The sequence below is a fragment of the Panthera tigris genome, chromosome E2 (assembly GCF_018350195.1).
Source record: "Panthera tigris isolate Pti1 chromosome E2, P.tigris_Pti1_mat1.1, whole genome shotgun sequence".
NCBI classification, from domain to species: Eukaryota; Metazoa; Chordata; class Mammalia; order Carnivora; family Felidae; genus Panthera; species Panthera tigris.
The window spans coordinates 680,094-809,459 of NC_056674.1; the positions used below are offsets into that span (position 1 = coordinate 680,094).

The 129,366-nt window shown below is 44.6% G+C and overlaps 4 protein-coding genes and 1 long non-coding RNA gene across 7 annotated transcripts; 4 read left to right on the top strand and 1 right to left on the bottom strand.

The window, feature by feature from the left end:
- The first annotated feature begins 8,070 nt into the window (after positions 1–8,070).
- On the top strand, positions 8,071–18,692 carry LOC102962684 (zinc finger protein 345-like). The gene is made up of 3 exons (XM_042969821.1): positions 8,071–8,341; positions 10,775–10,901; positions 14,873–18,692. Exons 1-3 carry the CDS (start codon positions 8,309–8,311, stop codon positions 17,287–17,289), a joined length of 2,577 nt encoding a protein of 858 aa, XP_042825755.1. The 5' UTR covers positions 8,071–8,308; the 3' UTR covers positions 17,290–18,692.
- Positions 18,693–22,001: 3,309 nt separating this feature from the next.
- Positions 22,002–40,086, bottom strand: LOC122234218. Its single transcript, XR_006212005.1, has 2 exons — positions 39,998–40,086; positions 22,002–22,212 (listed from the first exon to the last, which is right to left on the bottom strand). It is a non-coding gene; the product is annotated as an uncharacterized LOC122234218 (long non-coding RNA).
- Positions 40,087–40,203: 117 nt separating this feature from the next.
- On the top strand, positions 40,204–69,653 carry LOC102966146 (zinc finger protein 814-like). 2 transcript variants are annotated; one of them, XM_042969820.1, is made up of 3 exons: positions 40,204–40,807; positions 43,241–43,367; positions 69,622–69,653. In XM_042969820.1, the coding sequence occupies exons 1-3, from the start codon at positions 40,685–40,687 to the stop codon at positions 69,636–69,638; spliced, it is 267 nt and encodes an 88-aa protein (XP_042825754.1). In that variant the 5' UTR covers positions 40,204–40,684; the 3' UTR covers positions 69,639–69,653. The 2 variants fall into 2 exon arrangements, with proteins under 2 accessions (XP_042825754.1, XP_042825753.1); XM_042969819.1 differs by lacking the exon at positions 69,622–69,653 and adding an exon at positions 47,353–51,246.
- Positions 69,654–73,355: 3,702 nt separating this feature from the next.
- LOC102966206 (zinc finger protein 345) lies at positions 73,356–82,582 on the top strand. Its single transcript, XM_042969833.1, has 3 exons — positions 73,356–73,591; positions 76,026–76,152; positions 79,171–82,582. Exons 1-3 carry the CDS (start codon positions 73,559–73,561, stop codon positions 81,405–81,407), a joined length of 2,397 nt encoding a protein of 798 aa, XP_042825767.1. The 5' UTR covers positions 73,356–73,558; the 3' UTR covers positions 81,408–82,582.
- An 18,046-nt stretch (positions 82,583–100,628) lies between these two features.
- Positions 100,629–112,718, top strand: LOC102965065 (zinc finger protein 850). 2 transcript variants are annotated; one of them, XM_042969817.1, is made up of 3 exons: positions 100,629–100,868; positions 103,302–103,428; positions 106,981–112,718. In XM_042969817.1, exons 1-3 carry the CDS (start codon positions 100,836–100,838, stop codon positions 110,139–110,141), a joined length of 3,321 nt encoding a protein of 1,106 aa, XP_042825751.1. In that variant the 5' UTR covers positions 100,629–100,835; the 3' UTR covers positions 110,142–112,718. The 2 variants fall into 2 exon arrangements, 1 of the variants encoding a protein (XP_042825751.1); XR_006211988.1 differs by lacking the exons at positions 100,629–100,868; positions 106,981–112,718 and adding an exon at positions 103,002–103,195 and having other exon boundaries at positions 103,302–103,634.
- Positions 112,719–129,366: the final 16,648 nt, after the last annotated feature.

A 129,366-nucleotide genomic window follows, 5' to 3' on the forward strand; every position in this document is an offset into this window, starting at 1 on the left:
TTTAACTCTTATTTCTGCAGTAGGGACCTCCCTTAAGTCTTCCATTTTTTTCTTAAGCCCAGTGAGTGTCATCAGGCATATGAATTATGTCTGTTTCAATTAGATCTCTATCTGTGACCTTATCTTGTTCTTTCTTTTGGGAAGAATTGCTCCATGTTGGCATTTTGTTTACATCTCTGTCTTCTTCTGTGTGTTAGAAAAGCCTATTATGTGTCTTGATCCTGAGAGTAATGACTTTATGAAAAGAGGTCATATAGTGTCCAGGGTCTGGCACTTCAGGGAGTGTCTCTGGTGTGTGCTGCATGCATTCTGCTGCTGTGTTTTGGCTGCTCTATCCTCCAGGCCAGTTGTCTGCAGAGGCTCTACATGCCTGCAGTGGTCAGTGTTTGGACCTTGGCCAAAGTGTGGTGAGTTTCAAGTAGGTGTGCTCTGGTCTGCCTGTTAAGTGGGACCTGATGCTACTTCCACTAGATTTGAAGCCTTATAAAGCTCTCTGGTCAGGAGACATGGTGTGGATGGAGCTTTGTGCTGGTCTTCCACCGAAGAGGCCCACTGCACTGACACTTAAGCGCATTTGCCCCAAAAGGGCACTACTGGCACAGGGCTGGTGGATGGGACATTGTGTATGCAAGTTAGGCGGCCAGTGTCCACTGCTGTGATGTTTACTGAAACATTTTATGCTGATGGGAAGGGAAGAGAAATGGTGCTGTCAGCTCCTTTGTTGCCAGAGAGGGTGTCCTTGCTTGCTGCTCTCAGGGAAGCACTCCCAGAAGAGTGAATTATCCCTCGTGCATCACAGGCATTTTTCAAATCATTGTGTATGCTCTGTCTGTCTCCAGGTTGTTTGTCTGCCAGGAGCAGTACAGTGCAATTTGGGCTCTATCCCAGCCAAGCCTGCTGACTTTTAAAACTCAAAAATTTAAGTTTAAATTAAATAAAATAAAATTAAAATTTAAGTGCTGTGGGAGGGGTCTGAGCTGGTCTTCTCGGGGAGGGTCTCATTGTGCTGGGACTGATACAGGTTTGACTTAGAAAGGCAGTTGCACCAGAACAGGGGCTCGAGACTTGGAGCAAGCAGGCTTGCAGCCAGTGTCAGAATAAGCCACCCTTGGCACAAGGTTCAGCATCTGTGCTACGAGCAGGGGAGGAAAATGGCACCCGCTGGCATTTTTGTTCTCAGAAAGCCGTTTCTGCCACTTCTCACAAAGGGACTCCAAGAAGAGTGAATATTGTCTCCCTTGTGAGCCTTAGACATTCTTCAGATTATGCCTTCTACCCCCAGGTGGCTTGCCTGCCTTCTTTCCAGGAATAGGGCAGTACTCTCAGGCCTCTATCTGAGTCAACTTTAAAACTGCCAAACTTTGGGGTGCCTGGGTGGCTCAGTCGGTTAAGTGGCCGACTTCGGCTCAGGTCATGATCTCATGGTCCGTGGGTTCGAGCCCCGCGTCGGGCTCTGTGCTGACAGCTCAGAGCTTGGAGCCTGTTTCGGATTCTGTGTCTCCTTCTCTCTGTGACCCTCCCCCGTTCATGCTCTGTCTCTCTCTGTCTCAAAAATAAGTAAACGTTAAAATAAAAAAAAAAAATTTAAAATAAATAAATAAATAAATAAAACTGCCAAACTTTAAAAACGCCAAACTTTAAAACTACATTCTTTGAGCCCTGCTGGTTGCAAAAGCTCAGGAAATCAATCTACTTGTTTTCCCAGCCAATGGCTTTGGGGAAATTTCCTCCTCTTGTGATCTCCTGTACTCTCTCTCTTTCTCAGTGACCTGGGCTCTTTTCCCTCAGCAGCACCCAACATATGTTTCTCCCCAAACCACATCTCTACACTTCTTACATTCCTCAGTGTGGCCTCTTTTCTCTCTCTAGTTGTGAGATTTATTCTGTCAGACCTCATGTTGATTTTATGCGTACTCAGAATGATATGATAGTTATCCTGTTGTGTCTGAGGGAGGAGATGACCTAGGATCCTTCTACTATGCCACCATGTTAGCACTGCCCCCCATCCCCACCCCAGAGTGAAGGTTTTAATGGACACCTCCTGAGCATCTCTGCAGTGAATCAAGCAGCCCATAGGCTTAGAGGGCTAGAGTCCCAGGGGCTCCTTACTGCCAAGGAATCCACACACTAAAGTCATCTAGCCACCTGCTTCTTTTGCTTGGAACTGTAAATCACGAAGGCCATTATAGGCGCACCTGGGTGGCTCAGTCAGTTTAGTGCCCGACTTCAGCTCAGGTCATGATCTTGCAGTTTGTGAGTTCGAGCCCTGTGTCGGGCTCTGTGCTGACAGCTCAGAGCCTGAAGCCTGTTTCAGATTCTGTGTCTCCCTCTCTCTGACCCTCCCCTGTTCATGCTCTGTCTCTCTCTGTCTCAAAAATAAATAAACGTTAAAAATAAATAAATAAATAAATAAAGGTTAAAAATTAATTAATTAATTAATTAATTAATTAAAAAAAGGTGGCCATTATACTCAGGAGGCTCCAATGCTCTAGCTGCCTACATAAGCAAACAGAAACCTATTTTCAAGCAAACTTTTGTGAATGCCTCAAGGGTAAGAAAACAATCCTAAGAACACCCAATCTCAAGCAGCCAACTAACTAGGCTTTCCTAAGTAAGGCAATTCCTTAAGCTATAGCCAATCTTATAACTTATTTGCTTCGTTTTCCCTTTTTGTCTACAAAAGCCTTTCCCCTAGTTTGTTTTGGTGCTGCCTGATTGGATTTGCTGTATGCTGAAATATACTGTGAAATTTCAATATACCTCAGTTTATCTTTTAACAGAACTAATTTTAAAAAGCCCATAAGGCTCATCCTTGCTCAGTTCTGCTTTTATTTATTAATTTTAAAGATTTTATTTAAAAATTTTTAAGTTTATTTATTTATTTTGAGGGTGGGGGAAGGGGCAGAGAGGGAGAATTCCAAGCAGGCTCCACACTGTCAGCGCAGAGCCTGATGCAGGGTTTGAACTCATGAACCATGAGATCATGACCTGAGTCAAAATCAAGAGTTAGATGCTCAACCAACAGAGCCACCCAGGCACCTCTTAAAGATTTTATTTTTAGGGGCACCTGAGTGGCTCAGTTAAGTGACCGACTTTGGCTCATGTCATGATCTCATGGTTCATGGGTTCAAGCCCTGCGTCAGACTCTGTACTGACAGCTCAGACCCTGAAGGCTGCTTAGGATTCTGTGTCTCCCTCTCTCTCTGCCCCTCCCCCAGTCGTGCTCTGTCTCTGTCTCTCAGAAATGAATAAATGTTAAAAAAAAAAAAGATTTTATTTTTAAGTAATCTCTACAGCTAACATGGGACATGAACTTACCACCTCAAGATCAAGTTGCATGCTCTACCAACTGAGACAGCCAGGCACCCCTCAGTGGTGCTCTAATTAAGGAGGGCTTCCTTATTGCCCAGTGTAATATTACATCCAATCTGCTGTTCTCACAAAATTACCTATCTTTGTTTCCATAGCAGTTGCCACCTTCTAACATACAATATAACTTACTATTTCTGCTTCCCTGTTTCCTGTGTCTTCCTTGAACATAATAAAAGTAACATGAAGATGGGACTGCTTGTCTTGTGCCTGCATTTCTCTCATGCATCTCCCAAAAGTTCCTGAAAACCCAGTGTGTGCTCAGTGCACATTTCTTAGAACAGTGAATAAAATGACATTTCAATTTCCCTCTCATTTTAACTATTCTTGGTGTCCTAAATGTCCCCTTCATGTCTTTCTCCAAAGTAGTGTGAAAATTAGTAAAGGATGCCTCATTTAAAATGGACTCAGGAGGGGGACCTAGGTAGCTCAGTCGAATAAGCATCCAATTCTTGTTTTCAACTCATTTCAGGATCTTACAGATGGTGAGATTGAGCCCCATGTTGGGCTCTGCACTGACAGCATGGAGACTGCTTGGGATTCTCTCTCTTTCCCTCTATCTCTGCACCTTGCTGTGCTCTCTCTCTGTCTCTCAAGTAAATGAACATTAAAAAAAAATAGAATGGAGTCAGGAGGCCCTGAAGGCTGACCTCTCACATAGGTTGGACATGAAAAATCAGCAGGAAAAAGGAAAGGGAGGATGACAGGGAGGATGCTGCCCAGGTAGGACTTTAATCTTTAGCTTTAAATAAAAGAAGGATGATCTCTCCTTGTCCCAGCAAGGACACACTAACCATGGCATGCAGCCAATGAAAAACTACTGTAAACTCAAACTCTTGTTCTTTAATGTCATTTATTGAAATATTCCTCCCCAATTTCCTTCTAAAACCTAGTAAAAGACAACTTTTATTGTGTTTCCTCAGATTTGCTAGTGGTATGCAATAGTGTGCTTATATGCAGTTGAAATTCCTCTGCTTTTCCTGAATAAACTCAGTTTGCTAATAAAATAACTGGCTGTTTATTTTTAAGCTTGAAAGTAGTATTACTCAGTGTTTTCAAAAATGAAAAAGTCAGGGTGCCAGAGTGTCTCAGTCAGTTAAGCATCTGACTTCTGCCAGGTCATGATCTCATGGTTCTTGAGTTCGAGTCCCACATTGGGTGAGCTTGAGCCCCCCCACCCCTTAGGGTGAACACAAGCACCACTTTAGATGAGCCACACTTCTTTCTCTCTCCCTCTCTCTCTTTCTGCCCCTCATGGGATTCTTTCTCTCTCTGCCCCTTACTTGCTTATGCCCTCTCTCTCAAAAAAAAAAAAAAAAAATCACAATTTGGAGATAAAACCTTCACAATGACCAAGCACATTGGTGTAGCACAGTCACATGCTCCATTTGATTCTATCTTCTCAGACTACTTAGAGTCGGCTTCCAAAAGTCCTGTGAGTTTGTAACTGTTTTTTAGTCTTTACTGATGTGTAGATAGAATGGTTTACCCATAGGTACTTCGGCCACTGCCTTTACACCACTAGATAAATGTTGTGAGCTGCTTTCTGAAATGGCTTTTCACATCTGATTTTGTAGCATACTTTCAATTCCTACTGCCAGTGCCTGAAGAACTAAGAATCACTTCCCAGCAAGGAGATGAGATCATCGGGTTCAAATGACCCTTTAACTCAGGGTTCAGATTCTCCCTTTGCACACTCGCTCCAACTGAAAATGGCAACATGTGTTTGGGACCCAAAACAGCATCAGTTAAGTTGCTCTCTGTTTGAGATTAATGTCAGACTCCTAAAAAAAATGGAGTATGATGAAGTTTGGGGGTGAGGGAGGGGTGGTCCAGAGCCAACGACCAAGAAAGAATTCTTTAAGACATCTTTGGTGCAAAAAAGTGATTTTATTAAAGTATGAGGGCAGGACCTGTGGGCAGGAAGAGCTGCCCCAGACCCTGTGGAGAGACTGGATATATATTTAGGAGTTGGGGGAGGTAGAGTCAAGGGGAAGTTTCCAGTGAGATTTTCATATGCTAAACAAGAGTCACAGGATAATGGAGACCCAACTATTGTCAAGCTAAGGTTGTTTTTTCCCTCTAGCAAATCATTAGCATTAAGAAAGTAGGGAGTTCCTGGAGAAACATTTTACTCTGCCTGCCTCAAGTATCTGCCAATGGGCTGCAGGTTATAAGGAAATTTTACCTGCCATTTCCTTCTTTCTGCCTTTGTTCCCTCATATCCCTATTGATGGGTGATGTTGGAGCTCGAAGAAACTGAGCCTATAGTTTTCTGGAGATTAGGCTATTGATTAAGATTGCATTTTTCTTGTAATTTACTAAGATATTTGCAAACTGATGGAGACTCCTGTCCTGTATAACTGTGATCTCTACCAGCCATTTGTCTTCTGTCCTTTCCTTTGTCCTTGGGCAGCCAGGAGTGCCTGAGAAATGTCACACAAATTGCAAATGGGGTGGGGAGCATTTGTGGCCTGTCAGCTTGACTTATGCTCTTTCATCAAGTATATATGAAAATATGAAGTAAAAATATATGGATAAAAGTGTTTCTCAACAGATGGGACACAATCATGATACAGGCAAGTGTAGAAGTGATGAAGTTTTGGGGTGATGGGGGGGTTCATGGGGTCAAGAGCCGACGGCCAAGAAAGAATTCTTGAAGATATCTTTCCTGCAAAACGGTGATTTTATTAAAGCATGGGACAGGACTTGTGGGCAGGAAGAGCTGCACTGGGGTTGTGACAGGTAACTCATTATATACCCTCAGGTTGGTAGGGGGTCAGGGATAGAGTACCTCTCTAAGTAATTTTGGAAGCAAGGTTTCCAGGACCTTGAGAGGCTAGCTGTTGCTAGGGAAACATCATTTATCACCGTTTAATAAAGTCTCAGTGATGAGACCCTTTAGATTCATATCAGGGAACCATAAGCTTGGAGTATGATTGCCAGCATGTATCTTGGGACAGTTGAGAAGTTGACTTACAGGATCCTCGAGGTTGGGATAATGTGAAGCCAAGGTTCTCTTTTGCTCCCTGTAAAGTGTCATCCTTGAGGCAGCCGAAATCCTAAAAAGGTGGTCCTGAAATCCTAAAAGGGTGGTCACTCTGCCAGTCTCAAGGACTTGTCAATGGGCTATAGGCAGTAAGGAAATTTAATTTTTCATTTGCCTTAGTTTCCCACATTACCATGGCAAGCACTTAACCTCTTTCCTTTGTTGTTCAGTAGCCAGGAGTATCTAAGGAATATCACACATATTCCACTTGGTTGGGGAGGGGGGTGCAGCCTGTATTTTGCCTCTCAGCCTGCCTCATACTCCCTCATCAGAACCAGTGGCTAACCTCGTCATTGTTCACCTAACTCAGGGTGGCCTACCACCCCTCTTCCTTCTTCCCTGTCACTGACCTGTATAGGGTGTGACAAAGAAAACCACAGGCCTCAGATGGAGTCACTTCTGCTAGGCCATGTCACCAAACCTGGGCATAATACCTAAACTCATTGTACTCTCAACCAACCCCAGAAATTTAGTTTCCACTGGTCAGTCAGGAATATTGGGGTCAATACCAAAAAGGTTATTAGCCATATGGATGGACCCTTTCCATCACCAAAGATGAGGTATTCCCCTGATAAGACCTTTTTGTCCCATAACAAAGTGACCCCACCTGACATGATCCTTTTTTTTCCTGTTTATGAAGTTTTTACCTTAAGCTTTCTGTAGCCCTTTGTTGCTTCCCTCTACTTGGTAGATGTGATGCCGCCCAATTCACAAATGAATGACTAATCCTAAAGACCTTTAAAATGCACTGGGCTGAATTTTTATGGTAACAGGGACTTTTCTATTGTTCTAAACAATTACAAACTGACTCTAACACTTCAGGCTGCAAGCATTTGAAGAGCAACAACATCTTTCCAGCTGTGCACAGACACATTTTGATGTCAGAACAAAGGCAGGAGGAAATGGCAGATAGAATTAAATTTCCTTATAACCCACAGCCCATTGACAACTACTTGAGGCTGCAGAGTAAAATGTTTCTCCAGGAAATCCTACTGTCTTAATGCTAATGCTTTGCTAGAGGGAAAAACAACCTTAGCTTGACAATAGCTAGGCCTCCAATATCCTGTGACTCTTCCTTAGCATAAGAAAATCTCATTGGAAACTTCACAGTGACTTACCTCCCCCAATTCCCAAATATATAACTAGTCTCTCCATATGGGTCCTGTCCCCGTGCTTTAAGAAAATCACCTTTTTGCACCAAAGATGTCTTCAAGAATTCTTTATTGGCCGTCAGCTACAGACCACCCCACCATCACCCCAAATCTTCATTAATTTGACTTCTGAAGTACTGTACACAACGGAATGAGGTGTAATTTCCGTTACGAAGAGGTCGTGGGAGCATCTAAAATAAGTTCTCCTTTGGAAGCTGATTGAACTTCATGGGGTGTGAAATTAGGGCTCTTCTCGGTTTTTAACAAGGTCCAAAGCAGTTCCCCGTGGGTAGGACCAGCACTTTCCAGTAACCTGCCAGGTGAGGCGTGTCCAGGCTCCGGGTGCAGAAGCTACTTCTGCTCCAAAGCTCCAGGGCACAGAACCCACTCTCAGCTACTGCGCTGGGAGCTAAGGTACCCGGAAGACACTGGGCAAAGAGGACAGAGCGAGGAGCCAACAAGGGAACAGGAAAGGGATTTCTAGGCGTGCGCAGCCGCTGGGGGCGGGACTTCCGGCCTCACCCCTCGGACGACTTCTGGCCTTTCCTCAGGTCGGCTCAACCTCTAAGGTTCCGGAGCGGACTTTCGGGGACCAGGTGACAAACTAACAAAGCGCGAGGGGAGGCAACGTCCCCGCCGCATAGACTGGGGGTCACGACTCGCTGACGCCACTCGGGCTGCTCCCCGCCGGGGCCGGAACTGGGACCGCGGGCTCGAGTGTCAGTTCTCCCACAGTCCGATGGCGGCGGCCGCGCCTAGGGACCCGGCTGAGGTAAACGCGCGGCCCCCGGGCCCACCCGCCCCGCCCCTGACCCTCCAGGCCCGAGCGCGGGGCGCCTGCTCGCGTCCCTGCGGCCCAGGGCCCGGTGTCCGGGCCGGGGAGGCGCTCGCGGGCGGGGTCCCCGCGTCTGAGCGCCGGCGTGACGGGGTGCGGGAGCGGGCTGCAGGAGAGGGGCCGGCTGGTGCAGGGCTGCAGGGGGCCTGCGCCACCAGCGGGGCACGGCAGGTCTCGGTTCTTTCAGCGAACGCTAGGTGCAGCGGCGCCCGTGAGGCCTGTCACCTGGCTGCCTGACCAGTCCATCCGTGCTGGCGGTGTGCCAGGCGGTGTAACCCGGGTGTAAATAGATAGGTCCAGTCTGGCTGCGGAGAGGACAGATTGCAGGGGTGGGGGGCAGAGGGGGCAGGGAGCGCAGGAGGGGGTGCCTGCGCGAGTGTATGTCATCGTTGACGGGCCAGAAGGGTCACCGTGGATGTCAGAGAAGCGGTTGAATTTTGGCCCCGGGTTTGAGAAGGGCCAAGGCAAATTTGGGGTGTTGCAGGTGACAGGAGAAAGGGAGGGGTCCCGGAATGCCTGGGGGCTTTGGTCCTTTGAAGTACAATCTGCCAGTTATTTGACGGGCAAAACTAGTTTCTTTGAGAACGAAAGAGCACCGCAGTCTGGAACAAGCAAGCTGAGGCTCAACAGTAGGCCAGTCCGGAGGACACGAGAGAGGTAGGCTTTTTGAAAGGGGAAGGGGCTAAGTTGGGAAGGCTGTTAACATCTACGAGTCCCTGAGAGTAAACTGGGAATTGAGAGTATAGTGGCTTCGCATTGGCTGAGCTGTGGGTGGGTGGTCCCGAAAGCCTGTCTTTTCCCGTCTGGGCTAGTAGAGGAGGCAGTTTCCCAGTCCAAGTTCGAGTGTGTCGTCCTGTCGGGTCTGCACTGATCATGGCGGTAGTGCGTGAGAGCTCCCCCAGCTGCGGCCTCCCGACTCCCTTTGAGTGAGGTTTCCCGTTATTACTTTTCAGCGGTCCTAGCAGCAGAAGGGCTGGACGCTCCCATCAGCTGGACGGAAGGTGGCAGTAGGTCGATTGTCCTTGGAGATCTCCCAAGTTGCTTGGACGTCGTTAAGTCTTAGATGTTCAGAGAGGCGTGAGTGACGTCATCCAGTGGGCGGCGGGACAGGAAAACCCGGGAAACCGGGGCAGGTTTCAGGATGGAAACTTTGAAAAGTGAGGGCAGTTGTGTGGCCCCGGCGGAGGTTTGGATCACATTGAGGAGGGGGTGCAGAGTAGGGGGGCAGTGCTATTAGTAGGTCAGAGGGCCTTAGTGAGGTGTGCTGAAGAGTGGTTCCCTGGCTCAGCGCCTGGTTGGGGCTGCTGGGCAGCGCGGGCACAGGCGAAGGAGAGAGAAAGATGTGGCAGATGGATGGGTGGGTAAGGCTCCCCTGGCATGATGGGACAAGAGATGGCTGAGGACACCTGGGAGTAATTGCGGCAAGGTGACAGGGAGTCTGGGGCTGCCCTTTATTCAGTGGTGTAGGGCTTCACCAGAGCTTTGTGGTGCGCTTTTCTGGTGTCCGGGCCGTTTCACAGTCTTGCTGATGGATAAGGTGTGGGGCCAGTGTGGTCACTTGTGAGTCTCTGTGCCTGGCAGGGAGCCCTTTAGGGCTGGGCTTTTCACAAAGGTTCAGTGCAGAGTGGAGGGTTGTGACTGTTGGAGGGACAGCATGGGCAGCACAGAAGTATTAGAGGGACTGGGAGTGTCTGAAACGGCTACGTGGCTGTGGGTGTGCGTCCCTGAAGCCAGGATCCCCGGCAGGCGAGGGGGACTTCTCAGCCGCATTTGAGGCTTTCCCTCTGGTGGGATCCACGAGAGTGCTGGGGTCGTAGTGGACCCTGTTTGAATTTGTCACACATCGTTTGGGTGTCATGTGACAGGCACCAGTGTGAGTCAAGGGGGCATCCTTTGGTGTGGGGCAGGAAGCTGTGGGGGCGCAACTGTGGGGTGTGAAGGTGTGAGGGAGATGCAGACTACAGGGTCATGTTCACTTGGAGAGGGAGTGTGAGTGTGAGCTTAGGGTCTCAGGGCCCTGGGATTGGAGACTGACTGGTCGAGGCGGGTCCATAATTGTCTGTGTTTGAGGGCACATTCGGGGAGACTCCACGGGAATTTCCAGGCAGAAAGGATGGCGCTTGGGGGGCTAAACCCAGATTGGCCCCCGCAGATTGCATCTATGCACCCCCTGCCTGTTATTGCTGAGGACCGAACACAGTGATTGGTGGGATGGTGAGGAGACGGTGGCATTAATGACACCAGGACCTGGTCTTTATTCTGAGGTAGGAGCTGGGGTGGCTGGGGAGAATGGGGTGTATGTGTCAGGGTTTAGATTGTGGGTTCTCCGAGAGAGAATGTTCATGGTGCCATCTGTCCGTTTCATGACAGGGTGGTGTGACCTTTGAGGACATTGCCATCTACTTCTCCTGGAAGGAATGGAGACTTCTTGATGAGGCTCAGAGACGGCTGTACTATGACGTGATGCTGGAGAACTTTACACTTATATCCTCCCTGGGTAAGGCCCTCACCCTCCCCAGTGACCTGGACTGGGCTCTGTATTCCCGCTTTAGCCCCCACCTGCCCATTCCCTAGGGGATGCTTTGTCCCTCTTGGGTGTGGACTGTGGGCCCTGCTTGCTCCCCCAGCTTCCGTGGTGGTTGCATTTGTTGCTAAGGCTGGGATGTTGGTGTGCCCTTTTCTCTCCCCTGCCGTTCCAGTGCTCTCTGTGCCGAACCCTCATAGGGTAAAAGAGTAGTCAGTCAGTGACGCTAATGGATTGTGCCTTGCTTACCCTCTGACCCACCGGGTCACTGTGTTGAGATCCATGCCTTTTCTATGGCCCCTGTTTTGATACCTTCTTTTGGCTGACATTTCCTTGCCTGCCTCTGCCAGAAATTGCAAGGATTGACTGGGTCGTACTTATGAGGACTATGGGCTACTTCTCAAGACTGTCTTGTATGGTTCTTTTGGTGGTGTTTACATCTCTTCTTCTACCTGCCCCCATCCCTTCCGTTTTGTTGAGGTATGAGCTGACCAGGAAGATTCCATTTTGAAAGTGTATTACATGAGGGTTTGATCTGCTTATACATTAGGAAACTAGTTCCAAATAGAAGGTAGTCAACACACCCGATTAGTTGACATATTTGTGGTTAGTGAGAAGCTTAATATCTACTCCCTTAGCAAATTCCAAGCGTACAGTACAGTATTCACAAGTGTAGTCAACATGCTGTTAGGTCCTTAGAACTCAATTAGCTTTAAAAAATTTTTTTACTGTTTTTTATTTATTTTGAGAGACAGAGAACATGTGAGCAGGGGAGGGCCAGACTGAGGGAGGAAGACAAAATCTCAACTAGGCTTCATGCTTAGCATTGAGCCAAGGTGAGATCATGATCTGAGCCGAAATCAAGAGGTGGATGTTTACCAGACTGGACCACCCAGGCGCCCATAACTTACTCATCTTATAGAGGGAAATGTGTTCCCCTGACCAGGATCTCTCCATTTCCCCCATTCCTTAGCTTTTAGCTTTCTACCTTCTGGGGGGTGTGATTTTTTTTTTTATTATTATTTATTTATTTATTTTGAGAGAGAGAGAGAACCAGCAGGGAATGGGCGAAGAAAGAGGGAGACAGGATCCCAAGTGGGCTCTGCTGACAGCAGGGAGCCTGATGTGGGGCTGTGCTCACGAACCCTGATATCTAGACTTGAGTCAAAGTCAGATGCTTAACCAACTGAGTCACCTAGGCGCCCCTGATTTTTCTTTTTTTAAAGAATATCTATAAGTGATATCATACAGGATTTGTTTTTTGCTGTATGGCTTATTTGATTAGCATAATGTATTCCAGGTTCATCCATGTTGTGGCAAGTGGCAGCATTGCCTTCTTTTTTTTATGACCTATTATTTACGTATGTGTGTGTACTAAATGTTCTTTGTCACTGTATTCGTTTATTTTTAAAATACAATTTATTTATGTATTTTAGTTTTTTAAAAGTATGCTCCGTGCCCAAAGTGGAGCTTGAACTCTGAACCCTGAGATTAAGAGTCCGGTACGCCACCACTGAGCCTGCCAGGTGCCCCTTCTTTGTCACTTTAAACACTCACCACACTTAAGGGCGCCTGGGTAAGCCTCCAACTTCAGCTCACATCATGATCTCGCGGTCAGTGAGTTCAAGCCCCGCATCAGGTTCTGTGTTGACATCTTAGAGCCTGGAGCCTGCTTCAGATTCTGTGTCTCCCTCCGTCTCTCTGCCCCTCCCCAACTCACACTCTCTCTGTCTCATGAATAAATAAACCTTAAAGAAAACAGCACTCACCACACTTCATGGTGTTTCCATATATTGGCTATTGTGAATAATACTGCGGGGGATGTGCAAGTGTAGGTCATCTGTGGAGTTTCTGATTTTGTTTCCCTGCGATACATACCTAGGAATGGCAACGGTGGCCCATATGGTAGTTCTATTTTTAATTTTCTTGTGGGTCTTCCCTAATATTTTCCATAACTTGCCTATTTATATTCCCAGCAACAATGTTCAAGGGGTTTTTTTTCCTCCACATCCTCACCAACATGCCACCTCTTGACTTTTTTTTTCTTTTACTGTTTATTTATTTCTGAGAGACACAGAGACAGAATGCAAGTGGGTTGGGGCAGAGAGAGAGGGAGGCACAGAATTAGAAGCAGGCTTGAGGCTCTGAGCTGTCAGCACAGAGCCTGGCGTGGGGCTCGAACTCACGAGCTGTGAGATCATGACCTGAGCCGAAGTCAGACGCCCAACCTACTGAGCCACCCAGGTGACCCTCTTGTGTATTTCTTTGGCTCTGCTGCAACTTTTGAATTTTGTACAGTGGTACTTGTTTTTGCTTTTTGTCTATGCTTTTGATGTCACATTCAAAAACTCACTGACAGGAATTAAGTTAGGATTTTCCATACGTTTTTCCTAGGAGTTTTAGGTTTTGATGTCCCGTGTTTAAGTCTTTATTCAATTTAGAGTTCATTTCCACAAGTGCTGGAAGATGGGGGTCCGGTTTCATTGTTTTGTCATTTGGATATTCAGATTCCCGAGAGGAGAGTATTCTTTCCCCAGTGTATTCTTGGCATAATTGTCAAGGATTAATGGATTGTAGATGTGTGGGTTTCCTTCCGGGCTCTTTATTCCGTTGCACTGGTCTGTTTTTATGCTTTAGTGCTGTTTTATGTTTTAGTAGCGTATTGTTTTGATTACTACAGCTTCGTAATAGAGTTTGAAATCACAAATGTCTGCCTTCAGCTTGGAACTTCTTTCTCAAGAGTGCTTTGGCCTTGAGGATTTGGATAACTCGGTGTGAGTGTCCCCTGGAGCAGGCAGCTGGCGTCTCCTGCGCAGGGACTGCAGTAGCATCTGCCCTGTGGCTGATAGAGATGCCCCAGCTCGTTTCCTACCCATCTCCTCGTGTCGTTGATAATAGTCTCCAGCCGTCCTTTCTTCGTGCTTCTGCTCTCTTTTATGCTGCACAGTATAGTAGTCCGTCTTAATTGGGCCCTTGAGCCCTGTGAGTCTAAAGTCATTCATAGACAGCTGTTGAATTGATTTTTGTTGGTGTGAAAGACGGCATCTCCTGTTCTACAGTCCTGCCAACATCAGTCACGTAGGATACTTTTCTGAGTCTGTTGTGTGCAGGGCAGCTCTGGAATACCCCTGGCCATCTACTTTTTTTCCTACATTATTTCTACCCTCCCTGTGCCCTGTAGTTGCTCACTTAGCGCTTACAGGAAAAGAGTGTTCTGTGTAGCATAGGACGGACATGATGCAGACATGACCATGTGGCTTCACAGGGGGACCATTTCCGGTGAATGGCAGCCGGGGAAGGTGTGCTATCAGGACTGTGTTCAGCTCACACTAGGCAGCTTTGTTTGTTCAACCAGACTTTGGTGCCATTGTCAAAGGCCACACCTCGTTCCTGTCTTTCCTTCTTCACTATTGAGAGTTTGTGTACTTGTGTGTTCTACTCCTTTGGTAGTCCTGTGACTTCCAGCGCAGGGGTAATTGCTGTTTCTCGGGCCTCCGCATCCCACCCATTTCTCTCGCTGGACTTTCTGTTTACCGTAATATTCACCCCTGAACATTTTGCCATGAGATGTTCAGTGTCCTTAAACTGACCGTGAATAGCAGCAAATGTCTTGTGAATGGATTTTCTCACACTCTTCTGTTCAGCGAAACATCAGCAGCCAGAAAGGTCCTACACAAAGCTGTGGGAAGAGATGTAAGGTTTAGATTCCGGCTCTGTTCCTTGTGTCACATCCTAAATTTGTATCCTTCTAGTGAGCGGTCCACAATGCTTTGACTTTAGGGGCCCAGTAACGCAGAGCAGGCACTCCTTCACCTGAATTCCAACTCCACTGTCTGGAACAGCATCTACTCAACTCGTGCCTACACGAGACAGGTGCATATGTGTGACGGGCTTACCCCTCACTGTAGTCACCACGTATTTCATGAGAGTTTCTTTGCGTTCAGGTTGCTGCTGTGGAGCAGAAGATGCGGAGGCACCCCTTGAACAGAGTGTTTCTGTAGGTGTGTCACAGGCCAGCACGCCCAAGGCAGCTCTGTCTTCCCGGAAGACCCACCCTTGTGACATGTGCGGTCCGGTCTTGAGAGACGTTTTCCGCTTGGCTGAGCACCAGGGAAAATCAAGCAGCCAGAAACTGTTGAGGTGTGGGGCATGTGGAAAACGATTTTACTTCAGCGTAAACTTTCAGCAGCAGCCGGACCAGCATACGGGAGAGAAACCCTTCAGAAATAGTGTGGACACCCTCTCTTTTAGGAAGGGATATGGATTCCATGATTCAGGAAAGCCCTTTACCTGTACAGAGGTTCAGAAGGACTTCCTGCCTGGCGTGGTTCGTCTGCAGCAGTACGCCATTCATACTGGAGAGAAGCCAAAGAGAATCAGCCAGTGCAGGGAAACTTTGCAGAGTAGTAAAGGTCATTACACTTGGGGAAAATGCAAGGAAGCCTTTGGTCCCGAGCATACACCCGTTCAGGATCAGAGTGTGCAGCCTGGAAGACCGTGTTTTGTGTGCAGTGAATGTGGGAAAACATTCAGGTACAAATCTTTATTGACTATCCACCAGAGATTCCATACTGCAGAAGGACATCGTGAGTTTGGCAAAGGTGAAAAATCCAATAGGAAAAGGTCTGTCCTTAGTCAAAATGGAAAGGCTCACACTGGGTCCAGGCAGTACACGTGCAGCAAATGTGGTAAATCCGTAAGCCACAAATCTGTGCTCATTCATCCCCAGAGAGGGCACAGTGGAGAAAATGTTTATGTTTGCAGTGGATGTTCAAAATCTTTTAGCCATAGTTCAGTTTTAATTACTCAGAAGGTTCAATCTAGAGAAAGGCGTTATAAGTGTGGTGACTGTACAAAATGTTTTACCTCTATCTCTGCTCTCAGATATCATCAGAGATCTCACACAGGGGAAAGACCTTATCAGTGTAGGGAATGTGGGAAGACTTACATCTCCAGTACTGGCCTCCGTTATCATCGCAGGGTTCACACTGGAGAAAGGCCTTATGAGTGCAGTGAATGTGGGAAAACTTTTACTGCTAGTTCTGTCCTCCATTATCATAAGAGAATTCACACTGTAGAAAGGCCTTATAAGTGCCATGAATGTGGCAAATCTTTTTTCTCTGCGTCTGACCTCCATTATCATCACAGAGTTCACAGTGCAGAAAAGCCGTATCAGTGCAATGAATGTGGCAAGTCCTTTCTCCGAAGAAACAGCCTCAATGTACATGTAAAGGTTCACTCAAGTGAAAGGCCTTATAAGTGTAATGAATGTGGCAAATCTTTGAAGTGGAAGGCAACATTCATTAAACACCAGAGAATTCACACAGGAGAAAGACCTTACAGGTGCAGTGAATGTGGCAAGTCTTTTACCGCTAGTTCTGCTCTCCAGTATCATCGGAGAGTTCACACGGGAGAAAGGCCTTATGAGTGCAGTGAATGTGGGAAATCTTTTATCACTAGTTCTGTCCTCCATGAACACCGGAGAGTTCACACTGGTGAAAGGCCTTATGAGTGCAGGAAATGTGGGACATCTTTCTCCTCAACTTCTTCCCTCCGTCATCACCAGAGAGTTCACATTACAGAGAGGCCTTATGAGTGTGGTGAATGTGGCAAATCTTTCCTCTCTGGGTCTGACCTCCAGTATCACCAGAGAGTTCACACTGGAGAAAAGCCTTATAAATGCAGTGAATGTGACAAGTCCTTTCTCCGAAGAAATAGCTTCACTGAACACATAAAAGTCCATTCAGGTGAAAGGCCTTATAAATGTAATGAATGTGGGAAATCTTTGAACTATAAGTCGACATTCATTCAACACCAGAGAATTCACACAGGAGAAAAGCCTTATCTATGCAATGAATGTGGAATGTCTTTTAGTCATAGTCGTGCCCTACGGTTTCATCGTCATTGTCACCTTGGAAGAAGTCCTTATGAGTGTAGTCAGTGTGGGAAATCTTTTACTTCTAATTCTTCCTTCATGTCACACCAGAGAATTCACACTGGAGAAAAGCCTTATGAGTGCAGTGAATGTGGGAAGGCTTTCACTGCTCGTTCTCTCCTCTATTCTCACCGGATTGTTCACACAGAAGAAAGGCCTTATGAATGCAGTGAATGTGGCAAGTCCTTTCCCCGAAGAACTACCCTCAATGTACACATAAAGGTTCACTCAGCTGAACGGCCTTATAAGTGTAATGAATGTGGGAAATCGTTGAAGTATAGATCGACATTCATAAAACACCAGAGAATTCACACAGGAGAAAGGCCTTATGAGTGCAGTGAATGTGGGAAGGCTTTTATCAGTCATCCAGCTCTTAGTTATCATCGCAAGAGTGCACACAAGAGAAAGGCCTTAGGGGTGCTGTGAATCTAGGAAGTCTTTCAGCTAACTCTAAAAACGTACTCAACATGAGAAACTATACAGTAGAAAATGTCTTTATTCTTAACATGATGACCTGAATGCCCATGTTCACTAAAATTTCTATGTTGAATACCCATTCTGAAGGAATAGTATTTTTTTTGTTAACTTGTATTTTTTATTTTTTTAAATTTACATCCAAATTAGCATATTGTGCAACAATGATGTCAGGAGTAGGCTGATGGAATAGTATTAACAGGTGATATCTTTGGGAGGTATTTCAGTTGAGAATGGTCAGGAGTGTGGAACACTCATGAGTGGGGTTAATATCATAATATCTCTAAAGCAAGTTTCCTTCCCCTATCAGTCATGTGCGGTCGCTTGAGAAGATGATCTATAAATCAGGAAGCTGGTGCACCAGTCACAGAACCAGGCCATATGCGGAATGCTAGGTCAGATATACAGCCTCCACAACTGGGAAACTTCTTGTTTGTTTACAAGCCCCCTCCTTTGTGATATTTTGTTAGAGCAGCCTGAGCTGAGACAAATGTGAAGAATATGGGTAATCTTTTGACCAAAGATACAGTTTTGAAATCCGAATTCACCTTGGAGCAGGGCCTCATGGGTGAGGTCATGACCATTCCTTTAGTTCAGTGATCTGTCTTCATTCCACGCTCAGAGGTCACACTGCAGAAAGAATTTAAAGTAGCAGAGAAGGTGATGTTTCCTTGCTTCGTGTAATCACAGTGGAGGAGAACCGTTTGCGAGGCAGACACCTACCTGAGTTGAACTTTGTTCACCTGAATGTCCAGAGGGGAGTGACTTCCCATAATTTGAAGCTATTTCAGAAAAATACAGAAGCTGCGTTGTGCTTTTGCTGTGTTTGGAGTCATTGCTCAATTGAAATCACTGCCAGTTTCTGTAGCAAAAGTCACTTCACCCCTGCCACTTGCCAGGTTCCCATCATGTGTATCAGCCACCACGCACCGTGCTCAAGCATGCAGACCTCTGCGCTTTGTCATTGGCGACGGACATTGTGGGTAATTGGAACTCCTTGTTCCCTTCTAAGTCAGGACGTGGATGTGACCCGGTGTTGACCCTCCTACCTGAACTGAGTTTGGGGTGGTGTCTTGCAGAGGCTGAGTCTCTTAGGACATTGTTGGTCTCCTGATGTTTGTGATCAATGTGTGCAGCACCCAAGTCACCAGCAGAGGAACGTGGTGCCACGTTTTGCTCTGGTTTATGCATTAATAAATGCCTTTTTTGTTTAGTTACCTTTAACCTTATGTGTTGTATTCACTCAAAGGGGTTGTTTGAGAGCAGAATTGGCGTCTGCCAGCATGAAGAAGTGAACAGATTTCATTGCATCCCAAACTTACTGTGTCTTGGGTAATTGTAAATAAAAAAATAACTACGACTCATACTGTGCAGCTTGGATGTGAATTCGCATTGTGACCCAACACCTTTGTTGTGGGCTCAATCATGTACCCCAAATTCCTATGTTTAAGTTGTGACCCCCAGTATGTCAGAATGTGACTGTAGTTAGACATAGCATGTTTCATGAGAATGAAGTTGAAGTTTAATGAGAGGTTATTAGGATGGAGTCTTAGTACTCTTAGTATGACTGGTGTCCTTAGAAAAAAAGGAGCTGAGAATAGTGGTACGGAAGGATGACCATTTGAAGAATGAGAAATCCCCATCTCCAAGCCAAGGAGAGAGGCCTCAGAAGAAACTGACCCTGCTGATACCTTATGTCCAATTTCTAGACTCCAGATTTGTGTGGAAGTAAATTTCTGTTGTCTAATCACCTCGTGTGTCGGACACCGTTATGGCAGTTCTGGATAATACAGCCCCCTGTGTTGTATATCTGGCTTCTGTGGTGGATGCCGGCAATTTTCCTGTGCTCAGAGGTCACCCTGAAGAGGAAGCATCTCCAGTGGCTATGAAACCATCTCCAGTGGTTGTGGAGACAACATGAATATTTTGCTTGTCCACAGCTGATACCACATACTGCCAGGCACTGTTGAGTGGAATATCTACCCCAAATGCTTCAAAGGAGCCCTGTGGCCTGATGCACACTATTCGTGTGTTACACCACAGGGGCAAGGGAACTGTAATTGGTAATCTAGAAGATAGGGTAATGAGGGAATAGAGGAGACATTAGCCACTTAGTGGAGTATATCTCTTACAAATATGTATCCACGGGTGTTCTAGTGACCGGGCAGGATCGGTGTGCACAGAAATTCTTCACTATCAGACCCATGTGTCCTGTGTCCAAGAGGTCACTGTCATAAAATAATCCAAAGGTGTCTGAACTCTCATATTCTCTCTGGTGTTTACGTCTCAAGGCCATCGTGCGAGAGAGGAAGACAAGGGTGGTATCAGGTCCAGGGAGGTAGCCTTTTTGACACCCCTAGCCGGCATTGTTGTTGGTACCAGCTGTGCCTGTGGCAGATGCTTGTTCTGAAACATTCACCTCCCAAGTAGTCTTCCAGGTACTCCCCAGCCTCCTTGGCTATAAAACCCTGTCTTCCTGAATTGGTGGTGCAGGGACCGACTCCTCTTATGGGTGCCAAAGTCACGCTTCTGTCCCTGAGTCCGTAAATAAACCATTTCTCCTCAAGCTGGACTTCTCAACCTATTCCCTTGCTTAAGGTTTGGAGGTCACTTTGCGTATACGTCCCTTCCAGGCAATGCTACTATTTTCTTCTCTGGAAGTATACCACTATTTACCCATTCATCTGTTTGGACCATTTGGGTTACTTAGAGTTTGGGCGTTTGTAAACAAAGTGCTCTCTAAAAATTTTCATTACCGTTCTCTATGTGGATAGAGGTTTCCTTTCTCTTGTGGTGTGACTCAAAGCGCAATGCCCGTCACAGGTAGGTTAGTGCTAATATTTTTAAGAAACTGCCAAAATGTGATCTAAACTTCAGTTCTGCATTCCCACCAGCATGTATGAGAGTTCCAGTGCCTCCAGTCCCTGCCACTACTCGATAGTGCCAGTCTGTAATGTCAGCCCATTTCATAAGTGTGTAGTGCTGTTGCCATTGCATTTCCTAGGGGTGTTGATTTTGAGTATTTTTTCGTGTGTTTATTTACCACCTGTCTATCTCCTTTGGTACAATTTCTGTTCATATCATTTGCCCGTTATCTTTCCGATGAGTTATGGCTATTTCCATTTTCATTTATGAATAAGAAATGCATACAACAATGGTATGTATTCGAATTTTCCTCATTCTTAAATGGTGTGACATTTTGCTGTATGGAGTCATAGTAACAGTGTTAGGCTATTTCTTCACTATTTTCACTCAGCTGCTTTTGTGTCCTGCACACGTGACGGCCCCAAACACCATACACGTGTAAGTTTAGTGTGCATTCTTACCATTATGTCTTCACTTTCTTACATCCAGGCATTCAGAAATACAGAACTGCAGCCCTGCTTTGTAGTGCTTGCCAATTTCCAAAGTGTAAATTCTCCCATCATGAGAGCGGGATATGCTGGGAGAAGGCGCTGAAAAATTCCACTTGGGTGTTTGGTGGAAGACTAAACTTTGGCGTGTGCAGGAGACTTTACGTCCCAGGCGGACAAGAGCTGGGGTTGGGGGTGGGGGTGCTGTGAGCCAGCTGCAGGTCTGCACAAGCCTCAGGAGAAGATGTTAATCCTGATTGGCCAGAGGGGAGGGACCTCCCTAAACACCCTGATGGGTGAGTGAAAATATGGCTGGCCTCACCTTAGTGGTGACCAGGTTGTGGGGCAAACCCGCTGGGTTCAGATTGCTTCCTCGGATCCCACCCAGTACCTTGGAAGGATTTCTCATCCTCTAGTGATCACCTCCATGTGATGTAACTCTTTCTTTCTGCAATAGTTGAGTGCATTCCCCAAAGATGAATGCCTTTGGTGCATCTCACCCTGAATCTAGGTTGCCTTACCAGCCCTCCCACTCAGGGGAAGACTGCCGGCGGGGGCACTGCGGCCATTTCTGGCTTATCCCTCTCCAGGAAGGGCTGGGAGCCAGTAGGGCATGTAGAGGGTGACTCCCAGGAGAGGTCAGCGGCCTTAGTGTAGGAACCCGCTGAGACCTTTTTTCCTTGGACCCACGCGTGATGGTGGTGTCATCTCAGAGCATCAGCCAGGAAGGGGCCTGCAGGGAGAAAAAGGTGCTGGGTCGCAGGTCAGGAGTGGCACAGGGACAGAGGAGACAAGGGACAGGGGAGGAAAATGGCACCCCCCGGAGGTGACTTTGGAAGGACCTGCTGGGTTGAGTCCCCGTATGTCCTGTGGAGCTCAAGGTCCCACTGTGGATCCTTAATGCAATGCATTGCCCCGAGCGCTGGCCATTCTTGACCCGGGAGGCACCTGAGGGACACAGCCCAGTCCACAGGTGAGTTCTTGATTCCTTTCCACGTGCACAATTGTGACCACTCTGGCAGCTCCTCAGGGTGACGGGGTGTGACATCTGGGCTAAACTCATTGGATTAGGTTGTCCAAGATTATGTAAAGGAAAAAACTTCAGGCATAGATTGGTCAACAAATTATGAGTGTTGTACTATAGGGTACAGGGATGTAAGAGCATCAAGTCTGGGGGTCCCAAGTGGACTAGGTTTGGCTGCTCAGCGGTGACAAATTCCCAAGGCAGAGGAACCAGTGGGGGTGAATCTCTTTCAGGGAGGCTAACATAGGGAACACAGTGGACTAAACTCTCAAAGACTGATTCCAAAGTGGTGAAAACACTTCTAGGTTTATATAAGAAAAATGTCAGCAAAGGTGGGTGGGTACATGCAGGGAAGCAGTGAGTCAAGTAGATCATTGTCATGGAGTCACTCACGGGTGGGGTCTTGCTGTTCAGGGCACTCTTTATTGCTTGAAGGGGTCGTTTTGGTTCTCATCTGGAAACGCTTGCCATCAGGGTCTTCCTTAGCCAAGAGACAAGCTGGAAGGAACCCAACGAGAAAGTTTGAAGTCAAAATAGAGGCAACTGAGGTCCTCTTTCAGTACTAACAAAAATAGTATGTAGGGGTGCAGCCACCTCAAACCCTATGGCCAATCCAGTCATCTTGAAGGTTTCCCAAGCATCCTTCGTCCCCATGATTTCTCTGCGGATGTTTCTCTGTAGATCAGGCATTCTCTCCTAGAAGAGCAGAGCAGTTCTGCATGCCACAACACAAAGCAGACCCTCTTGCACAACCCCTAGGCACTGGGGAACCAGAACCTGTTGTAAAACCTTTGAGCACTGTGATAACATCCATAGCTAGCACCAGAAGAGTCTGCATGTAGTCAAGAGATGCTCCAGACCGCTATGCTCCCTTTTCTGGTTAACTGCCCTAAACTGCTTTAAAAACCCTTGGGGGGGGGGGCAGAGACCTGGGAGTTGGCCTGTGTACAAAAGTCCGCCTTCTCCCCGGGTGGCCAGCCGCCTGAATGAGCTCATGTTCCTTTCCATTGAACTCTTGTCTCTTGAGTATTGGGTTTTCGAGCAATGGGCAGCAGAACTTGAGTTTTGGTAATGTAGGAATGTATTTGAACATAGATACACAAATATGCATCCAAGTGCCAAAGTAGTTGGAAACCAGTACGGTAATAGGATACCAGTACGGTATGCAAATACCGTTTTTCTGTATGAGGGAGAGTGATTGAAGGCTTTTCACTTTGTATGTTCATAAAGGAGTAGTAATCCATTAATAAACAATAGAAAATCAGCTATTGTAGACCTTACTTTTTAGTGAAGGAAACATTTGTGTGCTGATAAATTTTGCAGGCTTGGTTCTCAAATCCTGCAGCCTTAGAGAAGATTCATGTTAAACACAAGCATATTGGGTTTACTGTCTTCAGGAACAAGTAAGTGGAGGGAATACTTAACTCTGTGTCTATTTCACCCGGAGACTTCTTAAAACACCGCTCTTTGGTGGCACCTGCATGGCTCAGTTGGTTGAGCATCTGACTTAGGCTCAAGTCATGATCTCATGGTTTGTGAGTTTGAGGCCTGCATTGGGCTCTCCGCTCTCAGCGCAGAGCCCACTTTGGACCTTCTGCTTCTCCCCCACTCACACTCTCTTTCGCAATAATAAATAAACCACAAAACAAAACAAAACAAAACAAAACAAAACAAAACAAAACAAAAGCACTGCTTCTTGGAATCACCCGGAAAGTGTCTGAGTCAGTCAGTCTAGGGTATAGGCTGAGAATGAGCATTTCTAGTGAGTTGGTAGGTGATGCTAATGGAGAAGGTCAGTGCAGAGATGAAACTGTGAGAACAAGCATTTAGGGAGGGCCAGGCTCCCTCCCTCCAGGCTGCAGTACCTGCGGACTGTAGCTCTGTAGACTCAGAGGACAGCAGAATACTTTTTCCTCCAAGTATTTATTTAAATTCCAGCTAGTTAAAATACAGTGCAGTATTAGTTTCAGGTGTAGAATTTAGTGATTCATTACTTACAACAACTGGTGCTCATCACGACAAGTGCACCCCTTGATAGCCATCACCTGTTAACACATCCCCCACCCACCCACCTATCCTCAAGTAACCCTGCGTTTGTTCTCTATAGTTAAGAATCTGTTTCTCGGGGAGCCTGGGTGGCTTAGTTGGTTAAGCATCCAGAACTTGATTTCAGCTCATGTTGTGATCTCACAGTTCGTGGGTCGATCCCCGGATCAGACTCTTCACTGATACACAGAGCCTGCCTGGGATTCTGCCGCCCTCTCTCTCTGCTCCTCCTCCCCCTTCAAAAAAAAAAAAAAACCCATAAAAACAAAAAGCAAAAAGCACCTAACAAGAGTCTATTTCTTGCTTGCCTCTCTCCTCACCGCCCCCCCCCGGCCCCATGTTCATTTGTGTTGTTTCTTAAGTTTCACATATGAGTGAAGTCCTATGGGATTTGTGTTTCTCTGACTAATTGCACTTAGCATCATACTCTCTGGCTCCATCCATGTCGTTGCAAAGGCAAGATTGCATTCTTTTTGGTGGCTGAGTAGTATTCCATTATATATATGTATGTGTATACACACACACATACATATATATACATATATGTATATGCATAAACACATATATGTACATATACATATATATACACACATATGTATATTCACACATACATACACACACATACATACATATATACACTCATACACCTACCACATCTTTATCCATTCATCAGTCGATGGAAATCTGGGCTCTTTCCCTAATTTGGCTATTGTTGATAGTGCTGCTATGAACATCGGGGGTGCGTGTATTCCTTTGTATCAATATTTTTGTATCCTTTGGGTCAGTACCTAGTAGTGCAATTACTGGATTGTAGGATAGTAGCATTTTTCACTTTTTGAGGAACCTCCATACTGTTTTCCGGAGTGGCTGCAGCAGTTTCCATTCCCACCAACATAAGAGGGTTACCCTCTTTCTGCAACCTCACCAGTATCTGTTGTTTCCTGTGATGTTAACTGTAGCCGTTGTGAGTTGTGTGACATGGTATCTCATTGTAGTTTTGATTTGCATTTCCCTGATGATGAGTGATGTTGAGTATCTTTTCATGTGTGTGTTAGCCATGTGTATATCTTCTTTGGATACATGTCTGTTTGTGTCTTCTGTCCATTTCTTAAGTAAATTATTTGGTTTTTTTTGGGTGTTGAATGTTATAAGTTGTTTATAAATTGTGGATATTAACCCTTTCTCAGATATGTCATTTGAAAATATCTTCTCCCGTTCTGTAGGTTGCTTTTTAGTTTTGTTCGTTGTTTTCTTTGCCATGCAGAAGTTTTTTTTTTATCTTGATGAAATTCCAATAGTTTACTTTAGCTTTTATTTCCCTTGCCTCGGGAGACGTATCTAGTAAGAACTCGTTAAGGCCAATTTCAAACAGGTTTCTGCCTGTGTTCTCTAGGCTTTCATGGTTTCTTCTCTCACATTTAGGGCTTTCGTCCACTAAAAAAAATTTTTTTTTAAATTTACTTAGAGAAGGAGAGTATGCATGTGCATGCCTACACGAGAGGGGGAGGGGATAACAGGGAGGGAGGAGAGAATCCCAAGTGGGCTCCATGCTGGCATTACAGAGCCGGACGTGGGGCTTGAACTCACAAACCGTGAGATCGTGATCTGCGCCAAAATCAAGAGTTGGACGCTTAACCGACTGAGTCATCCAGGCACCCTTCTTTCATCCATTTTGAATTTACTTTTTGTGTATGGTGTGAGAAAGCGGTCCAGTTTGATTCTTTTGCATGTTGCTATCCAGTTTTCCCAGCACCGTTTGTTGAAGAGACTGTCTTTTTTCTATTAGATATTCTTTCCTGCTCTGTCGGGCATTAATTGACCATATAGGTGTGGGTTCATTTCCGGGTTTTCTACTCTGTTCCATTGATCTATGTTTCCTGTTTTTGTGCAAGTACCATACTGTGTTGATCACTACAGCTTTGAAATATAACTTGAATTCTGGAATCGTGATGCCTCCAGCTTTGATTTTCTTTTTTAGGATTGCTTTGGACATTTGGGATCTTTTATGTTTTCATACAAATTTTTGCATTGTTTGTTCTAGCTCTGTGAAAACTGCTGGTCGTATTTTGATAGGGATCGCATTAAATGTGTAGATTGCTTTGGGTAATATAGACATTCTAACAATATTTGTTCTTCCAACCCATGAACACATAATGTGCTTCCATTTGTTTGTGTCATCTTCAATTTCTTTCATAAGTGCTCTATGGTTTTCAGAGTACAGATTTTTTTACCTCTTTGTTTAGGTTTGCTCCTAGGTTTCTTATGGTTTTTGTCAGCAATTGTAAAAGAGATCGATTCCTTGATTTCTCTTTCAGCTGTTTTTTTATTGGCATATAGAAATGGAACAGAGTTCTGTACATTGCTTTGTATCCTGGAACTTTACTGAATTCAGGTATCAGTTCTAGCAATTCTTTGGTGGACTCATTCAGGTTTTCCACATGGAGCATCGTGTCATCTGCAAATAGTATAAATTTGACTTCTTCCTTGCCAATTTGGGTGCCTTTTATTTCTTTTTGTTGTCTGATTGCTGAAGTAAGGACTTCTGGTACAATGTTAAATAACAATGGTGGGAGTGGCCATCCCTGTCTTGTTCCTGACTGTAGAGGAAAAGCTCATTTTTCCCCATTGAAGATTATATTAGCCTTGGCTCTTTATATTTGGCCTTTTGATGTTGAGATATGTTCCCTCTATTCGTACTTTAGAGGGGTTTTCTAAAGCATGGATGCTGTACTTTGTCGAGTGTTTCTTCTGCATCTATTGAGAGGATCCTATTGTTCTTATCCTTTGTTGTTATTGTTGTTGCTGTTGCTGTTGTTGCTGTTGTTGTTGTTGTTGTTAATGTGGTGTATCACATCGATTGATTTGTGAATATTGAATCACCTTTGCAACCCTGGAATAAATCCTACTCTGTTCATGGTGAATGATTCTTTTAACATGCTGTTTGATTTGATTTGCTACAGTTTTGTTGAGAAATTTCTCATCCATGTTAATCGGGGATATTGCCTGTAATTATTTTTTCTAGTGTGGTCTTTGTCTGGTTCTCAGATCAAGGTAATTCTGGTGTCATAGAATTGGTTTGGAAGTTTTCCTTCCATTTCCATTTTTTGGAATAGTTTGAAAAGAATAGGTATTAACTCTTCTTTAAAATTTGGGAAGCCATGTGGCCCTAGAGATTTACTGTTGGGAGATTTTTGACTACTGGTGCAATTTCTTTGCTGGTTATCAGTCTGTTCAAATTTTCTATTTTTTTCCTGTTTCAGTTTTGGTAGTTCATATGTTTCTAGGTTTTTTTTTCATTTCTTCAAGATTACCTGGTGTGATGGTATATTATTTTTCATAATATTCTCTTATATTTGTATTTCTGGGCTGTTGCTTGTGATCTCTCCTCTCCCATTTGTGATTTAATTTATTTGAGTGCTTTCTCTTTTCTTTTTCATAAGTCTCACTAGGTGTTTATCCCTTTTATTGTGTCTTTCAAAGAAGAAGTTCCTGGTTTCATTGATCTGTTCTATTTTTGTTTTCATTTTTGTTTTTGTTTGCTTGTTTGTCTCTATGTCACTTATTTCGGGTCTAATCTTTAGTATTTCCCTTCTGCTAGCTTTAGGCTTCGTTTGTTCTTTTTCTAGCTTCTTTAGGTATAAGGTTAGGTTTGCCTTTCTTCTTTTTGAGGTGGGCCTATATTGCCATATACTTGCCTCTTAGGACCACTTTTGCTGCATCCCAAAGTTTAAAAAACTTTTTTTCTTAATGTTTATTTATTTTTGAGAGGGGGGATGGGAAGGGCAGAGAGAGAAGGAGACACAGAATTCAAAGCAGGCTTCAAGCTCTGCACAGATCCTGACGCAGGGCTCGAACTCACAAGCCATGAGATGATGACTGAGCCCAAGTCAGACGCCTAACCGACTGAGCTACCCAGGCACCCCGCATCCCAAAGGTTTTGTACCATCGTATTTTCATTTTCGTTTTCATTTTCATTTGTTTCCATGAATTTTTTATCTTTCATTTCCTGGTTGACTCATTCCTACTTTAGTAGGATGTACTTTAGTCTCCACGTATTTGTGGTGCTTCCAAATTGTTTCTTGTGGCTGACCTGAAGTTTCATAGTGTCATGGTGGGAAATATGCATCACGTAATCTCAATCTTTTTGTACTTGTTGAAGCCTGAATTGTGACCCACTGTGTAATAATATTCTAGAGAATGTCCCATGCGCCCTTGATAAGAATGTGTATCTGCTTCTTTAGGGTGAAATGTTGTGACTATATCGGTTACATGCATCTGGTCCAGTGTGTCATTCAAAGCCATCGTTTCCTTGTTGATTTTCTGCTTGGATGATCTGTGGATTGCTGTCAATGGGGTGTTAAAGCCATCTACTTTTATTGTATTATTATCAATGAGTTTCATTATGTTTGTTATTAATTGATTTATATCTTTGGGAACGCCAAGATGGGGGCATAAATATTTACAATTGTTAGTTCTTGGCGAATAGACCCCTTTATTATGATATAGTGCCATTCTTAACTCTTGTTACAGTCGTTGGTTTAAATCTAGTCTGTCTGATATAAGCATGGCTACTCTGGCTTTCCCTTGACATCTATTAAGAAGATAAATGTTTCTCCATCCCCACACTTTCAGTCTGTAGGTGTTTTAGGTCTAAAGTGAGTCTCCTGAGGGGCCTGGGCGGCTCAGTTGGTTAGGCGACCAATTTCAGCTCAGGTCACGATCTTGCAGTTTGTGGGTTCGAGCCCTGTGTTGGACTGTGTGCTGACACCTCAGAGTCTGGAGCCTGCTTCGGATTTTGTGTCTCCCTCTCTGTCTGTCCCTTCCACAAGCTCTCCCTCTCTGTCTCTCTCTGAAAAATAAATATTTAAAAATTTTTAAAAATAAAAAAATATAAAGCGAGTCTCTTGTAGACAGGATGTAGATGGATCTTATTTTCTTCATCCATTCTGACACCCTAAGTCTTTTGATTGGAATATTTAGTCCATTTACATTAGAGTGATTATTGACAGTTATGAATTTAGTGCCATTGTATCACTTGTTGTTTAAAAAAATTTTTTTAATGTTTATTTCTTTGAGGGAGAGAGAGAGAGAGAGAGAGAGAGAGAGAGAGAGAGAGAGAGAGAGAACAAGCAGGGGAGGGGGAGAGAGAGAGGGAGACAGAATCCGTTGCAGACTCCAGGCTCTGAGTTGTCAGCACAGAGCCCGATACGGGGTTCAAACCCATGTACCATGAGATCGTGACCTGAGCTGAAGTCGGACGCTTAACCAACTGAGCCAGCTAGGCGCCCCTGTATCACTTGTTAAGTCATTGTTTCTGAAGCTTTTTTTCTGTTCCTGTTTAATCTTTGTCACTTTCCGTCTTTCTTTCCCACTCAAAGAGTTCTCTTTAATATTTTTTGCAGATCTCATCTGGTGGTCACAAACTCCATAAGTTTTGTTTGTCTGGGAAGCTCTTTAGGTTTCCTTCTCTTCAGAATGACAGTCTTGCATGATAGAGTATTCTTGGCTGCAGATTTTTCCCATTCAGCACAGTGATTCATGCCACTCCCTTCAGGTCTGCCAGGTCTTTGTGGAAAGATCTAACCTTATTTGTCTTGCCTTGTAGGTTATGGATTTCTTTTCCCTTTTCCCTTTTAGGATTTTTTCCTTATCTCTATATTTTGCAAATTTTACTATGATATGTCCTGGTGTTGGCCTGCTTTTGTTGATTTTTTTTTCTTTTCTTTTTCTAAATTTACATCCAAGTTAGTTAGCATATAGTGCAACAGTGATTTCAGGGGTAGATTCCTTAACATCCCTACCCATGTAGACCACTCCGCATCCCACAACCCTTCCAGTAACCCTCTGTTTGTTCTCCATATCTAAGAGTCTCGTATGATTTGTCCCCCTTCCTGTTTTTATATTATTTTTGATTCCCTTCCCTTGTGTTCATCTGTTCTGTGTCTAAAAGTCCTCATAGGAGTGACGTGATATGATATTTGTCTTTATCTGACTAATTTCGCTTAGCATAATACCCTCCAGTTCCATCCATGTAGTTGCAAGATGGCAAGATTTCATTCTTTTCGATTGCCGAGTAATACTCCAGTGTGTGTGTGTGTGTGTGTGTGTGTGTGTGTACACATACACACCCCACATCTTCTTTATCCATTCATCCATCGATGGACATTTGGACTCTTTCCATACTTTGGCTATTGTTGATAGTGCTGCTATAAACATTGGGGTGCATGTGCCCCTTCGAAACAGCATACCTGCATCCCTTGGATAAATACCTAGTACTGCAATTGCTGGGTCGTAGGGTAGTTTTGTTTTCAAATTTTTTAGGAACTTCCATACTGTTTTCCAGAGTGGCTGCACCAGTTTGCATTCCCACCAGCAGTGCAAAAGAGATCCTCTTTCTCAGCATCCTTGCCAACATCTGTTGTGCCTGAGTTTGTTAATGTTAGCCCTTCTGTCAGGTGTGAGGTGGTGTCTCATTGTGGTTTTGATTTGTATTTCCCCAATAATGAGTGATGTTGAGCATTTTTTCATGTGTCTTCTTTGGAGAAATGTCTATTCATATCTTTTGTCCATTTCTTTACTGGACTATTTGTTTTTTGGGTGTTGAGTTTGATAAGTTCTTTTTAGATTTTGGATACTAACCCTTTATCTGATATGTCGTTTGCAAATATCTTCCGCCATTCCACTGGTTGCCTTTTAGTTTTGCTGATTGTTTCCTTCGCTGTGCAGAAGCTTTTTATTTTGATGAGGTCTCAATAGTTCATTTTTGCTTTTGTTTCCCTTGCCTCTGGAGACTTGTTGAGTAAGAAGTTGCTGTGGCCAAGGTCAAAGAGGTTTTTGCCTGCTTTGTCCTCAAGGATTTTGATGGCTTCCTGTCTTACATTTATGTCTTTCATCCATTTTGAGTTGATTTTTGTGTATGGTGTAAGAAAGTGGTCCAGAATCGTTTTTTCTGCATGTCACTGTCCGGTTTTCCCAGCACCACTTGCTGAAGGGACTGTCTTTATTCCATTGGATATGCTTTCCTGCTTTGCCAAAGATTAGTTGGCCATACGTTTCTGTGTCCATTTCTGGGTTCTCTGTTCTGTCCCACTGATCTGAGTGTGTGTTCTTACGCCAGTGCCATACTGTCTTGATGATTACACGTTTGTTATACAGCTTGAAGTCCACTGCTTTTGTTGATTTTGATGGGAGTTCTCTCTGCTTCTTGGATTTGGACGTTTGTTTCCTTCCCTGAATTAGGGAAGTTTTCAGCTATAATTTCCTCAAATTAGCGTGCCCCCTTTTCCTCTCTCTTCTTTCTCTGGGACTCCTATGATATGAGTATTACTACATTTTGTGGAGTCGCTAAGTTCCCTAGTTCTACGTTCATGATCCAATATTTTTATTTCCCTCTTCTTTTCAGCTTTATTATTTTCCATAATTTTATCTTCTATATCACTTATTCATTCCACGGCTTCTTCCATCCTTGTTGTCATTACAATCCATCAGTTTCACTTCTCGGTTTTGGCATTCTTTATTTCAGGCCGACTAGTGTTTCGTTCTTTTATTTCTGTGGTAAGGAAGTCCCTGCTGTCTTCTGCGGTTTCTCAAGCCCAGGTAGCATCCTTATGATTGTTGCTTTAAGTTCTATATCAGGCATATTACCTATACCTCTTTTGATTAGATCCCTATCTGTGACCTTTTCTTGCTCTTTCTTTTGGGATGAATTCCTCCCTCTTGTATTTTGTCTAGGTCTCTGTCTTCTTCTCTGTGTTAGGAAAGCCTGCTATGTTCTCTGATTCTGAGAGTAATGGCTTTGTTAAAAACAGGTCATAATACTGACCAGAGCCTTGGTGCTTCAGGTGCCAGGTATATGCTGTGTGTATGCTGTGTGCAGTCTGCTGCTGTGTTTTTGCTGCTGTTTCCCTCAGGTCACTCTTCAGCAAAGTTTCTCCATTTCACCACTGGGGAGTGTTTGCACCTTGTCTAGAGTGTGGTAAGTTTTAACTAGCTGTGCTCTCATCTACTTGATGAAAGAGCCCTGATGCTATTTCCAGTTAACTGAAGCTTTGTAGCACTCTGTGGTCCGTAGTCTTGTATGCGCGGGGTGTTTGTGCTGGTCTTCAGTGGGAAGGGCATGCTGCTCTGGTTCTCAGGCACGCTTGCCCTAGTAAAGAGGCACTGGCAGAGTGCAGATTGGTGGGGCTTGGTGTAAGCAGTTCTGGACTCCACTGTTTGCGGTGTGCTGCTCACTGAAGTCAGTCCATACTGATGAGTGGGCGATGAAAATGGCACCAGCCCTCTTTCTCATTCCCGAGAGGGAAGTTCATGCCGGCTGGTGTCTGGGAAGCCCTCAGAGATGAGTGAATCATCTCCCTGCATGTGTCCCAGGTGTCCCACAGATCCCTGCCTTCACCGCATCTGTGTCTGGGCTGTCTGCCCATCTGGCAGTGCAGTGCACCTGTGTTATATCCCAGGCAGGCTGGCTGAATTTTAAAACTCCAAAGTTTAGGGGCCTGTCGTGGTGGAGACCCACACGGGTCCTCTGGAGTTGGGGGGGGGGGTGTTTTGCCATGCTGGTGCTGATGCAGGTCTGTCCTAGAAAGGCAGTTGCACCAGTGCACAGGAGCTTAGAGTTTGGGGTAAAGTGCAGCAAAAACCGGTGTCTAGGTTAGCTGCCCTCAGCAGGTGTCTCTGCCCTTGTGCTAAGAGTTGGGTGTGCGCAATGGCACCTGCCAAATGTTTGGACCAGTGAGAGACAATGTCTCCTCTGCCAGATGCACTCCAAGAAGGGGGAAACATCTCTCCCAGTGCACCCAGGGGATCCTCAGATCAGGTTGTGTGCTCCAGGGTGCTGCCCTCTCTTTCCACATGAGCACTACACAGCCACCAGGATCCATACCAGCCAAAATGAGGATCTCTGAACTCCACTCATTCTAAAAATTCACGATAATCAGCTCTTCTTGTTTTCCCTGTGAATGGCTTTAGAAAGTGTTTTCCTTGTGCAATCCCCTGGGTTCTTTGTGCTTTCTGTCTCTCTCCTTCTCTCTCTCTCTCCCTTTCTCTCTCCCTACTCCTCCCCCTTTCGCTTCTCTTCCCCTTCCCCTTCACTTTCCCCTTTCCCCTTTCCCTTTACGTTTCTCTTTGTGTGTCATCTCTCTGTGATCATGGCTCCCTCTGTTCTGCAGCACACACGGCCCTTTCCTCCCCCAAGCCATATCTCCACCTCTCTTAACTTTCACTGTGTGGCCTCTTGTCTCTTTCTTTAGTGGTGCAGTTTGTCATGTGTGTCTTCAGATCATTTTCCTGGGTGTTCAGAATGATTTGATATTTATCTAGCTGTGTTCAAGAGATGAGGACTGTATAGGGAAGGCCCTTCTGTTACTCCACCATCATAGCTCCCTTTATGTTTGTTATTTATTGTTTTATATATCTGGGTACTCTCATATTCAGGGCATAAGTATTTACAATTGTTAGATCTTATTGTTGGATTGTTCTTTTTATTATGATATAGTGTCCTCTTCAACTCTTGTTATATAGTCTTTGGTTTAAAATCTTGTTTGAGGGGCGCCTGGGTGGCTCAGTCGGTTAAGCATCTGACTTCGGCTCAGGTCATGATCTCACGGTCCGTGAGTTCGAGCCCCGCGTCGGGCTCTGTGCTGACAGCTCAGAGCCTGGAGCCTGTTTCGGATTCTGTGTGTCCCTCTCTCTCTGACCCTCCCCTGTTCATGCTCTGTCTCTCTCTGTCTCAAAAATAAATAAACGTTAAAAAAATAAATAAATAAAATCTTGTTTGATATGAGTCTTGCTATTCCAGCTTTCTTTGATGTTCATTTGCATGATAGATGATTCTCCATCCCCTCACTTTCAATCTGCAGGTGTCTTAGGTCTTAAACGAGTCTTTTTGAGGCAGCATACAGAAGGGTCTTGTTTTCTTGCTGGTTTATTGGGTGGGGGGATTAGTCTTGGTTTTTTTAGAGATTGTAACACCCTATTTCTTTGATGGAACGTTTAGTCCATTTACATTCAGAATAATTTTTTTAAGTTTATCTATTTATTTTGAGAGATAGTGAGAGACAGAGAATGCAGGAGGAGCAGAAAGATAAGGGGAGAGAGAGAGACAGAGAGAGAGAAGAAGTGTGAGAGAGTGAGAGAGGGAGAGAGAGTTACAGAGAGAGAGAGACAGAGAGAGAGACAGAGACAGAGACAGAGACAGGGTCCACACTGTCAGTACAGAGCCTGATACAGGGCTTGAACTCATGAAGCATAAGATCATGACCTGAGCCTAAACCAAGAGTTGGTCACTCATCTACCTGAGCCACTCAGGCACTCCCAGAGTAATTTTTTTTTTTAAGTAAGCTACACACCCAGCACAGAGCCCAATGCAGAGCTCAAACTCAAATGCAGAGATCAAGACCTGAACTGATAAGAGGAAGTATTGATGAAAATGAATTTAGTTCCATTTTATGACTTGTTTTATCATTGTTTATGGAGATTTTCTCTGTTCCTTTCCAGTCTCTATCACTTTTGGTCTTTCCTTCTCACTCTAGGAGTCCCCTTTAATATTTCTTGGAGGGCTGGTTTAGTGGTCGTGAGCTCCTTTCATTTTTGTTTTTTGGGAAACTCTTTATCTCTCCGTCCATTCTGAACGACACTCTTGCTGCATAGAGTATTCTAGGCTGCATACTTTTCCCATTCTGCACGTTGAATATATCATGCCACTCCCTTCTGGCCTGCCAAGTTTCTATGGAGAGATCTGCAGCTATTCTGATGGGTCTTCCCTTGTTAGTTAGAGGCTTCTATTGTCTTGGTGCTTTTAGGATTTTTGATTTAGCAGTATATTTTGCAAATTTAATTATAATATGTATGGTGCTGGCCTTGCTTTTGTTGAGTTTGTTGGGAGTTCTTTTTCCCTCCTGGATTTGGATGTCTATATACTCTCTCAGATAAGGGAAGTTTTCAGCTATAATGGCCTGAAATCAACTTTCTATCCCCTTTTCCCTCTCCAGTTCTTCTGGGACTCCTATGATACGAATGCTATTATGTTTGATGGAATCACCGAGTTCCCTAAGTCTATCCCCATGATCCTCTGTCTTCTTTCTCTCTTTTGTTCATCTTCATTATTTTCCCTATTTCTATCCTCTCTATGACTTATTTGTTCCTCTGCTTCTTCCACCCTTGTCATTACATCCAATGTGTTTCAAATCTCAGTCATTGCACTTTTCATTCCTGCCTGATTGTTTTTTAACTGTTTTGTTTCTCTGGTAAAGACCTCCCAGATGTCTTCCTTCTTTTCTCAAGCCCAGCAAGTATCCTCAGATTATTGTTTTAAGTTCTCCATGAATATATTAATTAGATCTGTGTTAATTAGATCTCTGGCTGTGATTTTACTGTTTTTTTTTTTTTTTTGAATTGTATTTATTTATTTTTAGAGAATGAGAGAGTGAGACAGGGGATGGCTGGAGAGAGAGGGAGAGTGAAAATCCCAAGCAGGCTTCTCGCCTAGTCACAGAACCTGATATGGGCCTCAATCTCATGATCCGTGAGATCATGAACTAAGCCAAAAATCAAGAATTGGATGCTCAACCGTCTGAGATGCTCTGGCTGTAATTTTATCTTGTTCTTCCTTTAGGGAAGAATTCCTCCATGTGGGCATTTTGTTTAGGTCTCTGTCTTCTTCTGTATATTAGAGAAGCCCATCAAATTTTCTTTTCCTGAGAGTAATGGCTTTATTAAGGATAAGTCGTATAGTGTCCATGGCCTGGTGCTTCAGGGAGTGTCTGTTGTGTGTACTGTGTGTACTCTACTGCTGTGATTTGCTGCTCTATCCTTCAGGCCAGTTGCTTGCAGAGGTTCTCCTTGCCCACAGTGGGCACTGTTTGGTCCTTGGCCTGAATGTGGCAAATTTTAACTAGGTGTCTCAGGCCTGCTTGTTAAATGAGACCTGATGCTACTTCCACTAGAACTGAATCCTTGCAGAACACTCTGGTCAGGAGATGTGGTGTGTGTGTGGGTTTCTGCTGGTCATCTTTCAAATGGGCCCACAGCCGTGGGACTTAAGCCCACGTGGCCCAGAAGGGCACTGCTGGCAGAGTGCAGGTGGGTGGGACTTGGTGTATGCAGGTTAGGAAACCAGTGTTCGCCCTGTGCTGTTTACTGGAGCTGGATTTTGCTGAGGGGCAGTGGAGGAAAATGGCACCAGCCAACCCCTTTGATCCTGGAGAGGGGTCTCCATGCTTACTGCTCTCAAGGAAGCGCTCCCAGAAGGGTGAATAATCCCCCATGCATCCAAGGCAGGTTACAGAGAGCCGTTTTCACTCTGTCTGTCTCTGGGATGTTTGCTTGCCAGGAGCAGTGCTTTGGGCTCTATCCCAGCCCAGTATGCTGACTTTTACAACTCAAAAATTTAGGGACATGCTGTGGCAGGGGCCTGTGCTGATTACCTGGGATAGGGTCTCTCCACCCTGAGGCTGATGCATGTTTGACCGTGAGGTGCGGTTGCCCCAGAGCACGGGCCTTGGGACTTGGAGCAAGCAGGCTAGGCAGCCAGTGTCAGCTTGAGCCACCCTCAGCAGCTCTTCTGCATCTATGCCAAGGGGCATGGGAGGGAAATGGTGCAGCTGGTTCTTTTGTTCCCAGGGAGGCATCTCTGCTAACCCACTTCTCACAGATACACTCCAAGAAGAGTGAACAGTGTCTGCCCTGTGGTCCCTAGGTGTTCTTCAGATCGTGCCTTCTGACTCCAGGTTGCTTGCCTGCCTTCTCTAGAGGAGTAGGGCAGAAGCTCAGGGCTGCATCCCAGTGAAACCCTCCAACATTTAAAATCTAGTCTCTGAGCTCTGTTGGTTCCAAAAGCTGCCAGGTGTCAGGCCCTCTCATTTTTCCAGTGAATGGCTTTGGGGAAGTGTTTTCCTAGTGCAATCCCCTGTGCTCTCCTCCCTCCCTCCCTCCTTCCCTCCCTCTCTCTGTCTCTCTCTCTCTCTGTCTCTCTCTCTCTCTGTCTCTCATCTCTCAGGGATCCCAGCCCTCTGCAGCCCCCCAATCTGTTTCTTGCCCAAACCCCATCTCTGCACTTCCTGCTTCCCTTGATGTGACATCTTCTCTCCCTCTAGTTGTGCAGTTTGTTCTGTTGAACCCAAATTGATTTTATGGGTATTCAGAATGATTGGATAGTTATTTAGTCGTGTTTAAGGGAAGAAATGAACCTAGGATCCTCCTACTCTGCCAGTATCTTAGCTCCTCCCCTCCCCCAGTCCAAAGATGTCTAATGGACACCTCCTGAGTTTCTCTGCAGTGAGCCAAGCAATCTAAACGCTTGAATGAATGGAGTTCCAGGGGCTCCGATGCCAAGGAGTCCACACACTGAAGCCACCTACCAACGTGTTTCTTTTGCTGGAAACTGTACATCAACAAGAAGGCCATTAGACTCAGGTGGCTCCAATGCCTTAGCCACCTACACCTCACTTCAAGCAAATTCTTGTAAATGCCTCAAGGGTCAGAATTCAAAACCCAAGGGTACCCTGTCTCTAACAGGCAACTAGGCTTTCCCATATAAGATAGTTTCTGAAGCTATAGCCAGTCATGTAACGTGTTTCCTTTTCTTCTCATTTTGGTCTATACAAGCCCTTCCCCTTGCGGGGTTTGGGGCTGCCTGATTGGATTTGGTGTTTGCTCAAATAGGCACTTCTAAATTTTAATGTACCTCGCTTTATTTAAACAAAACTAATAAAAGTAATAACCCACAGGACTCACATTTACTCATGGTGCACGTAATGAGGAGGGCTGCCACACAGCCCTGTGTAATATTACATAAAATGTCCTCTTCTTTTTTTTTTTTAATTTTAAAATTTATTTATTTCAAGAGAGACAGAGTGTGAGAATGAGAGGGGCAGAGAGAGGGAGACACAGAATCTGAAGCAAGCTCCAGTCTCTGAGTTGTCAGCACAGAGCCCGATACAGGGCTCGAACTCATGAACTGTGAGATTATGACCTGTGCCGAAGTAGGACACTTAACCCATTGAGGCACCCAGGCGCCCCTCCAACGTCCTTTTCTCACAAAATCACCTCTTGTTGTTTCCATCACACCTCCCACATTCTAACGTACAATAGAACTTAGTATTCCTGCTTCATGTTTCCTGTGTTTTTCTTGAACACAATAAAAGGCACATGAAGACGGGACTGCTTCTCTTGTAACTGAATTTTCGCATGCATCTACGAAAAGTTCTTGAAACCACATTATGTGCTCAATGCACATTTTTTAGAAAAGTGAATAAACATGACATTTGAATTCACCTCTCATTTTAACTCTTCTGGGTACCCTAAATGTCCTCTTTAAGTCTCCGAATTAGTGTGAAAATTAGTAAATGGAATCTTACTAGAAACGATTCAGGAGGCCCTGGAAGGAGACCTCTCACGCAGACATGACATGCATAAAGAGCAGGAGGAGGGGAGATAACTTTTGTCTTGACAAGGAAGGACACATTCCCAGTAGGAAATTAATCTCCTGCCTTTCACAAAAAGAAGGATGATCTCTCCTTGCCCCATTAAGGAAACACTAACCATGGCATGCAGCCAGTGAAAACCCGCCACAACCTCAAACTTTTGTTCTTCAGTGAACTTTTGTTGAAAGCAACTGTCCCCAATCTCCACCTTAAACCTAATAAACCCAGACTTTTGTGATGCCTAAGTGGCTCACTTGGTTGAGTTTCCAACTTCAGCTCAGGCCATTTTTTTATGGTTCATGAGTTCAAGCCCCACATTGTGCTATCTGGTGTCAGCCCGGAGCCTGCTCTGGATCCAATGTGCCCACCCCCGCCCCCTGCCCCTCTCCCACTTGCTCTCCCTCTCTAAAAAATAAATAAACATTTGTGAAAGTAGCTCTGGACCTTTATTTTTTTTTTAATGCTGACTTTCCCTCTGTCTCTTGAACCTTGCCTGTGGATTGCCATGGTGTGGTTATCCTCAGTTGAAATTCCTTTGTCATTTGTGAATAAATTCAGTTTGCTAGTAGTAACTGGCTATTTATTTTTAAGCTGGACAGTAGTATTGTTCAATGCTTGTAGGAATGAAAACGTCACATTCTTGAGATAAAACCCTCACAAAAACCAAGTATTGGTTTAGCACAGTCACATGCTCCATTTGGTTCTATCTTTTCTCAGACTTACAGCCTGCTTCTAAAAGTTCCGTTAGTTTGTAACTGTTTTTTACTCTTTACTGATGTGTAGGGAGGTGGAATGTTGGTTTGCCCATAGGTATTTCTGGCACTGTCTTAAACCACTAGATAAACGTTGTGAACTGCTTTCTGAAATGGGCATTTCACATCTGATTTTCTAGGATACTTTCAATTCCTACTGCCAGTGCCTGAAGAAATGAGAATCACTTCCCAGCAAGGAGATGAGGTCATTGGGTTCAGATAATCCTTTACTTCAGGGTTCAGATTCTCCCTTTGCACACTCGCTCCAACTAAATGGCAAAGTGTTTGGTACCAAATATAGCATCAGTTAAGTTGCTCTCTGTTTGGGATCGATGTCAATCTCCTGACAGGAACTGAGTATATCTGGGAATGTGGAGTAAGTAATATATGGATAAAAATGTTCCTCAAAAGATGGGAAGACACGGGGCGCCTGTGTGGCTCAGTCAGTTGGGGGTCCAACTTTGGCTCAGGTCATGATCTCGCGGTTCGTGGGTTCGAGCCCCACGTCAGGCTCTGTGCTGACAGCTCAGAGCCTGGAGCCTGCTTTGGATTCTGTGTCTCCATCTCTCTGCCCCTTCTCCACTCACACTCTGGCTCTCTCTCAAACGTAAATAAACATTAAATTAAATTAAAAAAAAAAAAAAAGATGGGACAACAATCACGGTATGGGCATATGAAGTTTTGTGTGGAACCAGAGGCTGACATTGTCAGTTTACCTAATTCAGGGTGGCCTACCATCCCTGTCACGGACTTGTATAGGCTGTGACAAAGGGAACCACAGGCCCCAAATGGAGTCACTTCTGCTGGGTCATGTCACCAAAGCAGGGCACAATACCTAAACTCATACAACTTCAGCACTACCCAGAAATATAGTTTCCACTGGTCAGTGAGGAATGTTGTGGTCAGCACCAAAAGGGTAATCGGCCCCACGAATGGGTCCTCTGCGTCGCCCAAAGATGAGGTATTCCGCTGATAAGACCTTTTTGTCCCATAACAAAGTGACCTCGCCTGACATAATCCTTTTTTCTGTTTATGAACTTCTTGTTCCAGCTTTAAAAACCTTACCCTTTCTGTAGCTCTTTGTTGCTTCCCTTAACTTGCTAGATGTGATGCTGCCCAATTCACAAATGAGAGACTGATCCTGAAGACCTTCAAAATGCACTGGGCTGAATTTTTATGATAACGGGGACTTTTGTATTGTTCCCGACCAATTCCAAAACTGACTCTAACGCTTCAGGCTGCAAGCATTTGAAGAGCAACATCTTTCCAGCAGTGCACGGCCTCCTTTGATTTCTTAAGTGCTGGACACATTTGAATGATGTGTCATTTACCTCAGGAAGAGGAAGTGGGAGCAACTAAACTACTAGTTTTAGGCTTTGGACTTTAAAAACCAACAAAGCCGCTCCCTCTGGTAGAAGCAGCACTTTGCAGGAACTCTGCGGGACAGCTGGCCGAACTCTGGAAGTCCCTGGGGCCGAACCCCCTTCGGTGGCCGCTGTAACTCTGAGATCTATGGTACCCGGAAAAGCGTGGGGATACAGGACGCAGGCAGCAGCCAATGACGGAGCAGGACGAGGCATTTGTGGGCATGCGTGGCGCGTGGGGGTGGGATTTCCGGCCTCTTCATGGTGGACGACTTTTGGCGTCAGGCTTGTTTACCCTCGGAGGTTAGAGAGTGCAGAATCCGGGTCGAGGTGACAAACGGACAAAGCAGGAGAGGAGGCGACGTCCCTGTCGCGGACACTGCGGTTCATGGCTCCACGACGACGCGCCCGGTCTGCCCCGCGCCGGGGCCGGGACAGGGACTGCAGGCCTCATATCCCGATCCGCCCACAGAGTCCGTTGGCTACGGCCGCGCCCAGGGACCCGGCTGAGGTAAACGCGCGGCCCCCGGGCCCACCCGCCCCGCCCCTGACCCTCCAGGCCCGAGCGCGGGGCGCCTGCTCGCGTCCCTGCGACCCAGGGCCCGGTGTCCGGGCCGGGGAGGCGCTCGCGGGCGGGGTCCCCGCGTCTGAGCGCCGGCGTGACGGGGTGCGGGAGCGGGCTGCAGGGGAGGGGCCGGCTGGTGCAGGGCTGCAGGGGGCCTGCGCCACCAGCGGGGCACGGCAGGTCTCGGTTCTTTCAGCGAACGCCAGGTGCAGCGGCGCCCGTGAGGCCTCCCACCTGGCTGCCTGACCAGTCCATCCGTGCTGGCGGTGTGCCAGGCGGTGTAACCCGGGTGTAAATAGATAGGCCCAGTCTGGCTGCGGAGAGGACAGATTGCAGGGGTGGGGGGCAGAGGGGGCAGGGAGCGCAGGAGGGGGTGCCTGCGCGAGTGTATGTCATCGTTGACGGGCCAGAAGGGTCACCGTGGATGTCAGAGAAGCGGTTGAATTTTGGCCCCGGGTTTGAGAAGGGCCAAGGCAAATTTGGGGTGTTGCAGGTGACAGGAGAAAGGGAGGGGTCCCGGAATGCCTGGGGGCTTTGGTCCTTTGAAGTACAATCTGCCAGTTATTTGACGGGCAAAACTAGTTTCTTTGAGAACGAAAGAGCACCGCAGTCTGGAACAAGCAAGCTGAGGCTCAACAGTAGGCCGGTCCGGAGGACACGAGAGAGGTAGGCTTTTTGAAAGGGGAAGGGGCTAAGTTGGGAAGGCTGTTAACATCTTCAAGTCCCTGAGAGTAAACTGGGAATTGAGAGTATAGTGGCTTCGCATTGGCTGAGCTGTGGGTGGGTGGTCCCGAAAGCCTGTCTTTTCCCGTCTGGGCTAGTAGAGGAGGCAGTTTCCCAGTCCAAGTTCGAGTGTGTCGTCCTGTCGGGTCTGCACTGATCATGGCGGTAGTGCGTGAGAGCTCCCCCAGCTGCGGCCTCCCGACTCCCTTTGAGTGAGGTTTCCCGTTATTACTTTTCAGCGGTCCTAGCAGCAGAAGGGCTGGACGCTCCCATCAGCTGGACGGAAGGTGGCAGTAGGTCGATTGTCCTTGGAGATCTCCCAAGTTGCTTGGACGTCGTTAAGTCTTAGATGTTCAGAGAGGCGTGAGTGACGTCATCCAGTGGGCGGCGGGACAGGAAAACCCGGGAAACCGGGGCAGGTTTCAGGATGGAAACTTTGAAAAGTGAGGGCAGTTGTGTGGCCCCGGCGGAGGTTTGGATCACATTGAGGAGGGGGTGCAGAGTAGGGGGGCAGTGCTATTAGTAGGTCAGAGGGCCTTAGTGAGGTGTGCTGAAGAGTGGTTCCCTGGCTCAGCGCCTGGTTGGGGCTGCTGGGCAGCGCGGGCACAGGCGAAGGAGAGAGAAAGATGTGGCAGATGGATGGGTGGGCAAGACTCCCATGGCATGATGGGACAAGAGGTGGCTGAGGACACCTAGGAGTAATTGCGGCAAGGTGACAGGGAGTCTGGGGCTGCCCTTTATTCAGTGGTGTAGGGCTTCACCAGAGCTTTGTGGTGCGCTTTTCTGGTGTCCGGGCCGTTTCACAGTCTTGCTGATGGATAAGGTGTGGGGCCAGTGTGGTCACTTGTGAGTCTCTGTGCCTGGCAGGGAGCCCTTTAGGGCTGGGCTTTTCACAAAGGTTCAGTGCAGAGTGGAGGGTTGTGACTGTTGGAGGGACAGCATGGGCAGCACAGAAGTATTAGAGGGACTGGGAGTGTCTGAAACGGCTACGTGGCTGTGGGTGTGTGTCCCTGAAGCCAGGATCCCCGGCAGGCGAGGGGGACTTCTCAGCCGCATTTGAGGCTTTCCCTCTGGTGGGATCCACGAGAGTGCTGGGGTCGTAGTGGACCCTGTTTGAATTTGTCACACATCGTTCGGGTGTCATGTGACAGGCACCAGTGTGAGTCAAGGGGGCATCCTTTGGTGTGGGGCAGGAAGCTGTGGGGGCGCAACTGTGGGGTGTGAAGGTGTGAGGGAGATGCAGACTACAGGGTCATGTTCACTTGGAGAGGGAGTGTGAGTGTGAGCTTAGGGTCTCAGGGCCCTGGGATTGGAGACTGACTGGTCGAGGCGGGTCCATAATTGTCTGTGTTTGAGGGCACATTCGGGGAGACTCCACGGGAATTTCCAGGCAGAAAGGATGGCGCTTGGGGGGCCAAACCCAGATTGGCCCCCGCAGATTGCATCTCTGCACCCCCTGCCTGTTATTGCTGAGGACCGAACACAGTGATTGGTGGGATGGTGAGGAGACGGTGGCATTAATGACACCAGGACCTGGTCTTTATTCTGAGGTAGGAGCTGGGGTGGCTGGGGAGAATGGGGTGTATGTGTCAGGGTTTAGATTGTGGGTTCTCCGAGAGAGAATGTTCATGGTGCCATCTGTCCGTTTCATGACAGGGTGGTGTGACCTTTGAGGACATTGCCATCTACTTCTCCTGGAAGGAATGGAGACTTCTTGATGAGGCTCAGAGACGGCTGTACTATGACGTGATGCTGGAGAACTTTACACTTGTATCCTCCCTGGGTAAGGCCCTCACCCTCCCCAGTGACCTGGACTGGGCTCTGTATTCCCGCTTTAGCCCCCAACTGCCCATTCCCTAGGGGATGCTTTGTCCCTCTTGGGTGTGGACTGTGGGCCCTGCTTGTTCCCCCAGCTTCCTTGGTGGTTGCATTTGTTGCTAAGGCTGGGATGTTGATGTGCCCTTTTATCTCCCCTGCTGTTCCAGTGCTCTCTGTGCCGAACCCTCATAGGGTAAAAGAGTAGTCAGTCAGTGACGCTAATGGATTGTGCCTTCCTTACCCTCTGACCCACCGGGTCACTGTGTTGAGATCCATGCCTTTTCTATGGCCCTTGTTTTGATACCTTCTTTTGGCTGACATTTCCTTGCCTGCCTCTGCCGGAAATTGCAAGGATTGACTGGGTCGTACTTATGAGGACTATGGGCTACTTCTCAAGACTGTCTTGTATGGTTCTTTTGGTGGTGTTTACATCTCTTCTTCTACCTGCCCCCATCCCTTCCGTTTTGTTGAGGTATGAGCTGACCAGGAAGATTCCATTTTGAAAGTGTATTACATGAGGATTTGATCTGCTTATACATTAGGAAACTAGTTCCAAATAGAAGGTAGTCAACACACCGATTAGTTGACATAATTACCTTTTGTGGTTAGTGAGAAGCTTAATATCTACTCCCTTAGCAAATTCCAAGCGTACAGTACAGTATTCACAAGTGTAGTCAACATGCTGTTAGGTCCTTAGAACTTAGTTAGCTTTGAAGAAATTTTTTTAGTGTTTTTTATTTATTTTGAGAGACAGAGAACATGTGAGCAGGGGAGGGCCAGACTGAGGGAGGAAGACAAAATCTCAACTAGGCTTCATGCTTAGCATTGAGCCACGGTGAGATCATGATCTGAGCCGAAATCAAGACGGGGATGTTTATCAGACTGTGCCACCCAGGCGCCCAGAACTTACTCATCTTATAAAGGGAAATGTGTTCCCCTGACCAGGATCTCTCCATTTCCCCCATTCCTTAGCTTTTAGCTTTCTACCTTCTGGTGGTGTGTGATTTTTTTTTTTAATTTTTTATTTATTTATTTTGAGAGAGAGAGAACGAGCAGGGAATGGGCGAAGAAAGAGGGAGACAGGATCCCAAGTGGGCTCTGCTGACAGCAGGGAGCCTGATGCGGGGCTGTGCTCACGAACCCTGATATCTAGACTTGAGCCAAAGTCAGATGCTTAACCAACTGAGCCACCTAGGCGCCCCTGATTTTTCTTTTTTTAAAAATATCTATAAGTGATATCATACAGGATTTGTTTTTTGCTGTATGGCTTATTTGATTAGCATAATGTATTCCAGGTTCATCCATGTTGTGGCAAGTGGCAGTGTTGCCTTCTTTTTTTTATGACCTATTATTTACGTATGTGTGTGTACTAAATGTTCTTTGTCACTGTATTCGTTTATTTTTAAAATACAATTTACTTATGTATTTTAGTTTTTTAAAAGTATGCTCCGTGCCCAAAGTGGAGCTTGAACTCTGAAACCTGAAATTAAGAGTCCTGTACCCCACCACTGAGCCTGCCAGGTGCCACTTCTTTGTCACTTTAACACTCACCACACTTGGGGGCGCATGGGTGATTCCTTCAGTTAAGCCTCCAACTTCAGCTCACATCATGATCATTCGGTCAGTGAGTTCAAGCCCCTGATCAGGTTCTGTGCTGACACCTTAGAGCCTGGAGCCTGCTTCAGATTCTGTGTCTCCCTCCGTCTCTCTGCCCCTCCCCAACTCACATTCTCTCTGTCTCATGAATAAATAAACCTTAAAGAAAACAGCACTCACCACACTTCATGGTGTTTCCATATATTGGCTATTGTGAATAATACTGCGGGGGATGTGCAAGTGCAGGTCATCTGTGGAGTTTCTGATTTTGTTTCCCTGCGATACATACCTAGGAATGGCAACGGTGGCCCATATGGTAGTTCTATTTTTAATTTTCTTGTGGGTCTTCCCTAATATTTTCCATAACTTGCCTATTTATATTCCCAGCAACAATGTTCAAGGGGTTTTTTTTCCTCCACATCCTCACCAACATGCCACCTCTTGACTTTTTTTTTCTTTTACTGTTTATTTATTTCTGAGAGACACAGAGACAGAATGCAAGTGGGTTGGGGCAGAGAGAGAGGGAGGCACAGAATTAGAAGCAGGCTTGAGGCTCTGAGCTGTCAGCACAGAGCCTGGCGTGGGGCTCGAACTCACGAGCTGTGAGATCATGACCTGAGCCGAAGTCAGACGCCCAACCTACTGAGCCACCCAGGTGCCCCTCTTGTGTATTTCTTTGGCTCTGCTGCAACTTTTGAATTTTGTACAGTGGTACTTGTTTTTGCTTTTTGTCTATGCTTTTGATGTCACATTCAAAAACTCACTGACAGGAGTTAAGTAGGATTTTCCATACGTTTTTCCTAGGAGTTTTAGGTTTTGATGTCCCGTGTTTAAGTCTTTATTCAATTTAGAGTTCATTTCCACAAGTGCTGGAAGATGGGGGTCCGGTTTCATTGTTTTGTCATTTGGATATTCAGATTCCCGAGAGGAGAGTATTCTTTCCCCAGTGTATTCTTGGCATAATTGTCAAGGATTAATGGATTGTAGATGTGTGGGTTTCCTTCCGGGCTCTTTATTCCGTTGCACTGGTCTGTTTTTATGCTTTAGTGCTGTTTTATGTTTTAGTAGCGTATTGTTTTGATTACTACAGCTTCGTAATAGAGTTTGAAATCACAAATGTCTGCCTTCAGCTTGGAACTTCTTTCTCAAGAGTGCTTTGGCCTTGAGGATTTGGATAACTCGGTGTGAGTGTCCCCTGGAGCAGGCAGCTGGCGTCTCCTGCGCAGGGACTGCAGTAGCATCTGCCCTGTGGCTGATAGAGATGCCCCAGCTCGTTTCCTACCCATCTCCTCGTGTCGCTGATAATAGTCTCCAGCCATCCTTTCTTCGTGCTTCTGCTCTCTTTTATGCTGCACAGTATAGTAGTCCGTCTTAATTGGGCCCTTGAGCCCTGTGAGTCTAAAGTCATTCATAGACAGCTGTTGAATTGATTTTTGTTGGTGTGAAAGACGGCATCTCCTGTTCTACAGTCCTGCCAACATCAGTCACATAGGATTCTTTTCTGAGTCTGTTGTGTGCAGGGCAGCTCTGGAATACCCCTGGCCATCTACTTTTTTTCCTACATTATTTCTACCCTCCCTGTGCCCTGTAGTTGCTCACTTAGCGCTTACAGGAAAAGAGTGTTCTGTGTAGCATAGGACGGACATGATGCAGACATGACCATGTGGCTTCACAGGGGGACCATTTCCGGTGAATGGCAGCCGGGGAAGGTGTGCTATCAGGACTGTGTTCAGCTCACACTAGGCAGCTTTGTTTGTTCAACCAGACTTTGGTGCCATTGTCAAAGGCCACACCTCGTTCCTGTCTTTCCTTCTTCACTATTGAGAGTTTGTGTACTTGTGTGTTCTACTCCTTTGGTAGTCCTGTGACTTCCAGCGCAGGGGTAATTGCTGTTTCTCGGGCCTCCGCATCCCACCCATTTCTCTCGCTGGACTTTCTGTTTACCGTAATATTCACCCCTGAACATTTTGCCATGAGATGTTCAGTGTCCTTAAACTGACCGTGAATAGCAGCAAATGTCTTGTGAATGGATTTTCTCACACTCTTCTGTTCAGCGAAACATCAGCAGCCAGAAAGGTCCTACACAAAGCTGTGGGAAGAGATGTAAGGTTTAGATTCCGGCTCTGTTCCTTGTGTCACATCCTAAATTTGTATCCTTCTAGTGAGCGGTCCACAATGCTTTGACTTTAGGGGCCCAGTAACGCAGAGCAGGCACTCCTTCACCTGAATTCCAACTCCACTGTCTGGAACAGCATCTACTCAACTCGTGCCTACACGAGACAGGTGCATATGTGTGACGGGCTTACCCCTCACTGTAGTCACCACGTATTTCATGAGAGTTTCTTTGCGTTCAGGTTGCTGCTGTGGAGCAGAAGATGCGGAGGCACCCCTTGAACAGAGCATTTCTGTAGGTGTGTCACAGGCCAGCACGCCCAAGGCAGCTCTGTCTTCCCGGAAGACCCACCCTTGTGACATGTGCGGTCCGGTCTTGAGAGATGTTTTCCGCCTGGGTGAGCACCAGGGAAAACCAAGCAGCAAGAAACTGTTGAGGTGTGGGGCATGTGGAAAACGATTTTACTTCAGCGTAAACTTTCAGCAGCAGCCGGACCAGCATACGGGAGAGAAACCATTCAGAAGTAGTGTGGACACGGCCTCTTTTGTGAAGGAATATGGATTCCGTGATTTAGAAAAGCGCTTTACATGTATAGAGGTTCAGAAGGATTTCATGCCTGGCTCAGGGCATCTGCAGCAAGAGGCCACTCATACTGGAGAAAAGCCAAACACAATCAGCCAGTGCAGGGAAACTTTACAGAGTAGTCATTACACTTGGGGAGAATGCAAGGAAGCCTTTGGTCCCGAGCATACACCTGTTCAGGATCAGGGTATGCAGCCCGGACGACCGTGTTTTGTGTGCAGTGAATGTGGGAAAACATTCAGGTACAAATCTTTATTGACTATCCACCAGAGACTTCATACTGCAGAAGGACATCAGGAGTTTGGCAAAGGTAGAAAATCCATTAGGCAAAGGTCTGTCCTTAGTCAAAATGGAAGGGCTCACACTGGGTCCAGGCAGTACACGTGCAGCAAATGTGGTAAATCCGTAAGCCACAAATCTGTGCTCATTCATCCCCAGAGAGGGCACAGTGGAGAAAATGTTTATGTTTGCAGTGGATGTTCAAAATCTTTTAGCCATAGTTCAGTTTTAATTAGTCACAGGGTTCAACCTAGAAAAAGGCCTTATAAGTGTGGTGACTGTGGAAAATGTTTTACCTCTATGTCTATTCTCAGTTATCATCAGAGAACTCACAGAGGGGAAAAACCTTATCAGTGCATGGAATGTGGGAAGTCTTATATCTCCAGTACTGGCCTCCGTTATCATCGCAGGGTTCACACTAGAGAAAGGCCTTATAAGTGCCATGAATGTGGCAAATCTTTTTTCTCTACTTCTGACCTCCATTATCATCACAGAGGTCACAGTACAGAAAAGCCTTATCAGTGCAATGTATGCGGCAAGTCCTTTCTCCGAAGAAACGTCCTCAATGCACACATAAAGATTCACTCAAGTGAAAGGCCTTATAAGTGTAATGAATGTGGGAAATCTTTTAAGTGTAAGGCGACATTCATTAAACACCAGAGAGTTCACACAGGAGAAAGACCTTATGAATGCAGTGATTGTGGAAAATCATTTAGTACAAGTTCTGTCCTTCGTTCTCACCAGAGAATTCACACTGGGGAAAGGCCTTATGAATGTAGGGAATGTGGGAAATCTTTTACCACTAGTTTTGTCCTCCATAATCACCAGAGAGTTCACACTGGAGAGAGGCCTTATGAATGCAGTGAATGCGGCAAATCTTTTACTGCTAGTTCTGCCCTCCACTATCACCAGAGAGTTCACACTGGAGAGAAGCCTTACGAGTGTAGTGAATGTGGCAAATCTTTTACCACTAGTTCTGCCCTTCAGTGTCATCAGAGAGTTCACACTGGAGAAAGGCCTTATGAGTGCAGTGAATGTGGGAAATCTTTTACCACTAGTTCTGTCCTCCATGAACACCGGAGAGTTCACACTGGAGAAAGGCCTTATGAGTGCAGTAAATGTGGGAAATCATTTACTGCTACTTCTGCCCTCCGTTATCACCAGAGAGTTCACACTACAGAGAGGCCTTACGAGTGCAGTGAATGTGGCAAATCTTTTTTCTCTGGGTCTGATCTCCAGTGTCACCAGAGACTTCACACTGGAGAAAGGCCTTATAAATGCAGCGAATGTGGCAAATCCTTTCTCCGAAGAAATAGCCTCAATGTACACATAAAACTTCACTCAGGTGAAAGGCCTTATAAATGTAATGAATGTGGGAAATCTCTGAACTATAAGTCGACATTCATTCAACACCAGAGAATTCACACGGGAGAAAAGCCTTACCTATGCAATGAATGTGGAATGTCTTTTAGTCATAGTCGTGCCCTACGGATTCATCGTCACTGTCACCTTGAAAGAAGTCCTTATGAGTGTAGTCAGTGTGGGAAATCTTTTACTTCTAATTCTTCCTTCATGTCACACCAGAGAATTCACACTGGAGAAAAGCCTTATGAGTGCAGTGAATGTGGGAAGGCTTTCACTGCTCGTTCTCTCCTCCGTTCTCACCAGATTGTTCATACTGAAGAAAAGCCTTATGAATGCAGTGAATGTGGCAAGTCCTTTCCCCGAAAAACTACGCTCAATGCACACATAAAGGTTCACTCAGCTGAACGGCCTTATAAGTGTAATGAATGTGGGAAATCATTGAAGTATAGATCCACATTCATAAAACACCAGAGAATTCACACAGGAGAAAGGCCTTATGAGTGCAGTGAATGTGGGAAGGCTTTTATCAGTCATCCAGCTCTTATTTATCACCGCAAGAGTGCACACAGGAGAAAGGCCTTAGGAGTGCTCTGAATCTGGAAAATCTTTCAGCTAAATCTCCAGACTTACTCAACATGAGAAACTACACAGTAGAAAATGTCTTTATTGGTGACATGATGACCTGAATGCTCATGTTCACTAAAATTTCTATGTTGAATACCCATTCTGATGGAATAGTATTAACAGGTGATATCTTTGGGAGGTATTTCAGTTGAGAATGGTCAGGAGTGTGGAACACTCATGAGTGGGGTTAATATCATAATATCTCTAAAGCAAGTTTCCTTCCCCTATCAGTCATGTGCGGTCGCTTGAGAAGATGATCTATAAATCAGGAAGCTGGTGCACCAGTCACAGAACCAGGCCATATGCGGAATGCTAGGTCAGATATACAGCCTCCACAACTGGGAAACTTCTTGTTTGTTTACAAGCCCCCTCCTTTGTGATATTTTGTTAGAGCAGCCTGAGCTGAGACAAATGTGAAGAATATGGGTAATCTTTTGACCAAAGACACAGTTTTGAAATCCAAATTCACCTTGGAGCAGGGCCTCATGGGTGAGGTACATGACCATTTCTTTACTCCAGTGATCTGTCTTCATTCCACGCTCAGAGGTCACACTGCAGAAAGAATTTAAAGTAGCAGAGAAGGTGATGTTTCCTTGCTTCGTGTAATCACAGTGGAGGAGAACCGTTTGCGAGGCAGACACCTACCTGAGTTGAACTTTGTTCACCTGAATGTCCAGAGGGGAGTGACTTCCCATAATTTGAAGCTATTTCAGAAAAATACAGAAGCTGCGTTGTGCTTTTGCTGTGTTTGGAGTCATTGCTCAATTGAAATCACTGCCAGTTTCTGTAGCAAAAGTCACTTCACCCCTGCCACTTGCCAGGTTCCCATCATGTGTATCAGCTACCACGCACCGTGCTCAAGCATGCAGACCTCTGCGCTTTGTCATTGGCGACGGACATTGTGGGTAATTGGAACTCCTTGTTCCCTTCTAAGTCAGGACGTGGATGTGACCCAGTGTTGACCCTCCTACCTGAACTGAGTTTGGGGTGTTGTCTTGCAGAGAGGCTGAGTCTCTTAGGAAGTTGTTGGTCTCCTGATGTTTGTGATCAATGTGTGCAGCACCCAAGTCACCACAGGAATTTGGTGCCACGTTTTGCTCTGGTTTATGCATTAATAAATGCCTTTTTTGTTTAGTTACCTTTAACCTTATGTGTTGTATTCACTCAAAGGGGTTGTTTGAGAGCAGAATTGGCGTCTGCCAACATGAAGAAGTGAACAGATTTCATTGCATCCCAAACTTACTGTGTCTTGGATAATTGTAAATAAAAAAATAACTACGACCCATACTGTGCAGCTTGGATGTGAATTCGCATTGTGACCCAACACCTTTGTTGTGGGCTGAATAGTGTACCCCAAATTCCTATGTTTAAGTTGTGACCCCCAGTATGTCAGAATGTGACTGTAGTTAGACATAGCATGTTTCGTGAGAATGAAGTTGAAGTTTAATGAGAATGAGGTTATTAGGATGGAGTGTTAGTACTCTTAGTATGACTGGTGTCCTTAGAAAAAAAGGAGCTGAGAATAGTGGTACGGAAGGATGACCATTTGAAGACCGAGAAATCCCCAACTCCAAGCCAAGGAGAGAGGCCTCAGAAGAAACTGACCCTGCTGATACCTTATGTCTAACTTCTAGACTCCAGATTTGTGTGGAAGTAAATTTCTGTTGTCTAATCACCTCGTGTGTCGGACACCGTTATGGCAGTTCTGGATAATACAGCCCCCTGTGTTGTATATCTGGCTTCTGTGGTGGATGCCGACAATTTTCCTGTGCTCAGAGGTCACCCTGAAGAGGAAGCATCTCCAGTGGCTATGAAACCATCTCCAGTGGTTGTGGAGACAACATGAATATTTTGCTTGTCCACAGCTGATACCACATACTGCCAGGCACTGTTGAGTGGAATATCTACCCCAAATGCTTCAAAGGAGCCATGTGACCTGATGCACACTATTCGTGTGTTACACCACAGGGGCAAGGGAACTGTAATTGGTAATCTAGAAGATAGGGTAATGAGGGAATAGAGGAGACATCAGCCACTTAGTGGAGTGTATCTCTTATAAATATGTATCCACGGGTGTTCTAGTGACCGGGCAGGATCAGTGTGTACAGAAATTCTTCACTATCGACTCATGTGTCCTGTGTCCAAGAGGTCACTGTCATAAAATAATCCAAAGGTGTCTGAACTCTCATATCCTCTCTGGTGTTTATGTCTCAAGACCATCGTGCGAGAGAGGAAGAGGATACAAGACAAGGGTGGTTTCATAGTCCAGAGAGGTAGCTTTTTTGACACGCCTAGCCAGCATTGTTGGTACCAGCTGTGCCTGTGGCAGATGCTTGTTCTGAAACATTCACCTCCCAAGTAGTTTTCCAGGTACTCCCCAGCCTCCTTGGCTGTAAAAACTGGTCGTCCTGGAGTTGGTGGTGCAAGGACCGACTCCTCTTATGGGTGCCAAAGTCACGCTTCTGTCCCTGAGTCCGTAAATAAACCATTTCTCCTCAAGCTGGACTTCTCAACCTTTTCCCTTGCTTAAGGTTTGGAGGTCACTTTGCGTATACGTCCCTTCCAGGCAATGCTACTATTTTCTTCTCTGGAAGTATACCACTATTTACCCATTCATCTGTTTGGACCATTTGGGTTACTTAGAGTTTGGGCGTTTGTAAACAAAGTGCTCTCTAAAAATTTTCATTACCGTTCTCTATGTGGATAGAGGTTTCCTTTCTCTTGTGGTGTGACTCAAAGCGCAATGCCCGTCACAGGTAGGTTAGTGCTAATATTTTTAAGAAACTGCCAAAATGTGATCTAAACTTCAGTTCTGCATTCCCACCAGCATGTATGAGAGTTCCAGTGCCTCCAGTCCCTGCCACTACTCGATAGTGCCAGTCTGTAATGTCAGCCCATTTCATAAGTGTGTAGTGCTGTTGCCATTGCATTTCCTAGGGGTGTTGATTTTGAGTATTTTTTCATGTGTTTATTTACCACCTGTCTATCTCCTTTGGTACAATTTCTGTTCATATCGTTTGCCCATTATCTTTCCGATGAGTTATGGCTATTTCCATTTTCATTTACAAATAAGAAACGCATACAACAATGGTATGTATTCGAATTTTCCTCATTCTTAAATGGTGTGACATTTTGCTGTATGGAGTCATAGTAACAGTGTTAGGCTATTTCTTCACTATTTTCACTCAGCTGCTTTTGTGTCCTGCACACGTGACGGCCCCAAACACCATACACGTGTAAGTTTAGTGTGCATTCTTACCATTATGTCTTCACTTTCTTACATCCAGGCATTCAGAAATACAGAACTGCAGCCCTGCTTTGTAGTGCTTGCCAATTTCCAAAGTGTAAATTCTCCCATCATGAGAGCGGGATATGCTGGGAGAAGGCACCGAAAAATCTCACTTGGGTGTTTGGTGGAAGACTAAACTTTGGCGTGTGCAGGAGACTTTACGTCCCAGGCGGACAAGAGCTGGGGTGGGGGTGGAGGTGGGGGTGCTGTGAGCCAGCTGCAGGTCTGCACAAGCCTCAGGAGAAGATGTTAATCCTGATTGGCCAGAGGGGAGGGACCTCCCTAAACACCCTGATGGGTGAGTGAAAATATGGCTGGCCTCACCTTAGTGGTGACCAGGTTGTGGGGCAAACCCGCTGGGTTCAGATTGCTTCCTCGGATCCCACCCAGTACCTTGGAAGGATTTCTCACCCTCTAGTGATCACCTCCATGTGATGTAACTCTTTCTTTCTGTAATAGTTGAGTGCATTGCCCAAAGATGAATGCCTTTGGTGCATCTCACCCTGAATCTAGGTTGCCTTACCAGCCCTCCCACTCAGGGCAAGACTGCCGGCGGGGGCACTGCGGCCATTTCTGGCTTCCCCCTCTCCAGGAAGGACTGGGAGCCAGTGGGGCAGGCAGAGGAAGACGACTCCCAGAAGGAGAGGTCAGCGGCCTTAGTGTAGGAACCCGCTGAGACCTTTTTTCCTCGGACCCACACGTGATGGTGGTGTCATCTCAGAGCATCAGCCAGGAAGGGGCCTGCAGAGAGAAAACGGTGCTGGGTCGCAGGTCAGGAGTGGCACAGGGACATGGGAGGAAAATGGCACCCCCCGGAGGTGACTTTGGAAGGACCTGCTGGGTTGAGTCCCCGTATGTCCTGTGGAGCTCAAGGTCCCACTGTGGATCCTTAATGCAATGCATTGCCCTGAACCCTGGCCATTCTTGACCCGGGAGGCGCCTGAGGGACACAGCCCAGTCCACAGGTGAGTTCTTGATTCCTTTCCACATGCACAATTGTGACCACTCTGGCAGCTCCTCAGGGTGACGGGGTGTGACATCTGGGCTAAACTCATTGGATTAGGTTGTCCAAGATATGTAAAGGAAAAAACTTCAGGCATAGATTGGTCAACAAATTATGAGTTTGTTGTACTATGAGGTACAGGGATGTAAGAGCACCAAGCCTGGGGGTCCCAAGTGGACTAGGTTTGGCTGCTCAGCGGTGACAAAATCCCAAGGCAGAGGAACCAGTGGGGGTGAATCTCTTTCAGGGAGGCTAACATAGGGAACACAGTGGACTAAATTCTTAAAGACTGATTCCAAAGTGGTGAAAACACTTCTAGGTTTATATAAGAAAAATGTCAGCAAAGGTGGGTGGGTACATGCAGGAAGTCAGTGAGTCAAGTAGATCATTGTCATGGAGTCACTCATGGGTGGGGTCTTGCTGTTCAGGGCACTCTTTATTGCTTGAAGGGGTCGTTTTGGTTCTCATCTGGGAACGCTTGCCATCAGGGTCTTCCTTAGCCAAGAGACAAGCTGGAAGGAACCCAACGAGAAAGTTTGAAGTCAAAATAGAGGCAACTGAGGTCCTCTTTCAGTACTAACAAAAATAGTATGTAGGGGTGCAGCCACCTCAAACCCTATGGCCAATCCAGTCATCTTGAAGGTTTCCCAAGCATCCTTCGTCCCCATGATTTCTCTGCGGATGTTTCTCTGTAGATCAGGCATTCTCTCCTAGAAGAGCAGAGCAGTTCTGCATGCCACAACACAAAGCAGACCCTCTTGCACAACCCCTAGGCACTGGGGAACCAGAACCTGTTGTAAAACCTTTGAGCACTGTGATAACATCCATAGCTAGCACCAGAAGAGTCTGCATGTAGTCAAGAGATGCTCCAGACCGCTATGCTCCCTTTTCTGGTTAACTGCCCTAAACTGCTTTAAAAACCCTTGGCGGGGGGGGGGGGGCAGAGACCTGGGAGTTGGCCTGTGTACAAAAGTCCGCCTTCTCCCCGGGTGGCCAGCCGCCTGAATGAGCTCATGTTCCTTTCCATTGAACTCTTGTCTCTTGAGTATTGGGTTTTCGAGCAATGGGCAGCAGAACTTGAGTTTTGGTAATGTAGGAATGTATTTGAACATAGATACACAAATATGCATCCAAGTGCCAAAGTAGTTGGAAACCAGTACGGTAATAGGATACCAGTACGGTATGCAAATACCGTTTTTCTGTATGAGGGAGAGTGATTGAAGGCTTTTCACTTTGTATGTTCATAAAGGAGTAGTAATCCATTAATAAACAATAGAAAATCAGCTATTGTAGACCTTACTTTTTAGTGAAGGAAACATTTGTGTGCTGATAAATTTTGCAGGCTTGGTTCTCAAATCCTGCAGCCTTAGAGAAGATTCATGTTAAACACAAGCATATTGGGTTTACTGTCTTCAGGAACAAGTAAGTGGAGGGAATACTTAACTCTGTGTCTGTTTCACCCGGAGTCTTCTTAAAACACCGCTCTTTGGTGGCACCTGCATGGCTCAGTTGGTTGAGCGTCTGACTTAGGCTCAAGTCATGATCTCATGGTTTGTGAGTTTGAGGCCTGCATTGGGCTCTCCGCTCTCAGCGCAGAGCCCACTTTGGACCGTCTGCTTCTCCCCCACTCACACTCTCTTTCGCAATAATAAACCACAAAACAAAACAAAACAAAACAAAACAAAACAAAACAAAACAAAAGCACTGCTTCTTGGAATCACCCGGAAAGTGTCTGAGTCAGTCAGTCTAGGGTATAGGCTGAGAATGAGCATTTCTAGTGAGTTGGTAGGTGATGCTAATGGAGAAGGTCAGTGCAGAGATGAAACTGTGAGAAGAAGCATTTAGGGAGGGCCAGGCTCCCTCCCTCCAGGCTGCAGTACCTGCGGACTGTAGCTCTGTAGACTCAGAGGACAGCAGAATACTTTTTCCTCCAAGTATTTATTTAAATTCCAGCTAGTTAAAATACAGTGCAGTATTAGTTTCAGGTGTAGAATTTAGTGATTCATTACTTACAACAACTGGTGCTCATCACGACAAGTGCACCCCTTGATAGCCATCACCTGTTAACACATCCCCCACCCACCCACCTATCCTCAAGTAACCCTGCGTTTGTTCTCTATAGTTAAGAATCTGTTTCTCGGGGAGCCTGGGTGGCTTAGTTGGTTAAGCATCCAGAACTTGATTTCAGCTCATGTTGTGATCTCACAGTTCATGGGTCAATCCCCGGATCAGACTCTTCACTGATACACAGAGCCTGCCTGGGATTCTGTCGCCCTCTCTCTCTGCTCCTCCTCCCCCCTCAAAAAAAAAAAAACAAAAAAACCAAAAAGCAAAAAGCAACCTAACAAGAGTCTATTTCTTGCTTGCCTCTCTCCTCACCGCCCCCCCCACCCCATGTTCATTTGTGTTGTTTCTTAAGTTTCACATATGAGTGAAGTCCTATGGGATTTGTGTTTCTCTGACTGACTCATTGCACTTAGCATCATACTCTCTGGCTCCATCCATGTCGTTGCAAAGGCAAGATTGCATTCTTTTTGGTGGCTGAGTAGTATTCCATTATATATATGTATGTGTATACACACATACATACATATATACATATATGTATATGCATAAACACATATATGTACATATACATATATACACACATATATACACATATATGTATATACACACATACATACACACACATACATACATATATACACTCATACACCTACCACATCTTTATCCATTCATCAGTCGATGGAAATCTGGGCTCTTTCCCTAATTTGGCTATTGTTGATAGTGCTGCTATGAACATCGGGGGTGCGTGTATTCCTTTGTATCAATATTTTTGTATCCTTTGGGTCAGTACCTAGTAGTGCAATTACTGGATTGTAGGATAGTAGCATTTTTCACTTTTTGAGGAACCTCCATACTGTTTTCCGGAGTGGCTGCAGCAGTTTCCATTCCCACCAACATAAGAGGGTTACCCTCTTTCTGCAACCTCACCAGTATCTGTTGTTTCCTGTGATGTTAACTGTAGCCGTTGTGAGTTGTGTGACATGGTATCTCATTGTAGTTTTGATTTGCATTTCCCTGATGATGAGTGATGTTGAGTATCTTTTCATGTGTGTGTTAGCCATGTGTATATCTTCTTTGGAAACATGTCTGTTTGTGTCTTCTGCCCATTTCTTAAGTAAATTATTTGGTTTTTTTTGGGTGTTGAATGTTATAAGTTGTTTATAAATTGTGGATATTAACCCTTTCTCAGATATGTCATTTGAAAATATCTTCTCCCGTTCTGTAGGTTGCTTTTTAGTTTTGTTCGTTGTTTTCTTTGCCATGCAGAAGTTTTTTTTTTATCTTGATGAAATTCCAATAGTTTACTTTAGCTTTTATTTCCCTTGCCTCGGGAGATGTATCTAGTAAGAACTCGTTAAGGCCAATTTCAAAGAGGTTTCTGCCTGTGTTCTCTAGGCTTTCATGGTTTCTTCTCTCACATTTAGGGCTTTCGTCCACTAAAAAAAATTTTTTTATTTTTATTTACTTAGAGAAGGAGAGTATGCATGTGCATGCCTGCACGAGAGGGGGAGGGGATCACAGGGAGGGAGAGAGAGAATCCCAAGTGGGCTCCATGCTGGCATTACAGAGCCGGACATGGGGCTTGAACTCACAAACCGTGAGATCGTGATCTGCGCCAAAATCAAGAGTTGGACGCTTAACCGACTGAGTCATCCAGGCACTCTTCTTTCATCCATTTTGAATTTACTTTTTGTGTATGGTGTGAGAAAGTGGTCCAGTTTGATTCTTTCGCATGTTGCCATCCAGTTTTCCCAGCACCGTTTGTTGAAGAGACTGTCTTTTTTCTATTAGATATTCTTTCCTGCTTTGTCCGGCATTAATTGACCATATAGGTGTGGGTTCATTTCCGGGTTTTCTACTCTGTTCCATTGATCTATGTTTCCTGTTTTTGTGCAAGTACCATACTGTGTTGATCACTACAGCTTTGTAATATAACTTGAATTCTGGAATTGTGATGCCTCCAGCTTTGATTTTCTTTTTTAGGATTGCTTTGGACATTTGGGATCTTTTATGTTTTCATACAAATTTTTGCATTGTTTTGTTCTAGCTCTGTGAAAACTGCTGGTCGTATTTTGATAGGGATCGCATTAAATGTGTAGATTGCTTTGGGTAATATAGACATTCTAACAATATTTGTTCTTCCAACCCATGAACACATAATGTGCTTCCATTTGTTTGTGTCATCTTCAATTTCTTTCATAAGTGCTCTATGGTTTTCAGAGTACAGATTTTTTTACCTCTTTGTTTAGGTTTGCTCCTAGGTTTCTTATGGTTTTTGTCAGCAATTGTAAAAGAGATCGATTCCTTGATTTCTCTTTCAGCTGTTTTTTTATTGGCATATAGAAATGGAACAGAGTTCTGTACATTGCTTTGTATCCTGGAACTTTACTGAATTCAGGTATCAGTTCTAGCAATTCTTTGGTGGACTCATTCAGGTTTTCCACATGGAGCATCGTGTCATCTGCAAATAGTATAAATTTGACTTCTTCCTTGCCAATTTGGGTGCCTTTTATTTCTTTTTGTTGTCTGATTGCTGAAGTAAGGACTTCTGGTACAATGTTAAATAACAATGGTGGGAGTGGCCATCCCTGTCTTGTTCCTGACTGTAGAGGAAAAGCTCATTTTTCCCCATTGAAGATTATATTAGCCTTGGCTCTTTATATTTGGCCTTTTGATGTTGAGATATGTTCCCTCTATTCGTACTTTAGAGGGGTTTTCTAAAGCATGGATGCTGTACTTTGTCGAGTGTTTCTTCTGCATCTATTGAGAGGATCCTATTGTTCTTATCCTTTGTTGTTATTGTTGTTGCTGTTGCTGTTGTTGCTGTTGTTGTTGTTGTTGTTAATGTGGTGTATCACATCGATTGATTTGTGAATATTGAATCACCTTTGCAACCCTGGAATAAATCCTACTCTGTTCATGGTGAATGATTCTTTTAACATGCTGTTTGATTTGATTTGCTACAGTTTTGTTGAGAAATTTCTCATCCATGTTAATCGGGGATATTGCCTGTAATTATTTTTTCTAGTGTGGTCTTTGTCTGGTTCTCAGATCAAGGTAATTCTGGTGTCATAGAATTGGTTTGGAAGTTTTCCTTCCATTTCCATTTTTTGGAATAGTTTGAAAAGAATAGGTATTAACTCTTCTTTAAAATTTGGGAAGCCATGTGGCCCTAGAGATTTACTGTTGGGAGATTTTTGACTACTGGTGCAATTTCTTTGCTGGTTATCAGTCTGTTCAAATTTTCTATTTTTTTCCTGTTTCAGTTTTGGTAGTTCATATGTTTCTAGGTTTTTTTTTCATTTCTTCAAGATTACCTGGTGTGATGGTATATTATTTTTCATAATATTCTCTTATATTTGTATTTCTGGGCTGTTGCTTGTGATCTCTCCTCTCCCATTTGTGATTTAATTTATTTGAGTGCTTTCTCTTTTCTTTTTCATAAGTCTCACTAGGTGTTTATCCCTTTTATTGTGTCTTTCAAAGAAGAAGTTCCTGGTTTCATTGATCTGTTCTATTTTTGTTTTCATTTTTGTTTTTGTTTGCTTGTTTGTCTCTATGTCACTTATTTCGGGTCTAATCTTTAGTATTTCCCTTCTGCTAGCTTTAGGCTTCGTTTGTTCTTTTTCTAGCTTCTTTAGGTATAAGGTTAGGTTTGCCTTTCTTCTTTTTGAGGTGGGCCTATATTGCCATATACTTGCCTCTTAGGACCACTTTTGCTGCATCCCAAAGTTTAAAAAACTTTTTTTCTTAATGTTTATTTATTTTTGAGAGGGGGGATGGGAAGGGCAGAGAGAGAAGGAGACACAGAATTCAAAGCAGGCTTCAAGCTCTGCACAGATCCTGACGCAGGGCTCGAACTCACAAGCCATGAGATGATGACTGAGCCCAAGTCAGACGCCTAACCGACTGAGCTACCCAGGCACCCCGCATCCCAAAGGTTTTGTACCATCGTATTTTCATTTTCGTTTTCATTTTCATTTGTTTCCATGAATTTTTTATCTTTCATTTCCTGGTTGACTCATTCCTACTTTAGTAGGATGTACTTTAGTCTCCACGTATTTGTGGTGCTTCCAAATTGTTTCTTGTGGCTGACCTGAAGTTTCATAGTGTCATGGTGGGAAATATGCATCACGTAATCTCAATCTTTTTGTACTTGTTGAAGCCTGAATTGTGACCCACTGTGTAATAATATTCTAGAGAATGTCCCATGCGCCCTTGATAAGAATGTGTATCTGCTTCTTTAGGGTGAAATGTTGTGACTATATCGGTTACATGCATCTGGTCCAGTGTGTCATTCAAAGCCATCGTTTCCTTGTTGATTTTCTGCTTGGATGATCTGTGGATTGCTGTCAATGGGGTGTTAAAGCCATCTACTTTTATTGTATTATTATCAATGAGTTTCATTATGTTTGTTATTAATTGATTTATATCTTTGGGAACGCCAAGATGGGGGCATAAATATTTACAATTGTTAGTTCTTGGCGAATAGACCCCTTTATTATGATATAGTGCCATTCTTAACTCTTGTTACAGTCGTTGGTTTAAATCTAGTCTGTCTGATATAAGCATGGCTACTCTGGCTTTCCCTTGACATCTATTAAGAAGATAAATGTTTCTCCATCCCCACACTTTCAGTCTGTAGGTGTTTTAGGTCTAAAGTGAGTCTCCTGAGGGGCCTGGGCGGCTCAGTTGGTTAGGCGACCAATTTCAGCTCAGGTCACGATCTTGCAGTTTGTGGGTTCGAGCCCTGTGTTGGACTGTGTGCTGACACCTCAGAGTCTGGAGCCTGCTTCGGATTTTGTGTCTCCCTCTCTGTCTGTCCCTTCCACAAGCTCTCCCTCTCTGTCTCTCTCTGAAAAATAAATATTTAAAAATTTTTAAAAATAAAAAAATATAAAGCGAGTCTCTTGTAGACAGGATGTAGATGGATCTTATTTTCTTCATCCATTCTGACACCCTAAGTCTTTTGATTGGAATATTTAGTCCATTTACATTAGAGTGATTATTGACAGTTATGAATTTAGTGCCATTGTATCACTTGTTGTTTAAAAAAATTTTTTTAATGTTTATTTCTTTGAGGGAGAGAGAGAGAGAGAGAGAGAGAGAGAGAGAGAGAGAGAGAGAGAGAAACAAGCAGGGGAGGGGGAGAGAGAGAGGGAGACAGAATCCGTTGCAGACTCCAGGCTCTGAGTTGTCAGCACAGAGCCCGATACGGGGTTCAAACCCATGTACCATGAGATCGTGACCTGAGCTGAAGTCGGACGCTTAACCAACTGAGCCAGCTAGGCGCCCCTGTATCACTTGTTAAGTCATTGTTTCTGAAGCTTTTTTTCTGTTCCTGTTTAATCTTTGTCACTTTCCGTCTTTCTTTCCCACTCAAAGAGTTCTCTTTAATATTTTTTGCAGATCTCATCTGGTGGTCACAAACTCCATAAGTTTTGTTTGTCTGGGAAGCTCTTTAGGTTTCCTTCTCTTCAGAATGACAGTCTTGCATGATAGAGTATTCTTGGCTGCAGATTTTTCCCATTCAGCACAGTGATTCATGCCACTCCCTTCAGGTCTGCCAGGTCTTTGTGGAAAGATCTAACCTTATTTGTCTTGCCTTGTAGGTTATGGATTTCTTTTCCCTTTTCCCTTTTAGGATTTTTTCCTTATCTCTATATTTTGCAAATTTTACTATGATATGTCCTGGTGTTGGCCTGCTTTTGTTGATTTTTTTTTCTTTTCTTTTTCTAAATTTACATCCAAGTTAGTTAGCATATAGTGCAACAGTGATTTCAGGGGTAGATTCCTTAACATCCCTACCCATGTAGACCACTCCGCATCCCACAACCCTTCCAGTAACCCTCTGTTTGTTCTCCATATCTAAGAGTCTCGTATGATTTGTCCCCCTTCCTGTTTTTATATTATTTTTGATTCCCTTCCCTTGTGTTCATCTGTTCTGTGTCTAAAAGTCCTCATAGGAGTGACGTGATATGATATTTGTCTTTATCTGACTAATTTCGCTTAGCATAATACCCTCCAGTTCCATCCATGTAGTTGCAAGATGGCAAGATTTCATTCTTTTCGATTGCCGAGTAATACTCCAGTGTGTGTGTGTGTGTGTGTGTGTGTGTGTGTACACATACACACCCCACATCTTCTTTATCCATTCATCCATCGATGGACATTTGGACTCTTTCCATACTTTGGCTATTGTTGATAGTGCTGCTATAAACATTGGGGTGCATGTGCCCCTTCGAAACAGCATACCTGCATCCCTTGGATAAATACCTAGTACTGCAATTGCTGGGTCGTAGGGTAGTTTTGTTTTCAAATTTTTTAGGAACTTCCATACTGTTTTCCAGAGTGGCTGCACCAGTTTGCATTCCCACCAGCAGTGCAAAAGAGATCCTCTTTCTCAGCATCCTTGCCAACATCTGTTGTGCCTGAGTTTGTTAATGTTAGCCCTTCTGTCAGGTGTGAGGTGGTGTCTCATTGTGGTTTTGATTTGTATTTCCCCAATAATGAGTGATGTTGAGCATTTTTTCATGTGTCTTCTTTGGAGAAATGTCTATTCATATCTTTTGTCCATTTCTTTACTGGACTATTTGTTTTTTGGGTGTTGAGTTTGATAAGTTCTTTTTAGATTTTGGATACTAACCCTTTATCTGATATGTCGTTTGCAAATATCTTCCGCCATTCCACTGGTTGCCTTTTAGTTTTGCTGATTGTTTCCTTCGCTGTGCAGAAGCTTTTTATTTTGATGAGGTCTCAATAGTTCATTTTTGCTTTTGTTTCCCTTGCCTCTGGAGACTTGTTGAGTAAGAAGTTGCTGTGGCCAAGGTCAAAGAGGTTTTTGCCTGCTTTGTCCTCAAGGATTTTGATGGCTTCCTGTCTTACATTTATGTCTTTCATCCATTTTGAGTTGATTTTTGTGTATGGTGTAAGAAAGTGGTCCAGAATCGTTTTTTCTGCATGTCACTGTCCGGTTTTCCCAGCACCACTTGCTGAAGGGACTGTCTTTATTCCATTGGATATGCTTTCCTGCTTTGCCAAAGATTAGTTGGCCATACGTTTCTGTGTCCATTTCTGGGTTCTCTGTTCTGTCCCACTGATCTGAGTGTGTGTTCTTACGCCAGTGCCATACTGTCTTGATGATTACACGTTTGTTATACAGCTTGAAGTCCACTGCTTTTGTTGATTTTGATGGGAGTTCTCTCTGCTTCTTGGATTTGGACGTTTGTTTCCTTCCCTGAATTAGGGAAGTTTTCAGCTATAATTTCCTCAAATTAGCGTGCCCCCTTTTCCTCTCTCTTCTTTCTCTGGGACTCCTATGATATGAGTATTACTACATTTTGTGGAGTCGCTAAGTTCCCTAGTTCTACGTTCATGATCCAATATTTTTATTTCCCTCTTCTTTTCAGCTTTATTATTTTCCATAATTTTATCTTCTATATCACTTATTCATTCCACGGCTTCTTCCATCCTTGTTGTCATTACAATCCATCAGTTTCACTTCTCGGTTTTGGCATTCTTTATTTCAGGCCGACTAGTGTTTCGTTCTTTTATTTCTGTGGTAAGGAAGTCCCTGCTGTCTTCTGCGGTTTCTCAAGCCCAGGTAGCATCCTTATGATTGTTGCTTTAAGTTCTATATCAGGCATATTACCTATACCTCTTTTGATTAGATCCCTATCTGTGACCTTTTCTTGCTCTTTCTTTTGGGATGAATTCCTCCCTCTTGTATTTTGTCTAGGTCTCTGTCTTCTTCTCTGTGTTAGGAAAGCCTGCTATGTTCTCTGATTCTGAGAGTAATGGCTTTGTTAAAAACAGGTCATAATACTGACCAGAGCCTTGGTGCTTCAGGTGCCAGGTATATGCTGTGTGTATGCTGTGTGCAGTCTGCTGCTGTGTTTTTGCTGCTGTTTCCCTCAGGTCACTCTTCAGCAAAGTTTCTCCATTTCACCACTGGGGAGTGTTTGCACCTTGTCTAGAGTGTGGTAAGTTTTAACTAGCTGTGCTCTCATCTACTTGATGAAAGAGCCCTGATGCTATTTCCAGTTAACTGAAGCTTTGTAGCACTCTGTGGTCCGTAGTCTTGTATGCGCGGGGTGTTTGTGCTGGTCTTCAGTGGGAAGGGCATGCTGCTCTGGTTCTCAGGCACGCTTGCCCTAGTAAAGAGGCACTGGCAGAGTGCAGATTGGTGGGGCTTGGTGTAAGCAGTTCTGGACTCCACTGTTTGCGGTGTGCTGCTCACTGAAGTCAGTCCATACTGATGAGTGGGCGATGAAAATGGCACCAGCCCTCTTTCTCATTCCCGAGAGGGAAGTTCATGCCGGCTGGTGTCTGGGAAGCCCTCAGAGATGAGTGAATCATCTCCCTGCATGTGTCCCAGGTGTCCCACAGATCCCTGCCTTCACCGCATCTGTGTCTGGGCTGTCTGCCCATCTGGCAGTGCAGTGCACCTGTGTTATATCCCAGGCAGGCTGGCTGAATTTTAAAACTCCAAAGTTTAGGGGCCTGTCGTGGTGGAGACCCACACGGGTCCTCTGGAGTTGGGGGGGGGTGTGTTTTGCCATGCTGGTGCTGATGCAGGTCTGTCCTAGAAAGGCAGTTGCACCAGTGCACAGGAGCTTAGAGTTTGGGGTAAAGTGCAGCAAAAACCGGTGTCTAGGTTAGCTGCCCTCAGCAGGTGTCTCTGCCCTTGTGCTAAGAGTTGGGTGTGCGCAATGGCACCTGCCAAATGTTTGGACCAGTGAGAGACAATGTCTCCTCTGCCAGATGCACTCCAAGAAGGGGGAAACATCTCTCCCAGTGCACCCAGGGGATCCTCAGATCAGGTTGTGTGCTCCAGGGTGCTGCCCTCTCTTTCCACATGAGCACTACACAGCCACCAGGATCCATACCAGCCAAAATGAGGATCTCTGAACTCCACTCATTCTAAAAATTCACGATAATCAGCTCTTCTTGTTTTCCCTGTGAATGGCTTTAGAAAGTGTTTTCCTTGTGCAATCCCCTGGGTTCTTTGTGCTTTCTGTCTCTCTCCTTCTCTCTCTCTCTCCCTTTCTCTCTCCCTACTCCTCCCCCTTTCGCTTCTCTTCCCCTTCCCCTTCACTTTCCCCTTTCCCCTTTCCCTTTACGTTTCTCTTTGTGTGTCATCTCTCTGTGATCATGGCTCCCTCTGTTCTGCAGCACACGCGGCCCTTTCCTCCCCCAAGTCATATCTCCACCTCTCTTAACTTTCACAGTGTGGCCTCTTGTCTCTTTCTTTAGTGGTGCAGTTTGTCATGTGTGTCTTCAGATCGTTTTCCTGGGTGTTCAGAATGATTTGATATTTATCTAGCTGTGTTCAAGAGATGAGGACTGTATAGGGAAGGCCCTTCTGTTACTCCACCATCATAGTTCCCTTTATGTTTGTTATTTATTGTTTTATGTATCTGGGTACTCTCATATTCAGGGCATAAGTATTTACAATTGTTAGATCTTATTGTTGGATTGTCCTTATTCTTATGATATAGTGTCCTCTTCAACTCTTGTTATATAGTCTTTGGTTTAAAATCTTGTTTGAGGGGCGCCTGGGTGGCTCAGTCGGTTAAGCATCCGACTTCGGCTCAGGTCATGATCTCACGGTCCGTGAGTTCGAGCCCCGCGTCGGGCTCTGTGCTGACAGCTCAGAGCCTGGAGCCTGTTTCGGATTCTGTGTGTCCCTCTCTCTCTGACCCTCCCCTGTTCATGCTCTGTCTCTCTCTGTCTCAAAAATAAATAAACGTTAAAAAAATAAATAAATAAAATAAAATCTTGTTTGATATGAGTCTTGCTATTCCAGCTTTCTTTGATGTTCATTTGCATGATAGATGATTCTCCATCCCCTCACTTTCAATCTGCAGGTGTCTTAGGTCTTAAACGAGTCTTTTTGAGGCAGCATACAGAAGGGTCTTGTTTTCTTGCTGGTTTATTGGATGGGGGGGTTAGTCTTGGTTTTTTTAGAGATTGTAACACCCTATGTCTTTTGATGGAAAGTTTAGTCCATTTACATTCAGAATAGTTTTTTTAAGTTTCTCTATTTTGAGAGATGGTGAGAGACAGAGAATGCAGGAGGAGCAGAAAGATAAGGGGAGAGAGAGAGACAGAGAGAGAGAAGAAGTGTGAGAGAGTGAGAGAGGGAAAGAGAGTTACAGAGAGAGAGAGACAGAGACAGAGACAGAGACAGAGACAGAGACAGGGTCCACACTGTCAGTACAGAGCCTGATACAGGGCTTGAACTCATGAACCATAAGATCATGACCTGAGCCTAAACCAAGAGTTGGTCACTCATCTACCTGAGCCACTCAGGCACTCCCAGAGTAATTTTTTTTTTTTAAGTAAGCTACACACCCAGCACAGAGCCCAATGCAGAGCTCAAACTCAAATGCAGAGATCAAGACCTGAACTGATAAGAGGAAGTATTGATGAAAATGAATTTAGTTCCATTTTATGACTTGTTTTATCATTGTTTATGGAGATTTTCTCTGTTCCTTTCCAGTCTCTATCACTTTTGGTCTTTCCTTCTCACTCTAGGAGTCCCCTTTAATATTTCTTGGAGGGCTGGTTTAGTGGTCGTGAGCTCCTTTCATTTTTGTTTTTTGGGAAACTCTTTATCTCTCCGTCCATTCTGAACGACACTCTTGCTGCATAGAGTATTCTAGGCTGCATACTTTTCCCATTCTGCACGTTGAATATATCATGCCACTCCCTTCTGGCCTGCCAAGTTTCTATGGAGAGATCTGCAGCTATTCTGATGGGTCTTCCCTTGTTAGTTAGAGGCTTCTATTGTCTTGGTGCTTTTAGGATTTTTGATTTAGCAGTATATTTTGCAAATTTAATTATAATATGTATGGTGCTGGCCTTGCTTTTGTTGAGTTTGTTGCGAATTCTTTTTCCGTCCTGGATTTGGATGTCTATATACTCTCTCAGATAAGGGAAGTTTTCAGCTATAATGGCCTGAAATCAACTTTCTATCCCCTTTTCCCTCTCCAATTCTTCTGGGACTCCTATGATACGAATGCTATTATGTTTGATGGAATCACCAAGTTCCCTAAGTCTATCCCCATGATCCTCTGTCTTCTTTCTCTCTTTTGTTCATCTTCATTATTTTCCCTAATTCTATCCTCTCTATGACTTATTTGTTCCTCCGCTTCTTCCACCCTTGTCATTACATCCAATGTGTTTCAAATCTCAGTCATTGCACTTTTCACTCCTGCCTGATTGTTTTTTAACTGTTTTGTTTCTCTGGTAAAGACCTCCCAGATGTCTTCCTTCTTTTCTCAAGCCCAGCAAGTATCCTCAGATTATTGCTTTAAGTTCTCCATGAGTATATTAATTAGATCTGTGTTAATTAGATCTCTGGCTGTGATTTTACTGTTGTTGTTGTTGTTGTTGTTGTTGTTGTTGTTGTTGTTTTAATTGTATTTATTTATTTTTAGAGAATGAGAGAGTGAGACAGGGGATGGCTGGAGAGAGAGGGAGAGTGAAAATCCCAAGCAGGCTTCTCGCCTAGTCACAGAACCCGATATGGGCCTCCATCTCATGATCCTTGCGATCATGAACTAAGCCAAAAGTCAAGAATTGGATGCTCAACCATCTAAGGCGCTCTGGCTGTAATTTTATCTTGTTCTTCCTTTAGGGAAGAATTCCTCCATGTGGGCATTTTGTTTAGGTCTCTGTCTTCTTCTGTATATTAGAGAAGCCCATCAAATTTTCTTTTCCTGAGAGTAATGGCTTTATTAAGGAGAAGTCATATAGTGTCCATGGCCTGGTGCTTCAGGGAGTGTCTGTTGTGTGTACTGTGTGTACTCTACTGCTGTGATTTGCTGCTCTATCCTTCAGGCCAGTTGCTTGCAGAGGTTCTCCTTGCCCACAGTGGGCACTGTTTGGTCCTTGGCCTGAATGTGGCAAATTTTAACTAGGTGTCTCAGGCCTGCTTGTTAAATGAGACCTGATGCTACTTCCACTAGAACTGAATCCTTGCAGAACACTCTGGTCAGGAGATGTGGTGTGTGTGTGGGTTTCTGCTGGTCATCTTTCGAATGGGCCCACAGCCATGGGACTTAAGCCCACGTGGCCCAGAGGGCACTGCTGGCAGAGTGCAGGTGGGTGGGACTTGGTGTATGCAGGTGAGGAAACCAATGTTCGCCCTGTGCTGTTTACTGGATTTTGCTGAGGGGCAGTGGAGGAAAATGGCACCAGCCAACCCCTTTGATCCTGGAGAGGGGTCTCCATGCTTACTGCTCTCAGGGAAGCACTCCCAGAAGGGTAAATAATCCCCCATGCATCCAAGGCAGGTTACAGAGAGCCGTTTTCACTCTGTCTGTCTCTGGGATGTTTGCTTGCCAGGAGCAGTGCTTTGGGCTCTATCCCAGCCCAGTATGCTGACTTTTACAACTCAAAAATTTAGGGACATGCTGTGGCAGGGGCCTGTGCTGATTACCTGGGATAGGGTCTCTCCATCCTGAGGCTGATGCATCTTTGACCAAGAGGGGCGGTTGCCCCAGAGCACGGGCCTTGGGACTTGGAGCAAGCAGGCTAGGCAGCCAGTGTCAGCCTGAGCCACCCTCAGCAGCTCTTCTGCATCTTTGCCAAGGGGCATGGGAGGGAAATGGTGCAGCTGGTTCTTTTGTTCCCAGGGAGGCATCTCTGCTAACCCACTTCCCACAGATGCACTCCAAGAAGAGTGAACAGTGTCTGCCCTGTGGTCCCTAGGTGTTCTTCAGATCGTGCCTTCTGACTCCAGGTTGCTTGCCTGCCTACTCTAGAGGAGTAGGGCAGACGCTCAGGGCTACATCCCAGTGAAACCCACCAACATTTAAAATCTAGTCTCTGAGCCCTGTTGGTTGCAAAAGCTGCCAAGTGTCAGGTCCTCTCATTTTTCCAGTGAATGGCTTTGGGGAAGTGTTTTCCTAGTGCAATCCCCTGTGCTCTCCTCCCTCCCTCCCTCCTTCCCTCCCTCTCTCTGTCTCTCTCTCTCTCTGTCTCTCTGTCTCTCTCTGTCTCTCATCTCCCAGGGATCCCAGCCTTCTGCAGCCCCCCAATCTGTTTCTTGCCCAAACCCCATATCTGCACTTCCTGCTTCCCTTGATGTGACATCTTCTCTGCCTCTAGTTGTGCAGTTTGTTCTGTTGAACCCAGGTTGATTTTATGGGTATTCAGAGTGATTGGATAGTTATTTAGTCGTGTTTAAGGGAAGAAATGAGACTAGGATCCTCCTACTCTGCCAGTATCTTAGCTCCTCCCCTCCCCCAGTCCAAAGATGTCTAATGGAAACCTCCTGAGTTTCTCTGCAGTGAGCCAAGCAATCTAAAGGCTTAAATGAGGGGCGCCTGGGTGGCTCAGTCAGTTGAGCGACCAACTTCGGCTCAGGTCACGATCTCCTGCTCTGTGAGTTCCAGCCCCGCGTCGGGATCTGTGCTGACAGCTCAGAGCTTGGAGCCTGCTTCAGATCCTGTGTCTCCCTCTCTCTGGCCCTCCCCCGTTCATGCTCTGTGTCTCTGTCTCAAAAATAAATAAACGTTAAAAAAAATTTTTTTTTAAAAAAAGAGAGAAAGAAAAAAAATAAAGGCTTAAATGAATGGAGTTCCAGGGGCTCCGATGCCAAGGAGTCCACACACTGAAGCCACCTACCAACGTGTTTCTTTTGCTGGAAACTGTACATCAACAAGAAGGCCATTAGACTCAGGTGGCTCCAATGCCTTAGCCACCTACACCTCACTTCAAGCAATTCTTGTAAATGCCTCAAGGGTCAGAATTCAAAACCCAAGGGTACCCTGTCTCTAACAGGCAACTAGGCTTTCCCATATAAGATAGTTTCTGAAGCTATAGCCAGTCATGTAACGTGTTTCCTTTTCTTCTCATTTTGGTCTATACAAGCCTTTCTCCTTGCTGGGTTTGGGGCTGCCTGATTGGATTTGGTGTTTGCTCAAATAGGCACTTCTAAATTTTAATGTACCTTGCTTTATTTAAACAAAACTAATAAAAGTAATAACCCACAGGACTCACATTTACTCATGGTGCACGTAATAAGGAGGGCTGCCACACAGCCCTGTGTAATATTACATAAAATGTCCTCTTCTTTTTTTTTTTTAATTTTAAAATTTATTTATTTCAAGAGAGACAGAGTGTGAGAATGAGAGGGGCAGAGAGAGGGAGACACAGAATCTGAAGCAAGCTCCAGTCTCTGAGTTGTCAGCACAGAGCCCGATACAGGGCTCGAACTCATGAACTGTGAGATTATGACCTGTGCCGAAGTAGGACACTTAACCCATTGAGGCACCCAGGTGCCCCTCCAACGTCCTTTTCTCACAAAATCACCTCTTGTTGTTTCCATCACACCTGCCACATTCTAACGTACAATAGAACTTAGTATTCCTGCTTCATGTTTCCTGTGTTTTTCTTGAACACAATAAAAGGCACATGAAGACGGGACTGCTTCTCTTGTAACTGAATTTTCCCATGCATCTACCAAAAGTTCTTGAAAACACATTATGTGCTCAATGCACATATTTTAGAACAGTGAGTAAACATGACATTTGAATTTACCTCTCATCTACCTCTCATAAGTCTCCAAATTAGTGTGAAGATTAGTAAATGGAATCTTACTAGAAACGATTCAGGAGGCCCTGGAAGGAGACCTCTCACGCAGACATGACATGCATAAAGAGCAGGAGGAGGGGAGATAACTTTTGTCTTGACAAGGAAGGACACATTCCCAGTAGGAAATTAATCTCCTGCCTTTCACAAAAAGAAGGATGATCTCTCCTTGCCCCATTAAGGAAACACTAACCATGGCATGCAGCCAGTGAAAACCCGCCACAACCTCAAACTTTTGTTCTTCAGTGAACTTTTGTTGAAAGCAACTGTCCCCAATCTCCACCTTAAACCTAATAAACCCAGACTTTGGGATGCCTAAGTGGCTCACTTGGTTGAGTTTCCAACTTCAGCTCAGGCCATTTTTTTATGGTTCATGAGTTCAAGCCCCACATTGGGCTATCTGGTGTCAGCCCGGAGCCTGCTCTGGATCCAGTGTGCCTGCCCACCCCCGCGCCCCCCGCCCCTCTCCCACTTGCTCTCCCTCTCTAAAAAATAAATAAACATTTGGGAAAGTAGCTCTGGACCTTTATTTTTTTTTTAATGCTGACTTTCCCTCTGTCTCTTGAAAATTGCCTGTGGATTGCCATGGTGTGGTTATCCTCAGTTGAAATTCCTTTGTCATTCCTGAATAAATTCAGTTTGCTAGTAAAATAACTGGCTATTTATTTTTAAGCTGGACAGTAGTATTGTTCAATGCTTGTAGGAATGAAAACGTCACATCTTGAGATAAAACCCTCACAAAAACCAAGTATTGGTTTAGCACAGTCACATGCTCCATTTGGTTCTATCTATTTCTCAGACTTACAGCCTGCTTCTAAAAGTTCTGTTAGTTTGTAACTGTTTTTTACTCTTTACTGATGTGTAGGGAGGTGGAATGTTGGTTTGCCCACAGGTATTTCTGGCACTGTCTTAAACCACTAGATAAATGTTGTGAACTGCTTTCTGAAATGGGCATTTCACATCTGATTTTCTAGGATACTTTCAATTCCTACTGCCAGTGCCTGAAGAAATGAGAATCACTTCCCAGCAAGAGGATGAGGTCATTGGGTTCAGATAATCCTTTACTTCAGGGTTCAGATTCTCCCTTTGCACACTGGCTCCAACTAAATGGCAACGTGTTTGGTACCAAATATAGCATCAGTTATGTTGCTCTGTTTGGGATCGATGTCAATCTCCTGACAGGAACTGAGTATATCTGGGAATGTGGAGTAAGTAACATATGGATAAAAATGTTCCTCAAAAGATGGGAAGACACGGGGCGCCTGTGTGGCTCAGGCGGTTGGGGGTCCAACTTTGGCTCAGGTCATGATCTCGCGGTTCGTGGGTTCGAGCCCCACGTCAGGCTCTATGCTGACAGCTCAGAGCCTGGAGCCTGCTTTGGATTCTGTGTCTCCATCTCTGTGCCCCTTCTCCACTCATACTCTGGCTCTCTCTCAAACATAAATAAACATTAAATTAAATTAAAAAAAAAAAAAGATGGGACAACAATCACGGTATGGGCATATGAAGTTTTGTGTGGAACCAGAGGCTGACATTGTCAGTTTACCTAATTCAGGGTGGCCTACCATCCCTGTCACGGACTTGTATAGGCTGTGACAAAGGGAACCACAGGCCCCAAATGGAGTCACTTCTGCTGGGTCATGTCACCAAAGCAGGGCACAATACCTAAACTCATACAACTTCAGCACTACCCAGAAATATAGTTTCCACTGGTCAGTGAGGAATGTTGTGGTCAGCACCAAAAGGGTAATCGGCCCCACGAATGGGTCCTCTGCGTCGCCCAAAGATGAGGTATTCCGCTGATAAGACCTTTTTGTCCCATAACAAAGTGACCTCGCCTGACATAATCCTTTTTTCTGTTTATGAACTTCTTGTTCCAGCTTTAAAAACCTTACCCTTTCTGTAGCTCTTTGTTGCTTCCCTTAACTTGCTAGATGTGATGCTGCCCAATTCACAAATGAGAGACTGATCCTGAAGACCTTCAAAATGCACTGGGCTGAATTTTTATGATAACGGGGACTTTTGTATTGTTCCCGACCAATTCCAAAACTGACTCTAACGCTTCAGGCTGCAAGCATTTGAAGAGCAACATCTTTCCAGCAGTGCACGGCCTCCTTTGGTTTCTTAAGTGCTGGACACATTTGAATGATGTGTCATTTACCTCAGGAAGAGGAAGTGGGAGCAACTAAACTACTAGTTTTAGGCTTTGGACTTTAAAAACCAACAAAGCCGCTCCCTCTGGTAGAAGCAGCACTTTGCAGGAACTCTGCGGGACAGCTGGCCGAACTCTGGAAGTCCCTGGGGCCGAACCCCCTTCGGTGGCCGCTGTAACTCTGAGATCTATGGTACCCGGAAAAGCGTGGGGATACAGGACGCAGGCAGCAGCCAATGACGGAGCAGGACGAGGCATTTGTGGGCATGCGTGGCGCGTGGGGGTGGGATTTCCGGCCTCTTCATGGTGGACGATTTTGGCCTCAGGTTTGTTTACCCTCAGAGGTTGGAGAGCCCACCTTTGGATCTTGGTGACAAAGTGACACCGAGCGAAGGAAGGCGCTGTCCTTTCGCACAGACTGGGACCCTCGAGTGCGCGACGCCGTCCGGGCAGCTCCGCGCTCGCTGGACCTACAGAGTCCCATGGCGGCGGCCGCGCCTAGGAACCCGGCTGAGGTAAACGCGCGGCCCCCGGGTCCACCCCGCTCCGCCCCAGACCCTCCAGGCCCGAGCGCGGGGCGCCTGCTCGCGTCCCTGCGGCCCAGGGCCCGGTGTCCGGACCGGGGAGGCGCTCGCGGGCGGGGTCCCCGCGTCTGAGCGCCGGCGTGACGGGGTGCGGGAGCGGGCTGCAGGGGAGGGGCCGGCTGGTGCAGGGCTGCAGGGGGCCTGCGCCACCAGCGGGGCACGGCAGGTCTCGGTTCTTTCAGCGAACGCAAGGTGCAGCGGCGCCCGTGAGGCCTGTCACCTGGCTGCCTGACCAGTCCATCCGTGCTGGCGGTGTGCCAGGCGGTGTAACCCGGGTGTAAATAGATAGGCCCAGTCTGGCTGCAGAGAGGACAGATTGCAGGGGTGGGGGGCAGAGGGGGCAGGGAGCGCAGGAGGGGGTGCCTGCGCGAGTGTATGTCATCGTTGACGGGCCAGAAGGGTCACCGTGGATGTCAGAGAAGCGGTTGAATTTTGGCCCCGGGTTTGAGAAGGGCCAAGGCAAATTTGGGGTGTTGCAGGTGACAGGAGAAAGGGAGGGGTCCCGGAATGCCTGGGGGCTTTGGTCCTTTGAAGTACAATCTGCCAGTTATTTGACGGGCAAAACTAGTTTCTTTGAGAACGAAAGAGCACCGCAGTCTGGAACAAGCAAGCTGAGGCTCAACAGTAGGCCGGTCCGGAGGACACGAGAGAGGTAGGCTTTTTGAAAGGGGAAGGGGCTAAGTTGGGAAGGCTGTTAACATCTACGAGTCCCTGAGAGTAAACTGGGAATTGAGAGTATAGTGGCTTCGCATTGGCTGAGCTGTGGGTGGGTGGTCCCGAAAGCCTGTCTTTTCCCGTCTGGGCTAGTAGAGGAGGCAGTTTCCCAGTCCAAGTTCGAGTGTGTCGTCCTGTCGGGTCTGCACTGATCATGGCGGTAGTGCGTGAGAGCTCCCCCAGCTGCGGCCTCCCGACTCCCTTTGAGTGAGGTTTCCCGTTATTAATTTTCAGCGGTCCTAGCAGCGGAAGGGCTGGACGCTCCCATCAGCTGGACGGAAGGTGGCAGTAGGTCGATTGTCCTTGGAGATCTCCCAAGTTGCTTGGACGTCGTTAAGTCTTAGATGTTCAGAGAGGCGTGAGTGACGTCATCCAGTGGGCGGCGGGACAGGAAAACCCGGGAAACCGGGGCAGGTTTCAGGATGGAAACTTTGAAAAGTGAGGGCAGTTGTGTGGCCCCGGCGGAGGTTTGGATCACATTGAGGAGGGGGTGCAGAGTAGGGGGGCAGTGCTATTAGTAGGTCAGAGGGCCTTAGTGAGGTGTGCTGAAGAGTGGTTCCCTGGCTCAGCGCCTGGTTGGGGCTGCTGGGCAGCGCAGGCACAGGCGAAGGAGAGAGAAAGATGTGGCAGATGGATGGGTGGGCAAGGCTCCCCTGGCATGATGGGACAAGAGATGGCTGAGGACACCTGGGAGTAATTGCGGCAAGGTGACAGGGAGTCTGGGGCTGCCCTTTATTCAGTGGTGTAGGGCTTCACCAGAGCTTTGTGGTGCGCTTTTCTGGTGTCCGGGCCGTTTCACAGTCTTGCTGATGGATAAGGTGTGGGGCCAGTGTGGTCACTTGTGAGTCTCTGTGCCTGGCAGGGAGCCCTTTCGGGCTGGGCTTTTCACAAAGGTTCAGTGCAGAGTGGAGGGTTGTGACTGTTGGAGGGACAGCATGGGCAGCACAGAAGTATTAGAGGGACTGGGAGTGTCTGAAACGGCTACGTGGCTGTGGGTGTGTGTCCCTGAAGCCAGGATCCCCGGCAGGCGAGGGGGACTTCTCAGCCACATTTGAGGCTTTCCCTCTGGTGGGATCCACGAGAGTGCTGGGGTCGTAGTGGACCCTGTTTGAATTTGTCACACATCGTTCGGGTGTCATGTGACAGGCACCAGTGTGAGTCAAGGGGGCATCCTTTGGTGTGGGGCAGGAAGCTGTGGGGGCGCAACTGTGGGGTGTGAAGGTGTGAGGGAGATGCAGACTACAGGGTCATGTTCACTTGGAGAGGGAGTGTGAGTGTGAGCTTAGGGTCTCAGGGCCCTGGGATTGGAGACTGACTGGTCGAGGCGGGTCCATAATTGTCTGTGTTTGAGGGCACATTCGGGGAGACTCCACGGGAATTTCCAGGCAGAAAGGATGGCGCTTGGGGGGCCAAACCCAGATTGGCCCCCGCAGATTGCATCTCTGCACCCCCTGCCTGTTATTGCTGAGGACCGAACACAGTGATTGGTGGGATGGTGAGGAGACGGTGGCGTTAATGACACCAGGACCTGGTATTTATCCTGAGGTAGGAGCTGGGGTGGCTGGGGAGAATGGGGTGTATGTGTCAGGGTTTAGATTGTGGGTTCTCCGAGAGAGAATGTTCATGGTGCCATCTGTCCGTTTCATGACAGGGTGGTGTGACCTTTGAGGACATTGCCATCTACTTCTCCTGGAAGGAATGGAGACTTCTTGATGAGGCTCAGAGACGGCTGTACTATGACGTGATGCTGGAGAACTTTACACTTGTATCCTCCCTGGGTAAGGCCCTCACCCTCCCCAGTGACCTGGACTGGGCTCTGTATTCCCGCTTTAGCCCCCAACTGCCCATTCCCTAGGGGATGCTTTGTCCCTCTTGGGTGTGGACTGTGGGCCCTGCTTGCTCCCCCAGCTTCCTTGGTGGTTGCATTTGTTGCTAAGGCTGGGATGTTGGTATGCCCTTTTCTCTCCCCTGCCGTTCCAGTGCTCTCTTTGCGGAACCTTCATAGAGTAAGATTCAAGGTCAGTAGTCATGCCTTGAGGATAATGGATTGCACCCTGCTTGCTCTGTCCCTGGCTGGGTCTGTTTGTTTAGATCACTGCCATTTCTGTGGCCCGGGTTTTGATCTCTTCCTCTTGAAGCCAGTACTTGTGCCTGCCTTTGCCAGAAATTGCACACATTGGCTTGGTCATACTTAAGTGGACTCTGGCCACTTCTCAAGACTATCCAGTGTGGTGCTTTTATAGTGTTTACATCTTTATTCCTACCTCCCCCTACTCCCTTCACCTTTGTTAAGGTATAACTGACAAATAAAATTATGTTACTGAAAGTGTATTATTACATTACAGTTTGATACACTTACACTCTATGAAGTTTTTACCAAGATGAAGGTAATCAACATAACAATTACTTGACATAATTACCTTTTCTATGGTTAGTGATGAGAAAGCTTAATATCTACTCTCTCAGCAAATTTTAAGTGTACAGTACAGTATTCACACGTGTAGTCAACATGCTGTCTCTTAGATCCTCACATTCATCTTATAAATGAAATTGTGTATCCCTTCCCAGCATTTCCATTTTTCCCAGTCCTTAGCCGCTGGCATTCTAGTTTCTATCTTTATTAGTTTGAATAAGAAATACCATGCAGCACTTTTCTTTTGCTTTGTGGCTTATTTCACTTAGGGTAATGTCTTCCATTTCATCCATGTGGTGGCAAATGTCCATTTTCCTTTCTTTTTTATCACCAATTATTACTACATATGTGTGTACTAAATGTTTCTCACTTTATCTTCTCACACACACCTATTCATGTTTCCGTATATGGATTTTTCTGAATGATACTGTAGTGGATGTATATGCACAGACACTGTGTGGATACTGATTTTGTTTCCTTGGGATACACACATAGAAATGGCAATGGTGGGCTATATGGTAGTTGTGTTTAAAGTTTTGGGGAGGCCTCCGTAATATTTTCCATAATGACTTCCCTGATTTACAGTCCCAGTAACAGTGTTCAAGGGTTCTATATTCTGCACATCCTCACCAACGTGTTACTTCTTGTCTTTTTGGTCATAGCCATTTTAACAGTTAGGAGGTGATATTTGTGATTTTTTATTTGCATTTACTGATGATCAGTGCCTTGATTACCTGTTGCTTATGTGTATCTATCTTCACTTTCTTCTCTGTCTACGGTTCTGCTACAACTTTTCAATTAGATATAGTCCTGTGTGTATTTTTTTCCTTTTGGAGTACATACTTTTGACGTTTTAGGGTTTGAGGTCTTATGTTGAAGTTTTGAATCAATTTCAAGTTCATTTCCATGAGCGCTGTGAGATGTGGGTCAAGTTTCCTTGTTTTTTCTTTTGGATATTCAGATTTCAAAACAGCATTGAAGAGATTGTTCATTCCCTAGTGTATATTCTTGGGGAAATTTTCAAATACTAGTTGCTTGTATATATTTATTTCTGGTCTCTTTATTCCATTTATGTCAGTGTCCTATTGTTTTGATTATATAGCTTTGTAATGTTGTTTGAAATCAGAAATGTGCTGCCTTCAGTTTTGATTTTTGTTTCCAAGATTTCTTTGCTTCCTGTTTTAGGACACCCGGTGGCAGGGGTGCCAGTGTCCTCTGTGGAGCAGGCAGTAGGAGTCCCTGCTGAGCAGGGACCTCAGTAGCACCCACCTGGTGGCTGACAGAGATTCCCCAGCCCCTGTTTTCTACCCATCCCCCCATGTCTCTGCTAATATTGTCTCCAGCCATCCCTCTGTGTGCTTGTGCTCTCTTTTATGCTTCACTGTGTATTAGTCAGTCTTGATTGGACTCTGGAGCCCTCTGAGGCTACTCTGATTCATGAATAGCTGTTGAGTTGATTTTTTTTTGGTGAAGGCTGGGATCCCGTATTCTACCATCCTGCCAACATCAGTCACATAGGATGCTTTTCTGAGTCAGTTGTGTGCTGAGTAGCTCTGGGACAGTCGTGGCCATCCAGCGTGACCAATTTTCTTCAGTATTTCTAGCCTCCCTGTGCCCTGTAGTTGCTCACCTGGAGCTTACAGGGAAGAGTCCATACGTGGACTGTATCATACAATGGACCTGATCCAGACATGACCAGGTGGGCTCACAGGGGCCTTTTTCTGGTGAATGGCAGCTGGGGAAGGTGTGATATCAGGACTTTGTTCAGATCACACTAGGTACCTTTGTTCAACTAGAGTTTGGTGCCATGCCAATGGCCACACCTCGTTCATGCCTTTCCTTCGTCACTGTTGACAGTTTGTGTACTTGTGGGTTCTACTCTTTTGGTAGTCCTGTGACTTCCAGCGCAGGGGTAATTGCTGTTTCTCAGGCCTCCACATCTTAACCATTTCTCTCACTGCTCTTCCTGGGTAGTCCAACATTCACCTTCGCCCATTTGCCAGAAATGTTCGTGTATCCTTCATGTGACCTTGAACAGCCACAGATTTCTTTTGATTGGATTTTTCAGCAGCCTCCTACTCAGCCAGATGTCAGTAGCAGAAAAGAACCTTGCCAATGCTGTGGGCAGAGAAACAAGTTGTAGACCCTGGCTCTCTTCCTTCCATCAGACCCTGGTTTTCTGTCCTTCCAATGAGCTGTCCACAGTGCATTGACCTTAGGGGCCCAGTAACGCAGAGCAGGCACTCCTTCACCTGAATTCCAACTCCCGTGTCTGGAATAGCATCTACTCAACTCGTGCCTACACGAGACAGGTGCATATGCGTGACGGGCTTACCCCTCCCTGTAGTCACCATGTATTTCATGAGAGTTTCTTTGTGTTCAGGTTGCTGCTGTGGAGCAGAGGATGCGGAGGCGCCCCTTGAACAGAGCGTTTCTGTAGGTGTGTCACAGGCCAGCACGCCCAAGGCAGCTCTGTCTTCCCGGAAGACCCACCCCTGTGAGATGTGTGGTCTGGTCTTGAGAGACGTTTTCCGCTTGGCTGAACACCAGGGAAAACCAAGCAGCCAGAAACTGTTGAGGTGTGGGGCATGCGCACAGCGATTTTACTTCAGCGTAAACTTTCAGCAGCAGCCGGAGCAGCACACGGGAGAGAAACCATTCGGAAGTAGTGTGGACACGGCCTCTTTTATGAAGGGATATGGATTCCATGATTCAGGAAAGCCCTTTATCTGTACAGAGGTTCAGAAGGACTTCCTGCCTGGCTTGGTGCGTCTGCAGCAGGACGCCATTCATACTGGAGAGAAGCCAAACACAATCAGTCAGTGCAGGGCAACTTTGCAGAGCAGTAAAAGTCATTACAGTCGGGGAGAATGCAAGGAAGCTTTTGGTCCCAAATATACACATGTTCAGGATCAGGGTGTCCAACCTGGAAGTCCATGTTTTGTGTGCAGTGAATGTGGGAAAACATTCAGGCAAAAATCTTTATACACTATCCACCAGACATTCCATACTGCACAAGGACATCATGAGTTTGGCGAAGGTGAAAACTCCCTTAGACGAAGGTCAGCTCACAGTCTGTACGGAAAGACTCACACTGGGTCTAGGCAATACACGTGCAACAAATGTGGGAAATCCTTAAGCCACAAATCAGTACTTATTCATCCCCAGAGATGGCATAGTGGAGAAAGTAATCATGTTTGCAGTGGATGTGCAAAATCTTTTAGCCATCGCCAGATGTTAATTACACGTTCTGTTCAAACCTTAGAAAGGCCTTATAATTGTGGTGACTGTGCAAAACGTTTTACCTCTATCTCTGCTCTCAGTTATCATCAGAGATCTCACACAGGGGAAAGACCTTATGAGTGCAGTGAATGTGGGAAGTCTTTTATCTCCAGTACTGGCTTCCGTTCTCACCAGAGTGTTCACACTGGAGAAAAGCCTTATGAGTGCAGTGAATGCGGGAAATCATTTTTCTCTAGGTCTGACCTCCATTATCATCACAGAGTTCACACTGGGGAGAGGCCTTATGAGTGCAGTGAATGTGGCAAGTCCTTTCACCGAAGAAATAACCTCAATGTACACATAAAGGTTCACTCAAGTGAGAGGCCATACGAATGTAATGAATGTGGAAAATCTTTGAAGTGTAAGTCTTCATTCATTCAACACCAAAGAATTCACACAGGAGAAAGGCCTTATGAGTGCAGTGAATGTGGGAAATCTTTTACCACTAGTTTTGTCCTTCGTTCTCACCAGAGAGTTCACACCGGAGAAAGGCCTTATGAGTGTAGTGAATGTGGGAAATCCTTTACTGCTAGCTCTGTCCTCCATAATCACCAGAGGGTTCACACAGGAGAAAGGCCTTATGAATGCAGTGAATGTGGGAAAACTTTTACCACTAGTTCTGTCCTCCGTTACCACCAGAGAGTTCATACTGGAGAAAAGCCTTATGAATGCAGGGAATGTGGCAAGTCCTTTCCCCGAAGAACTAACCTGAATGTACACATAAAGGTTCACTCAGGTGAAAGGCCTTATGAGTGTAATGAATGTGGGAAATCTTTTAAGTGTAAGTCCAAACTCATTGAACACCAGAGAATTCACACAGGAGAAAAGCCTTATTTGTGTAGTAAATGTGGGAAATCTTTTAGTCGTAGCCACGCCCTCCAGTATCATCGACAAAGTCACCTTGGAATAAGGCCTTATGAGTGTAATGAGTGTGGGAAATCTTTTGCTTGTAGTTCTTCCCTCCGATCTCACCAAAGAGTTCACACTGGAGCAAGACCTTATGAGTGCAATGAATGTGGGAAATCTTTTACAGCTAGTTCTGTCCTTCGTGCTCACCAGAGAGTTCATACTGGAGAAAGACCGTATGAGTGCAGTGAATGTGGAAAGTCCTTTCTCCGAAGAAATAGCCTCAATGTACACATAAAGGTTCACTCGGGTGAAAGGCCTTATAAGTGTAATGAATGTGGGAAATCTTTTAAGTGGAAGGCAACATTCATTCAACACCAGAGAATTCACACAGGAGAAAGGCCTTATGAGTGCACTGTATGTGGGAAATCTTTTATCAGTCATCCTGCTCTTAGTTATCACCAAAGAGTTCACACTGGAGAAAGGCCTTAGGAGTGCTGTGAATGTGGGCAGTCTTTCAGCCAAAGCTCCAGTCTCACTCAACAACAGAAGGTATAGTAGATGAAGCCCTTCTGAGTGATCAATTATGAATTGTTTATGTTCACTAGAAGTTGTATTTCTCTTCCTATCCTCTATTCAGGATTAGCAGATGATGTCTTTGGGAGGTAATTTGAATCAGAATGGGTCATGAGTGTGGATGGAGCCCTCATGAATGGGTTTATTGTCTTCATACCAGTTCTAAGAGAGCTTGCTTCCTCTGTGTACCATGTGAGGACCCTTTTGAGAAGGTCATCTACAAATCAGGAAGTTGCTCCTCACCAGACATGGAACCGGACCCTATAGGGAATGTTAGGTTGGCTATCCAGCCTCCAGAAAGAAGTTTCTGTTGTTTGCAAGTCACCTTGTTTATGGTACTTTGTTAGAGCAACCTGAGCTAAGACATGTGAAGAATGTGGGCAATCTTTTGGCAAAGGATACAGTTTCATAAAAATCAGAAAGTACCTTGGGTAAGGCCTCATGAGTGAGGGGAATGACACAATTCCTTTTGCCAGTACTCTGTCTTCATTGCACACTTAGAGTTCACACTGCCAAAGGGCACTAAGGTAGCAGAGCAGGTGATATTTCCTTGAGTAGTGTAATCACAGTGGAGGAGTGCCTTTGTGAAGCAGCCACTTAGCTGAAACAAACCTTGTTCACTTGAATGCCCCAGTGGAGTGACTTACCCTAAGTTCCAGCTATTTGGGAAAACTTGAGGAGCTGTGTTGTGCTTCTGATGTGTCCGGAGTCATTGCTAGATTGAAGTCACTGCCAGTTTCTATAACAAATGACTCCACTTTCATACCTGATGGGTCCCCTAATGTGTATCAATCACCGCCTACATGCTTTTAAGCATGTTACCCCTGCGCATTGTCATTGGTGATGGACATTATAGGTAATTGGAACTTCACATTCCCTTCTAAGTTAGGACATGGATGTGATGCAGTGTTTATCCACAGTACCTGATCTGAGATTTGGATAGTGTCTTGCAGATAAAGAGTAAATGTCTTAGGATATTGTTGGTCTTGTGATGCTTGTGATAAATCTATGCAGCATCCAAGTCCCAACACAGGTATTTGCTGCCACATGTTGCTCTGGTTTATGGATTAATAAATGCCTTTTTTGTTTAATTACTTTAGTCTTAGGTGTTGTATTCTAATGGGTTATTTGAAAGCAGAATTAGGCTCTTGCAACAGTAAGGAGTGAACAGATTTCATTGCATCCCAAGCTTAGTGTGTCCTGGAGAGGATAATTGCAAATAAATAATTTGTACGTGTGCACTCTCCAGCTTGGGTGTGAATTTGCATTATGACCCACTACCTTTCTTATGGGCTGAATTGTGAATCCAAAATACCTACGTTGAAGTTGTGGCCCCCAGTATGTAAGAATGGGACTATAGTGAAACACAGGATGTTTAAAGATATAATGAAGTTGAAATGAGGTTATTAGGATGGACTTTCAGTATGACTGGTGTCCTTATAAGAAGAGGAGCTGAGGATAGAGGACCAGAAGAATGACTTTGAAGACAGGGAAATCCCCATCTCCAAGCCATCCCCGTCTCTCTCCAAGGACAGAGGCCTGAGAAGAAACTAACCCTGCTGATTTATGTCCAGTTTCTAGATTCCAGATTTGTGGGCAAGTAAATTTCCAATGTCAAATCACCCATGTGGTACATTATTATGGCAGTTCTAGCTAATACAGTCCCCTGTGTTCTATATCTGGATTCTGTGGTCTGGATGCCAGGATTTTTCCTGTGCTCAGAGGTCACCCTGAAGAGGGAGCATCTCCAGTGGTTATGAAACCATCTCCAGTGGTTGTGGAGACAACATGAATATTTTGCTTGTCCACAGCTGATACCACATACTGCCAGGCACTGTTGAGTGGAATATCTACCCCAAATGCTTCAAAGGAGCCATGTGGCCTGATGCACACTATTCGTGTGTTACATCACAGGGGCAAGGGAACTGTAATTGGTAATCTAGAAGATAGGGTAATGAGGGAGTAGAGGAGACATCAGCCACTTAGTGGAGTGTATCTCTTACAAACATGTATCCACAGATGTTCTAGTGACTGACTGGGCAGGATCGGTGTGCACAGAAATTCTTCACTATCAGACATATGTGTCCTGTGCAACAGAGCTCATTGTATCTGAAGTCTCATATCCTCTCTGGTGTTTACATCTCAAGGCCATTGTGTGCAAGAGGAAAAGGATAGAGGACAAGGGTGGTTTCAAGTCCAGGGTGGTAGCTTTTTTGACACACTTAGCCAGCATTGTTGTTGGTACCAGCTGTACCTGTGGCAGATGCTTGTTCTGAAACATTCACCTCCCAAGTAGTCTCCCAGGTATTCCCCAGCCTCCTTGGCTATAAAACCCTGTCTTCCTGAATTGGTGGTGCAGGGACCGACTCCTCTTATGGGTGCCAAAGTCACGCTTCTGTCCCTGAGTCCATAAATAAACCATTTCTCCTCAAGCTGGACTTCTCAACCTTTTCCCTTGCTTAAGGTTTGGAGGTCACTTTGCGTATACGTCCCTTCCAGGCAATGCTACTATTTTCTTCTCTGGAAGTATACCACTATTTACCCATTCATCTGTTTGGACCATTTGGGTTACTTAGAGTTTGGGCGTTTGTAAACAAAGTGCTCTCTAAAAATTTTCATTACCGTTCTCTGTGTGGATAGAGGTTTCCTTTCTCTTGTGGTGTGACTCAAAGAGCAATGCCCGTCACAGGTAGGTTAGTGCTAATATTTTTAAGAAACTGCCAAAATGTGATCTAAACTTCAGTTCTGCATTCCCACCAGCATGTATGAGAGTTCCAGTGCCTCCAGTCCCTGCCACTACTCGATAGTGCCAGTCTGTAATGTCAGCCCATTTCATAAGTGTGTAGTGCTGTTGCCATTGCATTTCCTAGGGGTGTTGATTTTGAGTATTTTTTCGTGTGTTTATTTACCACCTGTCTATCTCCTTTGGTACAATTTCTGTTCATATCGTTTGCCCATTATCTTTCCGATGAGTTATGGCTATTTCCATTTTCATTTACAAATAAGAAACGCATACAACAATGGTATGTATTCGAATTTTCCTCATTCTTAAATGGTGTGACATTTTGCTGTATGGAGTCATAGTAACAGTGTTAGGCTATTTCTTCACTATTTTCACTCAGCTGCTTTTGTGTCCTGCACACGTGACGGCCCCAAACACCATACATGTGTAAGTTTAGTGTGCATTCTTACCATTATGTCTTCACTTTCTTACATCCAGGCATTCAGAAATACAAAACTGCAGCCCTGCTTTGTAGTGCTTGCCAATTTCCAAAGTGTAAATTCTCCCATCATGAGAGCGGGATGTGCTGGGAGAAGGCGCTGAAAAATTCCACTTGGGTGTTTGGTGGAAGACTAAACTTTGGCGTGTGCAGGAGACTTTACGTCCCAGGCGGACAGGAGCTGGGGTGGGGGTGGGGGTGCTGTGAGCCAGCTGCAGGTCTGCACAAGCCTCAGGAGAAGATGTTAATCCTGATTGGCCAGAGGGGAGGGACCTCCCTAAACACCCTGATGGGTGAGTGAAAATATGGCTGGCCTCACCTTAGTGGTGACCAGGTTGTGGGGCAAACCCGCTGGGTTCAGATTGCTTCCTCGGATCCCACCCAGTACCTTGGAAGGATTTCTCACCCTCTAGTGATCACCTCCATGTGATGTAACTCTTTCTTTCTGTAATAGTTGAGTGCATTCCCCAAAGATGAATGCCTTTGGTGCATCTCACCCTGAATCTAGGTTGCCTTACCAGCCCTCCTACTCAGGGCAAGACTGCCGGCGGGGGCACTGCGGCCATTTCTGGCTTCCCCCTCTCCAGGGAGGGCTGGGAGCCAGTGGGGCAGGTAGAGGTGACTCCCAGGAGAGGTCAGCGGCCTTAGTGTAGGAACCTGCTGAGACCTTTTTTCCTTGGACCCACGCATGATGGTGGTGTCATCTCAGAGCATCAGCCAGGAAGGGGCCTGCAGAGAGAAAAAGGTGCTGGGTTGCAGGTCAGGAGTGGCACAGGGACAGAGGAGACAAGGGACAGGGGAGGAAAATGGCACCCCCCAGAGGTGACTTTGGAAGGACCTGCTGGGTTGAGTCCCTTTTTGTCCTGTGGAGTTCAAGGTCCCACTGTGGATCCTTAATGCAATGCATTGCCCTGAACCCTGGCCATTCTTGACCCGGGAGGTGCCTGAGGGACACAGCCCAGTCCACAGGTGAGTTCTTGATTCCTTTCCACGTGCACAATTGTGACCACTCTGGCAGCTCCTCAGGGTGACGGGGTGTGACATCTGGGCTAAACTCATTGGATTAGGTTGTCCAAGATTATGTTAAGGGAAAACACATCAGGCGCAGGTTGGTCAACAAATTATGAGTTTGTTGTACTGTGGGGTACAGGGATGTAAGAGCATCAAGCCTGGGGGTCCCAAGTGGACTAGGTTTGGCTGCTCAGCATTGACAAAATCCCAAGGCAGAGAAACGAGTGTGGGTGAAACTGGAAAGGAATCTCTTTCAGGGAGGCTAACATAGGTAACACAGTGGACTAAACTCTCAAAGACTGATTCCAAAGTGGTGAAAACACTTTTAGGTTTATATAAGAAAAATGTCAGCAAAGGTGGGTGGGTACATGCAGGGAGGCAGTGAGTCAAGTAGATCATTGTCATGGAGTCACTCATGAGTGGGGTCTTGCTGTTCAGGGTACTCTTTATTGCTTGAAGGGGTCGTTTTTGTTCTCATCTGGGAATGCTTGCCATCAAGGTCTTCCTTAGCCAAGGGACAAGCTCAAAGAACCCAATGAGAAAGTTTGGGGTCAAAACGGGGGCAGCTGAGTTCCTCTTTCAGTAGTAAAAAAACAGGATGTATGGGAAATCTACCTTGGGCCCTCCAGCCAACCTAGTAATTGTGAAAATTTAACAAACACCTTTAGCCCACATGATTGATTAAGCTTTTTCTGTGTATCCAAAGATCCGGCATTGTCTCATGGAAAGAACTTAGCACTTCTGCATGTCACAAAACAAACCTGACCCCTAGCATTAAGTCATCAGACCCCCTTCACAACCATCCAGCACTGTGAAAACATCTATAGCTGCGACTATTGAGTCTGCATGCAGTCAAGAAACTTATGGACCACTGTACTCCCTTTACCGGTTAACGTCTCTAAACTCCATTAAAAACCCCTGGGCTACACACAGACCTTGGATTTGGCCTTTGTACAACAGCCCCACCTTCCTCAGGTGATCACCCTCTTGAATAAAGCTCATATTCCTTTCCATGGAACACTTGTCTCTTGCATATTGGCTTTTGGAGCAATGGGCAGCTGAACTTTGTCTTTGGTAATGTATGAACAGGAATTAACAGACACATAGACACATTATGGGGTTTTGGAGTGATGGGGGTCCAGAGGTGATGGCCAAGAAATAATTCTTGAGATGACTTTGATGCAAAAATTGATTTTATTATAGCATGGGGACAGGACCCAGGGGCAGAAAGAGCCGTACTGGGATTGTGAAGAGAGTTAACTGGTTATATACAGGGACCTGGGGGAGATAAAGTCCTGAGGATGTTTCTGATAGGATCTTCATCTGCTAAAGAAAACTCAGATTGCTGGACGCCCAGCCATTGTCAAGCTAAGGTGGTTTTTCCCTTCAGCACATTAACATTAAGAGGATAGGGAGTTCCTGGAGAAATGTTATGATCTGTGTTTGACTCAAGTATTTGACAATGGACTGTTGGTTAAAGGAAATTTAATTTTATCTGCCATTTCCTTCTTGCCATTGTTCCCCACATCACTATGGAGGGAAGGGTGAATTTGGAGCTAGAGATTTCTGGAGATTAGGCTATTGAGAAGGTTGCCTTTTTCTTGTAATTTACTAAGATATTTGTAAACTGATGGAGACTCATATCTTGCATGACTGCGATATCTATCACTTAACCATTTGTTTTTCCCTTTCCTTTGTTCTTGGACAGCCAGGAGTGCTTGAGGAATGTCACACATAACCCACTGGGGGGAGGGGGAGGTTTGCTGTTAGCCTGTACTTTGCCCTCAGCTTGCCCCACCCTCCCTCATCATATCCCCTGAACAGTTTTGATCCTGAAGTCATTAAGGTTGTTAAAAGTGGAAGGTCTCATCTTCTGTAGCTTCTTCCTGCTGAGTAGGGGTGTAGAGATGTCCCTACCTATGGGTCAATATTGATCAGGTGGGAAATGTATGGGGGAGTTGCAAATGGTGGAGGCAACTGGATCCAATGTGGACAACGGTATGAACCTCCTTGAGGAGAAAAGATCATCTGTTGTTTTGAAGTTATTGCAGGGGTGGACTCTGGGCACCAGGCAGAGATTGGAGAAAACCTAATTAGAATGACAAGAGATTAGCCCAAATAAAAGTCCTTTGGTAGTTGACAAAAATCCTCTAGTCCAGGAGGTTAACCAATCACTAAAGGAAAGAGAGGGATTGTTTAAAGCACCAGTTTGAGTATTCATGTCAGTTAGAAATCCAGAAATATTTTTGTGGTAATCTGGAATGCACATACAGCATTGTTTGTGTGAGAGCACGAGTTCCACTTTAAGTCGCAGCTAAAACATTTAATCCCATTTTATTTTGTAGAACTGTTTTATGCATTTGGGCTATTTTAGCATTGAATAATATAATGTTATTTTAAGAGTCATTTAAGAACTTAACTGTGTGGGGCGCCTGGGTGGCTCAGTCGGTTAGGTGTCCGACTTCAGCTCAGGTCATGATCTTATACTCTGTGAGTTCAAGCCCCACGTCGGGCTCTGTGCTGACAGCTCGGAGCCTGCTTCAGATTCTGTGACTTCTTCTCTCTCTACCTCTCTGCCTCTCACTCTGTCTCTCTTTCAAAAATAAATAAACATCAAAAAAATTTTTATTTTATTTATTTTTTTTTAAATTTTTTTTTAACGTTTATTTATTTTTGAGACAGGGAGAGACACAGCATGAACGGGGGAGGGGCAGAGAGAGAAGGAGACACAGAATCGGAAGCAAGCTCCAGGCTCTGAGCCATCAGCCCAGAGCCCGACGCGGGGCTCGAACTCGCGGACCGCAAGATCATGACCTGAGCTGAAGTCGGACGCTTAACCGACTGAGCCACCCAGGCGCCCCTCAAAAAAAAAAATTTAAATACCTTAACTGTGTAACAGGTGGTGTTTAGCCAACAGGTGCTTTCCTGTTTTGTAAGCAATCAGGTAATTTTAAAAAAGACATTTTTATAACAAAAATAAAGGTTAATGGATAGAGAAAATTACAAACCCAGTGTCTACCAGTGCTGCCAGTGAGATTTTTTAGATGTCAGGCTTGACGCATTCTCAGATGGAGTGGAAACAGGCAGCAGGAATCAGATTGGTCTTTCTGGTTTGTAACTCAAATGTCTGTGGTGATACTTTTGAATGGCCCATTGTAAGAAGGAATTGTTAGTATAAATTGAGGAAAGGATAGTGAAAAAGAAAGGTACAACCACCATAAGAGAAGTTTGAGGCTCACAGGAATGAGAAGGCACATTAGTTTGCTCATTGATTAAAGGGGGTACAGGTTTTATTTGAGATATAGGAGCCTATGAAGAGTGTCCCTCTAATTTACTGCAGTGGGAGTACTCAATATGACCCATAGGGGCCCTTCCATTCTGGAGTTAGATCTGCTGCTGTATTAGACTTTCAATCTTTTTAATAAACCAGGTCTTTGGGTTTAAATGGTATGGGTTTCTATTAGCTGTCAGATCAGGTTTAGGGAGGATATGGTTTGCATATTCACTTAGAGATTTATGAATTAACCGGGCCTCAAGTGAATAATTTAATGAAGTACTATAGTCCTTATCTATTGATAGGCTTACAGTGATAAAAGTCTTTGCATACAATTGTTGGGGGAATCCATCCCACTTTCCAGTTGTTTAAATAATCATATGCCCATGGGGTCTTATTATTACCCCCACAGAACAAGAAGCAAAAAATTGTCCACACCTATGCCATTGTGACAATTTTTCTGAAGTTTACCTCAAGTTGTCTAGTTTAGGCAAATAACATTTAAAGACAATGAAAACTAAAGTTTAACATCCATAAAGTTGCATTATTGAAACATAGTTTTTCTAAGAACCCTCATTTCCAGGCATAGCCAAATCAAGATTAATTCATTTGTAGACCAAGTCAAGTTTTAACAAACTTGGCCTAATTATTTACATAAGCTCAGCAAGAATAGCAATTTATCATGTAGATCTTTTAAAGTTTGCTTTGCTGGAAACTTTTGTAAGGAATCTCCAGATTGAACTTTTAGTAGGCTCTCAAGACCAGAAGCCAAGACAAGTACTTGCCATCAGACAGTCCTGCAATACCTGTAGAATTATGCAAATTCCTCCTCACAGGGTCCCCAAGATATCCTGAGGTTCCTGCACCTGCCAGGAAGTGACATTCTTTACTCACCTGGTAAGGCTGCTGGGAACTCTGTAAACAAGGTATCAGGCTAACATTTCCAAGGGGATTTATGCCTCCATATTTCTTAAAGTGAACCTGTTATGCCCAGAATTCGTGATCCCCAAAGACAACCAGGGAGCCGAGTCCGATGCAAAAGCAAAGAGCCTTTATTCGAGCTAGCTCGAGTTCAATCCCCTACCTGCACTGACGCAGTGGTGAGATGCCAGAGAGAGAGTGCGAGTTTCAAAAGCATAAAGGTTTTATAGGGATCTAGGGGTGGTTGGTGGGGTAATGGTCGTGGCCTTAGCCGATTGGCTGGGGAAGGGTCAGAGTCCTGTTGCGCAGGTCACCAGACGTGGTTTGAACGGGAAGCTTGAATGGGTGAAAGGGAAGTTACTCAAGGGGAGGAGGCGTGGTCTCAGGTTTGAGCAGGAATTTCTTTCTGCGGTTTTCCGGGAAAGAGGGCCATGTCGGGGACATAGTCACTCAAGATGGAGGACACAGAACAAGATGGAGGACACAGAACAAAATGGAGGATACAGAACAAGATGGAGGACACAGAACAAGATGGAGGACACAGAACAAAATGGAGTCAGCGGGCCTAGGTCTGCTCTTTCAAACCTTAGTTCCTTAGAGCTGTGTGGTCATATCTGAGTCTATGCATGTCTCTCAAATATGACATTCCAGTCAAAGCCTTGGTAAAATAACCAGTATTTCCAATGGCATCCTGTTACAAGGTGAACATATTCTTATTGAACTTATGCAAGTAAGTATGATTGCCATGGAGAAAGAACACTCACTGAGTTTGTGAATTTCAGAGGGTTTAGGTAGAGAGAAAAGTTCAATACTATAGTTTGTTGACAAGTGAATACTTTATCACATTCCTGTATATCATAGATATCTTAAGAGAAAGTTTCCTTAATCTGGGTGAGCAAATATCAGAGATCCAACAATATTTCCAACACGAATCACAAAACTATAATCTTCCTCTCAGTTCATTTAGTCCCATGTTCCTAATTCTTGTTCAGTTTGAATGCAGCTTTTTCATTCTGGAAATTCTTACCCATTTTAGTTTTAGGATTTTTAAAGATGTCAAATACCTGTGTTTGTCCTAAAAGTCCTTTTTATGAATCTTCTTGAAGATGAAATATGTTTTGAGAATGAGAACAATTATAAATGACACAATCTCAGAAATGGACATTGCTAAAGATCTTATGAGAGTTCCTTATATGCAATTGATGGGGAAATTCAGTGATTTCTGTGACACATAACATTTTATGATCAGAATATCAGGTGATTACCTTATTACCGAAACATATTAAAATTTTAGGAATTGCATATGTATTTGAGCATTTATAGCATTTACTTATGCAATACAACCTAAGGTTTACCATTATTTGGGAGAGCTTTTCCAAGTAACTTAACATACCAAATAAGTCTGAATGGTCAAAAGGACTTCATTTACAATTTAAATCCTGGGAAGTTTGTTAAAACCTTACAAAGTTATAAAACATATCCTAAATAGGATTACAGATCATTACGAATCTTATTTGTTTAACCAAGGTGGCAATAAGAGATTCCAAAGGCAAATATGTAGGGTTATATAGTTGTTAGCAAAACTTTGCTTGTTTAACATTGAGAAGTTTTAACTTTAAGTAATCAAAGACCTGATAAAGACAAAACATACAGCTCTGGTTTTCCTGGCGGACAAAAGAGAAAAAGCTATTGTTTACATTATTCTTAACAGCAGATCAACAGTCCAAGAAAACTTTGTCTTTTGAACCGAGAAAAGGCAGAATTTTAATCTAATACCAGTGTACTTTTAAAATCTATCCATTGCAACCTTAGTCCATTCTGACCCCATAAAATTCCTTTCCAAAGATTTCCCTTCACAGACCTACAACTTTCCTTCGCCTTCAGATTTTGTCCCAAGCCGTTTCTCTGCAAACAACCAATCTCATTTAGGACAAAATTACTTTCTTTTACCTTCAACAAAACTGTATTTCCATTTTACATACAGAGTTGCTTTTCTTATATCTGTTAGTCTTAACTACATTCTGCAGAATTTTAACTCAGAAACCTTAGTCTCCAGTGAAAACAGTAACCAACTGTAACCTGTTACACCAGAATTCTTTAGATGACAAATTTATAAACCAGTTAACCACAAAGCATGTTTACCAACAGATCCAATAGCCTTAGTTTTTCTGCAGTAAGTCGAAGCACAAACCTAAGTTTAGTAATCAATGCTTTAGTATTTTATCTCATTAGATATCCAATCATTTCAATCACATTTAATGTGTGTGAGAGAAACTTTAAAGTTTCAGATTACCAAAGGCTTTGAAAGCTATCTTAACAATTACCCATGAAAACTTTGGGGCAGACAAAATTAACCAATATTTTAAGTCATATTTTGCTAACAAATTCCAACAGAGATAATATGAGTTTACTTGACCTTCAGCAAGCCTAGATAGATAAGTTCCATATTCAATGCTGATAACTATAAATACAGGTCTATCTTAATTAAACCAAAGAATTTAAATTAGTTTACCAAATATGTTTCACTTGGGTCCAGTTAAGACAAATTTTTCCCCATTGTCCATTTTTTAATGTGGAACACTGGTGGGAAAATCTGAAGTGGGCATTCCATGGGTGGGGGATGCTCTTCTCTGACTTTGAGGGTGGGAGGAGGAGTTGATGGTGCCTGAGGCACTGAGGATGGTATAGGAACCAGTTCTGCAGGCCTCACCCAAGATGGTGCAGAAAGAGGAAGAGGGGGAGGGGAAGGAAGAAGCGAGTTGCCAGCAGAAGGTAGACAAAGGGAATTCCCAGTCCTGAACCTTGTCACCTTGGACAGAGCAACAGATGCCATTTCTGTCTGTCTCTCTCTCTCCCTCTCTCTCCTCTGCCCTCCACCAACTATTGGAATTAGGCAGTCCATATCAGGCCAGAGAAGACAGAGAATTTCCCTGAAACAAATGGAGTTTCAGCAGCTGCTTGGGAATATTCCTTAAAGTCCCTGTCCCAAGGTAGACTAACCACAGTTAGTTTCAGTTATAGCCATTAACCTGGGAAATGATTGAGGGAGAGGCCTTCACATCTATTTCGAGGAGGAACAGAGAAAGTCAGTGACCCTTTCATTAGGGATGGCCTGTGTTTCCTCCAGCAACTGAGTTCTAGCAGGAGGAGGCCTGTTTAGACATCCAATTTGTCAAGGGGGAGTTTAGTAGCCAAACACATTTGGTAAAACACATTCTGCAAGAGGCCTTTTCGTCTGGGTCCTGACTTAGAGCCATGAAGACCTGGACCTAGGGTACCTCTGTCGATTTTCCCTATTGCCTGCAGAAGAGATCTGTTAGATTCTACTAAGGCCTTGCAGTGTTACAGGACATCAGTCCTTTCCTAAATCTTGCAATCCAAATTGTTTTCAATGAATTAAAAAGGCATCCCAAGGGAGAGTCCTTGGGGATGGAAGAGAAGCTCCCAGGCTCCTAGAGAGAGAAAAGTAGAGAAGGTCCACTACCACGAAGATCCCCCCTGACGCCCAGGTGGTGTTTCATGCACCGGATATGTCAGAGGTTCCTGGTGTCAAAATGAACTGAGACATCCCTCAAATGAAGTCACTATGATGACCAACCAGCCAAACAAGACCCCTGAAAAAGGGATGGTAGCATCCCCCCCGCTTCCCCATTGCACCCTGGCTACAAATGGGTGCCGGTATATGGACCAGGTTTGCCTTGCTGAGAAGGCCAAGAAACCACTGTTTGTTTGTTTTTTAATTTTTTAATGGTTATATTTTTGAGACAGAGAGAGACCGAGCATGAGCAGGGGAGGGGCAGAGAGAGAGAGAGAGAGAGAGGGAGACACAGAATCAGAAGCAGGCTCCAGGCTCTGACCTGTCAGCACAGATCCAACGCGGGGCTCAAACTATCAACCGCGAGATCATGACCTGAGCCGAAGTTGGACGCTCAACCAACTGAGCCACCCAGGCACCTCCAAGAAACCACTGTTTTTAACCCATGGAAAATATTGGGAAAATGTTACATGGAGGAATTACTCAATTTTGTAATTTAAGTAGTAGTTAGTAGAGGCCATTGACCAAAAACAGTAAAGACAGAAATCCATCATGATCTAAGCGACATTCCAACACATATAGTTTTTACAGCCAACTTCCTAGGAAATGGTCCATGGTTGGGTTTTAATTCAATTGGTTACTGGCTTTGGCCGGGTCCCGGTGCAGGTCCCCCTGCCAGAAGTGGCTAGACCAGGGATGTGGAGGGGATCATGTTAGACCAATGAGGAGGAAACCTTATACTGGAGTCTTAAGATTGGCAGCCATCTTGGTGACTTGGGTGGCTGTCCTGTGCCCAAGACATACAACTTTTTATAAAGACAGGAATAAAGAGAGGGCGTCAAGTTTCTGGGTCTTATTACTATTCTGGCCAAGGTACTAACTTCTAGCCAAAAGTCAGGCTTTCTCCTCCATGTAGAGTAGCCACGGGCTAGAGGAGTGCAGCCTGAACAATTGACCAGAAAATGTTCCAATAAGACCATACTCCTTGAAAGGCCCTCGAAATGAGAGTAAAGGAAGAAAAGAGAAAGTACTCACCAAGTTTGCACTGAAGCTCAGAGTCCAGTTGAAAAGACTCATAGCCCCACACATTGAACGCCATATGATGAGGTTTTGGGGTGATGGTGGGGTTCGTGGGGTCCAGAGCTGACGGCCAAGAAAGAATTCTTGAAGACGTCTTTGGTGCAAAAATGTGATTTTATAAAGCATGGGGACAGGACCCATGGGCAGGAAGAGCTGCACTGGGGTTGTGTAAATGACTGGTTATGTACTTTGCAGTTTTTTTGGGGGGGAGGTAAAATCAAAAGGGAAGTTTCCAAAGAGACTTTCATATGCTAAAGACTCACAGATTACTGGAGGCCTAGTTATTGTCAAGCTAAGATTGTTTTTCCCTCTAGCAAAGCATTAAGACAATAAGGAGTTCCTGGAGAAACATTTTATTCTGCAAGCCTCAAGTATTTGTCAATAGGCTGTAGGTTATAAGGAAATTTGCTTTTATACACCATTTCCTTTTTGCCTTTGTTCCCCACAATACTAAGATATTTGTAAACTGATGGAGACTCGATCAGTTTAACCATTTGCCTTCTTTCCTTTCCTTTGTCCCTGGGTAGGCAGGAGTGCCCGAGGAATGTCATACATATCCTACCTGGTGTGGGGGGCAAGGGGGGCTGCTAGGATAAGAAATTGAAACCTAAGAACACCCAATCGAAACACCCAAGCACAAACAGCTAACTAGGCTTTCCCAAATAAGGCAATTCCTTAAGCTATAGCGAATCATGTAACTTCTTTGCTTTCCACTTTTTTTTTTTAACGTTTATTTATTTTTGAGACAGAGAGAGACAGAGCTTGAACGGGGGAGGGTCAGAGAGAGAGACACAGAATCCTAAACAGGCTCCAGTCTATGCAGTCAGCACAGAGCCCGACGCGGGGCTCGAACTCATGGACAGCGAGATCATGACCTGAGCCAAAGTCGGCCGCCCAACCAACTGAGCCACCCAGGCGCCCCTTTGCTTTCCACTTTTGTCTAAAAAAGCCTTTCCCCTGAGTTTGGTTTGATGCTGCCCAAATGTATTTGGTGTTTGCTCAAATATGGTCTTCAAAATTTTGATGGTCATTGTTATGCCCAGAATTCGTGATCCCCAAATATCGCCAGGGAGCCGAGTCCGATGTAAAAGCAAAAGAGGCTTTATTCGAGCTAGCTCGAGCTCAATCCCCTACCTGCACCGAGGCAGCGGTGAGATACCAGGGAGAGAGAGCGATTTCAAAAGGACAAAGGTTTTATTGGGGCCTAGGGGCAGTTGGTGAGGTAATGGCTATGGCCTCAGCCGATTGGCTGGGGAAGGGTCCGAGTCCTGTTAGGCAGGTGAGGGGGGGTTACTCAAGGGGAGGAGGTGTGGTCAAGGTGAAGGACACAGAACAAGATGGAGTCGGCCGGCATAGGCCCGCCCTTTCAGTCATCAATTTGGTGAGGGAGCCAAAGGCAAGTAGAGGGCGAACCACAAGCCAGCAACCTGCCAACCAGCCAACCTCATTGGGATATATGTGACATTCCTCAGGCATTCCTGACTGTCATAAGCTAAGAGAAGGAGAGAACAAATGGCTAACTGACAGAGATGATAGTTATGCAGGATGCAAGTCTTCATCAGTTTACAAATGTCTTAGTCAATTACAAGAAAAAGGCAATCTTATCAATAGTCCAGCCTCCAGAAACCCATATACTCAGTTTCCTGGAGCCCCAACATCACCCTCCCTTTCATAGTGATGTGGGGAACAAAAACAAGGAAGGAAGGAAATGGCAAATAAAATTAAATTTCTTTATAACCTGCACCCATTGACAAAGACTTGAGACACGCAGAGTAAAACATTCCTACAGGAACTCCCTACTGTCTTAATGTTAATGCCTTAGTGAGGAAAAAACAACCTTAGCTTGACAATAGCTAGGCCTCTCATAACTTATGCGTCTTCTTTAGAATATGAAAGTCCTTCTGGAAACCTCCCTTTTGCCTTTACCTCCCCCAGCTCCATAGTACATAACCAGTCACTCCTCACAACCCCAGTGCAGCTCTTTCTGCCCAAAGGCCCTGTCCCTATGCTTTCATAAAATCACCTTTTTGCAACAAAGAGGTCTCAAGAATTCTTTCTTGGCCATTCATTCTGGACCCTCACCACCACTCCAAAACCACCTCAACTTTATCTTTTAAAAGAACTAAAAAAAAAAATAAAACCCACATGACTCATCCTTGCTCAGTAGTGCTCTTATTAAAAAGAGCTTCCTTGCATAGGGTGCCCAGGTGGCTCAGTCCAGTGGGCATCTAGCTGTTGATTTCAGCTCAGGTCATGATCTCACGGTTCGTGGGTTTGAGACCCAAGTCTGTCAGTGCAGAGCCTGCTTGGGATTCTCTCTCCCTCTCTCTCTCTGCCCCTCCTCAACTCTTTCTCTCTCTCAAAATAAATAAACTTAAAAAAAGGGCTTCCTCACTACACAATGTAATATTACATCCAATCCCCTTTTCTCACAAAATCACCTCTCCTTTTTTTCATTGCGCCTGCCACATTCTAACGTACAATATAACAGTATTTCTGCTTTCATGTTTCCTGTGTTTTCCTTGAACATAATAAAAGCCACATGAATATGGGACTGCTTGTCTTCTCTCTCCATTTCTCTCATGAATCTACCAAAAGTTCCTGAAAAGGCAGTATGTGCACAATGCAAATTTGTTAAGACAGTGAATAAACATGACAATTTTTAAAGTTGATTTATTTTGAGAGACACAGAGCAAGCAGGGCAGAGATAGAGGGAGGAAGAGAATCCCAAGCAGCCTTTGCACTGTCAGTGCAGAATCCAACGTGGGGCTCAATCTCATGAACCCTCAGATCATGACCTGAGCTGAAATCAGAAGTCTGAAGCTTAACTGACTGACCCACCCAGGTGACCCTAAACATGACATTTCAAGTTCTTTCCCATGTAAACTATTCCAGGTACCCTAAATGTCCTCCTTAAGTCTATCTTCAAAGTAGTGTGAAAATTAGTAAAGGAAATCTCCTTTAAAAATGGAGTCAGGGGGTGCCTGGGTGGCTCAGTCGGTTAAGCGGCCGACTTTCGGCTCAGGTCATGATCTCACGGTCCGTGAGTTCGAGCCCCGCATCGGGCTCTGTGCTGACCGCTCAGAGCCTGGAGCCTGTTTCTGATTCTGTGTCTCCCTCTCTCTCTGCCCCTCCCCTGTTCATGCTCTGTCTCTCTCTGTCTCAAAAATAAATAAGCGTTAAAAAAAAATTAAAAAAAAAATGGAGTCAGGAGGCTGAAATGAGGGAGCTCTTAGGCTGGTAGGACATAATCTGCAGGAGGAAGGAATATAATTTATTTTATTTTATTTTTTTAATTTACATCCAAATTAGTTAACATATAGTTCAACAATGATTTCAGGAGTAGATTCCTTAGTGCCCCTTACCCATTTAGCCCACTCCCCCTCCAGTAACCCTCTGTTTGTTCTCCATATTTATGAGTGTCTTATGTTTTGTCCCCCTCCCTGTTTTTATATTATTTTTGATTCCCTTCCCTTATGTTCATCTGTTTTGTCTCTTAAAGTCCTCATATGAGTGAAGTCATATACTATTTGTCTTTCTCTGACTAATTTCACTTAGCATAAAACCCTCCAGTTCTTCCCACGTAGTTGCAAATGGCAAGATTCCATTCCTTTCTGATTGCTGAGTAATACTCCATTGTATTTATATACCACATTTTCTTTATCCATTCATCCATCAATGGACATTTGGGCTCTTTCCATACTTTGGCTATTGTTGATAGTGCTGCTATAAACATTGAGGTGCATGTGTTCCTTCGAAACAGCATACCCGTGTCCCTTGGATAAATACCTAATAGTGCAATTCCTGATTTGTAGGGTAGTTCTATTTTTAGTTTTTTGAGGAACCTCCATACTGCTTTCCAGAGTGGCTGCACCAGCTTGCATTCCCAAGGAATATAATTTTTATATTGACAAAGGAGGATGCATTCTGGGTAGGAATTTAGTCTCCTGCCTCTAATAAAAAGAAGGATGGTCTTTCCTTGCCCCACCAAGGACACACTAATGAAGGCATGCAGCCACTGAATATCTGCCACAGCCTCACACTGTTGTTCCTCAGTGAACTTTCATTGAAATCAGCACTCCCCAATCTCCTCCTAAAACCTCATAAAAACTGACTTTACCTGTGTCTCGTGACACTTGCCTGTGGACACTTGCCAGTTAAAATTCCTCTGTTATTCCTAAATAAACTCAGTTTGCTAGTAAAATAACTGGCTGTTTATTTTTAAGCTGGAAAGTATTGCTCAATGTTTGCAGAAATGAAAATTTCACATTTTGCAGATAAAAGTCTCACAAAGACCAAGCACATTGGTCTGGCACAGCCACATGCTCTGTTTCATTGTATCCTTTCTCAGACTACTTAGAGCCTTCTTCTAATATTTATGTGAGTTCCAAGGCTCACTTGTTAGAGTGTCCAACTTCAGCTCAGGTCATGGTTTTGCGATCCCTGAGTTCCACCACCACATTGCACTCACTGCTGTCAGGACAGAGCCTGCTTTAGATCCCCTGACCACGCCCCCCCCCCCCCCCCCCCGGTTCTCTATCCCTCACCTGGCTGTATTCTCAAAAATAAATATTTAACAAAGAAAAGAAAAGAAAAGTTCTGTGAATTCTACTGTTTTTTGGTCTTTACTGATGTGTAGGAATATGGGATGTGGGTTTGCCCTTAGGTATTTCTGTTACTGTCTTTAAACCACTAGATAAATGTTATGAACTGCTTTTTGAAATGGGCATTTCACATCTGATTTTCTACGATAATTTCAGTTCCTACTGCCAGTACCTGCAGAAATGAGAATCATTTCCCAGCAAGGAGATGAGATCATTGGGTTGAGATTCTCCCTTTGCACACATGCTCCAAATGGAAATGGCAACACGAATTTGGTACCAAATATAGCATCAGTTAAGTTGCTCTCTGAGATTGATGTCAAACTCCTATAAGGAATTGGGTATATCTGAGAATATGGAGTAAGAAATATATGGATAAAGGTGTTCCTCAATAGATGTGACACAATCACTATACAGGCAAGTGAAGGTTTGTGTGGAACCAGAGGCTGACCTCCTCATTGTCCACCTAACTCAGGGTGGCTTGCCATTCATCTTCCTTCTTCCCTGTCACAGACATGTATGGAGTGTGACAAAGTAAACCACAGGCCCCAGATGGAGTCCCTTCTGCTAGGTCATGTCACCCAACCTGGGCATAATACCTAAACTCATTGTACTTTCAACCACCCCCAGAAATTTATTTTCCACTGGCCACTGAGGAATTTTGTGGTCAGCACTAAAAAGGTAATCAGCTACATGGATGGGTCCTCTCCATCACCCAAAGGAAGATGAGGTATTTCTCTAATAAGACCCATTTGTCCTCCAATTAAGATGACCTCAACTGACATAATCCTTTTTTTCTGTTTATGATGTTTTTGTCCTACCTTTAAAAAGCTTTTCCTAAAAACAAAAAACAAAACAACACAAACCAACACCAAAAAACCTTTCCCTTTCTGTAGCCCTTTGGAGCTTCCACTACTTGCTAGATGTGATGCTGCCCAATTCACGAATCAACGAATAAAGGCAAAAGACCGTTAAAATGTACTGGGCTGAATTTTTGTTGTTTAAAGAAACTTTTCTATTGTTCCTAACCAATTACAAAACTGACTCTAACGCTTCAGGGTGCAAGTGTTTGAAGAGCAACATCTTTCCAGCTGTGTACACTCCTTTGATTTCTGAAGCGCTGGACACATTCGAACGATGTGTCCTTTACCTCAGGAAGAGGTCGTGGGAGCATATAAAATAATAGTTTTCTCCTTTGGAAGCTGATTGAGCTTCATGGAGTGTGAAGTTAGGGCTCTTCTCTGTCTTTAACAATGTGCAAAGCAGTTCTCCGTGGGTAGGAGCAGCACTTTCCACTAACCCTCGGGGTGCGGCGTGTCCAAAGCTCCAGGGTGCAAAACCTACTTCTGGTGGCAACTACTGCGCTGGGAGCTAAGGTACCCGGAAGGCACTGGACACAGAGGACAGAGCGAGGAGCCAACAAGGGAACAGGAAAGGGATTTCTAGGCGTGCGCAGCCGCTGGGGGCAGGACTTCCGGCCTCACCCCTCGGACGACTTCTGGCCTTTCCTCAGGTCGGCTCAACCTCTAAGGTTCCGGAGCGGACTTTCGGGGACCAGGTGACAAACTAACAAAGCGCGAGGGGAGGCAACGTCCCCGCCGCATAGACTGGGGGTCACGACTCGCTGACGCCACTCGGGCTGCTCCCCGCCGGGGCCGGAACTGGGACCGCGGGCTCGAGTGTCAGTTCTCCCACAGTCCGATGGCGGCGGCCGCGCCTAAGGACCCGGCTGAGGTAAACGCGCGGCCCCCGGGCCCACCCGCCCCGCCCCTGACCCTCCAGGCCCGAGCGCGGGGCGCCTGCTCGCGTCCCTGCGGCCCAGGTCCCGGTGTCCGGGCCGGGGAGGCGCTCGCGGGCGGGGTCCCCGCGTCTGAGCGCCGGCGTGACGGGGTGCGGGAGCGGGCTGCAGGGGAGGGGCCGGCTGGTGCAGGGCTGCAGGGGGCCTGCGCCACCAGCGGGGCACGGCAGGTCTCGGTTCTTTCAGCGAACGCCAGGTGCAGCGGCGCCCGTGAGGCCTGTCACCTGGCTGCCTGACCAGTCCATCCGTGCTGGCGGTGTGCCAGGCGGTGTAACCCGGGTGTAAATAGATAGGCCCAGTCTGGCTGCGGAGAGGACAGATTGCAGGGGTGGGGGGCAGAGGGGGCAGGGAGCGCAGGAGGGGGTGCCTGCGCGAGTGTATGTCATCGTTGACGGGCCAGAAGGGTCACCGTGGATGTCAGAGAAGCGGTTGAATTTTGGCCCCGGGTTTGAGAAGGGCCAAGGCAAATTTGGGGTGTTGCAGGTGACAGGAGAAAGGGAGGGGTCCCGGAATGCCTGGGGGCTTTGGTCCTTTGAAGTACAATCTGCCAGTTATTTGACGGGCAAAACTAGTTTCTTTGAGAACGAAAGAGCACCGCAGTCTGGAACAAGCAAGCTGAGGCTCAACAGTAGGCCAGTCCGGAGGACACGAGAGAGGTAGGCTTTTTGAAAGGGGAAGGGGCTAAGTTGGGAAGGCTGTTAACATCTACGAGTCCCTGAGAGTAAACTGGGAATTGAAAGTATAGTGGCTTCGCATTGGCTGAGCTGTGGGTGGGTGGTCCCGAAAGCCTGTCTTTTCCCGTCTGGGCTAGTAGAGGAGGCAGTTTCCCAGTCCAAGTTCGAGTGTGTCGTCCTGTCGGGTCTGCACTGATCATGGCGGTAGTGCGTGAGAGCTCCCCCTGCTGCGGCCTCCCGACTCCCTTTGAGTGAGGTTTCCCGTTATTAATTTTCAGCGGTCCTAGCAGCGGAAGGGCTGGACGCTCCCATCAGCTGGACGGAAGGTGGCAGTAGGTCGATTGTCCTTGGAGATCTCCCAAGTTGCTTGGACGTCGTTAAGTCTTAGATGTTCAGAGAGGCGTGAGTGACGTCATCCAGTGGGCGGCGGGACAGGAAAACCCGGGAAACCGGGGCAGGTTTCAGGATGGAAACTTTGAAAAGTGAGGGCAGTTGTGTGGCCCCGGCGGAGGTTTGGATCACATTGAGGAGGGGGTGCAGAGTAGGGGGGCAGTGCTATTAGTAGGTCAGAGGGCCTTAGTGAGGTGTGCTGAAGAGTGGTTCCCTGGCTCAGCGCCTGGTTGGGGCTGCTGGGCAGCGCGGGCACAGGCGAAGGAGAGAGAAAGATGTGGCAGATGGATGGGTGGGTAAGGCTCCCATGGCATGATGGGACAAGAGGTGGCTGAGGACACCTAGGAGTAATTGCGGCAAGGTGACAGGGAGTCTGGGGCTGCCCTTTATTCAGTGGTGTAGGGCTTCACCAGAGCTTTGTGGTGCGCTTTTCTGGTGTCCGGGCCGTTTCACAGTCTTGCTGATGGATAAGGTGTGGGGCCAGTGTGGTCACTTGTGAGTCTCTGTGCCTGGCAGGGAGCCCTTTCGGGCTGGGCTTTTCACAAAGGTTCAGTGCAGAGTGGAGGGTTGTGACTGTTGGAGGGACAGCATGGGCAGCACAGAAGTATTAGAGGGACTGGGAGTGTCTGAAACGGCTACGTGGCTGTGGGTGTGTGTCCCTGAAGCCAGGATCCCCGGCAGGCGAGGGGGACTTCTCAGCCGCATTTGAGGCTTTCCCTCTGGTGGGATCCACGAGAGTGCTGGGGTCGTAGTGGACCCTGTTTGAATTTGTCACACATCGTTTGGGTGTCATGTGACAGGCACCAGTGTGAGTCAAGGGGGCATCCTTTGGTGTGGGGCAGGAAGCTGTGGGGGCGCAACTGTGGGGTGTGAAGGTGTGAGGGAGATGCAGACTACAGGGTCATGTTCACTTGGAGAGGGAGTGTGAGTGTGAGCTTAGGGTCTCAGGGCCCTGGGATTGGAGACTGACTGGTCGAGGCGGGTCCATAATTGGCTGTGTTTGAGGGCACATTCGGGGAGACTCCACGGGAATTTCCAGGCAGAAAGGATGGCGCTTGTGGGGCCAAACCCAGATTGGCCCCCGCAGATTGCATCTATGCACCCCCTGCCTGTTATTGCTGAGGACCGAACACAGTGATTGGTGGGATGGTGAGGAGACGGTGGCGTTAATGACACCAGGACCTGGTCTTTATTCTGAGGTAGGAGCTGGGGTGGCTGGGGAGAATGGGGTGTATGTGTCAGGGTTTAGATTGTGGGTTCTCCGAGAGAGAATGTTCATGGTGCTATCTGTCCGTTTCATGACAGGGTGGTGTGACCTTTGAGGACATTGCCATCTACTTCTCCTGGAAGGAATGGAGACTTCTTGATGAGGCTCAGAGACGGCTGTACTATGACGTGATGCTGGAGAACTTTACACTTATATCCTCCCTGGGTAAGGCCCTCACCCTCCCCAGTGACCTGGACTGGGCTCTGTATTCTCATTTACCTCCCCTTCCGCCTACCCCCCCTTCCTCCTTCCATTCCCCCGGCGATGCTTTTTCCTTCTCAGGTGTGGATGTGGGACTTGTCTGCTTTCCCCACTTTTTTGGTGGTTGCATTTGTTGCTGGGTCTGGGTTGTCCATATGCCCTTTTCTCTCTCCTTGCAGCCCAGTGCCCTCTGTGCTGAACCCTCATACGGTAAGATCTGGGCGGTAGTCATTAGTAAAGCTGACAGATTGCACCTTGCTGGCCCTCTCCTTGGCTGGGTCAGTGTATCCAGATCTATGCCATTTCTGTGGCCCAGGTTTTGATCTCTTCCCTTCGGTGATGTGTACTTGTGCCTGCCTGTGCCAAAAATTACAGTCATTGGCTTGGTCACACTCAAGTGGATTATGGGCTACTTCTCAAGACTATCTTATGTGGTTCTTCTTGTAGTGTTTACATTTTTCGTATACCTGCCCTTCTCCATTCAGCTCTGTTAAGGTTTGATTGACCAAATTGTAATATTGAAAGTATATTACAAGATGAATTGATATACTTAAACGTTATGAAATTATTACCAAAATGAAGGTGATCGGCACACTGATTACTTGACGTAATTACCTTTTTCAGGCTCGTGGTGAGAAAGCTTAATATCTACTCTCAGCAAATTTTAAGTTACAGTACAGTCAGTATTAACACGTGTAGTTAACATGCTGTCCTTTAGATCCTCAAACTTACTCATCTTATAAATGAAAGTGTGTACTCCTGACCATCATCTCCCCATTTCCCCCAGTCCAGAGCTTCTGGCATTCTACTTTCTGTCTCTATGAGTTCGAATATTTTGTAAGAATACCCAAATAAAGTACCATGCAGTATTTGTCTTGTCCTGTGTGGTTTATTTCACTTAGAGTAAGTTTTTCCGTGTTCATCCGTATTGTGGTAAGTGCCCGTTTTACGTTCTTTTTTATGGCTGAATATACCTACACTTGTGTGTGTACTAAGTGTTGTCACTTATCAGCTCATGCACACTTAATCATGTTTCCCTATGTTGACTGTTGTGAATAATACTACAGTGGATGTGGATGTGCAGACACTTTGTGTAGATTCTGATTTTGTTTCCTTGGGATACATACCTAGAAATGGCAATGGTGGGCCATGTGGCGGTTTGATTTAAAAATTTTTTTGTGACTCCTCCCTATTATTTCCTATAATGACTTCCCTGATTTACATTCCCAGCAACAGTGTTCAGCCATTCTTTTTTCTCCACATCCTCACCAACATGTTACCTCTTGTTTTTTGGTCATAGCCATTTTAACAGGTATAAGGTGATATCTTGTGGGGTTTTTTTTGTTTTTTGTTTTTGTTTTGTTTTGTTTTTTTGAATGAGAGACTGATAGAGATAGCACATGCAAGCAAGGGAGAGAGAGAATCTTAAGCAGGTTCCCAATCGAGTGTTGTGCAGAAATCAAGAGATGCCTAAAACGACTGAGCCCCCCAACACCCCACATAGCTTATGATTTTGATTTGCGTTTCCTGATGATTAGTGCTCCAAGCCCTTGTTGGCCAATTGTGTCTCCTTTCCACTGTCTTCTGTGTGTCTGGTTCTGCTGCTACTTTGCAATTTGCTATAATCCTACTTGTTTCTTTTTGATTTTGTTGTGTGTGTTTTTAATGTCAAATTTAAAAAAAAATTGACAATAGTAAGGTTAAGGAGACTTTTCCCTAGTTTTTTTCTAAGAGTTTTAGGGTTTGATGTCGTGTGCTGAAATTTTTAATTAATTTCAAGTTTATTTCCATGAGAGCTGTAAAATGGAGATCCTGTACATTATTTTTTTCATTTGGAATATCAGATTCGACAACAGTCTTAAAGAGATTATTTTTTCAGGGCGCCTGGGTGGCTCAGTGGGCTGAGCATCTGACTTCAGCTCAGGTCATGATCTCGCGGTCCGCGAGTTTGAGCCCCGCATCGGGCTCTGTGCTGGCCACTCAGAGCCTGGGGCCTGTTTCGGATTCTGTGTCTCCCTCTCTCTCTGACCCTCCCCCGTTCATGCTCTGTCTCTGTCTCAAAAATAAATAAATGTTAAAAAAAAATTTTTTTTAAGAGATTATTTTTTCAACAGAGTATTCTTGGCATAATTGCCAAAAATCAGTTAATTATGTATGTGTAGTTAGAATTTGGGCTCTTTATTCAATTGCACTGGTCTATTTTTTATGCCAGTGCCTTATTGTTTTGATTATATAGCTTTGTAATGTTGTTTGAAATCAGAAATGTGCTGCCTTCAGTTTTGATTTTTGTTTCCAAGATTTCTTTGCTTCCTGTTTTAGGAGATTCGGTGGCAGGGGTGCCAGTGTCCTCTGTGGAGCAGGCAGTAGGAGTCCCTGCTGAGCAGGGACCTCAGTAGCACCCACCTGGTGGCTGACAGAGATTCCCCAGCCCCTGTTTTCTACCCATCCCCCCATGTCTCTGCTAATATTGTCTCCAGCCATCCCTCTGTGTGCTTGTGCTCTCTTTGATGCTTCACTGTGTATTAGTCAGTCTTGATTGGACTCTGGAGCCCTCTGAGGCTACTCTGATTCATGAATAGCTGTTGAGTTGATTTTTTTTGGTGAAGGCTGGGATCCCGTATTCTACCATCCTGCCAACATCAGTCACATAGGATGCTTTTCTGAGTCAGTTGTGTGCTGAGTAGCTCTGGGACAGTCGTGGCCATCCAGCGTGACCAATTTTCTTCAGTATTTCTAGCCTCCCTGTGCCCTGTAGTTGCTCACCTGGAGCTTACAGGGAAGAGTCCATACGTGGACTGTATCATACAATGGACCTGATCCAGACATGACCAGGTGGGCTCACAGGGGCCTTTTTCTGGTGAATGGCAGCTGGGGAAGGTGTGATATCAGGACTTTGTTCAGATCACACTAGGTACCTTTGTTCAACTAGAGTTTGGTGCCATGCCAATGGCCACACCTCGTTCATGCCTTTCCTTCTTCACTGTTGACAGTTTGTGTACTTGTGGGTTCTACTCCTTTGGTAGTCCTGTGACTTCCAGCGCAGGGGTAATTGCTGTTTCTCAGGCCTCCACATCTTAACCATTTCTCTCACTGCTCTTCCTGGGTAGTCCAACATTCACCTTCGCCCATTTGCCAGAAATGTTCGTGTATCCTTCATGTGACCTTGAACAGCCACAGATTTCTTTTGATTGGATTTTTCAGCAGCCTCCTACTCAGCCAGATGTCAGTAGCAGAAAAGAACCTTGCCAATGCTGTGGGCAGAGAAACAAGTTGTAGACCCTGGCTCTCTTCCTTCCATCAGACCCTGGTTTTCTGTCCTTCCAATGAGCTGTCCACAGTGCATTGACCTTAGGGGCCCAGTAACGCAGAGCAGGCACTCCTTCACCTGAATTCCAACTCCCGTGTCTGGAATAGCATCTACTCAACTCGTGCCTACATGAGACAGGTGCATATGTGTGACGGGCTTACCCCTCCCTGTAGTCACCACGTATTTCATGAGAGTTTCTTTGTGTTCAGGTTGCTGCTGTGGAGCAGAGGATGCGGAGGCGCCCCTTGAACAGAGCGTTTCTGTAGGTGTGTCACAGGCCAGCACGCCCAAGGCAGCTCTGTCTTCCCGGAAGACCCACCCCTGTGAGATGTGTGGTCTGGTCTTGAGAGACGTTTTCCACTTGGCTGAACACCAGGGAAAACCAAGCAGCCAGAAACTGTTGAGGTGTGGGGCATGCGCACAGCGATTTTACTTCAGCGTAAACTTTCAGCAGCAGCCGGAGCAGCACACGGGAGAGAAACCATTCGGAAGTAGTGTGGACACGGCCTCTTTTATGAAGGGATATGGATTCCATGATTCAGGAAAGCCCTTTACCTGTACAGAGGTTCAGAAGGATTTTGTGCCTGGCTCAGGGCATCTGCAGCAAGAGGCCACTGAAACTGGAGAGAAGCCAAACACAATCAGCCAGTGCAGGGCAACTTTGCAGAGCAGTAAAGGTCATTACTCTCGGGGAGAACGCAAGGAAGCCTTCTGTTCCGAACATACACATGTTCGGGATCAGAGTGTCCAACCTGAAAGTCCATGTTTTGTGTGCAGTGAATGTGGGAAAGCATTCAGGCACAAATCTTTATTTTCCATACACCAGAGATTCCATACTGTGGAAAGACATCATGAGCTTAACAAATGTGGAAAATTGCTAAGGCAGATGTCAACTCACACTGCACATGGAAAGACTCTCACTGCGTCTAGGCAATACACGTGCAACAAATGTGGGAAATCCTTAAGCCACAAATCTGTGCTCATTCATCCCCAGAGAGGGCATAGTGGAGAAAATGATTATGTTTGCAGTGGATGTTCAGCATCTTTTAGCCATAGTTCAGTTTCGATTATACATTCTGTTCAAACCTCAGAAAGGCCCTATAAGTGTAGTGTCTGTGCAAAATGTTTTACCTCTATCTCTGCCCTCACTTATCATCAGAGATCTCACACAGGGGAAAGACCTTATGGGTGCAGTGAGTGTGGGAAATCTTTTACCTCCAGGACTGGCCTCCATTACCATTACATAGTTCACTCTGGAGAGAGGCCTTATGAGTGCAGTAAGTGTGGGAAGGCTTTTATCTCCAGAACTGGCCTCCGTTACCATTACAGAGTTCACACTGGAGAAAGGCCTTATGAATGCAGAGAATGTGGGAAATCTTTTACCGATACTTCTGCCCTCCGATATCATCAGAGAGTTCACACTGGAGAAAAGCCTTATGAGTGCAGTGAATGTGGGAAATCTTTTACTACGCCGTCTGCCCTCCGTTGTCATCAGAGAGTTCACACTGGAGAAAGGCCTTATGAGTGCAGTGAATGTGGGAAATCTTTTACTACTCCTTCTGCCCTCCGTTCTCACCAGAGAGTTCACACTGGAGAAAGGCCTTATGAGTGCAGTGAATGTGGGAAATCTTTTACTCATACTTCTGCCCTTCGTTATCACCAGAGAGTTCACACTGGGGAAAAGCCTTATGGCTGTAGGGAATGTGGGAAATCTTTTACTACTCCTTTTGCTCTCCGTTCTCACCAGAGAGTTCACACAGGAGAAAGGCCTTATGAGTGCAGTGAATGTGGGAAATCTTTTTTCTCTAAGTCTGACCTCCATTGTCATCATAGAGTTCACACTGGAGAAAGGCCTTTTGAGTGCAGTGAATGTGGCAAGTCCTTTCTCCGAAGAAATAATCTCAATGTACATGCAAAGGTCCACTCAGATGAAAGGCCTTACAAGTGTAATGAATGTGGGAAATCTTTTAAGTGTAAGTCAGCATGCATTCAACACCAGAGAGTTCACACTGGAGAAAGGCCTTATGAGTGCAGTGAATGTGGGAAATCTTTTACCACTAGTTCAGGCCTTCGTTATCACCAGAGATTTCACACTGGAGAAAGACCTTATGAGTGCACTGAATGTGGGAAATCTTTTGCTGACACTTCTGCCCTCCATTATCACCAGAGAGTTCACACAGGAGAAAGGCCTTATGAGTGCAGTGAATGTGGGAAATCTTTTTTCTCTAGGTCTGACCTCCATTATCATCACAGAGTCCACACTGGGGAGAGGCCTTATGAGTGCAGTGAGTGTGGCAAGTCTTTTTCCCGAAGAAATAACCTCAATGTACACCTAAAGGTGCACTCAGATGAAAAGCCTTACAAGTGTAATGATTGTGGGAAATCTTTCAAGTGTAAGTCATCATTCATTGAACACCAGAGAGTTCACACCGGAGAAAGACCTTATGAGTGCAGTGAGTGTGGGAAACCTTTTTCCACTAGTTCTGTCCTTCGTTCTCACCAGAGAGTTCACACTGGAGAAAGGCCTTATGAGTGCAGTGAATGTGGGAAAACTTTTACTGCTAGCTCTATCCTCCGTAATCACAAGAGAGTTCACACTGGAGAAAGACCTTATGAGTGCAGTGAATGTGGGAAAACTTTTACCACTAGGTCTGTCCTCCTTTATCATCAGAGAGTTCATAGTGGAGAAAGGCCTTATGAATGCAGTGAATGTGGCAAGTCCTTTATCCAAAGAAATAGTCTCAAAGTACACAGAAAGGTTCATTCTGGTGAAATGCCTTATAAGTGCAATGAATGTGCGAAATCTTTCACCTGCAAGTCAAAACTCCTTGAACACCAGAGAATTCACACAGGAGAAAAACCTTATCTGTGCAATAAATGTGGGAAATCTTTTAGTCGTAGCCATGCCCTTCAGTATCATCATCAAAGTCACCTTGGAATAAGGCCTTATAAGTGTAGTGAATGTGGGAAATCTTTTGCTTGTAGTTATTCCCTCCGATCTCACCAGAGAGTTCACACTGGAGAAAGGCCTTATGAGTGCAATGAATGTGGGAAATCTTTTACAGCTAGTTCTGTCCTACATGCTCACCAGAGAGTTCACACTGGAGAAAGACCGTATGAGTGCAGTGAATGTGGAAAGTCCTTTCTCCGAAGAAATAGCCTCAATGTACACATAAAGGTTCACTCGGGTGAAAGGCCTTACAATTGTAATAAATGTGGGAAATCTTTTAAGTGGAAGGCAACATTCATTCAACACCAGAGACTTCACACAGGAGAAAGGCCTTATGAGTGCACTGTATGTGGGAAATCTTTTATCAGTCATCCTGCTCTTAGTTATCACCAAAGAGTTCACACTGGAGAAAGGCCTTAGGAGTGCTGTGAATGTGGGCAGTCTTTTAGCCAAAGCTCCAGTCTCACTCAACAACAGAAAGTATAGTAGATGAAGCCCTTCTGAGTGATCAATTATGAATTGTTTATGTTCACTAGAAGTTGTATTTCTCTTCCTATCCTCTATTCAGGATTAGCAGATGATGTCTTTGGGAGGTAATTTGAATCAGAATGGGTCATGAGTGTGGATGGAGCCCTCATGAATGGGTTTATTGTCTTCATACCAGTTCTAAGAGAGCTTGCTTCCTCTGTGTACCATGTGAGGACCCTTTTGAGAAGGTCATCTATAAATCAGGAAGTTGCTCCTCACCAGACATGGAACTGGACCCTATAGGGAATGTTAGGTTGGCTATCCAGCCTCCAGAAAGAAGTTTCTGTTGTTTGCAAGTCACCTAGTTTATGGTACTTTGTTAGAGCAGCCTGAGCTAAGACATGTGAAGAATGTGGGCAATCTTTTGACAAAGGATACAGTTTCGTAAAAATCAGAAAGTACCCTGGGTAAGGCCTCATGAGTGAGGGGAATGACACAATTCCTTTTGCCAGTCCTCTGTCTTCATTGCACACTCAGTTCACACTGCCAAAGGGTGTTAAGGTAGCAGAGCAGGTGGCATTTCCTTGAGTAGTGTAATCACAGTGGAGGAGTGCCTTTGTGAAGCAGCCACTTAGCTGGAACAAACCTTGTTCACTTGAATGTCCCCAGTGGAGTGACTTACCCTAAGTTTCAGCTATTTGGGAAAACTTGAGGAGCTGTGTTGTGCTTCTGATGTGTCCGGAGTCATTGCTAGATTGAAGTCACTGCCAGTTTCTGTAGCAGAAGTCATTTCACCAATGCCACCTGGCAGGTTCCCACAGTATATATCAGTCACCACCCCAATATGCTATGGCAAGCTGGTCTCTGTTTTTTGTCATTGCCAATAGGAATTATGGATTGTTGGAACTTCTCATTCTCTTCTCAGAATGTGGATGTGACACATTGTTTATCCACAGCACCTGATCTGAGTTATTGGTGGTATCTTGCAGAGAAAGACTCATCTTAGGGATGTTACCATCTTGTGATGCCCAACTGGTCATGTGGGGCAAGGCCTCGTCCAGAAGGAAGAGGCAAGAGGTAGCGTTCTGTGCAGCAACATGGTGAAGTCTTTTCCTTTGCAGACCCTGGTGTGAGTGTGGTAACATCTCAGAGACGATTTTGAGGAAGTGGTTGAGCCTTGTGGACAGCAGTGTGGGACATACCAGGGGACCACTGTGCCAGGTTGGAGGGCTGGGTTGACGTGCAAGGAGTGGGTGAGACACCTGAAGGGGGTGGCACACCCAGCAATGCTATTTAGGTAGGACTCTATGGGCTGAGTCTCCCTTTTTCACCCTGGACATGGATTTCCCACCGTGGGTCCCTAAGACAGTGACCTGCCTATTGCTCTAGCCACTCTTTTCCCAGTAGTTCCCTGAGGGACACCGCACAGTCTATGTGGCCCAGAGGTCCTTGACCCAACTCATACGTACATGCTGTGCAATGGCATGTGCAAGTCTGTGGTGCCAGTGAGGGACTCAATCTTCATAGTGATTATATTTTTTGAAATAAATTGTTAAGGACAAATTAATATCAGGCAATGAACCACATATCCAGAAAGCTTAGAGTACACTAAACAGGATAAATGCAAGAAGAAGAAAAAAAGACCCACATGTAGATGTTTTATTTTCAACTTACTTGAAATCATAGATAAAGTTTTTAAAGAAGACTGAGGGAAGAAAATACCTTAGCTCCAGAAGAACAAAGACTTACATCTATTTTCTCAGAAATCATGCAAGCAAGACAGGAGAGGAATGAAATATTTAGTGTTGAGAGAAAAACTCATCAGGCTAGAGTTGTCTACCTGGCAAAATTATCCTTCGACAGTGCAGGGCAAACAGCATTTCTGAAAGAAAAACTAGGGAACGTTTTGCCAGCAAACCTGCCATCTTATTCCATTTTGGGTGATATGACAAAATACTACAGACTGGGTAATTTATAGAAAAATAAACATTCATTTCTCACAGTTCCGGAGGCTGGCAAGTCCAAGGTCAAGGCGCCAGCATGGGTGAGTTCTCTGGTCAAGATCCTCCTCCTGGTTCCTAGTTGGCTTTTCTTGCTACATTCTTCCATGATTAAAGAAATTAGGGATTTTTTTTTTCAGTAGGCTGCAGGTCCAGGATGGAGCCAAATATGGGGCTTTAACTCATGATCCTGAGATCAAGAGTTGGATGCTTAACTAATTGAGCCATCCAGGCACCCCAGAAATAAGGGATCTTCGTGGAGCTCCTTTTATAAAGGCAATTCATTTGCCTTTATAAGCCCATTCATGAGGGCTCTAACCTTATAACCTAAGCACCTCCCAAAAGTGTCATATTTAGGGGTTAGGATTTTTTCACATGAATTTGGGGAAGGGGGGTGACCATAGGATCTTGCTTGCAAGAATTGTGAGAAGAACTTTAGAGACAAGGAATGTGATACGGGTCAGAAACTTAGATCTACATAAAGAAAGAGTATTGCAGGAAGAATAACAATGTAAAAAAAGTATTTTTCTGGGGCACCTGGGTGGATCAGTCAGTTAAGCATCTGACTTGGGCTCAGGTCATGATCTCACAGTTTGTGAGTTTGAGCCCCACGTTGGGCTGTGTGCTGACAGCTCAGAACCTGGAGTCTGCTTTGGATTCTGTGTCTCCCTCTCTCTCTGTCCCTCCCCTGCTCGGTCTCTGTCTCTCTGTCAAAATAAATATAAAAAAAAAAATTTAATATATTTTTCTTTTTTAATATTATTATTTAACAATTTTTAAGTATACTCCACACCCGACACGGGGCTTAAACTCATGGCCCTAAAATTAAGAGTTGCATGCTCTGCCAACTGAGCCAAACAGTTGTTACATCAACAATATATTCTGTTATTTATGATTATCTTAATGTGTGTGTGCAGATATTAGGCTTTGATATTCGTAGAATGAATGATGTCAATGATAAAAGGGACTGGAAGGAGGAATTGAGATTATTTTGTTATGATAAGGTATAGTATCCTTGAAGTGGTGTAGTATTTGAAAGTAGATTTGGAAGGGCTCCTGGGTGGTTCAGTCAGTTAAGCGTCTGACTTAGGCTTAGATCACAATCTCACGTTTCATGAGATTGAGTCCCATAGTTAGTGCAGAGCCTGCTTTACATCCTCTGTCTCTCTCTGGCCCTACTCTCCTTGAGCATGTGTGCACACTGTCTCTCTCTATCTCTCTTTCAAAAATAAAATGAGCATTAAAAAGAAGTAGATTTGGATTAGTTGTCAATGTTTATTGCAAATTCGAGGGCAACAAAAAGTATAACTGATATGCTAAGGAACAAAAGAAGATGGAGTACCATAAAATACTCAGTTAAAACCATAAAAAGCAGGAAAAGAGTGGAAGACAAATTGAGACAAAGAACAAGGGTGATGAATAGAAATCAGTAACAAATATGGTATATGTTAATCTAACTATATCAATAATCACTTTGAATGGTAGAAAACTAATTAAAAGATTTTCACAATGGGCCCCAAAGCAAGATCCTACTATATATTGTCTACAGAAACTGTGCGATAATACATATGCAGTGTTTTAACCTCTGAGTTTGTAGTAATCTATTACAGGAACAGTAGAAAATGGATAGAGGAACAGACATCCGGAGAAATGAATGATTGAGAAAGACATAGAGCAAGTTAGTGAGGGCTCACTTTATGAAGCTTCTCCCTCTGTGTGACATGGTAGGATCAGTGTTGGTAAGTAAACTGCTTTATTTACTGTGGCTTCATTGCTTAACAGTATCCATTAACTGTCATCAGGCAAAGGTATAACTTTATATTGATGTTTTATCATAAAATTATGCAGGTATGACTGGGTCAGAAATGACCTTAGGATTATAGAGTGCAAAAGTCAGTTGGTGACCTGTTTAGCTAGTTAGAAAGCATTTAAGTCATTGTGCTTTAAGGAAACACCCTTTATCTGATTGTGAAGTTCTGAGAATGGGGAGGTATTGGAAGGATACAGCCTCATCACAGAATATTGTATGAAATTAACCTGATAAACACACAATGTGTAGAATTTTATAAATATGAAATCATACTCCAGGAATATAAGAGTTTGAAATTAAGCAAGCCTTCATAACTCATTATTGACATAGAAACACACAAATATCAATGGAACAGAATAGGGAGCCCAGAAATAAACCCATGCATGTATGGGTTTGTCTGTTTATAAATACAAAGCCAAGAATATATAATTCAGAAAGGATAGTCGCCAATAAATTATGTTGGCAAAACTGGGCAATCACATGCAAAAGAATGAATCTGGACACCAGTCTTATACCACAAATGAAAATAAGTTCTAAATGGATGAAAGATTTGAATGTAAGACCTGAAACAATAAATCTAGAAAAAACATAGGGGTAATCTTGAAATTGATCTTGGTAATGTTTTGTTTTTGTTTTTTTTTTCGATTTGATACCAAATATATGGTGGTGACGAAACAGGTACAAACATTTGTCAAAACTCAATGAAGTGTATATTTTATTACTTTTTTCAGTTTATTATTTTGAGAGAAAGGGAGAGAGAGAGAATCCCAAGCAGGTGATGTGCTGTCAGTGTAGAACCTGAGACAGGGCTTGAACTCATGAACAGTGAGATCATGACCTGAGCTGAAATCAAGAGTCAGGCACTTAACCATCTGAGCCACCCAGGCACCCCAATTGTATATTTTAAATGGGTACACTTTTAACAGTTTAAATTGTGCTTCAATGAAGTGTGAAAACACTAGCTTGTTTAAATGGTCACTAGGATCAACAGCCTAGCCATCTTGTACAAAATGGGACACAGAGGTATACCTTTCTCTGGGAGAATGGGGAAAGGATCTTCCCCAACGTAATAAAAATTATGTCAGACCTGAGGCCAGAATGCAGGTCGCCTGAAACACAAGCAGGGTTTCTTTTACACCCCTGTCTTCCACATAAAGGCTCTGAGGCGCCTGGGTGGCTCAGTTGGTTAAGCATCTGACTTCAGCTCAGGTCATGAGCTCACAGTTTGAGTTTGAGCCCTGCTTTGGGCTCTGTGCTGACAGCTCGGAGCCTGGAACCTGCTTCAGATTCTGTGTCTCCTCTCTCCCCCTCTCTCTCTCTCAAAAATAAATAAACATTAAAAAAAATTTTTTTAAGAAGGCTACATCCGACTTCTTTGAATGAACATGGGCACATCGTCAAAAGACAGGTTCTGGGTCAGAGACCACAGGGCAGCTCTTTACATTCACCTCCAGGTCACCATGATATCTGAACTGCTGGTTGACTTGTCCAGTTTTGTCTTGAGGATAAGCTCCACCTGCCAGGGTGGGGAGGAAAGGACAGTCATCCCCCACGATTCTTTTACCTGGCCCCAGGGCTGGTCTCCAATCACTCAGAGAGAGGGAGAGAGAGAGAGAGAGAGAGAGAGAGAGAGAGAGAGAGTCAGTCTTGAATATATTCAAAGATGTTGAGGTCTAAGGGGGCACTGAAAAGAGGAGAGTTCAAACATCTTCATTTATCCAAGTTAGAATTTTTCTTTCTTCTTGATTTATTAAGGAAAGAACCTCACCTTTTAGATAAGTTCTTCATTTTTTGTGAGTTCTTTGGACCATGACAGATCCCAAGAGGGAAGAATGAGTATGTGAAAGAACTTATAAATAGAGGGTGAGGCTTCTACTTGTCCTTGGAGGAAGCTAATAATTAGGAGGGTGAAAAGAATGAAATACTTTTGCAGGTGTCTTTTGTTGTGTAAAAACATGACCCCAAACTTAAGTGATTTAAAATAGCAAATAATGGGGACACCTGGGTGGCTCAGTTGGTTAGAAATCCAACTCTTGATTTTGGCTCAGGTCATGGTCTCAGGGTTCATGAGATCGAGCTCCATACAGGGTTTAGTGCTGACTTCACAGAGCCTGCTTAGGATTCTCTCTCTGTCCCTCCTCTGCTCGCATACACATTCTCTCTCAAAATAAATAAACAAAAAAATAGTGCATTAATTCAGTTTTGGGGGTCAGAAAACTGAACAAGTTTCAGTTGGGTAATTCTCTTCACTGTATCAACAGAAATTATACTTAGAGACATTCAGGTAGTGGGTGGGTTGGTTTAGGGAGCCTGGGATGATTCACCCACATTCCTGTGCTGCCTTAATAGATGGCTGGAAAGGTGGGCTCAGCAGGAACTTTGAACTAGAGCATTCACATACACATGGTCAAACTTCTTACATGGAAGTCCAGGTGTATCTAGAAGCTCACAGAGAAGCTGCAAACTCTTTGCGTCTTGTTCTCAGAGATGAAAAAAAATGCATCCACCAGTTCTTTCAGTCAAAGAAGTCATCCAGTTTCGAGGTTGAAATAGAGTCACTTTTCAGTGGGAGGAATAGCAAGGAATTTGCTGTCTTCCTTAATATACCACGAACACTTGGGGCACCTGGGTGGTTCAATCGGTTAAGCGTCCAACTTTGGCTCAGGTCATGATCTCGTGGTTCATGGGTTCGAGCCCTGCATTGGGCTCTATGCTGACAGCCTGGAGCCTGCTTCAGATTCTGTGTCTCCCTCTCTCTCTGCCCCTCCCCTGCTCATGCTGGGAGTTGTGTGGCAATGGGAACACTGATGTATTAGCCAAAGCCCTGCAGGTAGGAAAGCCAAAGTAATCCTTCTATGATGCCACACTAAATGATGAAGATTGGAATGTTATGAGAACATCGAGGACAAACGAGGGTTAGTGAAGGTGTTGGGTATTAGGAAAGGGTCCTTAGTGGTAGCCTTGAAGGATAGGTGAGATGCCTCAGTGAAGAATCGAGGGCAGGCATCAGTTTTGTGATACTTGCCTCTTCCTCTAGCAGCCAAGGTCCATTTGAGCAAAGGCTCTGTGTCTGTTCCACCCATGCCGCATCCATAGAGCTTCACACCTGCCATTTGTTCACTAAGTGTTCATGAGAAAAGAAAAGCAGTTAGGAAGATGCACAGAAGTACAAATGTATAGGATATTCCAGGAAGGCGAGTAGATTAATGAGGCTGAAAGTTTCTGTGCAGGGAGAGGGTTAATGAGGGCTGAAGCTGCAGACAGAAGCTTAACACAATGCCTTACCATTTACAAAATAATAGAATCACATATTGATAATACTTTGAATTATAAGATAAGATGTTCATAATACAATATTACATTTAAATGGGACACTCTACAATTCCTGTGGTTTAAATCAGGAGTAAAACATGTATCCAAATTGGGTAGTATTTTTCACTACGTTGTGTGATTTTTCACAGAAATGTGACCTGCTCTGGCCAGCCTTCCTGACCTCAGATGATGCCAACTTCATCTTCCCAGTTGCAGAGCCCACAAATCCAGGGACCATCTTTGGTTCATTTTATTTTCACTCCCCATATCCATTCCTACTGGATATCCTACTTGCTCTGTCTCAGAATTTGTCAACAATGTGAACACTTTCCATTGTTTTCTCTGCAACTAGCCTGGACAGAGCCAGCATCTTTTACCTGGGTTTCCTCATTGGGTGTGTAACTGTTCTTCCTCTTCCTAACTTTATTTTCAGTGTAGTCTCCACCCACCAGTCAACATGAACCTTTCCGTGTACAAAGCACATAGGGTCTGTGTTTTGGTCAAACCCTGTAATGGCTCCCATTTTATTTAGAGAAAATTCAAAATTCTTACAGAAACCTAGACAGCCTTACAGTTCTTCCATGTTTCTCTCTGACCGCCTCCCTAAACTCTGCCCCACATCTAGTTCCGTGTGCACTGGCACTTGGCTTTGCCTGGGACAGGACACTGGTGGCTTCCTGTGTTTAGATAGTATATACAACATATCTGCATAGCTTAGTCATTCATCTTTTTTCAAATACTGCCTGTAATGATCTTGTCAATGAGGTTCTCCATTACTACCCAGTTTATATTGCATCTTCCTTCGTTCCCTGGTCATCCCTCAAACCGTCTTTTTTTTCATGCAAGGAACTGTCATCTTAGATTCAATATTTTGTTATTGTCCATCTTTCTTAACTGTAATGCTGGCTCGATAGAGACAGATTCTTCACAAGTTTTTTTTTCCTGGTATCTCTTATACATCAAGAAAATTAATAATAATAACATGTGATGCTTCACCTGTGCCTATTGAAGCAGTGAGTAAAAGTCTATCCACTTTTTCCAGTTCATTTTTGACATTCAGGCAATTTGTTCCTAATCAATTCTTTTCTTCTCCCTTTCAGGCTTCTATGGTGCAAAGTTATCAGAATTGAAAAAATAATCACATTTGGAAAGCAAAATGCCTCAGGTTGGCAAGAAACAAAGCCCAGCCTTGTTCTCAGCTTCCTTCTCTCACTTTCTAGACCCCAGTGTCCTTCTCTCACCTGTCCCTTGTACCTGGTCTTTTCCAGGCTTCTGAGATGTGTTTTCTCTGGCCTCTCTCTCTCTCTCTTTCTCTGACCATATAATTGGCTAATCATTGCAAATTGCTCCTACTAGCCTTTAGTAATTTTCACATTTCACAGTTGTCTTTCTGAGAAAACTGCCACTACCCAGACAGACACTGTCACTAAACTTACAAGTGAAATGATAATCGCTTGCCAGCAAGAGAGGAGATCATATTGTCCCCAGCCTTTATTGTGGGGATAAGATGCTCCCTTTGCACTTGTGCTCAGACTGTGGTCATGGTAGCTACTGTCTCAGCAAGAAAAGGTATTTGGTAAGTGGAGCTTCTTTCTAGATAGATACTTAGAAAAGTAGAATATTTCTTTAGAAAGCTCATAAGAAATATGGACATATCATCTTTTCTTCTTCCCCTCCCCCCGTGGTTGAAACTGAACCAAGAAAAATATATGAAGTGGTGATATTTTCTGAGGGTTCCTGAGGCACAGAGCCACCCCAGCCTTCCTAGCTCAAAGTTGCCTGACATCTCTTGTCCATCTTCTTTGTCACAGCCCCATCTGCAGTCCTCTCCCTGAGTGAACACGTACACCCTCACAGCCCTCACTCCCCTACTTACATAGTTGGTATGAGTGTGTTTAGCTCTTGGCTTCTGCTTAGACACCTGGTTTCTGATGGCATCTGCGACATCCTTTTACACATCTGTGTATATTGTGCTCTGATTGGCTGTGACAGTATGTCTGTGAAAACTTTCTGTGACCAGTGCGATCCTCCATATCCTTTATTATGGGTTCTGGAGAGCAGGATGCACTTTACTGAACCAGTATTTCATTGCTACAGAAAATTTCTGGGATCAGTGTCAAGAAGGTAGATTATATTTCCCATTTAGTGAAATACAAATCAATCACTCTCTTTCTCTCTCTCAGAGAGATTGCCAGGTTTAATCAGCAGGATTAATCAGAGATTAAAATGTGTTAATGTCTTTTTAAAACAATTTTTAATTTTTTTCTTTTGAGAGAGAGGGAGAGTGGGCGGGGGAGGGGCAGAGAGAGAGGGAGACACAGAATCTGAAGCAGGCTCCAGGCTCTGAGCTGTCAGCACAAAGATGTGGGGCTTGAACCCATGAACTGTAAGACCATGACCTGAGCCACCCAGGCACCATGAAAATGTGTTAATGTCTTAATGCCACTCTGACATTTAAAGATTTAAAAATGCTTTGATAGTCCTCAGACCTCTGCATCTGCACCAGATCCGTTGAGATTTCGGAAGTTGTCACCCCACTCAGTCATCAAGTAGTGAAAACTTTACCTGTTCCAAGCCAGAACACCTGTGGAGCGGGTATTTTCCTGTCACTGTGCCAGGAAGTAAATGTGCCCAATTTAATCCCTAACTCTTCCTCCATAGAAAATACTTTGATAAAATAAGGGAGAAAGGTTTTTGCTTTTCCATGAATGACTACCATTCTTGAACGCACCCAGATCCATAGCCACAGCTGGCCCAGGATTCAAATATTTTCTTGTTTGAAAATATTTACCAAAATTTTATTGTTCTCCCTCTTACTCACTTGCATGGTTTCTGAGAAGATGAATGTAATTCTTAATCTGTGTTCCTCCGTAGGTAAGGTATTTTTTTTCTTTCAGGATTGTTTTCTTATTTATCTTTCAAGTTTCTATAAATTGAAATATACCTACATGTAACTTTTTTTGACATTTATCTTGCTTATTGTTCTCTGAGTTTTCTTCTATTCCTCCTGTTCTTCCTCCTTCCTTTTCCAGTGCAGGATATGTGATTGTGTTCCACTTAGTTACCACTTATGTTGTTTATACACACTTATATTTAGTTGATCAAATTATTTAAAATATTGAGGCATTTCATGCAAGGTAGTTATTTGTGCATTCCTTTAGATCTTATTTTAAGTTATTTTCTTGAAATATTTATTCTGTATTTAATTCTGTGGTTTTGTACCTTTACACACATTTTATCAAAGCACTTTTTTCCCATCATATTTTCAAATACAATCTATATCTACACAGAACCACCTACAAATTATTCATTTTACCATAGCACTTGTACATTTTCTAAACTCATAAATATTCATAATAATTCATTTTTTTCCATTTACTAATTACCTATTTATTTAGCAAGTATTCAACTGTATCATCTCCACCAGTTAAAAGGTAAACTTGTGGGGTGCCTGGGTGGCTCAGTCGGTTAAGCGGCCGACTTCGGCTCAGGTCATGATCTCGCGGTCTGTGAGTTCGAGCCCCACGTCGGGCTCTGTGCTGACAGCTCAGAGCCTGGAGCCTGTTTCAGATTCTGTGTCTCCCTGTCTCTGACCCTCCCCTGTTCATGCTCTGTCTCTCTCTGTCTCAAAAAAATAAATAAACGTTAAAAAAAAAAAAGGTAAACTTGTGATGCCAAGAAATTCAGTATCATTATACTTTTGCCTTATCTTTGCTAGAGATATGGATTTCAGCCTTATCATATTTCTGAAATTTTTTCATATGTTGCTGGTTACAACCGCTCTAATAATAATAAAGGATGCTCTTTAATATGGAAAAAATTAAAATCATACAAGAGGCAGTGCTCTATTAATAAACCACTGGTCCACACATTCCTGAGGTCTACAAGTAGGGGTCAGGAAGTCTCACCCAAAAAATGTACATATTTGTTTGAGTGCTTTGATTTTTAAAAAGATTTTATTATTTATTTTTTTAAGTTTATTTATTTTGAGAGAAAGAGAGAGAGAGAGTGCAAGTGGGGGAGGGGGAAAGAGAGAGAGGGTGAGAGAGAGAATCCCAAGCAGGATTCGCGCTGCCAGTGCAGAGTCTGCCGTGGGGCTTGAGCTCACAAAACCGTGAGATCATGACCTGAGCCAAAACCAAGAGTCGGGACACTTAACTGATTGGGCCACCCAGGTGACCCTAAGATTTTATTTTTAAGTCATTTGTACAAAAGACATGGGGCTTGAACTCAGAACCCCGAGATCAAGAGTAACATGCACCACTGACTGAGCCAAGTGTTTTGGCTTTTAATTGAAATTTTGTTTTCTGATAAAAATTAAGGATGCATTTTTAAAAACAGGTGATATTTGATGACACCAGAACACAACATCAAAAGAAAGTTAGAACTGGGACATGGCAACCTATTCCCTTGGGCATCATATTCTCCATTTTCCACTTCTGTCCACATAGCTGGCCTCTTTCCTTTGATGTGACTCTGAACAGTAAAGGCATTAGAGTTTTTAAATGAGACTTCAGAAAAATAATAGAAAAATAATAGAAATAGAGTAAGATAAAGAGACTTCAACATAATACTCTCTGAAAATTGCAGGCCAGTTGATACAAAGTGAAAAAATTACAGTGCCCAGGAGAAAAAATAAATGTCCCAAATAGAAAACAAATTCTAATATTTGTTATTCAAATAAGAATTTTAAAACATTAATATATGAATTTGCGACATCTACAAAAGATGAGGAGGCAGTATAATAAACCACGTGAATCTATTACACATCTATTCCGGGATCAATCCATGGCTAAACTCATGTCATGTATAACTGCACCCATATTCTCCAGGAACTACTTAAAAGCAAATCCTAGAAGCCATATAATTGCATCTATAAATACATCACTTTGAAAGACAAAGACACTTGGAGTACTTGGCTGGCTCAGTCAGCAGAGCATCTGACTCTTGATCTTGGGGTCATGACATGAGTTCAAGCCCCACATTGGGCGTGGAGCCTCCTTATGAAAAAAATTTTTAGGGGCTCCTGAGTGGCTCAGTCGGTTAAGTGTCCGACTTCAGCTCAGGTCACGATCTTGCGGTCTGTGAGTTCGAGCCCCGTGTCGGGCTCTGGGCTGATGGCTCAGAGCCTGGAGCCTGCTTCGGATTCTGTGTCTCCCTCTCTCTCTGCCCCTCCCCCGTTAATGCTCTGTCTCTCTCTGTCTCAAAAATAAATAAACGTTAAAAAATTTTTTTAATTTTTTTAAAAAGACAAAAACCCTTTTCCTCTTATTTACAATATCTTTCCATCTATAAATAAATTAATTCTTCAATACCGTGAAGTATCAAATCATTATTCAGAAAGAGGTCATTTATCATGTGGAATTCACCTTATTCTAAGTTGGCTTCTGATGTGACTCTCTGCCCCGTAATTCCTTTTACAGATAATTATTCTATCTAATTTGACATTCAGTAGACTCATTCACAGGTGTTCATGTCTACTTCTGTCTACTTCTTTTTGCATAACATGAAAATATTCTATATTTCTGGGGCACCTGGGTGGCTCAGTTGGTTGAGCATCCAACTTTGGCTCAGGTCATGATCTCACAGTTTGTGAGTTCAAGCCCCACATTGGGCTCTCTGCTGTCAGTGCAGAACCGGCTTTGGATCCTGTCTCTCTCTTTCTCTCTCTCTCTCTGTCCCTCTCCCTGTTGTGCACACGCATGTGCACACACACTCTCTCAAAAATAAACATTAAAAAATGCATTAGAAAAAAAAATATTCTGGGGCACCTGGGTGGCTCAATTGGTTAAGTGTCCAACTTCAGCTCAGGTCATGATCTCACAGTTTGTCAGTTCAAGCCCCACGTCAGGCTCTGTGTTGACAGCTCAGAGCCTAGAGTCTGCTTCAGATTCTGTATCTCCCTCTCTCTCTGCCCCTCCCCTGCTCGTGCTCTCTCTCTCTCTCTCTCTCTCTTTCTCTCTCATAAATAAACATTAAAAAAAGGAAGAAAGAAAATATTCTATATTCTTGTCTACTTTTGTGACATTGTTGTTATTTTGTTAGATCGATTGAATAAGGAAAATAAGAGTTTTGGGGCACCTGGGTGGCTCAGCCAGTTGAGCGACTAACTTCAGCTCAGGTCATGATCTCACGGTCCATGAGTTTGAGTCCCGAGTGGGACACTGTGCTCACAGCTCAGAGCCTGGAGCCTGCTTCGGATTCTGTGTCTCCCTCTCTCTGTCCCTCCCCCACTCATGCTCTGTCTCTCTCTGTCTCAGAAATAAATACACATTAAAAAAAATTTTTTTTTAAGAAAATAAGACTTTTAATTTTACTTTCACTTATTCCTTTGATGCTCTTCACTTCTTTGTTGATCTGAGTTTCTGAACTTGCTTTCCTTTTCTTTAAAGAATATCTTGTGACATTGCTTGGCAAGGTAGGTCTAATAGCAAGAAATTCCCTCAATTTTTGTTTGTCTGAGAAAGTCTTTATTTCTCTTTCACTTTTGAAGGATAATTTCACAGGGTACAAAATTATAGTTTGGTGAGGGTTTTCTCTCAACATTTTCAATGTTTCACTCCTCTCTTGATTACATGGTTTCTGAAGAAAAGTTGTAATTCTTATTTGTTGCTCTGCTATTGGTGAGGTGTTTTTCACTCCAGCATTATTCATGGTTTGTTTTTACTTATCTTTGGTTTTACATAATTTGAAAATTATATGCCTACTAGTAGTATTTCTTTTGTTGTGGGTGGTGGTAGTGGTGGTTTGTTTTGTTTTGTTTTTGTCCTGTTTGGTGTTCTCTGAGCTCCCTGGATCTGTGGTTTGCTGTCTGACATTAATTCGGGGGAAATTCTTAGTCATTATTGTTTCAAAAATTTCTTCTATTCCTCTCTCTCTTATCCGTCTGGTCTTTCCATTGTGTATATGTTACACTTTTTGTGGCTGCCCCTCAGTCCTTGGATATTCTTTCCCTTTTTTTCAATCATTGTTCTCCTTGCATTTTAGTTTCTGAAGTTTCTGTTGATATCTTTCTGTAATGTTTTATTTATTTATTTATTTATTTATTTATTTATTTATATTTGAGAGAGAGCACAAACAGGGGAGGGGCAGAGAGAGGGGGACAGAGGATCTGAAGCAGGCTCTGCACTGACAGCAGTGAACCCGATGTGGGACTTAAACTCAGGAACCTTGAGATCATGACCTGAGCCAAAGTCAGACGCTCAACCAACTGATCCACCCACGTGCCCCACTATCAATATATTTTTAAGCCCAAAGAATCTTTCCTCAGCTGTGTCCAGTCTACTAATAAGTCCATTAAAGGCATTCTTCATTTACCTTACAATATTTTTGATCTCCCGCATTTATTTTTGGTTCTTCCCTAGGGCTTCCATCTCTCTGCTTACATTGCTCATGTGTCCTTGCATGCTGTCTACTTTATGCATGAGAGCCTTTAGCATATTAACCATAGTTGCTTTATATTCTGGGTCTGATAATTCCAGCATCCTTTCTATGTCTGGATCTGATGCCTGCTCTGTCTCTTCAAATTGTGGGTTTTTTGCCTTTTGTACCTTGTAATTTTTTTCTTGATAGCCAGGCATGATGTATGGGTAAAAGGAACTACTATATTTAGTCCTTTCATTGTGTGGTAGTGAGGTGTGGAGGAGGGGAATTCTAAGATTAGGTCTCAGTGTTCTAGTGAACCTGTGCTTCTGGACTATTTACTTCACAAGTGTTTCTATATTTTTCTCCTCCCTTAGATGGGACGGATGAATGGCTAGAATGGGCTGGAGTTGGGTATTTGCCTTCCCTGGCGTTAGTTAGGCTCTGATAAAACCCAGCCAGTCAGGTTCAGGTTAAGTAGTTTGTCCTGAGTGCAGGCCTTGTTGAGAAGAATGAACTGTTCTGGCTTATTTCAGAAGGGTTCCTTTTCCCCTCCTCCTGCAGGAATCTTGAGATTGATGGTTTTTGTTTGTTGGGTGTTGTTTTTTCAGTATTTACTGTGTGAATCTGGCCAAGTTCCTGGAGATAATTTCACAATTTTATGGGGTCCTGCTGTGACTGGGTCCCCCTGGAGTTTTCAGCTCGGAATTGTCCACACTGTGCATCCAGCAATTCATCAATTACGGTGTGGGTTTTTCTACCCAGACACTGGTTCTCGTGGTGGTTTCTGCTCATGAGTGTCTCTGCTGCAGCAAGGGGTGACTTTCTATATTCACCTGTCTGTCTCTCTGATCTAGGGCACCAGTTTACCCTGTGCCCCTCCCCTTATGGATCCAAAAAGAGTTATTAGTTTTCCAGCCTGTTCAGCTTTTTATTTGTGGTGAGGTTGTAGTGGTGACTTCCAATTTCCTTATGAGTTTAACCAGAAACTAGAAGTCATCCATCATGTTCATATTCTCTTGGAATAATGGTGGGGGTTTTTTGTTTTGTTTTTGTTTGTTTGTTTGTTTGTTTGTTTGTTTTTGAGGAAAGACACTTTCTTGATGTAATGAGAGTAGCCAAATTTTCTTTCAGTCTCTATATTCCTCTGATTCAAATGAAATTAAACTGTAACATCTCTTCTGAATGGATGGATTGATTTCTATTAACTTAAACTGGGGTCTTACCTTCCTAACTCAGATTGTTGCTGGGATCCTTGGAAATTCTTCACTTCTTTGTCTTTATAATGTTATGTTGCTCAGTGCACAGGTCTTGAGACCCATAGACTTGATTCTTAACCAACTGGTCTTAGCTAACATCTTGGTTCTTTTCTCTAAAGGGGTCCCTCAGACACTGACAGCTTTTGTATTAAAATCTTTCCTGGATGATGCTGGATGTAAATTGGTCTTCTATTTATACAGAGTGGCCAGAGGGGCTTCCCTCAACACCACCTGCCTCCTCGGTTGTTTCCAGTGCATTAAGCTTTGCCCCAGTTTCTCTGGGTAGATGCATTCAGAATTAGATCCACAATGTGCATTGGCTTCTGTTCTTTCATTTACTGGATTCTGCACCTGTCGTTAAATATGCTGATTATTATGAATGTAACTGGCCCAAAGAATAACAAAAACATGGGTGTGGAAAACATTTATAGATACTGTTCCTCCACCCATTCCTGAGAGATTGGTATTCTCTGTAACTGCAGTTGTTCACAGCTTCACTGATATTGTGTGTTTCAGCCTCATAATGTGGACTAACTGCTCCATGGTCCTTGTTCTGTTCAGGCACAATCAGAGTCCAACACATTCACAGCAACAGCCTTTCCCCCCAGTCCTTCCCCCGGAAACCAGAGCGACATGCACCATCTTGATCCTGGTGAACATGTTTGTCTCTATCTTCTATTTTATCATTCTGGATAACCCAGACTGTGAACCCAAGCCACTGGCTGAGGAACGCCTCTGCACTAAAGATTAGTGTCTTTAGGCTTCCCAACATTCAGCCCCTTTGTGTTCATTTTCAGTGATATCCGAATCTCAAAGTTTTGCTTTGTTGGCTGGACAAGGAAAACAAATGCTCTAAGGATGGTCTCTGGGCCATAAGTTTCTTCCAGAACATCCCACCATTAATTTGATTACTTTATGTAACATTTGTGGGCTTCTATGCAAAAACTCTGAGATTGTGTTGAATAAAAATTTTGATTTTACATTGTTTAATGGACTTCCAAGAAATGAACATGGAATAAATAATAACTCAAATGTATGGCAATTCCTTTAAAAAAATAGCATTACCTCCTTAAAAATGTAGCATTACCATATTGTTTAACAATTCCACTATACCCAAAAGAATTGAAAGCAAGGACTCCAACAGATATTTGTACATCAGTGTTTAGGAACATTATTCATGATGGTGAAAAGGTGGCAACAACTCAAATGTCCATGGATGGATGATGAATAGATACAATATGGTATATACATACAATACGATATCATTCAGCCTCAACAATGAATTAGATTCTGAAACATGCTACAACATGTATAAATCTTGAAAATATGCTTAGTGAAATAAACAAGACAACAAAAGACAAATACTGAATGATTCCATTTACATGAGGTATTTAGAATAGCCAAACTCAGACAGAAAGTAGAGTATTCGTTACCAGGGGCTGGGGGAAGTAGGGAATGGAGATTTTTGTTTCTTCAGTATGGAGTTTCCATTTGGGATGATGTAACGAACGTGGACAATGTGATGATGTGGACTTAATGCTGCTGGTGGTTGCACAACAATGTGAATGTACTTAATTCGACTGAATTGTACACTTAAAGTGGCTAAGATAGCTAAGGGCACCTGGCTGGCTCCGTCAGTAGAGCATGTGACTCTTGATCTCAGGTTCTTGAGTTTGAGTACCACTTTGGGTGTAGAGATTATTTTAAAAATATAACGGGGTGACTGGGTGGCTCAGTCGGTTAAGCGTCCAACTTTGACTCAGGTCATGATGTCACGGTTTGTGGGTTCAAGCCCTGCATCAGGCTCTGTGCTGACAGCCTAGAGCCTGGAGCCTTTTTCAGATTCTGTGTCTCCCTCTCTCTCTGCCCCTCCCCCATTTGTGCTCCATCTCTCTCTGTCTCTCAAAAATAAATAAATGTTAAAAAAATTTAATATATAAAATGGTTAAGTGGCACATGGGTGGCTCAGTCAGTTGGGCATCTGAGTCTTGATTTTGGTTCAGGGCATGATCCCAGAGTTGTGGGATTGAGCCCCATGCTCAGCTGGGAGGCTGCTAAGATTCTCTCTCTTTCTCTCTCCCTTGCTCATGCACTCTCCCTCTTTTTCTTAAAAAAAAAAAGTAAAAAAATAAAATGGTTAAGATGGTCAATTTTATGTCTATTTTACTACAATAAAAATGTAAAAATACTCAAAGGTGACTTTCTCAAATGGTAGTATCACTCACTACTGAAATTTGAGGGTTTCATGATAATGCTGTGGATGGAATTTTCATTGTTTTGGAGTTCTGAGATGGAAACTGTTGGGGAAATATAATTATCAACAAAATCTGCTGCTGACCCAGAAAACTTCTCCCCACTAGCAGACAACAGTCTTATTCTTGAACAGGATGTAATGTGCATCAGGGACTACCCACTAAAAAGACAATAAAATCAATAAGAACTCTCTGCCTTTTATAGGTCAGAGAAATACAACCTAAGACATCCATGTTCTTAAGATAAACAATAACTAGACGTCCAGTAAGATGACTTCATAGCACCATTTGTTGCACAAAATCCATCTTAAACGCACTTCACAATTAGAATGGCTGTTGGTGTTTGCTGATTGCCTTATCCTAAGGAAAAATAAATTTCTTGTATCTTTATGGCAGGAAGGAATTTTGTAACTTGGACCCTGGCTCCTGCAGAAGTTAGGCTCCTATCTTCCCTTGGAATCTAGGAGATAGTATCTTAGTTTTCTCCATATCATTTCAAAGAGATGCCCTTCAGATCTTCAAGAAAAAAAAATCCTGGGTTTTAAAACTGGCATGGGGCTTATCTAACTTTTATAAATATTTACATACATTTCAAAGAGCAAAGGAAGAATTCACAATTATAAGTTTTCTAAAGCAAATACTCTAGGAAAAGTGATGGATAGATGGAGTCTCTTTCTCTTCTTACCGCAGGTTTTTTTTTTCTTTTTAGATTTATATTTACTCTTACAAAACTCACTGCTAATCTGAACTTTAATGACTAAAAGATTTATTTGCATTTTTTAAGCATATAGGGTGAAGGTCCTTTCAAATGGAGAGAAAAGTCATGGGAATATCCAGATTATGGAGGCTTATAATAAAGATTTCAGAAAAACTGAAGGGAATTTAAGAAGTATGTGAGTGCATATAACACAAAGCAGAGGAAGTATTGATCATTTCTTCTGTTAGGTCTTGATGGATATGCCAAAGATGAGAGTCTTTACAGAGGGGACATGATGGGTCAATAAGCATTTATTCGCATAGGTGAAATGATCATATTTCTTTAAAAATTTAATTAAACAAATTTACTTTATTGACTGTTACATTTAACCACCAACGAACCAGGAAAAATACTAAAGGAATAGTTTGGAATTTTTTATGAAACGAAAACAACTTTTAGAAATATTTGGTGGTCACTGGCGCATA

Coding starts and splice junctions, on each gene's coding strand:
- LOC102965065 (XM_042969817.1), top strand. CDS start 100,836: ATGGCGGCGGCCGCGCCTAAGGACCCGGCTGAG. Junction 100,869..103,301: donor CGCCTAAGGACCCGGCTGAG/GTAAACGCGCGG, acceptor GTTTCATGACAG/GGTGGTGTGACCTTTGAGGA. Junction 103,429..106,980: donor TACACTTATATCCTCCCTGG/GTAAGGCCCTCA, acceptor CTTTGTGTTCAG/GTTGCTGCTGTGGAGCAGAG.
- LOC102966206 (XM_042969833.1), top strand. CDS start 73,559: ATGGCGGCGGCCGCGCCTAGGAACCCGGCTGAG. Junction 73,592..76,025: donor CGCCTAGGAACCCGGCTGAG/GTAAACGCGCGG, acceptor GTTTCATGACAG/GGTGGTGTGACCTTTGAGGA. Junction 76,153..79,170: donor TACACTTGTATCCTCCCTGG/GTAAGGCCCTCA, acceptor CTTTGTGTTCAG/GTTGCTGCTGTGGAGCAGAG.
- LOC102962684 (XM_042969821.1), top strand. CDS start 8,309: ATGGCGGCGGCCGCGCCTAGGGACCCGGCTGAG. Junction 8,342..10,774: donor CGCCTAGGGACCCGGCTGAG/GTAAACGCGCGG, acceptor GTTTCATGACAG/GGTGGTGTGACCTTTGAGGA. Junction 10,902..14,872: donor TACACTTATATCCTCCCTGG/GTAAGGCCCTCA, acceptor CTTTGCGTTCAG/GTTGCTGCTGTGGAGCAGAA.
- LOC102966146 (XM_042969819.1), top strand. CDS start 40,685: ATGGCTCCACGACGACGCGCCCGGTCTGCCCCGCGCCGGGGCCGGGAC. Junction 40,808..43,240: donor CGCCCAGGGACCCGGCTGAG/GTAAACGCGCGG, acceptor GTTTCATGACAG/GGTGGTGTGACCTTTGAGGA. Junction 43,368..47,352: donor TACACTTGTATCCTCCCTGG/GTAAGGCCCTCA, acceptor CTTTGCGTTCAG/GTTGCTGCTGTGGAGCAGAA.